The sequence below is a fragment of the Sorex fumeus genome, unplaced genomic scaffold (genome assembly GCF_029834395.1).
Source record: "Sorex fumeus unplaced genomic scaffold, SorFum_2.1 ptg000007l, whole genome shotgun sequence".
NCBI classification, from domain to species: domain Eukaryota; kingdom Metazoa; phylum Chordata; class Mammalia; order Eulipotyphla; family Soricidae; genus Sorex; species Sorex fumeus.
In genome coordinates this window covers 19671522-19815700 of record NW_026606064.1, presented here as the reverse complement: position 1 = coordinate 19815700, position 144179 = coordinate 19671522, and the positions used below count along the sequence as shown (strand labels likewise).

Here is a 144179-nt window from a genome sequence, read left to right as displayed (position 1 = left end):
AAGTTTTTCCAATGTACCTGATTAATTTCTTTGATATAGTAAATGCAATTGATTTATTAATGGCTTTATCTTCAAGCTTGTTTCTTACATATATAATAATACAACATATTTATGTACATTGGTTTTGAGGTCACCAGTTAGTTTTATTGGTCTATAGCTCATATTGGTGTATTGCTTCTTAGAATTTTTTTTTAGTGGAGTGTATAGGATTTTCTTTGTATGTCATATGTAAATAGTAATAGTTTCTCTGTATTTTTTTCAATTTGAATCTCTTTAATTTTATTTTTCTTGGGAAACTGCTTTGGCTAGTACTTCTAATACCGTATTGAATAATAGTAGAAATAATAGAGTGTACATTCTAATATGGTGCTTGGTTTTAAAGGAAAAACAGTGGGGAGTTAGTTGTTGAGCTTCTTTTTTGTTTTTATTAGTTGGTATGCCAGCTTGGGTTTCTTTTAGATGACCTTTATATGTTGCTGGATATTCCTTCTACACACATTCTGATGAACTTTTAAAATAAAAAATAGATGTCTAATCTTGTCTAAAACTTTCTCTGCTTCTGTTTTTATAATATGGTTTTTAGCTTTTTGTCTATTGATACAGTGTTTTAAACTAACTGGTTTGCGTATGTTGAGTCGTCATTGATTCCTTGAAATAAATCCTATTTTGTCATTATGGGGGATTCTTTTAAAAAATTCTTTAAAGAATTGTTCATTTCTTTTTTTTCTAAGATTTTGTTAAGGTAATTGCATTTATATTCATTAGGGATACTCATCTTCGGTTTTCTTCTTTTCCTTCTCTTCCTCCTTTCTCTGCCTTTTCTCCTTATTCTCTTATTTTCAGGGAGGGGGCAGAGGTTATAAATGTCTTTGCTTACTTTTTGTATCAGAATAATGTTGACCTCACAAAAATATTTTAATACTTATTAAGACCATCTGGTCTGACTCATATTTTCAGAGCCAGGGGAACGGTGGTATTTAGGGTTTACTCCTTGCTCTGTGCTCAGGAATCACTCCTGGTAGTGATCAGGGGACCATATGTGGTGACAGGGATGGAATTAGGGTCTATTGTGGGCAAAACAGGGGCCATAACCTCTGTATTATTTCTCCAGCTCCCTGCTACTTTTCTTAGGCTATTGTTTCTGTGTTGATTTTCTATCTGGTTGACCTGTCCTTTGGTAATATAGTATATTAAAGTCATATACTAATACACTGCTGTTAATGTTCCTCTTATAGTCTGTTAATAGTTTACATATTTTATGTTCCTTTGATGCATGAATGTATATATAAACATAATATTGTCTGTCTCTACCTTTTTAGCTTGAAATATGAAATGTTTATATATTTATACAATAATATAAATAACAATATTTATAAACATGAAAATATTTATAATATAAATAACAAATATAAATATTTATATATTTATGTAATATAATACATATATTTATTTGGGGGCCACACTCAGTGGTGTTCAGGGTTTACTCCTGGTTTTAAATGCAGGAATTTCTCCTGTCAAGCTCAGGAGACTATATGGGCTGCAAGGGATCAAACCCAGGTCAGCCATGTGCAAGGCAAGCATCCTACTTGCAACTGTATTATTTTTCTGTTCCTTAAGCTTGAAGTATTTTCTTAACTGATATAGGGATGACTGGTGCAATAGTACCAAATTTTTAAAAAAATTTTATTAGTGAAATAATATGAGGTACAGTTGTAGACTTACAAATTTTTGTGCTTGGGTTTCAATTATGCAATGATTGAGTACCCATCCCTCCACCAGTGCCCATTTTCCATCACCACTGATCCCAGTATCCCTCCCACCCCCCCATCCCTCCCATCCCACCCTGCCTCTGTGGCAGGGCATTCCCTTTTGTTCTCTCTCTCCTTTTAATAGTACTGAATTTTAAATAGTGAAAAGCTTCCAAAGGAATTGTCTAAAGGGAATTTATTTGAATGTTTTTCTTACTTCAGAAATTTTAAAGCAGTCTGGTCAAGTATGAGAAATCTAAATCATTGGTGAACTGTGAATGTATCAGCAAACTGGGATTTGACATTTTGTCAACATCATCACAAAAAAAATTTTCTTATTCTATTTTATGAGTTCTAAGATGCATCTTTTCCTGCAGTTATTATGTCTCTAAAATACAGAACTCATTATCTCTAGCATTTTTTATTTCTTGGTATTCTATGGAATGATAGCTCAAATTCCAATTGATGGCATCTAAGATATGAAGAAATATAGTCTTAGGCATTAGACTTGCTCATGCATAGCTTTGAGTAAATAATCTCACAGTTATGCCACTAAAATAATTTATAGTGTGACATGGACAGTGTGCAAAGAAAAATGAAACAACAAAGTTAACATTGCATGAAGAGAGGAAAAAATGTATTTCTTTATTTATACAAATTAAAGTTGATTATTTTAATTTTATGTGGTGTTTGGGCCGTACCTGGTGATGTGGAGGGCTTACTCCTCGCTCTGTGCTCAGGGCTTACTCTGTGCTTATTCCTGGCCATGCTCAGTGGATCATATGTGGTACTGGATAGAACTCAGGTTGGTTGCATGCAAGGCAAGCATCCTATCTGCTGTACTATCAATCTAGCCCCCAAAGTTGATTATTTTAAGTCCACTTTCTATTTGCTTATTTTTGTAAATATTTTTAGCTACTTAATTCTGTGAAAGATGTCTCATAACACCTCTTAAAAACTTGTTTTGATGACTAAAACAATAGTGTTGAGTTCATGGTTTTCATGTCTTCTGGCTGTTCTCATAGTTCTCTGCTACCAAAACTGATGTCTCTCTCTTTTCTGAGACTTTCGCCCAGAGGAGACAGGTTTGTTAAACCAAATATTTTTTATTCAGATAAAGTTAGAAAAATTTGTCTTCACATTATGATGCTGCTTCTTAACAACTATCAACTCCCCCCACCACACACACACCAATATTAATTTGACAGGATATGTGCACAGGTATGTTCATTGCAGTGCTAAGTACAAAAACCAGGATATGGAAAGAATACAAATACCCAATGACAGATGAATAGATAAAGAAGTTGTGGATGGATTAGAGAGATAGTACAGTGGTTAGGGCACTCGCCTTGCAGGCAACAAGCCAGGTTCAATTTCCTGTACTACATATGGTCTCTGAGCACCACTAGGAACGATCTCTGATTATGGAGTTAGAAATAAGCTCTGAGAACTATAGAGCTGTGGTCACAAAACAAAACAAAATGGGACTGGAGTGATAGCACAGCGGGTAGGGCGTTTGCCTTGCATGCAGCAGACCCGGGTTCAATTCCCAGCATCTCATATGGTCCCCTGAGCACCACCAGGAGTAATTTCTGAGTGCAGAGTCAGGAGTAACCCCTGTGAATTGCCAGATGTGACCCAAAATAAAAAACAATCAAAAACAAAAACAAAAAGTTGTGGTATATGCACACAGTGTATGTAATACTACATAGCTAAAAGAAATTATGGAATCTTGCTGTCTGTTGCAACTTGAATGGAAATGGACCACTTCATGTTAAGTGAAATAAATGAGAAGGAGAAAGACAAATAAAAGATGATTACACTCATCTGTGAAATATAGAGAAAAAACAAGGTAGAAGAAAATATGAAGTGAGGTCAAACCCTTGACCTTTGGTAGCATACTGAGATTTACTAAGCTTTGCGGAGGAAGGAAGAAGGAGATTGGAAGTGACACAAGGACAGCGGTGGGAGGTCTTGGGCACTTAGGTAGTGGTAAAGGTGCAGTGACCGTGTATATCAAAACCATAAACATCAACACCATTGTAAATATCTCACCTAAACTATAATTTTTAAAAGACCAGTATCTCTTATTCCAATTAATGTCATATCCTTCTTTACATTTTCATGCGTTTTGGCTTCTCATCTCTGCACTGTAGTCACCCTGACTTACATCTCATTTTCATGGACACATTCCATATTTGTTGCCAAATAGGATTTCCAAAAATCTTATTTGTCACAGAATACGTATCCCATAAATTCCATTAAGGTAGAACCTCAGTTCTTGTTCTTGCAAGCCAATGGTAATAGACTCCAGGAGAGAGAGAGAGCCCTGCAGCAGACCTCAACATGCCAAAACCAAGGAGGTGTCAATAGGACTGCACTTCCTTCTGGATGCTCAGTGGAGAACCCCCTTGCTGATCTTTCTTAGCTTCTAGAGGCTTCCCACTTCCCTTGACTCACTGTCTTTTCTCAGTCTTCAAGGCTAGAAATAACAGACTGAATCTTTTTTTACTACATCACTCTGACCATCTTCCCCTGTATCCATCTTCCATTTTAAGAATGCCTGTGATATGTGAGACCAATCTGGATAGTCCAGAATAATCTTTCAATTATAAGATGAGTTAATTAATAACTTTCCTTCCTGATCTCCCCTTTGTTATTAAACAACATAGTCACGTGTTCTAAGGATTGATTCACAACATCTTCTTGGACTCCTTTGGATGTCTATCATACTGGATTAGTTTTTTTGTTAAAAATAGGAGAGAGAGGGGCTGGAGTGATAGCACAGAGCGTAGGGCGTTTGCCTTGCACGGAGCCAACATGACCGACACAGGTTCGATTCCCAGCACCCCATATGGTCCCCTGAGCACTGCCAGGAGCAATTCCTGAGTGCATGAGCCAGGAGAAACCCCTGAGCATCGCTGGGTGTGACCCAAAAAGCAAAAAAAAATAGGAGAGAGAAAGAGACAAACAGGGACAGAGAGAACCAGAGATATAAACAGAGAGATTCAGAGACAAAGAGAGAGATACTATCTATAGTATGCTGGGTACTATATTAGCTAAGCATGTTGCATGCATTCATTCCCAGATTTTCTTCACAAAAATCCTAGGAGGCAGGAACCATTGTATTCCTAATATCAAGTTTATTAACACTTAAAAATAAGAATACAAACTGGAGGTTAAAAAGATATGGTATGGCCATAGAACTGGTGTAACAGAGATGAGATTTTTAGCAGAGGGCAAAGTCTAGTCACAGTGTTTACTTTTAAACTATTATTACAAGAGAAAGTACATCTCTGGGAATAAATAAACATATATTCAAGGTAAAAGTCCTGGAGAATCTTAAAATCAAATTGGTGCTTTGTAGATGGTTTCATAAGGAAGTTCATACTTCCTCCACTAGGAGACTTGTCTTGCAGGAGACAGAAGATCCCACTAGGACAATTTATTAGTTTTTGTTGTTGTTGTTGTTGTTGTTAACAAGGGGGGAAAAAAGAACTATAGGAAAGGTAGGATTTGGGCTCCATGTTTGGTTAGGGCCAGGATACAAGTGATGGTACCAAGAATCAGTTTCCTTTTATTTCTGTTGAGTCTTTCTTCTTTGAGGTTGATTTTTCAAGCCATTGAGAGAAAAGCAAAATGGTTACAGAAACTCTAGTTCCTACAACCTCTCAATATTTAGATTAAAAAAATTTATTTCTCAAAAGTCCCAAAGGGGGCTGGAGAGATAGCACAGCGGGTAGGGCGTTTGCCTTGCACGCAGCCAACCTGAGTTCGATTCCCAGCATCCCATATGGTTCCCTGAACACCGCCAGGAGTAACGCCTGAGTGCAGAGCCAGGATTAACCCCTGTGCATCGCCAAGTGTGACCCAAAAAGCAAAAAAAAAAGTCCCAAGAAAAGTTACCTTGTCCCTTATTGTCCCTTCCAAAGTTTTTGGCAAATTTAGATAACGACTAATATGAAGAGAAAACAAATGCTTCTTTCTTGGTTATGGGTTAAGTTCACCTTCCTGGGGGCAGAGCCAGAGCCAACATCACTAGAACCAAATAGACTCTCAAATTAAGAAAAGGAAGACTTTTTGAAACAGATTCATCTATTTATAGTCACTTATTATCTCACATAACAGGAAATCATCCCAGTGGTAGCAGTGCCAGGTTGTATAATTTCAAGGCTTAATAATGTCAGGAATCTGGTTGCTTTCCTGTGGTCCTTCAGCTTTACTCCTAAAAAATTACAAGGAGGCTTCATAGCTGGTCCAAAAAGCATCCTGAACCAGGAAGGAAGCAATAGGGTTTTATTCTAAAGTGCTTTTCTTTTATTCAGGAAAGAACTCTACTTTTTGTTCCTCACTCCCCCACCATCCTGGTCATCTTGGGACATGCCTTGATGTCTTGTTGATCTGGGTCCTGTGTACTTCTCAAAACCAATTACCTATTGCGCAAAGTTGATGGACTTAATATTATTGGCTTAAACAATGAAGGTTTATAGTCGAGGACTAAGTACACAAATACCTAAATATCTGGGGAAAAAAGGATTCTCTTAGTAAGGAAGAATGGAAGATGCAGCTTGGTTGTAAGCAGTTGTGTCTACATTTGGTATTTGGAAGAAAATTTAGGAGCCTGGTTACCATAAAAAGGCTAAAAGGATACTGAATGACAAAAACAGTAGCTTTCTATTAGGGTTATACCCAAAGGTTTCGAGACCTGGAAAATAGTGGACCTCCTCTGGGAAACTTTTGGCGTCTGTAAGCTAAACTGAGAAGTGATATTTCCACAGAACCTTAGGTTTAATCAGGAACCCAGGATAAGCATGTACTATAAGAATTAGAAAACTGGAATAGCTCTTTTAAAAAAATTCTTGAGCACCATGATTTAAAATACTGTAAAACACAGACACACACACACTCTCACATATTCACTCATACAGAGTTTCAAGTGTATAATATTCCAACACTTCACCAGAGTTCTGTAGGAATAGCTCCTCTTACTGCACTTTGCACATACTGTATTTTTAAAAGACCCTTCACCAGCAGGAAAACAGACCAGAGATGTCTTATGAAAGTTCAATAATGATTAGCTTTTTTGTTTGACTTGTTTTTGTTTTGAGGTCACATTTGGCTGGGATACTGAGGTTCAAACTGGGGTCAGCCAAGTGCAAAGCAAGCAAGCACCTTAATCTTCATGCTATATCTCAGACCACCAAGATGGTTAGCAATTTTTAACAACAAAGTAATGGCTAAATTTTTAGCAATCAAAATTTAAAATAAAATTTCAATTATGCCATAAACCTTAATTTTTAGAAGTCACACTATTTCTCATATACTAGAATACAGTTCAGTGTAAATTTGGACTATTTATGAGCAGAGAAATTTTAGAAAACATTCATGTGATGGAGCATGTGAGAAAAAATTTTAAAAATTACTCATATAACTTACTTGATGAAAATATTATTTTTCTTGAGGTGGTCTGAAACTGAACCTATGTTATTGCTAAACATTGAAAACTATAGCAATCTCTATTTTCCACAACCCTTTTATCTTTGAAAATCTTCAGGTGTTGGCACTTTGGCCCCTGTTCTTGAATTTCGGTTGGCCTCCAGTTTGCTTTGACAAATATCCTATGGTAGAAAAAACTGTGACATCTTGTCCTCGGCCGTAAGAAATGTTTCCTCTTTCATTTTTGCCCTCTTACAAGTTAGCTGCCATGTGAAGAAGTTTCAGTTATCCTCCTAAAAGAGTCACGAAGAAGGGAATGAGCCTAAAGGATGAATGTTCACACATCACACAAAACAAAAGAGTGAGACCAAGTTATAGTTGTCAAACATGTAAATGACATCATCATTGAGGATGTTCCAGCATGGACTGAAAGTAGGTGCAAGGACGACCTCAACCAACACCGCACAAGCAGAAGAGTCACCCAACTGAGCCCAGACTGTTCATAAGATCCTGAGAAATAGTTATGATTGTTTTCAGTGACTAAGAGTTGAGGTCGCACATGGTATAGCAACAGTTAATGAAGACAGGAATAATTTCCAGCTCATTCATTTCAGAGGGGAGACTGGAAAAGAGAAGCTAAATTACTTGCTCAGAGCCACATAGCTCACGGTGTCAGAGGCATGGCAAGAACTGACATTTATGCAGTCTTAGTCCACTGCTCTGATCATTAAACCTGGCACAACCATTTCCATACAGATAAAATGAGTGCACTTACAACTTTTGCTGATGTGAATATAATGTCATCACTTGTACTGAGAGAGTATATGGTGTGCTTCTAAGTGCATTTTCTCATTTAATTCTCACAATGGCCTGTAAAATAGATCTGATACACTCACCAACACCATTGTACAGATAAAACAAGTGAGGTGAAAGAGATTAAAGATGTTTCTCCGAGTTACCCAGTTAGGTAGGTGATGGAGTCAGGATTCAAATCTAGATCTGCCAGACTTATAAATACTTGCTTTAATTGTCCTAATACCTAGCTTCCATAGGCGCATGAAGGCATTTCCCCTACAAATCAAAATTTTCTTTCTTATCACATGATCACCTGAAATCCTGTTACTCATCGATTTGCTTGAGTGGGTGCCAGTGACATCTTTATTCCTCCCTGTCATGTGCTAATGTAGCCCAATGGCATCTGCTCGCTCCAGGAACACAAAGAGCCTCAAACTGATTGATTGTTCAGGTTCTTGATGAAGAAGTCTGACCATCTTGTAGGTGGGAGGCCACACGATCTTTTGACATCCCGTGGAATCCAGTCGGTAACGACTCTAGTCCAGCAGTTGTCTCCAAATTGCATTATGTGTCCAGCCCATCTGACACCTTGGCAAATGAGACAGCGTCCCTGATTCTTGAGCGTTGACGGAGGTCAAAACCGAATTCTTTCTCTCACTTGAGTGAAGCATGGTACTCCAAGCATAGCTCTTTCGATTCCTCTTTGGGAGACCCGAATAGCATTCTCATCCTGTTTTTGTAGAACCCAGGTCTCTGAGGCATATGTTAATGCGGGAAGAACACTGGAATTGAAGAGATGTGCCCAGAGCTGGAGTTCTTTGTCCTCTTAGCTGTTTCTTTGACGCTCTTGAAGGTGCTCCAAGCCGCTCTCTTCCTCCTGTGCAACTCAGGTGCCAGGTCATTCTCAACTTAGGTACACAAACTGTTGCATTCGGAGATATTTGCCCCATTGAGAGTGAATGGAGCGTCAGGAACAAGTCTGTTTCTCATAAACATTGTCTTTGTGAGATTCAGCTGCAGTCACGGTCGAAGTCAGTCAGCATTTGTGCCGCTTGGCTAATGTTTATTGTTATGAGAATGATGTCATCAGTGAAAGAGAAGGTGGTGTAGTTGCAGACCATCTATCTTCACTCTCATTCCTTCCCATTCCAGTCATCGTATGACATTCTCGAGGGTAGCACTGAAGAGTTTGGGTGAAATGGTATCACCCTGCGGAACCCCTCTCTTGATGTCAATGATCACTTCCTTATAGAATGGTGAGATCCTGGTAGTGAATCTGTAGTGCAGCTCATGGAGGATCCTGATGTATTGAGTTTGAACACCCTGTTTGGCTAGGGCTTCGATGACTGCTTCCACCTCAACAGAATCAAAGGCCTTCTTTAAATCAATGAACATTAGACAGAGCTGCATCTTGAATTCCTGAGAAACCTCATGAGCTTGGTTATTGTGTGGATATGGTCAATTTTGCTGAATCCTTTTCAGAACCCAGCTTGCTCACATAGTTGTCCTTCATCTAGTGTTCTGTCAATCCTATTCAGCATGAATGAACAGCTTGTAGACAATAGGCAGATCGGGCGATAGTTGCCAATGTCATGGATGTCTCCCTTCTTGTACAGTAGAACAGTCCTGCTGGTTTTCCACTGGGACAGAACCTTACATTCAGACAGGTGGCATGTGAAGAGCTGAATCAGCATATTGATGAGTACTGACAGCAGGTTCTTCAGGTGTTTGGGTCTGACCTTGTCTGGTTGGGTGCTGTTCGCTTCTTTACCAACGAAATGACGTGTCAGATTTCGGAAGGGAGAACGTTCCATCCTGTGGAATTTGGTATGTGGGCAGGTGGACGTGGCTATCGAAGAGATCCGAGTAGAAGTCATGAATAATCTTCTCCATTGCCCTTCTGGAAGATGTGATAGATCCATCAGGACATTGGAGGGCAGTCGGCGAAGGACAGCCGGGCATTGTGAATGCTTTTCCTGGCTTCTGCCACATCTGCCGGCACTGCTGCTCTTTGAGGTCTTCCTTGATCGCTTCTCTGCACTGCTTTGCGAGCTCAGACGTTCGTTTGTGGTTGCCTGAGGCTTGCACCAAGCCACATTGGCGAATAAGCTCGAGAGTTCTCGAAGACAGGCGTCTTTTTGTGCCTATCTCTCTCTCGGCGTTCCTCGCACAATCATGGAGGTGCTGAACCAGTCCAACGTATTCTTCGTCAGTGTTGTCAATGATGGCATCTTCTCATGTTGCCGCAAGAGTGCCAAAGAGCTCCCAGTCCTTTTTTTATAATGTAGTGATTCCAACAACCACCCAGGGATCGAATTGTGCACAGGAAACCCACCCTACCCAGATAAATACCCCACTGGCAGACTTCCACTATCGACACTACTTCCACTACCCAGCCGTCACCACACTCCAGGACGCTTTCCGGACCCGCGCAGCTGCTTTGCAGCCGCGTGACACATCATAAGGCACTAAATACCCATCTTCCAGAATTGTCGTACCGTATTTGATAGGGTTCAAATATGGTAACACCTATAAGGGTGATTAGAGGTTGCCCCAAAAGCCTCTATCCCTCTCGGAAAGACTGGGAAGCTACCGAGAGTATTCTGCCCGCATGGAAGAGCCTGGCAAGCTATCCGTTGTGTATTTGATATGCCAAAACCAGTAACTACAACTGGTCTCATTCACCTGACCCTGAAGGCTTCACCGACATGGCAGCACTGAGAAGAATGAGAAAGGAGAGGCTGACAAATCTCAAGGCCGACGTAGGCTGCCACAACGAAGGATGACAAAAATGATCGTCTGTACTTTCAATGCACGTATGCTAGCATCAGATGCATCCATCGAGGACCTGATGGTACAAGCGCGAATGATCAAGTACGACATCATTGGTCTGACCGAGACAAGAAGGCACGAATCTCACCATGCCGTTTTCGACACTGGAGAAGAATTGTTCCTCGGAAGATGCGATAAAAGAGGTGTCGGAGGCGTCGGTGTCCTTGTCAACACAAACTTGGCCAAGAGCATTGATTCATTCGAATGCCTAACAACCCGAATCGGACGTTTACATTTGAATAGATGTGACTCACTGCCTGCAGTTTCTATCTTCATTGTCTACGCACCAACATCTCATTATGATGAAAGAGAAATCGAGAAGCTCTACATGGAGCTAGAGAAGTTCTATAAAGAAGACCACACCTTCTACAAGATCATTGTGGGTGATTTTAATGCCAAGATAGGACCGAGAAGATCAGCTGAAGAACTTCACATCGGGACCCATGGCCTAGAATGGAACGAACAGGGTGAGAGACTGTCTGAGTTCATCACGTCGACCAAGACCATTCATGGTAACTCACAGTTCCAGAAGGCAGAATCTAAACGATGGACAAGGGAGTCTCCCGGTGGACGATTCCACAACGAAATAGACCACATCATATTCAATCGACGGTTTTGCCTGATTGATGTCGCTGTTGTTCCAAAATTTTGAATGGGATCGGACCACCGTCTCCTTCGTGCAAAATTCTACTTCACAGAGCGGGGAGAAAGGGCTGCAAAGTTCAAAAAGAGAACTCCCAGAATGACCACCAACTGGGAACTCTTTGGTACTATTGCGGCAACATGGGAAGATGCCATTGCTGACAACATTGACGAGGAATACGATCGACTGGTTCAGCACCTCCATGAATGTGCGAGGAACACCAAGAGAGAGATAGCCACAAAAAATCGCCTATCTTCGAAAACTCTTGAGCTAATTCGCCAGCGTGGTTTGGCGCATGCCTCAGGCAACCGCAAGCTAATGTCCGAGCTCGCAAAGCAGTGCAGAGATGTGATCAAGGAAGACCTCAAAGAGAGAAGAGCAGAAGTACTGGTAGATGCGGCAGAAGCCGGGAAAAGTATTCGTAATGCCCGCCTGTCCTTCGCCAACTACAAGACCAAGATGACTGCCCTCCGACGTCCTGATGGATCCATCACATCCTCCAGAACGGCAATGGAGAAGATTATCCATGACTTCTACTCAAATCTCTTCGATAGCCATGTCCACTTGCCGACATACCAAATTCCACAGGATGGATATGTCATTCCCAACGTTCTCCCTTCCAAAATCCGACATGCCATTTCGTCGGTAAAGAAACAAACAGCACCCGGCCCAGACAAGGTCAGACCTGAACACCTGAAGAACCTGCCGTCAGTACTCATCAATACACTGGCTCGGCTCTTCACTTGTTACCTGTCTGAATGCAAGGTTCCGTCCCAATGGAAAACCAGTAGGGCCGTACTACTGTTCAAGAAGGGAGACATCCATGACATTGGCAACTATCGCCCGATCTGCCTATTGTCTGTCATCTACAAGTTGTTCACTTGAGTCATCCTAAATAGGATTGGCAGAACACTAAATGAAGGAAAACCATGTGAGCAAGCCGGGTTCCGCAAAGGATTCAGCACCATCGACCATATCCACATGATAACCAAGCTCATTGAGGTTTCTCGGGAGTTCAAGATGCCGCTCTGTTTAACGTTCATTGATTTAAAGAAGGCCTTTGATTCTGTTGAGACGAAAGTGGTCATTGAAGCCCTAGCCAATCAGGGCATTCAAGCCCAATACATCAGGATCCTCCGTGAGCTGTATTGCGGATTCACTACCAGGATCTCACCATTCTACAAAGAAGTGATCGTTGATGTCAAGAGAGGGGTTCGGCAGGGTGATTCCATTTCACCGAAACTCTTCAGTGCCACCCTCAAGAACATCATGCGACGACTGGAATGGGAAGGAATGGGAGTTAAGATAGATGGTCGGCAATTACACCACATCCGCTTTGCTGATGACATTGTTTTAATAACACCACACATCAGCCAAGCGGCACAAATGCTGGCCGACTTTGACCGTGAGTGTGAAAAGGTAGGACTACAGCTGAATCTTACAAAGACAATGTTTATGAGAAACAGCCTCGTTCCTGACGCCCCATTTGCTCTCAACAGAACGACCATCTCCGAATGCAACAGCTATGTGTACCTAGGTCGAGAGGTCAACATGACAAATGACCTGGCACCCGAGCTGTGCAGGAGGAAGAGAGCGGCTTGGAACGCCTTCAAGAACGTCGAAGAAATAGCTAAGAGAATGAAGAACCTCCAGCTCCGGGCACATCTCTTTGATTCCACTTTTCTTCCTGCATTAACATATGCCTCAGAGACCTAGGCCCTACGCAAACAAGATGAGAACGCTATTCAGGTATCCCAAAGAAGAATAGAAAGAGCTATGCTTGGAATATCACATTTCACTCAAATGAGAGAAAGAATCCGGAGTTCTGACATCCGTCGACGATCAAGAATCAAAGACGCTGTCTCATTTGCCAAGGTGTCGAAAATCAGATGGCTGGTCACGTAATGAGATTTAAAGATGACCGCTGGACTAGAGCTGTTACCGACTGGATTCCACGGGATGTCAAAAGACCGCGTGGCCGCCCACCTACCAGATGGTCAGACTTCTTCGTCAAGATCATGAACGATCGGTTTGAGGCCCTTCATGTTCCCGGAGCGAACAGATGCCATTGGGCTACACTAGCATGCGACAGGGACAAATGGAGACGTTACTGGCGCCCGCTCGAGCAAATTGATGACTAATGGGAAGTTAAGTGATTAAGTGTGATTAAGTGATTACAACCAGCCATTTTCGGTATTTTATGTCTTAAATATGCCTTTAGGTCATTATGGATTTTAGGATAAAGCCAGAGTAGAACTATTTGGGTTATTCTAAGAGGGATTTTTTTTCCTAATTGAACTTCTGCTGAAGTCACTAGGACTCTTTCTAAGAAAGGAAATTAATTAGTGTTTTGAATTCCTCACAAGTGCTATATTCAAGGCACCTTCCATGCTATCCCTCACACCGTACACTCTGGATTGAGAGTTCATGGGCTTGTCTTACCCTTAAATTGTAAAGCGAATGGTGAGAACTGTAGTCTCAGAGTTCAATCTGAGTCTTGCTGAGAAAGGAAAGAGAAAATATGAAAGGGAAGGAGAATGTGAGGGAAGGAGCAGCAGGAAGAAAGTTAGACAAACAAAAGATAAATATTGATCTGTTCTTTGGGACTAGAAACCTAAAACTGTCTCCCCTTTTCCAATATAGCGGGACTCTATACCCCACTTTATCATGAAATAGTTATGGTCTATGCCTGTTAAAAAAGACCCTATTTTATTCTCAAAGTATACCCATTTCTGGTCAGAGAGATAGTACAGTGGGTTAGGCTCTTGTCTTGCAAGAGGGTGACCTGGATTTAATCCCCAGCACCACATCTGATCCCCAAGTTCCACCATGAGTGATCTTTGAGCACAGAGACAAGGGTAAATCCTGAATATAAAATAACGTAATATGAGACTGACACTCAAGGACAGTAGACACAAGGCCAGGAATATTGCTCCATAGTTGGATGCCTGCCTCATGAGCTGGGGAAGAAGGCAGCTGGAATAGAGAAGGGATCACTAAGCCTATGATAGTTGGAGGAATCTTTCGAGATGGGAGATGTATGCTGAAAGTAGATAAAGGAGCAAACATGATAGCCTCTCAGTATCTATATTGCAAACCATAATGCCCAAAAGTAGAGAGAGAGAGAGTATTGTCTGCCAGAGAGGCAAGGGGTGGGGGGGGTGTTGGAATGTGGGGGGTGATACTAGTGACACTGGTGGTGGAAAGTGTGCACTGGTGGAGGGATGGGTGTTTGATCATTGTATGAATGAAACTCAAACATGATAGCTATGTAACTGTATCTCATAGTGATTCAATTAAAAAAAAAGTAAATTCTGCCTAGCATCGGGGGTGACCTCCAAACTCAAACCAAGCAGACAAAAAATTCAAAGTGTTCCTATTTGGGTGATTATTCATATGGTGTGACACTTTCAATAAATTTTCACTCAGCCCAGTACTTTGTGGAAGAGAGTTAAGTCCTAGATGCTCTATTGGGTGCTGGAGATGGCAGGGTCACCAGACACAGCCTTGACTGCCAGGATTCCACTGCAAAGCAAAGGAGCCATGGTAATTCTCTGAAGTCTAAAGTTCAGAGTGAAAGGCCCTGCTGGACACGAGTGATGGCTATTGGGGTAGAGATGTAGCAATGCATCGCAGTCAGAGGGACCAAAGGAAAGCAGGTTAATTAATAGGCCTTCTCATAAGAAAAACGGGGGAGCTGATGAGCATTTGTCATCACTTGAAGTTTAGTACGTGTAATGGTTTGTTCCAAAGGTAACCAGGATATAGAGTTACAAGCATTTTTGTGGTGGCAAACAAAGTAGGGAAGAAGGCAGAAATGGAAAAATAACAACTTGTGTCAGAAATAGTGCACTGGGGGCTGGAGAGATAGTACAGGTGTAAAGATGTTTACTTACCTTGCATTCGGCTAACCCTAGTTCAGTATCTGACAATGCTGGCCCCTGAGCACTGCTGGGAGCAATAAGCAGCATAGCAAACAAACTTTCCTCAGCCTCAAAAGAATGATCAGTGTCTTGGAGTAGCTGCTTTAACCTCTGTACTATATCTGCATCCCCACTTCAAATAATACATAAATCTGACCTCTATGTGGAACTTAATGTGTAGATTAAAAATAATGAAATAATGATATCACTTTATTTACTATTTACTTTTATTGAATCATCATGAGATACAGTTACAAAGCTGTTCATGGTGGGGTTTAGTCATACAATGTTCCAACACTCATCCCTCTACCAGTATGTATTTTCCACCACCAATGTTCACAGTTTCCTTCCCGACTCCCTCATGACCCCCAGTCTACCTCTATGACAGGCATTTTTTCCTTCTTTCTCTCTATCTCTCTCCTTTTGGGCATTATGGTTTGCAATATAGGCACCAAGAGATTATCGTATTTGTTCTTTTACTTACTTTCAGCAAGCCATTCTCATCTAGGGTAATCATTTCCAAATATTTCACAATGACATCACTTTATAACCATCAGATTGACTAACTAATAAATTCAGATAACATCACATATTTGTCAGTAAGTGGATAGGCAAGATTTTAACAATCACAACGTTGGGTTGAGCTGGGTGCGGCATGGAGACTGATCAAAACAAAAACATTCTTCAATGTCATATTTATGAAAAGTTTAATACGTACATAAAAATAATAGAATACTTAAAAGTTATTGGGGGTGGGGCCATAATGATAGTAGAGTGGGTAGGGTGTCTGCTTTGCATATGGCCAACCTGGGTTCGATTCCCAGCATCCCGTATGGTCCCCCAAGCACTGCCAAGGGTAATTCCTGAGTGCAGAGCCAGGAGTAACCCCTGAGCATTGCTGGGTGTGACCCAAAAAGCAAAAAAAAAAAGTTATCGGGGGAGGTCACCATCAGTGTTCAGACTAGCCATGCAGTGCTAGGGAAAGAGGCATTTTGTTCTAGAGATAAAGCCCAAAGCTTCCCATCTGCAAGGCCTGTGCTCTGCCACTAGAGCCATATCCTTGGACCGGACAATAGAATACTTTTTAAAGATTCGTAGATATTTTTGGGCATTCATAAAACACATGAGAGAGAGAGAGTTTCTGTGGGATGAAGTTGGGGGAAAGGGAATGGAATTTGGAAATACAGAAAAAATAAAGTTAAATCAAAATGAAAAGAAATAAGAATCTGTCTTGCTTGGACTAAAAGAAGGTTTTGATCCGCATAGTATGATTAAGTAGCCTATCTGCACCTGCGTCCCAAAGTAAATAAATAAATTGAGAGAACAAGCCTGAGGGAGATTTTCACTCATAATTCCTGATTTACAAGGGCGCTGAAATGCAAAGTCTTTAATTAGTTCCTGTCTATTGGTGACTGCTTTTCCAAAGGAAGTAATCCAGGCAAATTGAGGGCATTTTCTCAACTCTCAAAGAGTAGAGATCTCACAGGTGATTAAGTGCTTTCCTCTCAGATAAAAGCCAAGACCACCCCCTAAGAAAAGATTTCCAAGGAGAGAAGTTTGAAAAATATCATTTTACCAAAAGAATTAACATTACCCCAGGAGTTGGCTTCAAGACCAGAGAGGAAGTTAGAGATTAACTCACAATTGACTGGATTATTTTTCTCCAAATATTATTTTAGGCACAGTGTTTTATTATTAATGGTAGGATTTCTTGCATAAATAATTCCAGCATCACACTCTTCACCAGAGTATTTTCTTCCCTCTCAGCTTCCTTCTACCATTGTCCCAGTGTCCACTCATCCTAGTCTTCTCACTTCACCCATATCCCTCCCCCAAGCTTCCTACTTGAAGACCGGTTCTCAGTTTTTGTTGCCTTTCAGCATTTGTTATTTTACTATGTTTCTTTATATGAGAGAGATTATTCTGTGTCTGTCTTTTTTCTGACTTCACTCAGCATGATACTCTTCAAATTTTCTGCTACACTGCTACAGAAAATGGCATAATTCCATTTTATCCATTGTGTGTATATACCATCATTTCTTTATCTAGTCATCGGTTCGTGAGCACTTGGGTTGTTTCTAGATTCTGGCTATTGTGAAAAGACTTCAATGAACATAGGAATGCAAATACCTTTAAAAAGTTTTTTTAAATTGAATCACCATGAGATAAACAGTTATAAGGCTCTTCATGAGTAGGTTTCAGTCATACAATGTTCCAGCACCCACCCCTCCACCAGTGTACATTTCCAAATACCAATGTCCCTCATTTCCCTCCTTCCACCGCCCCCACCCCAAAGCCCAGCCTGTCTCTATGGCAGGCACTTTCCTTCTCTCTCTCTCTCTCTCTCTCTCTCTCTCTCTCTCTCTCTCTCTCTCTCTCTCTTCTCTCTCTCTTCTTTTGGGCATTGTGGTTTGCAATACAGATACTGAGAGGTTATCATACTTGTTCCTTTACCCTCTTTAAGCATGCAGTTCTTATCCAGAGTGATCATTTCTAACATCTTTGTCATAGAGGCTTCTCTATACTAACTGCCATTTCATCAATGAAGCAGGCTTCTAAACAAGGACCAATTCTCCTGCCCTTTGTTTTTATTGTTCTTGAGTATTAGTAACATATTATGTTTTTTACATCCAACGAATGAATGCAATCATTCTGTTTGTCCCTCTCCTTCTGACTTATTTCACTCAGCATGATACTCTTCATGTCCACCCATTTATAAGCAAATTTCATGACTTCATTTTTCTAACAGCTGCATAATATTCCATTGTATAGATGTACTACAGTTTCTTTAGCTAGTCGTCTGTTCTTGGGCACTTGGGTTTTTTCAGATTCTGGCTATTGTGAACAGTATTTTAATAAACATAGAAGTGCAGATGGAATTTCTGCTGTGTGTCTTTGGGTGCCCAGGATATATTCTCAGAAGTGATATTGCTGGGTCATGTGTAAACTCAATTTCTATCTTTTTGAGGAATGCGCATATTATTCTCCAAAAAAGCTGGACCATTTGACATTTCCACCAACAGTAAAGAAGAGTCTTTTTCTCCCCGCATCTATACCAGCAATGGTTGCTCCTTATGATGTGTGCCAGTTTCTGTGGTGTGAGATAATATTTTGTTGTTTTGATTTGCATCTCCCTGATGATTCATGATCTAGAGCATTTTTTCATATGCCTTTTGGCAATTTATATTTCTTCTTTGAGTAAGTTTTTGTTCATTTCTTCTCCCGAACTTTTGATGGGTTGTACTTTTTCTTATAAAGTTCTACTAGAGTCTTATATATATATATTGGATATTGACCCCTTATCAAATAGATATTGGGTAAATAATTTTTCCAAATCTGTGCACTGGCCATTGTTTCTTTTGAGGCGAAGAAGCTTCTTAGTTTAATGTTGTATTATTTGTTTGTCTTTGCTTCCATTTGCTTGGTCAGTGGTGTTTCATCTTTGAAGATACCTTAAACTTCAATATCATGGAAAGTTCTGTCCATATTTTTCTCCATGTACTTTATGGATTAAGGTCTGATATTGAGGTATTTAATCAATTTTGATCTCACTTTTCTGCCTGGTGTTACATAAAGGTCTGAGATATACATATATACAGATATATGTATATATATTTCATGTAACTGCCCAATTTTCTGAGCACCACTTGTTGAAGAGGCTTTCCTTGCTCTACTTCATATTTTTGCTCCTTTATAAAAGATTAGATGATCATAAATTTGAGGGTTAGAGTCAGGATATTAGACTGTTCCATTGACCTGCAGGTTTTTTTTTTATTTCAATACCTTGCTGTTTTGTTATCACTTTGTAGTAAAGTTTGAAGTTGGGGGAGGTGATGTTCCCATCTTCCCAAGAATTGCTTTAGCTATTAGTGGGGTTTGCTGTTCCATATGAATTTCAGGAGAATCTGATCTGTTTCTTTGAAAAATGTCATAGATATTCATAAAGGGACTATATTGACTTTGTATGCTGCTTTGGAAGAGTATTGCTGTTTTGACAGGGTATCCAAATTTTTAATGGGGTGTACAGCTGGAGTTAAATTCTTAACTGATTTATGCCTTTGGGCCATGCGTGACTGATGAGCTTCCAGATATACAGGGAGATGGGAGGAGGTAGTATATCTTCTACCCCAAGAAAGCTGGAGATTTCAGTCACAAAGCCCGCATACCTGAGTTTTTCAACAAATTAATTTCTGGATGAGACTTGTCCTAGCAGTGATGCCCAGCCATAAGTAAGGCAGCAATTGTTGGAGTGTGGAGGTTTTCGGCTGCTGGGACTCTATTTATGCGGGTATAGGAGCTCATCTACCCTCCTTCCAGATTGCTCAGCACAACTCAGTCTTATGAAATATCTGGGAGAAATTTTGCCACTTGTTGATCTCTTTTGAGATTTATTCCTGAGCATCTAGATAATGGATCATGAAAAAGATTACATGGCACTAGAGGTAGTTCGTGGGAACATTTTCCAAGTCTTAAGCTGTGAAGTTAAATTATTTATGTGGGTCCTATCTTCCTTCCTGATGAATGCTTCCAGAGCTATAACCTTTATTCTTAACACTGCTTTTGCGCTGGTAGTTCTGGTAACTTGTGTGCTCATTCTTATTTGTTTCCATGAATCTTTTGGTTTCCTCTTTGATTTCCTCTCTGAGTCACTGGTTGTTCAGTAGAGAGCTATTTAATTTTCAGATGTTTGATTTGATTCTTATTTCTGTATGTGAATCATTTCTATTTTCAGTACATCACGATCTGAAAATATAGTTGGTACAACTTCTATCTTCTTAATTTTATGGAGGTATGTTTTGTGGTCCAGCATGTGTTCTATCATGGAGAATATCCCTTGTGCATTGGAGAAGAATGTGTATTCAGTTTTTAGGGGGATGGAAAATCATATATATATATATATATATATATATATATACTAACCCACTATTTTCCATTTCTTCCCTCAAATAAAATGTTTCCTTGCTGAGTTTTAGTCTGATTGATCTATTGAGAGGTGACAAAGCAGTGTTGAAATTTCCAACTACTATTGTGTTGCGATCAATGTCTTTCCTCAAGTCTATTAGCAGTTGTTTTAAGTATTTTGCTGGTTACTCATTAGGTGCGTATACATTAAGGAGTGTGAGTTCTTCCTGGTCATTTTGAAATGACCTTCACTGTCTCTTATAATCTTCGTCAGCCTTAAGCCTATAAAATATGATACTAGTATGACCACCTCAGCTATTTTGAGGGGGTTGTTTGCTTGTAGAATTGTTTAACAGTTTTTGACTTTGATTTTGTGTTTGTGCTGACTGTTAAGACGTGTTTCTTGCAGGCAACAGAGTGTTGGGTTCAGTTTTCTAATCTATTCTGCCACTCTGTGTCTCTTAATTGGTACGTTTTGCCCAATGACACTGAGATTATTGTTATGGGATTTCCCCCCATCTTTCTGCAGGAATTTGGTGTGTTTGAGAGACTTGTTTATTTTAAAGTAGCAGTTTTTCTTGTATCAATGGTTTAAGTATCTATAAAGTTCCTGAGTTGTTTATCTGTGAAGCTGTGTATTGTTTCTTCAATATGAATGAGGGTAAAGTATTCTTGGTGAGATGTTCATTTCATTGAGTTTTTTCACTGTATCCCACCACTGTCTTTGAGAACAGAGGTCTTTATCTGATAAGTCTGTTATAAATCTTTAATATGCTCCTCTGTAAGCAATTTCCTTCTTTGATCTTGTTGCTTTAAGTATTCTAACTCTACCTATGGTTTTTGTCATTTTGATTAGGATGTGTCTTGGAGTAATTTTATTTGGATATTCTTTAGATGGTACCCTTTGGTCCTCCTGGATCTGGGTGTACGTATTCTTCAGCTCTGAGAACTTTTTAGCAATGATAACTTTGACAATTGCTTCTTCATAGGGGTCTTCTTCCTGTACCCCAGTGATTCTTATATTGTATTTAAATTTATCCAAATGTTCTCTTGTTATCTGTTGGCTAATTTTGAGGCTCTTTTCCATCTTCTCCTATTGTCTGGAGATTCTTTGAACCTCATCTTGGAATGATAGAATCACTGATTTTATTTTTATTTTTCATTTCATCCACCAGGCTTATCAGATCTGTCATTTCTATTTGTATTTTCATTTGTATTTTCCTCATTTCTGCTTTTATATCCTCTTGTATTTTATTGACAGTGTGTTCCAATATTTCTTTGAGTTCCTTATGCATCCTTAACATCTATATTTTAAATTCCTTGCCAGAGAGTTTATATAGCTCATTATTGCTGCTTGGGTCACCTGGGCTAGCACTTTCCCTCACTAAACCTGGATGGTTTCTGCATTGCTTTACCATTGCAACCTCTGTAGTTTGGTTTCTTGCACTCAGTGTTGCTTTTGTGTTTTGGAGGGGATATTGATTGGAGTAGGGGATAATGGACTATTGGCCTAATATGGTTGTGATGGTAAAGCAGCCCTAGTGAGTTCCGAGTAAGAGGCTGCTAGTTTGTGGTTCTAATGGGATATGTTGGGGGAAATTATGCTCAGAAGACCACCCCTCCCAACTCCGGCTTTCTATCATGAAATGTATGAAAACTACATCCTTGAAGATTCCATCAGTATACCAGCGCCACTGCCAGCTTGGGGTCCATGCCCACACTGATGTCTTTTATTATTATTTTTTCCTTTTGGGTCACACCCAGCGATGCCCAGGCGTTAGTCCTGGCTCTGCACTCAGGAATTACTCCTGCGGTGCTCAGGGGACCGTACGGGATGCTGGGAATCGAACTCCGGTTGGCTGCATGCAAGGCAAGCACCCTACTCACTATGCTATCGCTCCAGTCCCAGATGTCTTTTTTTTTTTAATAATGTGTTTGGTCCTTTGAGCTAGAGGTCAAGAAGTGGAATTGTTGAGTTATATGGGAGCTCAATCCCTAGTTTTTTTTGACTGGATGTTCTTTTAAACAATTCTCTTAGTCTTTAGTTTCCACACTTTTAAAATGAAAATAACTATTATCAAGGGCTTTGTAGAATATATTTGAAGAAAGCTGGACCATTGGATAAATAAAGCAATGGAATCTTTGGAATTTGGGGAATGAAGGTGAATAAAATGGTGACTATAAAAATGAAATGAAGAATTTTAATGATTACTTACAGGAATTATTTAACATTAGTTAGCAAGTAACATAAAATTAATGTAATTAAAGTACATTAGTATATAACATAAAGTGAGTGTAAAATTTATATTTAAAAAATTGTTATTAGTGAAACACCATGAAGTACAGTTGTAGACTTACAAATTTTTGTGCTTGGGTTTCAATTATACAATGATCACGTACCCATCCCTCCACCAGAGCCCATTTTCCACGACCACAAATCCCAGTATCCCTCCCACCCCCCATCCCCGTCCCATCTTGCCTATGGGGTAGGGCATTCCCTTTTGTTCTCTCTATCCTTTTGGGTGCTGTGGTTAGCAAAAGAGAGAGTGTAAAATCTTTTTTGTGTGTGTGTATTTTTTTTTATTAGTGAAACACCATGAGGTACAGTTGTAGATTTACAATTTTTTGTGCTTGGGTTTCGATTATACAATGATCAGATACCCATCCCTCCACCAGTGCCCATTTTCCACCACCATGGATAATATCCCCCCCACCCCCAGTCCCCCATCCCCCCCTGCCTCTGTGGCAGGGCAATCCCCTGTGTTCTCTCTCTCCTTTTGGGTGTTGTGGTCTGCAAAAGAGGCATTGAGTGGCAAACATGTTCAGTCCATAGTCTACTTTCGACATGCATCTCCCCTCCTGGGAGGATCCTCCAAACACCCTTTATTTGGTGCTCCCTTCTCTATCTGAACTGCCCTTTCCTCTAGGATACCTGGCTGGCCTCTAAGTTATGGAGTAATGCTCCTGGTGCTCATCTCAGCTATTCTTGGGTATTAATCTCATATTTTGTTACTTTATATCCCCCAGATGAATGCAATCTTTCTATATCTATCCCTCTCTTTCTGACTCATTTCGCTTAGCATGATACTTTCCATATTGTACCACTTGTATGTAAATTTCATAACTTCATCTTTCCTAACAGCTACATAGTACTCCATTGTGTAGATGTACCAAAGTTTCTTTAACCAGTCATCTGTTCTTGGGCATTCAGGTTTCTTCCAGTTTCTGGCTATTGTAAAGAGTGCTGCAATGAAAAAACAAGTGCAGATGTCACTTCGACTATACATTTTTGCCTCTCTGGGATATATTCCCAGGAGTGGTATTGCTGGGTCAAATGGGAGCTCAATTTCTAATTTTTTGAGAATCGTCCATACTGTTTTCCAGAAGGGCTGAACCAGTGGACATTCCCACCAACAGTGAAGGAGTGTCCCTTTCTCGCCACATCCACGCCAGCATCGGTTGCTTTTGTTCTTTTGAATGTGGGCCAGTCTCTGAGGTGTGAGATGGTATCTCATTGTGGTTTTGATCTGCATCTCCCTGATCATTAATGATGTAGAGCATTTTCTCATGTGCTTTTTTGCCATTCGGATTTCTTCTTTGAGAAAGTTTCTGTTCATTTCATTGCCCCATTTTTGGACGGGGTTGGATGTTTTCTTCTTGTGGAGTTTAACCAGTATTTTGTATATCCTGGATACCAACCCCTTGTCAGATGTGTATTCCGCGAATATCCTTTCCCATTCTGTAGACGGTCTTTGTATTTTGGTCACTGCTTCTTTGGAGGTGCAGAAGCTTCTTAGTTTAAGATAGTCCCATTTGTCTATCTCTGTTTTCACTTGCTTGGTCAGCGGTATGATATCTTTGAAGACACCATTAGCTTCTATGTCATGGAGGGTTTTGACAACTTTTTCCTCAGTGTACCTTATGGATTCCAGTCTGATGTTGAGGTCTTTAATCCACTTTTATCTTACTTTTGTACATGGAGTTAGGCAGAGATCTGAGCCCACTTTTTGCATGTAGCCATCCAGTTTTTCCAGCACAATTTGTTGAAGAGGCTTTCCCTGCTCCACTTCACTTTTCTTGCCCCCTTATCGAAGATTAGATGCTCGTATGCTTGGGGGGAGATGTCAGTGTATTCAACCCTGTTCCATTGGTCTGTAGTTCTGCCTTTGTTCCAGTACCATGCTGTTTTAATTATTACTGCTTTGTAGTACAGTTTGAAGTTAGGGAGGTTGATTCCTCCCATTTTCTTTTTCCCAAGAATTGCTTTAGCTATTCGTGGGGGCTTATTGTTCCATATACATTTCAGGAGTGTTTGCTCCATTTCTTTGAAGAATGTCATGGGTATCCTTATAGGGATTGCATTGAATTTATACAATGCTTTCGGTAGTATTGCCATTTTGACAATGTTAAGTCTCCTGACCCATGAGCAGGGGATATCTTTCCATTTCCTCATGTCCTCTTTTATTTCCTGAAGTAGCGTTTTGTAGTTTTCTTTGTACAGGTCCTTTACTTCCTTAGTTAAGCTGATTCCTAGGTACTTGATTTTCTGGGGTACAATTGTGAACGGGATTGTTTTTTTCATGTTGCTTTCTTCTCTCTCACTGTTTGCGTATAGGAAAGTCATGGATTTTTGGGTATTGATTTTATAGCCTGCAACTTTACAATACGAGTCTATTGTTTCTAGGAGTTTTTTGTGGAGGTTATTGGGTTCTCTAAGTAGAGTCTCATATCATCTGCGAATAGTGAGAGCTTGATTTCTTCCTTTCCTACCTGAATGCCCTTAATATCTTTTTCTTGCCTAATCACTATTGCAAGTACTTCCAGTATTATATTGAACAGCAGTGGAGATAGTGGGCATCCCTGTCTCGTCCCTGATCTTAGAGGGAAGGCTCTCAGTTTTTCCCCATTGAGGATGATGCTTGCTGTAGGCTTGTGGTAGATGGCTTTAATTATGTTGAGGAAGGTCCCCTCTATACCCATTTTGGCTAGGGTTTTCATCATAAAGGGGTGCTGGATCTTGTCAAATGCTTTCTCTGCATCTATTGATACAATCATATGCTTTTTATCTTTTCTTTTGTTGATATGATGGATTATTTGGTTGATTTTCGAATGTTAAACCATCCTTGCATCCCTGGGATGAATCCTACTTGGTCATGGTGTATGATCTTTTTGATGAGTAGTTGGATTCTATTTGCTAGTAGTTTGTTTAGGATCTTTGCATCTGTGTTCATCAGGGATATCGGTCTGTAATTCTCTTTCTTTGTGGTATCTCTGTCTGCTTTTGGTATCAGTGTGATATTTGCTTCGTAGAAACTGTTCGGAAGTGTTTTTGATATTTCAATTTCGTGGAAAAGCTTAAAGAGGATTGGGAGTAAGTCCTCTTTAAAGATTTGGAAGAATTCACTAGTGAATCCATCTGGGCCAGGACTTTTGTGCTTGGGGAGACTTTTCATTACCATTTCAATTTCCTTGATGGTGATAGGTCTGTTCAGGTATTCCAGGTCTTCTTGGTTCAGCCTTGGGAGTCTGTAGGAGTCTAGGAATTTATCCATTTCCTCGAGGTTTTGATGTTCCGTAAAAATATGGAATGCTTCACGAATTTGCGTGTCATCCTTGCGCAGGGGCCATGCTAATCTTCTCTGTATCGTTCCAATTTTAGTATATGTGCTGCCGAAGCGAGCACGAGAGTGTAAAATCTTAATCAAAGTTTATCTGGAGTTATCTTTACACATATTTTTATTTTTACATATATATTTTAAGAAATGGAGTGTTTAGAGAATTTTATTATGAGCAGTTCACCACTTACTCATAAAAATTGGATGAAATAATAATGTTCAGAGGGCCTTGGTTCAAGGAATAATTTTGGAATCCATCTCCAAAAGGCTTCTAAGAAACAGAAAGAATCAGTCCCAGTGATAAAGATTTCATTGTACAGATCTTGGCAGGAATGGGATTGGCTAGGTGAGATCATATTTCATTGCACTGACTTTAATAGAGTAAGATGTTGGCTAATATGATAACAGCATGAGATGAGGTTTGGATGATCTCAGGGACTTGGGGCAGGGGAACTAAATCATTCACTAAAGTGACAGTCTAATTACATAAGGAGATCAGTCAAGGGGTGCAGGTACTTTCCCTTAAGGAGTGGACTTAAGACACCATACACATGGTTCTCTTTTAAGTTTGTAGAGTTTCATCAGAAATTAAATGTATGATGCTATAAGTCTTATAAACCCAGTTCTTTGGAATAGGAGAAAGGGATATTGATTTTACTGCTAGAAGGAAGAGACAGATGAGGTTATTAGGAAAAAGTTAAGCAATTTGGGGTATCACCTATTCACACCACAAGTGAATAAGGAGAGATAGAGTTAGGATATATCTGACTTTGAATTCCAACTTAGTTACTTTCTAGCTATCTAATCTTTAACAAGTTTCTTTATCTCTCTGTGCCTACATTTCCTTATTTAAACCTCAAATGTCTAACAACTTGAAAACTATTACCTACAACTTGGAAACTATCACCTACATAATTAACAGACAACATTTTCTTTTTTTTTAGAAACATATAATTTATTTCTGAAAATTCCCCAAAATACTTATAAAACAGTTTTAATTTGTCCTCTTGCTATACTAACTGCTGAGCATCTTGGAGATCTTACAGGTGTTGTTAACAAAGCTAAAGGCAAGTGTGATAGTTAGTCCTCAAGATGATTCGAGGTTGGTTTTTGTTGTTGTTTTATTTTTGTTTTGGGGTGAAAAATAAAACAAAGTCAGGGCTCAGTGATTACTCCAGGCTTAGGGATCACTCCTAATGGTGCTCAGAGGACTACATTGGGTGCTGGGATAAAACCTGGATTAGCAGTATGCAAGAAAAATACCCTATCCCTGTACTATCATTCTGCCTCAAAATGATTCCAAGTTTTTAGAACATAGCAATAGACAACTAATACAAATTTTATTATATAGAATGAAGTGCTTCTACAACAATATCTAGGGATGTTAACTGGGTTTCAGCATTGGTATGGACCTCTATGGTTCCTGTCTTTTCTCTTTTTACAGTATGACTTTATCAGCTATCAACAGTGTTGATACAGGTATAACTGTATCAACTTTGTATGTTGTGAGCATTGGGGAGCATAGGTATTCAGGTGAAGAGAAACTGTTTACAACTCTGTCCCTCAAATAACTTCTTAGTATAATCCAGATAAGATACAGCCATATTCCTGACTCACTGAAATCATTGAGATCAATTGCTTATTGTTTTAAGCTGCTATGTTTTAAGGTAATTTTCTATGTGATAATAGATAATGCGATAAAAGGGTGCTATCTCTGGAATACTCCCAAACGTTACAAATTCTGAGAAACTAGACTTCTAGGCAGAGGAGTACAAAGGATCTGTCTTATTAAAGCTTCCATGACTTGTCATCAGGACTTTTTAATAGTCCCATCAAATTCTTCCTTTAAGACTGTAACCAGACAAGACTTAAGAAAGGGCTGTGAAGTATCATATACTGGACTGCACAGTTTATGTTTAACTTTGTATCAGATAAAATTAAGAATAAACCATAATTATAATAACAATAATCTAATAATAGGCAATAACAATAATAACGACAACGAAAATATTTTTCTCCCTAAATACATAGTGTTTTTTAAAGACATTCAGAACTGTTTTCAGTGAAAAAAAAATTCCAAATGTGATAATGGTTTGTAAAAGCTTAAACTATTTTTGTTAAGCTTGGGGAGTGGACATAACCAAGCAAGAAAAGCTATTCATTAAATATACTAATGTTTATTTTTGAGTGACATTTGTTGAATGTTGCTTTAGAATGGCGCATCAATTCTTGATTCTAATGCAAGCATAGAAATACTTTCCAGAGAAGTGAGAAATAGAATTGTATGGGATGTGTAAGCAGAACAAAACAAACCTGGGGGGGGGGGGTCCCCCCGCAAATTCTGTAGTCTACGGGTTTAAAAATATTTCTAAAATTATAACAAAAGCTGAACAGAAATCAAATGTACACTATATAGGAGATACTAAAAACTATTTTAAATAATTTTAGCCTTATTCCATTCTGTGGCATTTTGGTGAAGATCAACTGAAAATACTAGCTACAAGGGAATGCCAATGGCAAAGAGACACCTTCTCCCTCCAACCCTTAGACCCCCCTCCATCATTTTCTTTTTGACTATTCCTCAGCTTCTACCTAAGCAGACTAAAATGTCCCTTTTCCCTACCAAGTTTAAAACAAAAGTGTTTCTATGAACAGAAACATTCAGATATGGAGTAGAGTGGAGGGATTGCTTTGCACTAACAGCAATCAGGCAAAAATGCTAGATGTGCACAAAATATGTGTAAGATTTCTTTCTAAGGTCGTTATATACAAAGTGTGTTATGTGCTGATGATATCGAAAATGTAGTGAATACTTTCACAGGACAGGCATCTACAAAGTTCATCTGCAAAAAGACAAAACAAAACAAATTAAAACAAAAAACCAGCCCTGGGAGATAGGTACAACCATTATTTGAACTTGATATATTTAAAAAAGCTAGAAAAAGAAAGACTTCTCTGTGATCACAAACCAAAAAAGTTGTAGCGCCAGAACTGGAGAACTTTTGAGCAGTGCTTTTACCAAAATTTTTTTAAAAGAGGTTCTCTTTTTAATTTATTTTTAGTGGATTAGAAATGTTAGTTATTCAAAATATAACCTTCGAATTTTTCCCCCTTCACAATATTTATTTAGGCATCGTGATTTACAATACTATTAATAACAGATTTTCAGACATACAGTATGCGAACTCCACCACCAGTGGTAGTGTCTCTCCACCAGAGGCTCAAAATCTCCTTCTACCTTTCCACCTCCCCATCCCACTGTACTGTACCTCTTTAGTAAACTCAGTTCTATAAATTGATTCTCAAATTCTATTAGCATTGGTCATTTGTTGCTCTCCTACAATCTTTCAATATATCCTGCTTATGAGAATTCTGACCACTTTCACTCAGCAAGATACCCTCCAATCCATCCATGTTGCAGTGAATTACAGGATTTCATCTCTTCTTATAAGCTGGATAGTGTTCCATTGTGTGTGTGTGTGTGTGTGTGTGTGTGCATTGTGTGTGTGTATGTATTTCTTTATCCACTCATCTGTTCTTGGGCTCTTGGATTGTTTCCAGGTCTTGGTTATTGTGCATAAGACAACAATGAACACAGTAATGCAAGTGCAAATACCTTTTTGAAACCGTTTCTGGGTCCTTGGGGTAGATGTCAATAAGTGGAATTGTTGGGTCTTATAGATGCTCAAATTTTAAGATTCTAGAGAACTTTTAAAGAGGAGCAAAAAGATCTATCTTGGCCATTGGCATTTTAGTATTGGTAATAAATAACAGGGAGGGGGGTTTCATTCTCTTAAAACCCAAATTGACTCTAGATAGTCTCCTTACATAAAGGGAAAAAAATGAATAACTGCACACTAGGAACTCTCACTGGACAAAATATTACCTCTCCCCACCTTACTTCACCTGGCATGCCAGCCTCCCCCAAGGCAAACTTTAGAAAAAGGCAGAGCGGTTGCCACCCGGGAGGTTCTGAGCCCTGGCAGTCAGGAATGCAAACAGTCTCTGCAAACAGACAATGCATGGTATGGCTGGGGATCTAAAGCGTGTTTGCACACTCTGAGATTCCTGGAGCCCAGGAGCTCAAACAAGGCCCTTCCTGGAGCTCTCTGGAAATAAGAAACAATTCCGTTGGGGGCCCCGATTGAGCTCGCAGCAGCGGGGATAGGATGGAAACCCCTCCCCCCTCCACACAGACAGACAGACACAGACACAGACAGACACACACAGACACACTCCCGTGCCCTTCCCCTAGTTCTCCCTCTCCCCCCCACCTCCACCAGCAGGTGAAAGAAGCACACACCAGGCACACCTGCTCACAACTTTTGAAGTCAGGTGGACACTTCCTGGGAAGGATTGGGGGGGGGGGGGGAAGGGAAAGGTGGTGGGTAGAGAGCCTGAGATGATTCTTCTTCTTCGTCCTCCTCCTCCTCCTCCTCCTCCTCCTCCTTCCTTCTCCTCCTCCTCCTCCTCCCTTCTCCTCCTCTTCCTTCCTCCTCCTCCTCCTCCTCCTTTCATTCTTCGTCCTCCTCCTCTTCCTCCTTCTCCTCCTCGGGTGGGGGTGCGGGTGATGCTGAGCCGGCTGGCAAACGCCAAAGAAGGGCGGAAAAGGGGGCGATTGTCGCTTTAAATGACTCAGGGAAGTGAAAGGAGGGGGTCTGCCAGGGAAAGGATGGGTGGAACTGGGGCAGCGCGGGCAAGAGCCAGGCTAGCCGGAGACCCGGGTGCGGGTACAGGGTGCGGCACACGGGGGCCGACGGCGGGATGTGTGTACATTGTGTGTGTGTGGGGGGGGTACGCCGAGAGGGTGGAGGGTGAAGGGGTCGCGGGGGCGCCGCACCGGAAGTGCCGGAACTGCGGGAGGAAGCGCAGCGAGCGGAGCGGCCGAGCAAAGCGAGCGGGCAGCGGCGTTGGAGGGGGGCGCGGCCGCCGGGCGCAGGGTGGGCAGCGGGGGTGGCGTCGCGGGCTCCCCGGAGGGGCGGGCGCGACACTCGACGGGACGCCGCGGAGGGAGGAGGAGCGCTCGGGCGGGCGCAGGCGGCCCCCACATGGCCGCGGCCGTCGAGGAGCTGCCGCCGCACGACGGCACGTGTGACGAGTGCGAGCCCGACGAGGCGCCGGGCGCCGAGCGGGTGTGCGGGGCGTGCGGCTTCTGCTACTGCGGCCGCGACGCCGAGGCGCACGGGCGCCGCTTCCCCGCGCACCCGCTGGCCGACTACCGCGCCCCGGGAGCCCGCCGGGCCCAGCCCCGGGAGGAGCCGGACTTGGAGGAGGATGAGGAGGAAGAGAGTGAGGCCGGCGATGACGACGGCGGCGGAGGCAGCCACGACGGCGAGGAGGACGAGGAGGAGGAGGACGAGGCTGAGGAGGAGGAGGACGAGGAGGGAGGGCGGCGGGGCCAAGGGCAAGCGGTGGCCAACGGGGACACGGAAGGCCGGAAGGAGAGCCCCTTGGACCCGGAAATCGACGTGGAGGCCGAGAGAGTGGCCCGGAGGAAGTGCTCCGAGCACGAGCTCGACCTGAGCGCCTACTGCCGGCAGGACCAGCAGCTCATCTGCATCCTGTGCCCCGTGGTCGGGGCGCACCAGGGCCACCGGCTCGCCACCCTCAATGAGGCCCTGGAAGAGCTGCGAGTAAGTAGAGGACAGTGCAGGACCTCGTTGGGAAGCTAGGCCCAACGGCGGAGGCCGCAAGAGACACCACCAGGCCACCCTGCCTACCCACCACCACACACACACACACACACACACACACACACACACACACACGGCAAAGCTCCTCAGTGCGACCTGAGCCCCGCCAGTGTGCCCCAAGCGGTTGACTGTGTTTGCACCTTGGGATCCCAGGGAGACTCCCCCAAGCACAGCCCATTGCACCGTGCCTGCCTACTAAGTTGTGAGTGTGGCGATGGGCCTGCCCTCTAGGATTGTGGGGACATGTGCACACACATACACACCCTGGGAGATTTGGTCACATAATTTGTCTTACTGTTAAACACACACACACACACACACACACACACACACACACACACACAGGGAGATTCGCTCACAATTGACTGCACCATTCGCATACACACACCTGCAGAGACTTTGCTCACACAGTCCACTGCACCTTTTCTGCAAACTTGTGGATGTAATGACAGGCCTGTCCTCTAGGATCGCAGGGACACACACACACACACACACACACACACACACACACACACACACAGCACAGGGACATACACACATGCACACACATACACAGAGCCTGGGAGATTTGTTCGCACAGTTTATCATACTGCTAAACACACACACATATACTCAGGGAGATTCACTCACAATTTACGGCACCATTCACACACATACCTACAAAGACTTTGCTCACATAATCCACTGCACCATTCCTGCAAAGTTGTGGATATAGCGACAGGCCTGCCCTCTGGGATTATGGGGAGACACACACAGCTGAGGAGACCCACACAATTTACCACACCATACACACACACACACACACACACATACATGGGGATACTTGCTCATAGTTGGCCACACCATTCACAGAGGCACAGACATACACATCGGGCAAGACTTGCTCACACACAGTTTACCACATCAGCCACACAGATGGGCACACACACACACACAAAGAGACTCATTCACAATGCACTGAATTATTCCTGCAAAGTTGTGAATACAGTGACAGATCTGCCCTCTCAGAGGAGACACACTCCACTGCACTGTTCTACCATTCCTGTGGGTATAGTGACCATTTCTGTAAAGTTGTGGATGCAGTGACAGTGACCGGCCTAACCTTTAGAGTGGGGAGACACACTCTCCTGTCTTGTCTCTTTCTCTGTCCTGCATCAGATTCTGGGAACACATGCGCATGCGTGCACACACACACACACACACACACACACACACACACACACCTGACTTCAACATTTGTACAGAGTTGTGGATCCAGTGACAGTCCTGCACTCTCAGGTTCTAGACACACATATATTCACGCACAGTTGACTTCATCATACCTGCTGAGTTGTGGATCCAGTGATAGTCTTGCACTCTGGAATTTCGTCCCCTTACACACACACACACACACACACACACACACACACACACACACACACCATTTCTGGAAAGATGCAAATCCAGTAATAGTCCCGGGCTCTTGGATCCCTGAACAAATACACGTACACATACACAAAACCCACTGTACCATTTCTGAAAAGTTGTGGATCCAGTGAAGTCCTGCACTCTAGGATCCCGGCCACACACACACACACACACAAACACACACACACACACCCCATCATCATCATCACAACCACCACACCCTTTCTGCAAAGTTACAGATACTGAGGAAAGTGGTTCTTGGGAGTGTTGATTCCCCTTAAAATGGTTCCTAGAGCATCCCTGGTACCTTAACCTAGAGAACTTGACTATGCAAATTATTTGCCTCCTGGAAAACTTGGGACATGCAGGGTTTTTGCCCCCCCCCAATTTATTTTTTTAATTTTTTCTTGGCCATACCTGGCTGTGCTCATTCCTGGTGTTTTGGGACCATATGCCACCAAGATTTTAAGCCCTATCAATCCAAGCCAGGGGCCCTGCGTAGGGGAAGAGGACCTCTAAGAAATGGTTTTGACCAAAACTTAATGTGTGCTGCGTCTTTCTTTTAGGCTTCTCTGGCTTGGTTGTTGGATTGGAAGGGACAGAGAGGGAAGAGGCCAGAAAAGGCCATGTTTCTCTCTCGTGTGAGTCAGTAGTGACTGCCCGTGAATCTCCAGCACACTGTTTAGCAATAAGTAGATGCATAGTAAATACAGTTGAATGAATTTGCAAATGATACTTGCCTTTTATTTGAATTGTTGCTTTACTATCTGTGAGGAAAACCATTAGAATTAACCAAGGAGACAAAGCTGAGTGAAGTAATCAGTCTGTAATGAACTGGCGTGTTATGAGGACCTTTCCTTCCCTAAGTAGCCTTGCAATTTCTGGTACCAGGATATGCAGCACTTAACAAGGAAACATCCCCTCTATTTTTTTTTTGCCCTCACTACTTTTTATTAATGCATTGTGTTTTACAAAGTTATTCTTTTTTTTCCCTTTATTTTATTTTTTTTAAAAGTTGTAGATTTACAATTTTTTGTGCTTTGGTTTCAATTATACAATGATCAGATACCCATCCCTCCACCAGTGCCCATTTTCCACCACCATGGATAATATCCCTCCCACCCCCATCCCCCCATACCCCCTGTCTCTGTGGCAGGGCAATCCCCTGTGTTCTCTCTCTCCTTTTGGGTGTTGTGGTCTGCAAAAGAGGCATTGAGTGGCAAACAAAAACATCCCCTCTATTAAAGATTTCCTGACTCCCTTTTTGACATCTTAAATTTATTATTTAATTGAATCACTATGAGATACATTTACAAAGCAGTTTTTGTAATCTGGTTTCAGTCATACAATGTTCCAACACCCATCCCTCCACCAGTGTACATTTCCCATCACCAATATCGCCTTTGGGCTGGAGTGATAGCACAGTGGTAGGGCATTTGCCTTGCGCACAGCCAGCCTGGCCGAGCTGGGTTTGATTCCTCTGCCCGTCTCGGAGAGCCCGGCAAGCTACCAAGAGTATCTCACCCACTCAGCAAAGCCTGGCAAGCTACCCGTGATGTATTCAATATGCCAAACACAGTAACAACAAGTCTCAAAATGGAGATGTTACTGGTCCCGTTCGAGCAAATCGATGAACAACAGGAGGACAGTGACAGTGTGAATATCCCTTTTATCCCCATTCAGCCTGCCTCTATGGCAGACACTTTTCTTCTTTGTATGTCTGTCTGTCCACCTCTCTCTCTCTCTCTCTCTCTCTCTCTCTTTCTCTTTCTCTCTCTCTCTCCTCTCCACCCTTCCCTTTTGGGAATTATGTCTTGCAATACAGATACAGAGAAACCATGTTTGATCCTTTGTCCACTTTCAGTACACACCTCTCATCCAGAGCCATCCCTTCCAACCATCGTTGTCATAATAGTCCCTTCTCTATTCCAAATGCCATCTTCCCCAGCCCTTGGTGCAACCTTCCAACAGTAGACCATTCATCCTGGCCCTTGTTTCTACTGTCCTTGGGTGTTAACTCTCAAACAATGCTTTGTTATATCTCACAAATGAGTGCAGTCATTCTTTGTCCTTTTTCTTCTGCTTATTTCACTCAGCATGATACTCTCTATGTCTATTTATAAGCAAATTTCATAACTTCATTTTTAACAGCTCTATAGTATTCCATTGTGCAGATGTACCATAGTTTCTTTAACCAGTCGTCTGTGTGCACTTGAGTTGTTTCCAGATTCTGACTTTTGTGAACAGTACTGCCACATACAAGTTGCAAGTGAACATACAGTGCAGAATTTTAAAATTGTAGAACACATACTCAAAAGTGTATTAAAGCATACCCTCTGTATTACAGAAATACTGATGGAACTCAGATTAAGACTATTAATGGCAATATTAAAGCCCCCATGTCCTCTTACAATTTTAAATATCTTCCTTCTTTAAAATAACCATTGTCTTGACTTTCATGGTGATGTCTTTTCTTTATGTTTTTACCACATTTGTATGCGTTTCTGAAAATCGATAATTTATTTTTTATGCTTTTTGGGGGTGGGGAGGGCACACCTGGTAGTACTCCAGGCTTACTTCTAACTCTGTGCTCAGGGATCACTCCTGGTGGTTCTCAAGGCATCATATGCCAATGATTAAACCCAGGTTAGCTGCATCCAAGGCAAGCACCTGACCTGCTGTACTCTCTCTAGCCCTATTGAACATTCTTTGGGGGTGGGGGTTGTGTCATCTTTCAGCATTGCGTTTAAAGATTTATATAGTGATTGGTTGTGATTTGTTTATTTTCATTGCTGTATAGCACTCCATTTTAGGACTGCCCTAGTCTGTGATGAACATTTGATTTCCAGATTCTGGAGGTTGTGCAATTAGAAACAGTTTCTGTAAGCTTCCTTGTTTATTTCTCATACTGCTCATCTACATACATTTAAGTATAGTGTAAACCCAAGAGTATAATTGCTGGTTTGACTATGTATATATTTTTGGTTTCATGTAGATTGTCATTAATAGTGTAAGTTCTGTTGCTCTGTATCATAGCTTCTTAAACTGTGGAATAAATTTTGACATTTTATTTTTAAATGTATTTATGATCTACTGTCAGTAAATATTTGATTTACATACTTGTATATCTCTATATTGGGATGGCATCACTCAAAAATTTTTCAGGCAAAAAGGAGTCATGAGGGGGAAATTTTTAAGAAGCCTCTCTCTGTGTTATCACCAGCACATGTTATTGTAGAGGATTTTTTTTTGTTTTTTTCAGACTTGTGAATATGGAATTGTACTTTTTCTAAATTTATTTTTTCCCTCTTACTATAGATTTTGAGTATCCTTTGTAAAGTGCTTTGCATATCATTTCCCCTCATTTTCCTATTGGGTTGTTTGTTTTATCATTCATTTATAATAGTTTCAAACATGTATATGTCTGATTAATTTGTTATCTATGTGGGTTTCAAATATTTTCTACTCATTTCTTTCATCTAACAGTTTACCTTGAGTATAAGCTCATTTTATGTAGTAGAATTTATCATCAGTTTACTTCATGGTTAGTATTTTATGTGTCTTGCTCCATTTACCATTGATTTTTGTAGTGATGGTAGGGAATTCATTTTTTGCCCCCTGCACACAAATAGCAAATTGCTCTAACAGCATTTATTCTTGTTCTCTCCCCTTTCTCATTTTTCCACTCTCTGGATTGCTCCCTGACTTTCTATAGCACTTACAATGTTGCTGCTTTTAGAGTGGAGAGGGTAGAGCAAGAGAGGGTTGGGGAAGACAGAGAAAAAAGGAAAAATGATTCACCTATGAAAAACATTGGATTGGACTGTGTGGACATATTTGGATTTTCTTATCATGATGTAAAATTTTCTGTTAAATATTTTATTTTAAGACAGTTTATATATAATGAACACAATATGTACTTATTTACTCTATGTTATCAGAGAGAAAGAAGCAGCAAAATGGAAAGGGTGCAGGGAATCTGGTAGAAAAATTCAGGCACAGAGGACAGTATGTGCTAAGGTCTATGGCAAGAAAAAGATAACTGAATTTATAGCAGGTTTTAGCATGAAGAAAAGACTGGAGGCTAGGTAAAACTAGGACTGAATGGATAATCAAGACTTCAGTGAACTTAGAAGTCCTGTGGTTAAAGATAACTAGAGCAGAGGTGTTTGAGAACTATCAGAGTGGGGGTTGATGGGACTTGAGGTTAGTTGGATGGAGAAGGAAGAGAAGAACTCAAGGATGATGCTGTGACCTTAAGTTGAAAATTTGTGAGTTTAATGTTCAGTGGGCTGGAGCGATAGCACAGCGGTAGGGCGTTCGCCTTACATGCGGCCAACATGGCCGACCCGAGTTCGATTCCTCCGCCCCTCTCGGAGAGCCCGGCAAGCTACCGAGAGTATTCGATATGCCAGACACAGTAACAACAAAGTCTCCAATGGAGACGTTACTGGGCCCGCTCGAGCAAATCGACGATCAACGGGAGGGAAAAAAAAATATCAGAAAGGCTTCCCGTCAACAGCAGGCTGTTAGTAGTTACATTTTGGGGAATTTAGAAATTACACTGGAATTTTCAGCTGAGCAGGGGGGACACCCAAAGCACTAAGTTGTTCAAGAATTCACTGTATTATTTGTTGTTACTGTAGTTTTTTTCATTTTTGAGCCATACCTGGCGGTCCTTGGGCTCATTCTTGGCTCTGCGCTTAATGGCAGTTGCTGAAGGGGATTGGGGAGGGCAAGGTGGTCACATGTGTTGCCTGGGATGGAACCTGGCAAGTGCCTTACCAGTAGAATCTCTCTGACCCTAATATTTGTTACTAAAAAAATTTTTGGTTATGTATTCAGTTTCTTTAATGCTTTGTCTGTTCAAATTATCTACTTTTTCTTAAAATCAGTTTTGATATGACATTTTCCCAGAAGTTGTATGTTTTATTTAAATTTTCAATGTACTAGTATACATTTGTCAGTCACATTCTTTTGTAGCTAGTCTTTATTCCTCTAAGAAGAGTAAGCATCTGCTGATCACTCTGATATGTGAAAAGCTTGTAGATCTCTGTTGTTTTGTTGTTTTTTTTTATGTTTCTTTGTTTCAATCTCTGCTTTCTTCTTCATTACATTTGACTGTTTAGGTTTCATTGCTTAAATTTTTTTTATGATGGAGATTCCCTAAGCTTAGCATGAAGGGTGTATTCTTCCACAAAAAATTCGAGTTTGCTTTTCCTGCGATTTTTTTGTTTTGTTTTGTTTTCTTGGATCAAAATTTCAGCAGGTGCCTATCTTTCATTCATTCCCTCCTCTTCATTTGTTTGATTCTGAGACAACACTCCCATATCCCCTTTGGAGAGTTAGAGGAAATTTTAGTTCACTTTAACTCTTTGACAAGTTAGGAGGACCCCAAATTTATATGGAAAGATTCTTCTTTTAGTGTTGCCTTCTCTGGGGCCAGAGTGATAAAGCTCAAGTGGTAAAGCACATCATCAGCACCTTTTGGCTCCCCAAGTATTACCAGGTATATTTCTGATTGCCTCCTGAGCACTGTTGGGATATCTGGAACATCCCCATTCTGGCTCTAACTTTTGGCCTCCACAGATAGCACTGTGTTTGGCCCTATAAAAATAATAAATGTCCTACTCTGAGCATGCCATAAACTTTACTTTCTATTACTTCCTTCCTTCCTCTTGCACTTTCCACCCCTAATCAAATGCAGCCTGGTTTCTTGAGATCAATAAATGTCCTAAGATCAAGAGCTGCTTTCTGTATTCTGCTTATGTTAGCTTTAGAATGGTATTACTAATTAGACTATAGACTTAATTAGAGTTTCACCAATTTTCCCCCTAATTACTTTTGTACGAGGATTCTGTGGGCACATTACATTTATTTTCTTTTGATGATCTTGGTTTTAAGATATGCTAGTCAGATGTTTTGTGGAATATTGATATATGTGTTTTGTTTTCTTATATGGCCACCTGGAATTACGGATTTGGGGGAATCTCCATAGAGTTCCTTTTATGCTTTGCTTTATTTACCTAGCCTTAGAAGTCGCTTCTTAGATCCATATTTATTTTGTTTTAGCTATAAATTATCCATTGTCATTCATTACATTCTTAGTTTACAATACGAAGCCTTTCAACCCAGAATGCTAATTCAATTTCTTTTAAAGGATCCCAGACTCTTTAGGAGTCTGATCCTTCATAATGTCACATTTTCATGTTTTTTAAAATCAGATCCTGTATTTTTCATCTAAGACTAGAAATTGTATTTAAAAGAGCAGAAACTACATTACTGTTATTTTAACTCCGTCACCCCCCCCCCATTTCTTAACAAAAGTTATTTGATTTACTCTGAGAACTATGATGAGGTACTGATTAATTGGATCTATTAAAGGTTTGAGCTTGCTTATAGCTTGGTTGTAACTTTTAGTTTGTTTCAAGGCACTTCTGGATTTCAGTGTTTTGATGTCAGTGGGCATTTGCTTACTGACATGAAGGTAAGAATCTTGGAACTCTAAAAATGCCATTATGTGATGATGGGTAAAAGAAGAGGATCTTTGCTGTGTTTACTCTATTGAGTATCAGCCAAGGCAGGTGCTTTCTTAAAATTGAGGAAATAGCATTGAACACAATGAAAGTCTATACTAGTATGTTGTATTAGAGTGAAATAGAGAAGAATTGATAAGTAAAGAGTAGGTAATAAGTGTTATTAAGAAAAACACAGTAGGGGAAATAATTCAAGAGTGGCAGAAAGTATTGTTTTTGGGGTGCAGGGAGTACAAGGGATTGGTTCCATGACATCAAAGTTAGTTTGACCATATTTCCGTCTAGCTAAAACATGAATAAAAACCAATCAAGAAACATAGTAGGGATTTTTTTGTGATAATTGAACGACTTTGTTTGTAATAAAATGCCTAACTTAAATACCAAATAAATGTTAATTGTTGATTTTATTATTACTACAAGGAGTCTACTTAAGGTGACAAATGTAGCTCTGAGAGGAGTTAATACAGTTTGATTATTCATTGTTTAAACTGTGGTGGTACAAGGCCAACTTGTGAAAACTGCTAACACTTTAGAGTAAAGTACATTTCAATAGGTGAGAACAGGCAGAAACCAGGCTGAAAATCTCACAAGAGAGGATTGGGATGGAAGAAACTGAGGGTTGTTCAACAGGACGAAGGTGAACATCTTGAATGGGTGTTAACATTTAGTAACGGAAGTGATTTCAAGTCTTGCCTCTCCTGATCTTTGCTGTATTTCCACTTAGATTCCAGGTGATTTGGTCCTTGAAGGATTTTATGGATCCAAATTTTTGTTCCAGACTTATCCTAGAAATATAGTTTAACAGCCTCAATTACGATCTTTTATTGAATCTGACTTCTTAGCTACGTAGATTTCCTTTATTGTGACCATAATTTCTGACCTTTTAAAATGAGTAATTGTGTCTGACAGAGTAACTTGCTCTGATTTATGGATTAATTCATGTGAGAATTCTTTTTTTGTTTGTTTTTGGCTTTGGATCAGCGGGCAGTGCCCAGAGTTTATTTATGGCTCTGCACTAAGAGATCATTCCTGGTGGTGCTCAGGGAATGATGTGAGGTGCCAGGGATAGAACTAGGAAAGAATTGCAAACCATAATTCCCAAAGGGAGAGAGAGAGAGAGAGAGAGAGAGAGAGAGAGAGAGAGAGAGAGAGAGAGAGAGAGAGAGAGAGAGAGAGAATGGGGGAAATTGTCTGCCATAGAGGCAGGACGAGGGTTGGGATGGGTGGAGGGGGAATACTAGGGACATTGGTGGTGGAAAATGTGCACTGGTGGAGGGATGGGTGTCTGATCATTGTATGACTGAAACTCAAACATGAAAGCTTTGTAACTGTATCTCACGGTGATTCAATTAAAAAAAAGAAAAGAACAAGGATTGAATGCGTGCAAGGCCAGCATCCTACCCACTGTGATGTTGCTCTGGACCCTCATGAAATTTCTTGAATTGTTAAGGGAATTTGTATTTGTAGCAACCTCTAATGAATTATTTTTATTAAAAAATAAAAATACAATTTTTTACTCAGGACTCTAGAGTCTAGTTTTGTAAACTGTGAGTCACAATTCCACATGGGGTTCTGTAACTTTCTTAAAATATGTTTTAAAATATATTTCATTATGATTTTCCAGTATTTTATTTGTGTACCTGTTTTAAATACAAGTGTACCTTAGGGTCATGTAAAATATCCTAGTCAAAAAAGGGTCTCAGGCAAAAAGAGTTTCAGAAACAGTGCTATGTTTAAAGATTACTTTTGAGGTGACAGAAGATTGTATAGAGGTTTTAGCATATGGCCAGCATGCACCCAACCTGGGGATTGATCATCATGGGCTGAAATCCTGGAGACCCACAACACCACCAGAGTTGCCCACGTAATGCTCAGCATCACAGGGCTGAGCAGGAGTGCATCGTCTAGTGACCTAGCATTGAACTCCCAGCTTGATTGATTGAAAATCTCTTGCAGTTGGAACCCCCACCCCACAAACAAAACCATTATTTTGAACATAATCTGCCTTAAGAAAACATATTTTACATTTAATCTTGTTTACACCTACACCTTTGAGTAATTCAACTGAAAAGTTTACTGCATATGCTGTGTTCAGTTCTCCTTCTGTTAAAAAGAAAATTGGGTGGCAAAGGATGTAATTTGGAACTTTGGGTGCAAGCCTTGCATAGTTTGACAGCAGTTCAATCCACAACACCACATGGCTCTTCCCTGGTTTCACAGGTATAGTCCTGTGATATTCCAAGTTCTGCTGGGGTACTCCTGGTGGTCCCTGCACCAAAGGGCCTGAGCAGCACTGCATCCTTACACATTCAGTGCATTCATACACTAAAATACTACTAGCCCAATTGATTAAGAAACCCCTAGGAACCCTGAGCACCACTTGGGAGCCCCTTCCCTCAACCTGAATTCTTCCAGTAGATGGATCATATCCTATCAATTGAGCAGCACTTGTCTACTTCACTCTAAGATTATTGAAGAAAAGGTGGTCTTATTAAAAATGAAGTATTTACAGGCATCTGAGGAATACTTCTCATGACTATGCCATGAGAAGTAGAAAGGACCAAAGGTTTTGAAGTTACACCCTGAAACCTCAAATGTACCTTGGGGTAGGAGTGGGGTGAGAGGGGCACTAACAACAGGAAAAGTAGCTATGCCTATTGATGGGCTGGAGGTGGCTGGGTGCCAGTTCTGTATCCTTCAGTGTTCAATCCTCTGCAATTCTGGTCAGGAGATAGAGGTTCAAGATCTTCCTTAATGTACTCATATATATTGTTTTGTTTGTTTTGGGGGGAGGTACACCTCTAACTGCTCAGTGCTTACTCCTGGGTCTATATTCAGTGATTCTCATGGATTCGGGGGACCATCTGGGGTGTTGGGAGTCAAACTTGACTTGGCTACGTGCAAGAAAGATGTCCTGCATGCTATACTTTGGCTCTGGGCCCCTTGTTTATATGTTTAATTTCTTATTCTTGTCTGAAAGGGTCATGAGCACATTCTTATAAAATCATTAAGCATTGAGTACATAGTGGTTCAGTTACTGCCTTATTTGTATCAGATCAGACAAAAGCTAAGATTATGATAAAGGGAAAGCCTTGGTGTCAGTTGTAGCTGCCCCTAAATAGTTTTTATGGAAAATTTATATGATCCTGCAAGGATTATATATAAATTATATATAATATATAGAATATTATTATAGAATCCTGCAAGGACAGGATTCTGTTTTATTGTACATCCAAATGAGCTTTCTTAACCTGTTTAAAGCCTTGGAAGTATGCATTGAGCAAAGTAGACAGGATCCTTACTTTCATGGAGTTTACTCCCAGCAAGAGAATGAGACTAAACTGTTGTATACACTTGACAACAGTAAATTATGGTAATAAAAGAAAGTGGTATACTAGAAAGTGGTACTTAAATATATACATACATGTATATATATACCTTTTATTAAAGGTTCACATTTACAACATTGCTGGGATTTTTGTTGTTATGTGTTTGCTTATTAATTTTGGTTCCAGGGATCAAACTCAGGGTCTTATACATGAAAAGCATGCACTCTAGCACTGATCTTCATCCCTCTCCCAAATTAGACTACTTTTTGATAAGATAATCATGGAAAGCATTTGTGAACATAAAACATTTGGACAGAGACTTGAATTATGAGATCTGACAAAGAGCTAGAGCAACACTACTTATTACCTTTCTGTGCTACTTGCACAGAGTCCAGTGATTTTCTTCATAGCAATGATAATTAGTTTGGTTCCTATATTTTTTATAAAGAAATTAATTGACTCTTAAAGTGAAACATAACATAGTTCTGGAACTTAGAATATGATGTTAGCAAAGGTGAAACTATTATTAAGTTTCCAAGTGAATATGAGCTTATAGGGAGGGTTTCTTTTAATATAGTTCAGTTTCTCTAGGGTTGCATATTTGACAGTGATGAAGCTTCCCTAAAGAGAGAGCAAGGTCTTCTTCAGGGCTAAATAGCAGGGACAGGCCATCTAATTGTGTCTTGTTGAAGGCATGACTCTTCCCACAGTCATTATTGAAATTATACTGTATCACTTAATCACTTAACTTCCCGTTAGTCGTCGATTTGCTCGAGCGGGCGCCAGTAACGTCTCCATTTGTCCCTGTTGCGTGCTAGTGTAGCCCAATGGCATCTGTTCGCTCTGGGAACATGAAGGGCCTCAAACCGATCGTTCATGATCTTCAGGAAGAAGTCTGACCATCTGGTAGGTGGGCGGCCACGCGGTCTCTTGACATCCCGTGGAATCCAATCAGTAACAGCTCTAGTCCAACGGTCGTCTTTAAATCTCATTACGTGACCAGCCCATCTGATTTTCGACACCTTGGCAAATGAGACAGCGTCCCTGATCCTTGATCGTCGACGGATGTCAGAACTCCGGATTCTTTCTCTCAATTGAGTGAAACGTGATATTCCAAGCATAGCTCTTTCTATTCTTCTTTGGGAGACCTGAATGGCGTTCTCATCTTGTTTGTGTAGGGCCCAGGTCTCTGAGGCATATGTTAATGCAGGAAGAACAGTGGAATCAAAGAGATGTGCCCAGAGCCGGAGGTTCTTCGTCCTCTTAGCTATTTCTTCGACGTTCTTGAAGGTGTTCCAAGCCGCTATCTTCTTCCTGCGCAGCTCGGGTGCCAAGTCATTTGTCATGTTGACCTCTCGACCTAGGTAGACATAGCTGTTGCATTCGGAGATGGTCGTTCCATTGAGAGCGAATGGGGCGTCAGGAACAAGGCTGTTTCTCATAAACATTGTCTTCGTAAGATTCAGCTGTAGTCCTACCTTTCCACACTCACGGTCAAAGTCGGCCAGCATTTGTGCCGCTTGGCTGATGTTTGGTGTTATTAAAACAATATCATCAGCAAAGCGGAGGTGGTGTAATTGCCGACCATCTATCTTCACTCCCATTCCTTCCCATTCCAGTCGTCGCATGATGTTCTCGAGGGTGGCACTGAAGAGTTTCGGTGAAATGGTATCACCCTGCCGCACCCCTCTCTTGACATCAACGATCACTTCTTTGTAGAATGGTGAGATCCTGGTAGTGAATCCGCAATACAGCTCACGGAGGATCCTGATGTATTGGGCTTGAATGCCCTGATTGGCTAGGGCTTCAATGACCGCTTTCGTCTCAACAGAATCAAAGGCCTTCTTTAAATCAATGAACGTTAAGCAGAGCGGCATCTTGAACTCCCGAGAAACCTCAATGAGCTTGGTTATTGTGTGGATATGGTCGATGGTGCTGAATCCTTTGCGGAACCCTGCTTGCTCGCATGGTTGTCCTTCATCTAGTGTTCTGCCAATCCTATTCAGGATGACTCGAGTGAACAACTTGTAGATGACAGACAATAGGCAGATCGGGCGATAGTTGCCAATGTCATGGATGTCTCCCTTCTTGAACAGTAGTACGGTCCTGCTGGTTTTCCATTGGGACGGAACCTTGCATTCAGACAGGTAGCGAGTGAAGAGCCGAGCCAGTGTATTGATGAGTACTGACGGCAGGTTCTTCATGTGTTCAGGTCTGACCTTGTCTGGGCCGGGTGCTGTTTGTAACCAGTAACTACAACTGGTCTCATTCAATACTGTATAATGCAAGAATTAAGGGAAAATGGCAGAAGAGCAATGAAAACACAATGGTGATAGCAAAGGCTCCAAAGTAGAAATGAAAGTGGGGTGTTGGAGGCATAGCAGAAAGGTTGTCGTGGGTTAGAGTGACGTGAAAGAGGAGTACGAGGTGACATAAGCCAAGTAATTATTATATTTCTCACTATGGCACCGCATTTTGTGATGTGTGCATTCTTTAGAAAGCTATTGTGATTGGGGCTGGAGAGAGAGTACAGCAGATAAGGCACTTGCCTTGCACATGGCCAATCTGGATTCAATCCTCAGAACTCTATGTGGTTCCCCCACGCCCTTCCAGGAGTAATTCCTGAGCACCATCAGGTGTCGCCCCCAAACAGAAACATAAAATACTTGTGGTCAATCCCTTAAATTAGAATCTCAGGTTATGATCAGATATTTTGTATATAGCATTTTTATCAGTATTTGTCTTTGTTCATCTTATAACTAGACTGGAGTTATGGATTTCCAGAAAAAAGTTTAGAGATAACATAAATATCATCAATGTGACTTAGCGCTGTTGATATTTGGGATGCAAGAGCCAGAGTATATAGACTCTAACATCTCCTATCTCTGATCATTTTCTGTGATGTCCCATGAGCAGGGGTTATGTAATATCTTGCATGTATCTAGAAAATGTCTCCCTGTCCTTCCTTTACTCAGTGGTCAACTGTTTTTTTTCTTTTTGGGTAACACCCAGCAGTGCACAGGGGTTACTTCTGGCTCATGTGCTCAGAAATTACTCCTGGCAGTGCTTGGGGGACCATGTGGGATGCTGGGAATAGAACCCAGGTCGGCTGCGTGCAAGGCAAACACCCTACCCGCTTGCTCCAACCACTCAGTGGTCAACTTCTGAGCATAGCCGGGGTCTTGGAAAATAATCACCGTCCTCCCGTTGTTCATCGATTTGCTCGAGCAGGCCCAGTAACGTCTCCATTGTGACAATTGTTACTGTGTTTGGCATATCGAATATGTCACAGGTAGCTTGCCAGGCTTTGTCGTGCGGGCAAGATACTCTTGGTAGCTTGCTGGGCTCTCCGACAGGGGGCAGAGGAATCGAACTCAGGTCAGCCATGTTGGCTGCTTGCAAGGCAAATGCCCTACCTGCTGTGCTATCAATAATAATAATTTTGATAACTAGCACTTATGCAGTACTATGTCAGGAACTGATCTTAGTACTTTATGAATATTAATTCATTTTCTTTCCTATTTTTACAGAGACAGAAACTGAACCATGAAGAGATCAGTCACTTACCTAGTGTCATTCAGTTGGAACATGGCAGAGTGTAGACAGGAATTTTAATAGCTGACCTGAAAGAGAAGAGGTCTAAACTTTCCCTGCTTTTTCTCCCAGTGCCATTGTTTTCTCTTCTCTCTGACCTTTTAGTCAAAATAAATGTGTTAATAGGCATTTTATTCTGTTGGGTGATAAAGTTTTAGGATAAAGTCACTGATATTCTTAAGCCCTTTTGGGAATAAAGGACTATGTGCCTGTGACATCAGATTTTTTTTGACCACTACCCACAACCTAGAAATTGCCCTTCCTATCCATTGCTATTCCTGCCTTATAGTTTCCTTTGCATCTGATCCAAGACAGTGTATCCAGAGATCATCTGAGTCAGTGCTCAGTATGTTATCTTGAAGTTTTAATTCAGCCTGGCATAACCAACTCAGTTTTATATTTCTATTCCATTTGGTTGTTTTAGTATCCAGAGCTAGGGGCTAAACTTGTTAGGAGGTGAAAAAACTCCTGAATGTGTCAGAAGAGGGTTCTGAATACACAAACTGGGTGGAACAAAAACTTGAGTTATGTTATGTGAGGTAGAGCTAGAATGGGTTGTGGAGCGCAGAACTTAGAATGAGAGAAATTTGAATCTTTGTGTGTATCTGTGTGTGTGTTTCAGCAAGGTGGGGGAAGGGGAAATTAATATTGATGTCTTTTGTGGGTGTAATTATGTACAGACTCCATAATTTATAGCGAATGACCACTTTAGCAATGATTGTATAATTTACATTATACACAGTAATATGCAAGATTATTCTTGTGGAACTTTAAATTATATATTAAATTCACTTCAGGTGTGTTCAATCAGGTAGCAATTTTCTTCAATAGAATATTTTAGAAAACATTATAATGTGCCCAAACTAAATCATATAGTTAGCTTTAGTGTTAGAAATGGTATTTGTGGGGGTGGAGTTAGAATGGTGGTGGTATTTGGGGGGATCAGAGGACACAGTCGTCTGTGTTCAGACTTACTCCTGGCTCTGTGCTTGGAGACTGTGTATGGTGCTGCAAATTGCACCTGGGTCAGCTGTGTGCAAGTCTAGTGCTTTAACCCCTGTACTGTTCCTCCAGTCCTATTTTTTCTGAATAATTTTTGAGCATTTTTGTGAACTATATGGCAAACATTAGGAATAAAGAAAGGTTCCTGACTTCACAACACTTACAGACAACGGAGATAATCTTTTCATGTCTTACGTATAAGTATTAGGAGAGAGACAGACTGTATGCTCTAAGGGTTCAAGGAAAAGAAAAGGTAATTTCAGCAGAAAACATAGAACTAAGAAAGAATTTTCTGAGCATATGGTATTCAAGGTAGACCTTAAAAGATGTATAAATTTTATTAGGTATATATAATCTGTTAGGTAGCCTTCCTCTGTTCGCATAGCAACAGCCCTGCATACATTTATTATAGCACTAAATACAGTATTTAGTATCAATGCTATTTCTGTGTCCCAGTAGAACATTGATTCCTTTAGGATTAGGGCTGTATGCCATTCGTTTCCCTGTTCTCACCACCCTGCATAGTTCCTATTGAATGGGAGATATACATGACAATTTGACAAATGTATGATGTGGGGTATGATAACTGTAGAGTTTCTGTAGAATTGAAAGTCAGACTATTGCATCATGATTTCATATATCAATGTTTATAGGGTTTAATTATCAAATGATTTAAAAATCTTAAATAGCAGCAGTTTAGACAAGATTTCTCCCCTGTAAAGAAATTCTGGAAATCTGGGTGTAGGCAGTCTAAGATTGGAATGGAGGAACCCAGAAGTTGTCAGGAATACAGGCTCTTTCCTAGTGTCATTCTGCCATCCTTAAGAGTGTAGCCCTTGTGGATTGTGATGACTGCAGAGTCCAGCTGGCTCATCACAGTTATAGGGTATCGGACATAGAAAAGTGAAGATGGACATACCTCTCCTTCTTTAAGGGTTACTCCTGAAGCAGTTACTGAAAGGTTATCATGTAAATCACCTTATTTCCTTTTAGCACTCAGTTCTTATCCAGAATGATCATTTCCAGTATCATTGTCACAGTGGTCTCTACTATGTCCTAACTGCTCTCCCTAACACAACTGTGGCAAGCTTCCTCCTGGCCCTCATTTCCACTGTCTTTAGGTATTAGTCTCATACTATGGGTTTTTTTTTGTGCCCCGCAAATGAGTGTAATAATCATTCTACGTCTCCTTCTCTCCCCTGACTCATTTCATTCATATTATCTCATGATACTCTCCATGTCCATCCACATATAAGCAAATTTCATGACTATAGTTTTTTTAATAGCTGCAGAATATTCCATTTTGTAAATGCACCATAGCTTCTTTATCCAGTCATCTGTTCCCTGCCACCTGGATTATTTCCAGATTCTGACTATAATTGGATTATTTCCAGATTCTGACTATAATGAATAGTGCTGCAATCAACATAGGAATTGGATTTCTTTTCTGCATTGTGCTTTTGGGCCCCTAGATTATGTTTCCAGGAGTGGTATTACTGGGTTTTATGAAAGCTCAATTTCTGGTACTTTACTTTGAGGAATATCCATATTTTTCAAAAAGGCTGGACCACTTCACATTCCCACCAGCAATGAATAAGAGTACCTTTTTCCCTGCATCCATGCCAGCACTGGTTGTTCTACTTTTTAATGGGTGCCAGTCTTTGTGGAATGAGATATCTCATTGTTTTGATTTGCATCTCCCTGATGATAAATAATGTAGAGCACTTTTTTTCATGTGCCTTTTTTGGTTGTTGTTTGTTTTTTGCTTTTTGGGTCATACCCGGTGATGCGTAGTAGTTACTCCTGGTTTTGTACTCAGGAATTTCTCCTGACAATGCTTAGGGGACCATATGGGATGCTGGGAATCGAACCCAGGTTGGCCACTTGCAAGGCAAGCGCCCTACCTGCTATACTATTGCTCCAGCCCCTCGTGTGCCTTTTGACCATTTGTGTTTTATCTTTAAGGAAGTTTTTGTTCACCTTTTCTATCCATTTTTGATGGGGTTGAATTTTTTTGTTATAAAGATCTACCAGTACCTTATATTAGATGGGTGATATTAGCCCCTTACTAGATGGGTGTTGGTTAAATAAATTATTTTTCTCATTCAGTGGGCTCTCTTTTGTATCCTGGTCATCATTTCCTTTGAGAACCCAGTCTTCTGCTCTTACCTAGTTGCAAGATAACCTGGAATGCAGCTAGTCTCTAAGGCATAGTGTGTCAGTGAAAAGGTAGGCGCTGATTATAAGGAAAAAAATGGGAGTATTGATAGTGAAGGACCAAGGAAACTTTACCTTTGTTGGCTTGGCAATCCAGGAATTTGAGTCTTGGCTCTATGTTGAGCTATGTTCAGTTGGGTTAAGTCATTCTCTCTGAATCTTGGTTTCTTCATCTGTAAATTGGGCACAGTCATTGCTTTTCCTCTTTAACTGGTTAGGAACAAACAAGATCACAGACATTAAGAGCTTAGCATATCCCTTGGGATATAATAAGCCCTTAGCGATTGATATCTTATTCTAACATTCTATCCTGAGTTTTGAATAATCTGTTTAGTGCTATTGAAGTGAGTCTGGCATTAGTATAAGTCCTGGACACCAAGATTCTTCGGGTGAAAGCTGTTCATCCCCCTCTCCTTCTGCTCCTTCTGCCTGCTCTATACAAGTAGATAGATGAAAAAGTTGTCTTCAGAGAAGAGGCTTCTGGGTATTTCAGTGTCCTGCTGGTGTCTTATGCACTAGCTAACCAAAACACAGCTGGTCGATCTAAATTTAGGTTCACAAGTCTTACTGGTTGTCCTCTTTAAATTATGTTTTACATTCTGAACTGTGGGATTTTTTTTTTATAGAAGCACAGGGGAGGCAGGAGGCAGGGAAAAGCACCCTTTACTTTCTGGTTAGAAAATAACCTTGGTTTTCTTCCCAAGAGGCAATTATGGGTGAGAAGTTACAGCTATGCTTACTGCTCTCTTTGTGATTGGATTTTTGTGGACCTTGTCAGGGAAACATCAGTGTTGAATGATAGTCTGACTTTATGTATGTGAAGAATGGAAATATTAAGGTTTAGCTGAAGTTTTCAAACTAAAACAATATACAAACTTTTGTTTGCTGTTGAGTTTTGAGAATCTTTTCAGAGATGGGAATAACAATAATAGCTAAGTATGGGAGCAAATAATTTTCATTTATTATTTCATTTGATCTCAATATAACTCCCACAGTCATCTGCCATTATTGTCATTTTACAGATGATGCAACTGATATTCAAAGAGATTGAATTTTGTACCTGGTCACTGGGTAGTTGAATGGAAGAACTAGGATTTGAATCCAGGCCTGTCCCAAAGTATATATTCTTTTTACTATTCAATTTGCCTCTACTCTCACTTAATTTAAGCTTCCTAAATTGTACTGAAATACTATCGTGAGGTTTATTATCTTTATAACGATATCCAATATTTAAACACAGGTTATTTTATACCCATTATTTTCATCTGTCAGAAAATTTCTTCCTAGATATTTTTTATAGAATATTTTGATTGGTAACAGATAGCTTTGTTCATTTTTTTCTATTCAGCATTTTTTTTGGTTCAGGACTTGATAGTAGTCAGTCACCTTATATATTGTAACTTAAAAACAACAATAATTAAAATATATTGAAAACTTTGCATGTGCCAAGTTCTGTGCTATAAACGTTTTCAATATTCAGTTTAATTTTTGTCACAATTATATGAGATACGGTATTTATTAAGGTATCTGTGTGAAGTTTATGGTGTGATTCTTTTTCTTCTGATCCATTCATTCAGGTGGGAAATTTGGAATAATAGTGAATATAACATTGAACAGTACTGTTCTGATCTCATAGAACTTAAATTTTATGAGTAAAATCAAGTCAACAGTAAATAATATTATTTATTTATAAGTACTATAGATAAAAATCTAGGGGAAAGGAACAAGAATAGGGATGAGGGGTGATAAGAATGAGTCTGACTAAGTGTCCAGAAGATCTTTTTTGAAGAAGTAACTCAGGATAGAATTAGAGCTAGTGATAGGAAGACCTGGGGGCAGTGTGATTTTTAGTGGAGTCTAGAAGCTTTGCTATAGAACAAACTTTCTGGGCGATATAAAAGATATCTGGAGCATAAGACATAATTATAAAGGTTGGGGGAGTAGTAAATGAAATAACAAAATATGACTCTTAAATTTTATTTTAAGTAGCCATAGACCTTTTTTTCATATAATATGTTAAAGTTTTATTTATTTATTTATTTTTTAAATTTTTAATAGTGAGACATCATGAGGTACAGGTACAAACTTACACACTTTTTGTGCTTGGGTTTCAATTATACAATGATCAAATACCCATCCCTCCACCAGTGCCCATTTCCCACCACCATGGATCCCAGTATCCTTCCCCCCACCCCCAAATCTACCCCATCCCACCCTCCCTCTGTGGCAGGGCATTCTCTTTTGTTCTCTCTCTCTTATTGAGTGTTGTGGTTTGCAAAAGAGGCAATGGGTGACAATCATGTTTGGTCTATAGTCTACTTTCAGCATGCTTCTTCCATCCTGGGAGGATCCTCCCAACACCTTTATTTGGTGTTCCCTTCTCTATCTGAGCTCCCTTTTCCCCTAGCATGTGTGGTTGGCCCCCAAGCCCGGCAAGCTACCGAGAGTATCTCGCCCGCGGGGCAGAGCCTGGCAAGCTCCCTGTGATGTATTCGATATGCCAAACACAGTAACAACAAAGTCTCCAATGGAGACATTACTGGGCCCGCTCTAGCAAATCGAAGATCAACGGGAGGGCCTCCAAGCCATGGAGTAAAATTCCTGGTACTAATCTCTGCCATTCTTGGGTGTTAGTCTCCTATTTTGTTACTTTATGTTCCCCAGATGAATGAAATATTTCTATGTCTATCCCTTTCTTTCTGAGTCATTTTGCTTAACATGATACTTTCCATGTAGTACCACTTGTATGTAAATTTCATAACTTCATCTTTTCTAACAGCTACATAGTACTCCATTGTGTAAATGTACCAAAGTTTCCTTAACCAGTCATCTGTTCTCAGGCACTCAGGATTTTTTCCAGATTCTGGCTATTGTAAAGAGTGCTGCAATGAACAGACTGCAGATGTCACTTCGACTATACATTTTTGCCTCTCTGGGATATATTCTCAGGAGTGGAATTGCTGGATTAAATGGGAGCTCAATTTCTAATTTTTGAGAATTGTCCATACTGTTTTCCAAAAGGGCTGAACAAGTTGGCATTCCCACCAACAGTGAAGGAGTGTCCCTTTCTTGCCACATCCACGCCAGCACTGGTTGCTTTTGTTCTTGTGGATATGGGCCAGTCTCTGTGGTGTGAAATGACATCTCATTGTGGTTTTGATCTGCATCTCCCTGATGATTAATGATGTGGAGCATTTTCTCATGTGCCTTTTAGCCATTCGGATTTCTTCTTTGTGAAAGTTTCTGTTCATTTCATCTCCCCATTTTTTGATGGGGTTGAATGTTTTCTTTTTGCGGAGTTCCACCAGTACTTTGTATATCCTGGATATCAACCCCTTATCGGATGTGTATCTGGCGAATATCCTTTCCCATTCTATAGACGGTCTTTGTATTTTGGTCACTGTTTCTTTTGAGGTGCAGAAGCTTCTTAGTTTAAGATAGTCCCATTTGTCTATCTCTGTTTTCACTTGCTTGGTCAGCGGTATGATATCTTTGAAGACACCATTAGCTTCTATGTCATGGAGGGTTTTGACAACTTTTTCCTCAGTGTACCTTATGGATTCCAGTCTGATGTTGAGGTCTTTAATCCACTTTTATCTTACTTTTGTACATGGAGTTAGGCAGAGATCTGAGCCCACTTTTTGCATGTAGCCGTCCAGTTTTTCCAGCACAATTTGTTGAAGAGGCTTTCCCTGCTCCACTTCACTTTTCTTGCCCCCTTATCGAAGATTAGATGCTCGTATGCTTGGGGGGAGATGTCAGTATATTCAAACCTGTTCCATTGGTCTACAGCTCTGCCTTTTTTCCAGTACCATGCTGTTTTAATTATTACTGCTTTGTAGTAGAGTTTGAAGTTAGGGAGGTTGATTCCTCCCATTTTCTTTTTCCCAAGAATTGCTTTAGCTATTCGTGGGGGCTCATTGTTACATATAAATTTCAGGAGTGTTTGCTCCATTTCTTTGAAGAATGTCATGGGTATCCTGATAGAGATCACGTTGAATTTATACAGTGCTTTGGGAAGTATTGCCATTGTGACAATGTTAATTCTCCCGATCCATGAACAGGGGATATTTTTCCGTTTCCTGTATCCTTTTATTTCCTGAAGTAGAGTTTTGTAGTTTTCTTTGTACAGGTCCTTTACTTCCTTAGTTAAGGTGATTCCTAGGTACTTGATTTTCTGGGGCACAATTGTAAACGGGATTGTTTTCTTCATGTCTTTTTCTTCTCTTTCACTATTTGCATATAGGAAAGCCATGGACTTTTGGGTATTGATTTTATAGCCTGCAACTTTACTATACAGGCCTATTGTTTCTAGAAGTTTCTTGGTAGAGGTTTTAGGGTTCTCTAAGTATAGTATCATATCATCTGCGAATAGTAAGAGCTTGATTTCTTCCTTTCCTACCTGGATGCCCCAAATATCTTTTACTTGCCTAATCGCTATTGCAAGTACTTCCAGTACTATATTGAACAGCAGTGGAGAGAGTGGACATCCTTGTCTCATCCCTGATCCTAGAGAGAAGGCTCTCAGTTTTTCCCCATTGAGGACGATGCTTGCTGTAGGCTTGTGGTAGATGACTTTTACTATATTGAGGAAAGTCCCCTCTATCCCCATTTACCCATAGACCTTTTAAGCAAGGGAAGATGTGGTCTAATATAAATTTCACTATGGTTCTTGTGTAGAGGATGGATTGTAGGGTATGGTAACAGTGTTACTCCTTAGGCTATGGGGTCACGGATATTAAAAAAAAGAGTTTTTGGATATGGGGTTATGGATATAAGAAAGAGTTTGTAGATATGGTATATATTTTTGAGTTGGACCTGAATCTGAAAATATTCTAGACTCAAGAAATCATTTGGGGCCACACATGATGGTGCTCAAGCTTACTCTCACCTCTGTGCTTAGGGATCACTCATGGCAGGTCTTAGGGAAATACATGGAGTGCTAGAGATTAAATCCAAGTTGGGTGCATGCAGAACAAACACCTTACCCCAATGCTATCTCTCTGACTCCTAATATTGCTTCTTCAACTGGGTTGTGACCCCATACCAGGTCACATAATGAATATCATAGAAAATTCTTAAAATTGGTTTAAATTTTATTAAGATTTATTATCACTACATGCTTGATCTGTAGACCTCTTTTATATATACATATATACATATATACATATATATTCAGGGTTGCATAAAATTTATTGGACAAAAAGGGATTATGACTGGAAAAAGTTTAAGAAGCCCCATCCTAAACCAGTCTCAAAGTGTTTTCGGCCCACTGATTACCTGAGGAAATGCTCTAATCTTGTAGGCTCTGCATCTCTGAGTACATTCTCCAAGGTGGATGAAGTCATTAAGTCTCATGTTTCCACACCTGATAGGTGTATATTTTGGTCTTAGATATGGCCATTGGGCAGCCACTAGAGAGGAATTTTCACAGAGCTTGCATGTGCTAGCATGAACCCCTATGTGAAAGATCTTATGGTGTACTATGGGACATGGATATGAGAAAAGGAGGCAGATTTGAGGCCAGAGTTGTCCATTTATACTCTTGGCAGCTGTCAGGGTTAGTCATGCTCAGAGGAGTCACTCCCTTATGACCAATTGAATTTATAGGTCGGGAAGGGGAAAAGACACTGGGGAAGATTTTTCTCACCACCCATTTAGAAGCTGAGTATAGTTGTCTAATCATAGACCCCAGTTAAAAGGTAAAAGGTAAAGGCCCTCCCGTTGTTCATCGATTTGCTTGAGCGAGCCCAGTAACGTCTCCATTGGAGACTTTCTTGTTACTGTCTTTGGCATATCGAATACATCACGGGTGGCTTGCCAGGCTCTGCCGTGTGGGCGAGATACTCTCGGTAGCTTGCCGGGCTCTCCGAGAGGAAGACCCCAGTTAGTCTTTGAGAATATTTCTCAAGGGAGTGGGAAAGTAGATTTCCCAAAGGGAGATTCTCTGTGCCTCTCCCAGCTTTCATCTAGGTAGACAGTACTGCTGACACTTTGTGAAAGGAGCAAGGATCTTTCTGACATGATATTTTTAGGAAAGAAGGTATGGGTTCCCTTATCTCTCCACATGAGGCACATCAACCTGCAAACAGACTGTCTGTTTCTTAGGGATTCCTTCATCATTCTGTGCATTCCTTTGTGTTCTCCATAGCTGGGGGAGTGAGGGGAAGAAGTTCTAATATAACAGGGCTCTTGCCGAAGAGCTTTAAAATGGGTGCTGGCAGCTGGCATGTGGGGGAAGAGAGCTTTCCAGGGATAAGTGACCTTCTCATTCAGCCAATGAGAGCAGGGTAGAGGAATGATATCACCAGACAGGCTTTACTGTCTGACCATCTCATAAAAGCAGGATTGTGTCTGGCAACTTAACCCCTTTTTAGATACTCCGGGTCTCATCCATTCCTTTGGTATGTGACCCCCCAGATTCCTTTTCCCAGCTGTCTGTTGTGAGACCACAGAGATTAAAGATTTAAATTAGTGTAGCAACTAGGATTGTGAAAGAATATTATATTTAAAATTCTTTAAAATAAGAATTTTATTTCAAAAAGACTTTTTATCAGATCTCCGTGATTCACAAAGTTATTCATAGTTGAGTTTCAGGTAGGCAGTGTTCCAACACCAATCCCATCAATAGTGTCAACTTCCCTTCACCAGTGTTCCCAGTTTTCCTCCTGCCCCTAGCTGCCCCCCTGACAGGCACATTTTTTAGTTTGGCTGTTGTAGTTTGGACCTCAGTTTTGTTGGTTCTGTGGTTCAGATATACAGACATAACACTCAGATATACTGCTAATGAATCGGAGGCCCCTGCCCCTGCTATATTTCAAGTAGATAGCAGTCTCATTTATAGTACATCAGACTTTCATTTTACAGGTTTGGGGAATCAAAAGAGGTTCAAGGAAAAAGAAAAGATGTGTTATTTTCAAATATGTCTGATATGGGGGTCTTGCTAAATATTTCATGTTGGAAAATATTGAAAGAGGAAGGTTCATGCAAATTTAGAAAATGTAACCAATTCTGAAGTCAATATCTGATAAGCGGCATTTGCATTTGGTAGGCTGTTATGCTCATTACTATACCACCAACCAAAACGAGTTAAGAGATTATTTATAGTGTTTTTTTCCTAATGCACTATTTTTTTTTCCAGTTTTTGGTCCATATTCAGTGATATAGGACAGTAACAGTATACATCTTTTTTTTTTAATGTAGTAGTACTGCTGTTTATTCAGCCACTGATTAAACTAACTGAAGCAGGCATGAACTTCACATTACTTATTTTTTTAAATTTTAAATTTTATCTTCATAAAGTTGCGATAGCACAGTGGTAGGGCATTTACCTTGCACACAGCCAGCCCGGCCGAGCTGGGTTCGATTCCTCCGCCCCTCTTGGAGAGCCTGGCAACCTACCGAGAGTATCTCTCCCGCACGGGCAAAGCCTGGCAAGCTCCCCATGATGTATTCAGTATGCCAAACACAGTAACAACAAGTCTCAAAATGGAGACGTTACTGGGCCCACTTGAGCAAATCAATGAATAACGGGAGGATAATGTTTGTTTGCTTATTTGTAAAGTTGTTCACAATAATTGTTTACATTCAGCATTTCAACACCAACCCCACCACCATTACACTTTTCCACTATCATTATTTTGAATTTTCCCACCACTACCCAGGCCTGCCCCATAGACAGATTCTAAATAATTTATTTTGAATTGCATATTATGAATAGTATGAGATGTCATGCAGCTGCAAAAGCAACTCTGTGTTCCTGGAATTCTAAATTTTTTTTTAAATATTTGGGGTCTGGAGGCATCTCTGTGGCATGCTGCTCTCTTCTGAGATTCCATTGTGATCTCTGAATCACGGTTGTTAAAGAGCTTAAGTGGTCTGGTTTTGATCTCTTTCGAGATTTACTTATGGGTCTCTGAAGCAAGGCCAATAAGTGAGTTTGTATTGTTTAGCCGGAGGTGGTTTGTAGGCATGACTCCCACATACTTAACTTTTGGCCATTTAATTTCTCGGGAAATTTGGTTCCAAGTTGTTGGGGTCCAGCCAGAGGCACAGCAGCAATTTTGGGGTATCAGGAAGCCTGAGAGGACCATCACGATGCTGATGCACTCGCCCCGCATGTACAAGGTTGACCTCCTGGGTGGTACTGTACCTCCTACATGCCTTGTATGTCTCTTTTTCCCATGTTCTATGCTCTCTTTTAAGAAATTTGGCATTGCTTAGCTCATTTAATCTTAGTACAGGCCTGTTATGTAGATGCTATTATTGGTTGATATTACAGTTAAAGAAATTGGTGCAGAGTGGCTAAGTGGCTAACCAAAGATCACACAGCTTGTGGTAGAGTTGTGACTTGAATTCAAGCAGTGTGACTCTCTAGTTAATACTGTAAGTCTGTGTTGATCTGTATAGTAATGAACGAATAGATGACATTAGAGCACTTGAAATATGGTTAGTCCAAATTAAATTTGAGTAAGTGTAAAATTTCACTAGCTTTCAAAGGTCTAAAGTGAAAAAAATATATTTATAGTACCTCATGTTGAAATTTCAAGTTATAGTAATATTTTTGGGCTGGAGTGATAGCACAGTGGGTAGGGCGTTTCCCTTGCACGCGGCCGACATGGCTGACCCGATTTCGATTCCTCTGCCCCTCTCAAGAGCCTGGCAAGCTACCTAGAGTATCTTACCTGCACGGCAAAGCCTGGCAAGCTACCCATGACGTACTTGATACGCCAGACACAGTAACAAGTCTCACAATGTTACTGGGCCTGCTTGAGCAAATCAGTGAACAAAGGGAGGACAGTGACAGTGACAGTAATATTTTATAATATCAAGCAAAATATATCAGTCAATTTCACCATTTTGCAGCTAGGAAACTTAAAATGAATGACATGAGACTTGTATATGTGATTCTCATTGCATTTCGGTTAGTTATACAAATATAAATTATTGCAATGCCATAACCGAAACAACAATAGTAATAGGCGACATTATTAGGGCTTAGTACGTGCTGCATAATGTGCAAGTGCTATTTTACTTAAACTCAAAATAACCATTTTATTATCCCCATTTTATAGAAGAAGAATATTTTGAGAAATTCAGAAATTTGACTGAGTTTAGTCACTACTTAATGACAGACTCCACATTTGAAGCTTGTATGTCTAACTCAAAACTGTACTCAAATTCAGTAAGCTATAATATCATTTTCTTTTTAAATTTTTTAAATTTATAAAGTAGTTAACAATATTTGATTACATTTAATATGCACACACAAATCCCACCACCATTGCACCTTCCCACCACCATAATTCGGATGTTTCCATCCCAAACCCCAATCCCTGCCCCAAAGCAGAACCAAAATAATATATTTTGTATTGTTTGTTATGAAAATATTCTGAGAATGCTAGCAAAAAGTATCCTTAGAGGAAAGAGTGTGAGGATTGTTGTATTTCACCCAGGCATCATTAAGCCCTTCTATAGGACATCACTAACATGATATTAAAGGTTGAGCCTAGTGTGTTTTTTATATGTACATTTGTAAAAAAAAATGTATACTTCTCTCTAAGATTGATTGCCTCCTATTTTGAACCCTGTCAAATGTGGTGCAGTAATCCTGGAGTATGGGTAGAGTATTTGGTATGAAGTATCATGTGGCCAGTCCAGGGATAGATGCATTTGTGGGTGAGACTCAGCCCGAACATATGGAGAGCGGCCATGAGTGTGGTGGCAGCTAAGTAGTGGAAGTTTTCAACTTCCAGGGCTGGGTCCCTTCGGGTGGGGTGGGGTCTCATCCGCCCCCCTCCAGGGTGCCCCAAGTGAAACAGCCTGGCGCAGGGTCTAGAGGTAGGGTTATGGAGAGCATCATGTTGCTCCCTTTCGGGAGAAAAGAACATACAATCTGGATGGTGGCCGATGATGTGATTATTTTGCACCAGCCAGAGGTGACTTAAGAGCATGACTGCTGAGTTGCCCGAGATAGGGGATTGTGGGCAGGGGATTTCCATACCTGGTCCCGTTGAGCCCAGTGTTCTCAGTCACAAGATCCTGCATACCTGGGTTTTCTGGGGATTCACTCATGGATGAGATTCGGCTCAAGTGTGTGGAGAGCAGCCGTGAGTGTGGTGGTGGTTGAGTTGTGGAAGTCTTCAACTACTGGGGCTGAGTCCGTGTAATATCATTTTCAATTTAATCTTAGGGTCACGGTCATGGTCCTCCCGTTGTTCATCAATTTGCTCGAGCAGGCCCAGTAACGCCTACATCGTGAGACTTGTTGTTACTGTGTTTGGTATATTGAATACATCACGGGTAGCTTGCCAGGCTCTGCCTGGCAGGCGAGATACTCTCGGTAGCTTGCCGGGCTCTCCGAGAGGGGAGAAGGAATCGAACTCGGGTCGGCCATATTGGCTGCGTGCAAGGCAAACACCCTACCGCTGTGCTATCGCTCATTGTCTCAATTTTTGTCTTCAGAAGAATAGTTAATATTAAATACTTTAAAAAGTAAAATAGTTTTATTTAAGGAATATGGGGAGGAGAGAAAATAATGAATTCACAAAAACACAGGCCTCTGTAGATCCGAGAAAGCCAGGGTACCCCATAAAGTGAAAAAAAGGAATTTTACATCCCAGGTTGAGATATGGGTGACCCCAGAATGGGGTTGCTAATATTGCCATTCTTCTGTATTTGTTTGGTAAAGGTTCAAAATAAAAATCACGAGGACATGAAGTAAACATTCCAGATATAAAACTCTCACAGTTTCTGGCCTCAGTGAATGCTGGCAGTGGAGCTCTGATATGAAACAGAAAGTGACCCTGGACAAATCGCATTTAATTTTCATTGGAGTAGTTCTCCCAGGTCATTGTGCATTTTATATCCTGACCTTCTTTATCCATAGAAAAGAGGAAGTGGGCCAACACAGTTCTTTGGTTGGTAAGAACAAAGAAAAATCATTTTCTATTTCATTGTGACACATCAAATGCTATTTGTGTTTGAGAGAGCAACAAAATGCTATCTAGTGACCCCTAACTTTTCTTTCTTCTAGAGCAAAGATTCAGGCAAACTGAAAGCAGCTATGATAGAATTGGTCGAAAGATTGAAGTACAAGAGCTCAGACCCCAAAGTGAGTATGTTTTGGAATTGATTTGGTTTAGGTTCCTCAAGTACTTCTTTCTCCTTGAGCTACATTCGTGGGATGGTAATGATAAGCATTGTGAATACTGCATCAAGATCTAATAAAGCCTGTTCATCAAAAGCTGGGCTGGAGAGATAGCACAGTGGTAGGGCATTTGCCTTGCATGTGGCCGGCCAGGCTGACCTGGGTTTGATTCCTCCACCCTTCTCGGAGAGCTCTGCAACCTACCGAGAGTATCTCGCCTGCACAGAAAAGCCTGGCAAGCTACCCGTGACGTATTTGATATGACAAACACAGTAACAACAAGTCTCACAATGGAGACATTACTAGACCTGCTTGAGCAAATCGATGAACAACAGGAGGACAGTGCAGTGCATCAAAAGCAATCTTTTTATATGCCTAGAGATAAGTAATTTTCTCCTCTATTTTATCTCTGACAACACACACTCATTAATTGTTTTCCATGAACTGCAGACAAGTACATTTTTAGTCTTGCATTTGCCCACTAAATCCAGCCAAAGCACCTCTCTGAGATACCATTTTAATGCTGGGGATTGGAGCAGGCTCCACATCCATCCAGTTGGTATTCAGCAGTAGCATCTTATCATTCCCCCAACTCCCCTACTTAAAGGACCCACCTGCTATGAATGCTTTTGTCTTCATAACTTCCGGCGTCTAGTCTGGGAATTTGTATAAGTTTTTAAGTTATTTTATATTCCCCAGGATGCTGGAGGATTGTAGTATAGATATTTTGGAAGACAGCATGCCAGGATAAGGTGGACTAGGGACTAAGCATCTATAAAAACAATTTTGTATTGACACAATTTTTGTTTTTTAACCTCTACACTGTGGCCTTACCTAGTACCGGTGCCACCAGACAAACCTCAATGCCAAATTCTCTCACAATTGAATAGGTAAAAGAGCATGCTTTTTGACTTTGTATATTTTTGAAAAACAATTTTAAGTTATTTATAAGTATAATTTTTTTCAAGTTACATTTTAGGACTTGTATTTCTTGAATATCATCTGAAAAGCCAGGCAATGAACTAGGATACTTTTTTTTTGAGAAGTCAAGAACTTATTTTATTTTAATATAAACATTGAAATCCACCCCCTCCCCACCACCCTACAAAACTTGAATATGGAATTGAACTAGGATACTTAACAAGTATTTTTTTTAAACCTCTGAAATAAATATACATAATGACATTTACCATTTTAAGTGTGCAGTTCAGTGGCATTAAGTGCATTTACGTTATTAGGCAGCCATCACCACTTCCAGAATTTTTTTTAAATTCCCAGAACTGAAACTCTGTACAAATTAAATAGTATTTCCTCTCCCTTTCTTCTTACTTGAGATTACTGTTTGAGCAATCTTTGAGCTTTCTCAAATGGAGGATTCCCATTTATAGGTAAGGGCACAGAGACTCGGAATGGGGTGGGGAGCTTTTGCTACAAATCTAGCATACTATACTTAGACTAACTGTAGTGACTGTGCCCTTTCATGGTGCAGACCAACACTGGGTTTCAGCTCCTTTCCTTTCTAGTAGGCAATCAAATTGTCCCTTTGTTTTCTAATATTAAGCACTATATGAAGCAGAACCATAATGACAGGTCCTTCAGAGTGTGGCTGCAGCCACCAGTCTGCAAAACATTTCTTTATCTGCTATAACATTGAAAGTATTGGAGCAGTGGTAATAGCTCTTGTCTTCTGCTAGAGTTACAAAGATAGAGTGGAAAAAAGGGTGGACATGGCTATACTGAAAGAGACCATTCAGTATTGGTTTCTGAGACAACAGCTATACTGAAAGAGACATTCAGTATTTTCTGTTTGTCACACCCACATGCTTGTAGGCAGTGAAGAGGGAGAGGATGTGTACAAATTGCAGAGTGAATTATGTGTACAATGATAAAATAAGTGCTTTGGCATCCTTTGTGAATGCATATAGGGAGTCAGATGAGAGACTTGTTCAGGATTTCTCCAAAGATAAAGGATATTTACTAGGAACTGATGATCTAGGATGATCTAAGATATGTGAACACATTCTCACTTATCTTTTATCTTTACCATGTCCTAAATTCTTTCGCACCAATCCATTTTATTTTCAAGCTCCTTTTTGGTGTATCATATGTATGTTATCTATACCTAAATAGCTGGGAGAAGAACCAATGTAAATGCAAAATAACTGCCCACTCACAAAGGGTCAGGGTGGGGAGGTGGGGAGTGGTGTGCAAACTCATCACCTAAATACATATTTTTTTTGCACCAAACAAAATTTTCCTAGAAATAAATCGGTGTCTTTCAAGAGAGCCATTAAGTTTATTCTGTACTGTTTTCCTTCAGACCCGCATCCCTGCCCTCCTGCCCCCCCTTTCTCTCAAACACACACACACACACACACACACACACACATTGCCATTCCTTCTATAAGTCAGTCTGTTTTAGAAGGGCAGGCTCTGAGATTTCATGACCTGTCACTTCCTGGCAGAGCAACTTTATTTAGAAGCACTGATTGAGTCATGGAGCGCTGAGCACTATCTCTGCCTCACTTCCTCTAGAATTCCCTGGAGTATCACAAAGCTTGATCAGTCTAGACATTGGAGTCTATGTGAACTGAGTTAATTTTTTACCTCTCAGTATTGCCAGAGAGGAGTAGAAGACATTGAGATTAACCATTTTGTAAAATTTATAATATGCTGTTAAGACATAAGAAACACAGATATTACAGATATCCATAAAGGAAAAGGAATTTCCACTAAAATGTTTCCCCTGAAACCTCAAACTGTTAAGCTTGATGTGTAAACTTCTAGACATTTTTCCCATGTGGAAATGCTTGTAATATTTTTTTACAACAGTTATACTATACCTTTGGTTTTATCTCGCAGAATACACCACTTTTTTTTCTGTCATAATATAGACTTAATTCTTCTTAATGAGATGACTCATTTGGTCTGAAGTATTTAACAGACATCCTCTTTTCTTTCAGACTAGTGGTTCTCTTTTTTTAAATTGAATCACTGTGAGATACAGTTACAAAGCTTTCATGTTTGAGTTTCAGTCATACAATGATCAAACACCCATCTCTCCACCAGTGCTCATTTTCCACCACCAATGTCCCTAGTATTCTCATCCCGCATCAAATCTCCCCCCATGCCTCTATGGCAGAAAAATTTCCCCATACTCTCTACTTTTGGGAATTATGATTTGCAATACAGATTCTGAGAGGCTATCACTTTTTGTCCTTTATCTACTTTCAGCACACATCTCCCATCCCAAATGATCCCTCCAGCCATCCTTGACTTAGTGATCCCTTCTCTATTCCAGCTGCCTTCTTCCCCAGCTCATGAGGCAGTCTTCTAACCATGGATCAGTATTCCTGACCCAATGTCTACTGTCCTTGGGTGTCTGTCTCATGTTACTTTATATTCCACAAATGAGTACAGTCCTTCTATGTCTGTCCCTCTCTTTCTGACTCATTTCACTTAGCATGATATCCTCCATGACCATGCACTTACAAGCAAATTCCATGACTTCATCTTTCCTGACAGCTGCATAGTATTCTATTGTATAGATGTACCAAAATTTCTTTAACCAGTCATCTGTTCTCGGAAACTCAAGTTGTTTCCATATTCTGGCTATTGTGAACAGTGCTGTAGTGAACATACAGGTGCCGATGTCATTTCTACCTTGCTTTTTTGCATCCTCAGGATATATTCCCAGAAGTGGTATTGTTGGGTCATATGGACGATCTAGTTTTTTAAGGAACGTCCATATTGTCTTCCAAAAAGGCTGGACCAGTCAGCACTCCTACCAACAATGAAAGAGAGTTCCTTCCTACCCACATCTGCGCTAGCACTGGTTGTTCTTTTTTTTTTTTTTTAACTTTCAAGCTTTAAATTACATGAGAAACCTGCAAAACATTAAAATACAGAGTGCTGGTGTACTCCAGAGTTTATGGTTTAGTGGATCTGGGGTGACTAGAAGCTGTGCTAGATCTTGGCTATTTTTCCTTCTAATTTTTTAAAATTCCTTTCAACAAATAGTCATAAAAGTTCTGATAAATAGGTTCATATAATTCAAATTAAAATGATTACATAAAAATACAGGCTTAGAAAATAAACAGGTAGAGCTGAGGTCGTGAAGGAGGTAGACTGAGCTCCTTATTAGCTTGGTTCATTTATACCATCATATCCTACAGAAAAAGAGTGAAGCCAAAAAGAGGGAAGGAGTACTAGTCAGGGTTTAGGAAGATAGTCAAAATCCATGCTGTGGTCTAGGAGTGGACAGAGTCCTAAAACCAAAGGAACAATAGGTGATATTAAATGCCAGTCACTAGTGGTAAGCTTGAGGACAGAAATCAGTGGCAGTGAGACTTGGTAACTAAGGTACAGTACCAGAGGAAGTAGTGTGTGTGCTTGTCACTCTGGTTTGAGCCTTGTTTTAAAAGCTATAAATGAAAAGATCTAGAACCCGGTATACAGTGGAAAGTGATTTTTAAATTTTTATTTTTGTGTGTGTGTATGGTGGGGGGGGGTGTTGTTTGGACCATACCCAGCTGTGCTCAGGGATTACTCCTGGTGGAGCTTAGGGGACCCTATAGAGGTGCTGGGGAATTGAACCCTTGTTGGCTGTGTGCAAGGGAAGTGCCTCACCCACTGTACCCAAGACATTGTTCTGAATAACAATATTTTGTTTGTATAACTGGAAGAAATGTTTGGGAAGTTTGGGAAGGGTAGAATTCCCATAGCAGTGCTCGGAGGGTTCTGGGGTCACTTCTAGAAGTACTTGGCTCACCAATCTGACAACTTAATGCTAAGGCTGAGGATGCAGAATTCCTTAAGCTCTATGATTCCAAGTACTATTATGGCTACCCTGGCAGTGCTAGGTACTCCCGGGCTATACCCAGTGGTACTTGGGGCTATCCTCCCAGTGAAAGCATTCAGATTTGGGTCCTTGCAGTTGTAAAGCATTTGCCCTTTGCCACTGAGCTGTCTTTAAGCTGGCCCTTAAAGCAGTCTTATAAAAGTAATTATACATGTGGATGTATTTGACCCAGTCCAGTTTGCTAACACTTTTTCAAAGTTCAACTTGTTAGAAACACCTTTTTTAAAATGTAGGTTTTTCATCTGTAGATGTTGGTTGGTTTTGGACCACACATGATAGGACTCGGGAGCTATTCCCAATGTGATGCTCGGGGTTTTCTCCTGGCAATATTCAGGGCATTTTGCAGTGTGGTGTTGGGGATTGAACCTAGGCTTCCTTGAACCTAGCAGGTCATTCAAGCATACGCTTTTTGAGCTATCGTCCTATTCCTTAACTGTATATATTTTTATATTTATGCTAACCTTCGGGGAAATAGAAAGATATAGTTAATCAGGGGGTGTTTTGTTGGGGTGTGTGTATAATATGTGTGTGTTCATACCTTGATTTTTAGGAAATTTAAAGCTTTCTGGCTTCTTTATCTTCAGACCTTTTTGTTTTGTTTTATTTGTTTGTTTGGGGGCTACACCCAGTAGTGCTCAGGGCAGGCTCCTGGCTTGGTGTTCAGGGATCACTCCTGGCAGTCTGGGGAGGAGGGACACCATATAGTTGCCGGAGACCAAACCTGGGTCAACAGTGTGCAAAGCAAATGCCCTATCCACTGTTCTATTGCTCTGGTCCCTTCACAACTTTTCTTTGTAATGACTATTCATTGTTTTTTATAGTTTACCCAGAGGAAACAGAAGCTTGAAAGACACATTGATTCTAGTCCATCCCCACCTCCCCCACCCATACGCCCTAACACCTTCCCCCTGCACAGGCTCTCAGAAAGCATTGAACCAAAAGCATAACACGCTAAGCTCAATCAAACTAACCTCTTATTATGCAGTTAATAACAGCCACTTTCTCCATTATATATTGATTGCTTTTCTTTCCCTCTAAGATGTGCTGTTCATTGTTTCCTGTAAATGGCATGCTTCGAACAAACAGTTAAAATAACAGTTGTGTATCTCAAATTTATACTAATCTTATATGAAGTTTTTCTCCTAAAAAAAAAACCAATTTAAAACTTGAGCCAAGTGGCTCATATTATTCTGACTGCAGTGAGAAGAAACTTAGGATCTAGTCACACTAAGACTGTGTGAAAATACCAGTTACTTTTCTTTCTAATTTCCTTCAGTCTCTAAAAGCATTGCTACTGAAATGTGAAACTAAAGAATTATCAGGCAAAATGAAATTAGTCAAATAGATCTTGAATTTTTTTTCTTATTTTTATTTAGCATTTATATTGCATTTTGTAATTGCAAGAGAACTTTGAAGTCCTTTTTTAATAGCTGGTATCATTGACATGGAACAAAGCCCAGTCCATCACTCTCCTGCATTCATCAGACACTTAAAATACTAGATTTTGAATGTAAAAAGAGTAACGAGCATAAGCAAAACTTAACTTGAATTCCTACTGTTAGTTTCCTGTCACTCACCAGTGTACAGCCAAGCCTATGCTGGTCTTTGCTGTGCCCTAAATCAGATATTCACTAGGGCAGTGAAGATGCAGCACATGAAGCAGGGATCTGAAATGCCTCAGTTATCAAAGTGGACTCATCTAAAAGTATTCCATCAGTTCGAGGGTTATTAGAATTATTGACCTATTTATGCACTTCTTAAAAATAAAAGGTAATAAGTAATATCCCTGGAGAGTACCAATTGTATTAATTTAATTTTTTTCTTCAAGATCTATAAGCAGGTCACCCGATACATAGTTAAAGATATGCATTATCTACTATTGATAAGAAATATGAAAAGAAATATTATGAAAAGAAATATTATTTGTCTTGTTTTGTGCACAAGCAACCAAAAACTTTCAAGTAAGAGATAGGGCCAGAGATTCACATTTTTTTTTGTTCTGTGTTCTCCACTCCTATGCTGCTATAAAGCCCATGGAAGACTGTGTATATGTACATACATATATAATACATACTCTCTCATCCTAAAAGAATGACTACGTTAATATGGATGTCACTTCCCCTCTCACTGTCTGATTTTTTTCCCTCCCTTTACTGTTCCGCAGCAACTTACACTCCTAACATTACAAGAAGCTCTGACCTTTTCCATCAGAGAATATGGGGAGATTGCAAAGGAGCCATGATGGCCCTGAAGAATGATGGCCCTATGGCACATGCCTAAGCAGTTTTCTTTCGTTTATGTAGGACTCCAGGTGGGAAAATACCGGTGCTTTTTCAGACTGTTAGGTTCTGAAGCATGAGAACCACCCAGAAGCAAATGTGGCTTCCTTTCATCCTCTGTTGACCCTTGAGCAGTAAAATGAGAGAAACAAGTTATTTTCCCTCCTCACCAATCCTGTCCTACAAAACCAAATAAAACTATGCCCCCTTTTCCCCCATCTACCAGTTATAAAAGTTTTCTGGAGAAAAATGTGAAACATCACAGATCAGTATAAAAAAAAGGGAAAGAATTCGTACCTTTCTCCTTTATCAAAGTATCTCACATGACATGATTAAAAATGTTAATTAAAATTAATTAAATTAATTTAAAAATGTTAACAGGGTTAGTGAGAAGTCAGGATACTTCTTCCCTGCCTCCTTACTGTCCAGATGAGGCCATGAATGATAAGGATTCTTACCCAAGGTTTCCCAGACAGTTGAAAATCCAGAGCAGGCTGACAGCTTCAAGGACTAAAAATCTGTAGTTTTCCCAGTAAAGATAAGCTTCATCCATCTGGCAAGGATGTAGAAAAATTCGAATGCTCATAAATTTCTTGTGGAAACAGAAAATAGAAAAGTCACATTGGAAAGTGGTTTTTTGTTTTGTTTTGTTTTTGTCTCTTGGAACCACACCTAACAGTTCTTAGGGTTTATTCCTGTTCTGTGCTCAGGGATCACTCGTGGCGGGCTTGGAGGACCACCTGGGGTGCCTGGGATAGAATACAAGACAGCATTGCATAAGGCAGAATGACTTACTGCTGTACTATCACTCAAAAATTTAAATGTAGAATTTTCATATGATATAGCAATTCCATTCTTGACTGCGCTGCAGAAGAAGTGAAAGTAAGCATCCATACAAAACCTGCACACTAGTGTTCATAGAAATTCCAGATAAAAATACTATCTGGAATGTACAAACAACCAGCTAATGAATAGGTAAATAAAATGTGTGGTATATCCATATAATGGAATAGTATTTGACAATGAGAAGATAACATGTTGAAATATGGATAACTTTTCACCAATATGCCAAGTAAAAGTTGTCATTCATAAAAAAACAAATATGTCATGATTCCACTTGTAGGAAGTATTCAGAATAGGAAGATTCATAAAAAGAGAATATAGAGTCATTGTGACCATGGGCAAAAGGAAGTGAAATAGTGGGATTTGGGGTGACTGCTAATGGCTATCGAACTTCTTTGGGGGTTGATGAAGCCTAAAATTAATTATGGGATGTTTGACCAACTTTATGAGTATATTAAAACCAGTTGTCTGTATACTTTAAATGGGGAATTTGTCTTATGTGTGAATTATATCTCAAAGTTACTGAGAGAAAAGAGACATCTCCAAGTCTCCCCTTTTGCTAGTATCAGCTATGTAGAGTCTTTCTTTATCTTTTCCTCTTTTTTTTCTTCTTTTTTTTGTAGGAGTACTGCTATTTATTCAGCCACTGATTAGCTGATTGAATTGTGCATGAACTCCACCTTACTTTTTTTTTCTTTTTCCATTTTTTATAATTTTATTTATTGAATCACCGTGAGAGCAGTTACAAAGCTTTTGGGTCTAAGTCTCAGTCATACAATGAAAACCTGTACCTTCACCAGTGCCCATTCTCCACCACCAAAAATCCCAGTATACCCCCATCCCACACCCTCCCCCTGCCTGTGGGGCAGATGATTTCTACATTATTCTCTCTCTACTTTGATCACATTCACTATTTCGACACCAGACCCACCATTATTTAAGATTTTACCCCAACACTCAGATCTGCTGAAAAGGCAACAATAGACAATTTGTGTTCTATTGCTGGTTATGAATAACATATGATGTCTTGTGGCTGCAGTAGGGCCATGTGGTTTTGAAGTTCTGAAATTTTAACACTTAAATCTGGAAAGATTTCTGCCAAAAGCCACTGGGTTTAGAGATCTGCTCCTGAGTCTCTGGGATCATGGCCGTTGAGCAGCTTGATGAGGAGCCAAAGAGGCCATCCATGGGCGATGACTTGGGGTCTCATTGGGGTGGGGAAGACAGGCCCGGCTCCACCTCCCCCCCCATCCTGTGAGACCCAACAAGTTTCGTCACTGTGGGCCCAAGCCTGACTGTCCAATGGCCTTTGGAGGATGACAGCCACCAAGCCGTCAAGAGGGAGCAGGTGGAGGGACAGCACCCATTCCCCCCTGGGGTGGCCTGGTGACAGTAACCTACTGCAGGGTCCGGACACATTTCTGACAAAAGCCGCTGGGTTTCGAGATCTGTTTCTGAGTCTCTGGGATCAAGGCCGTTGAGCAGCTTGATGAGGAGCCAGAGAGGCCGTTTGTGGGCGATGACTTGGGGTCTCGTTAGGGTGGGGAGGACAGGCCCGGCTCTACCTCCCCCCCCCGCCATCCCATGAGACCCAACAAGTTTCGTCACTGCGGGCCCAAGCCTGACTGTCCAGTGGCCTCTGGAGGATGACAGCCACCAAGTCGCCAAGAGGGAGCAGGCGGAGGGACAACACCCATTCCCCCCTGGGGTGGCCCGGCGACAGTAACCTACTGCGGGGTCCGGACACATTTCTGACAAAAGCCGCTGGGTTTTGAGATTTGTTTCTGAGTCTCTGGGATCAAGGCCATTGAGCAGCTTGATGAGGAGCCAGAGAGGCCGTTTGTGGGCGATGACTTGGGGTCTCGTTAGGGTGGGGAAGACAGGCCCGGCTCCACCTACTCCCCATCCCGTGAGACCCAACAAGTTTCATCACTGCGGGCCCAAGCCTGACTGTCCAATGGCCTCTGGAGGATGACAGCCACCAAGTTGCCAAGAGGGAGCAGGCGGAGGGACAACACCCTTTCCTCTCTGGGGTGGCCTGGCGACAGTAACGTACTGTGGAGTCCAGATGCATTTCTTCCAAACACCACTGGGTTTTGAGATTTGTTTCTGAGTCTCTGGGATCATGGCCGTTAAGCAGCTTGATCAGGAGCAAGAAAGGCCGTTTGTGGGTGATGACTTGGGGTCTTATTGGGGTGGGGAGGAAAGGGCTGGCTCCACCCTCATCCCGTGAGGCCCTGTGTGTCTCGTCACTGGGGGCCCAAATGTGACTATCCAGTGGCCTCAGGCGGATGGCGGCCACTGGGCCGCCAGGGGGAGTAGGCCAAGGCACGAAACCTATTCCCACCTGGGTTGGCCCAGCACCGGTAGCCTACTGCAGAGACCAGACGCATTTCTACCTAAAGTCACTGGGTTCTGAGATTTGTTTCTGAGTCTCTGGGATCATGGCCATTAAGCAGTTCAATCAGGAACCAGAGAGGCCATGCCTCCAATTATATAGCTGAGCCGGAGGTGGTTTGTGGGTGTGTTTCCCACATACCTAACTTTTGGCCGTTCACTTTCTTGGTAAACTTTGCCCCAAGTTTTTGGGGTCTGGCCAAAGGCACAGCAGCAATTTTGGGGTATCTAGAAGTCTGAAGGCACCATGAGGCTGCTGATGCACTCGCCTCACAGGTACAGATTGACCTGCTGGCGGCACCATACCCCCTATCCTTTCCTCTTATAGACAAAATGAGGATCAGATGTTGGCTTCTGTCAGGGAGGCAGTATATATTACAGTTTTTGGTAACTCCAGAGTGTGGAGTTAGATTGCACCAGGACAAGCCCTTAGGCAAACATAGGAGTCCCAGGATCCTGTGTATAACCTCTTCATCCGTCTGCTATGAAATAGAGGCCAATAGCACATACTTCATAGAGTTGTTAGGAAGATTAAATGAGATAATAATCATAAAGTGCTTAGTACAACATCTTGTAAATGGTGGCCTCTGCCTCTTTTCCCTTATTCTGAGAAAATGTCCCCTCCACTAATTCCAGCAGATAGGCAGGGGTACATAGAGCAGCTTCTTTCCCCCACACCACCCTGCTGTGTAGAGTTTAGGAAAGCTTCTAGCCCTTGTGGAGAAAGATAGTCACCCTGTTTATATTTCTCAGATACTACATTTTAATCATTAAACACTTCCCAATACTGGTGACAACTTTATGAAGTGAAGATTTTACAGGGTTATTGCTTCCTCCTTGCATAATAATGACAGAAATAAATTTCATTAACCTTAAAGTTTGTGTGTGTGTGTGTGTGTGTGTGTGTGTATGTGTGTGTGTGTGTGTGTAAAGCAGTCATCGGGATCTTGGGTTACAGTCGTAGTGGTAATTGGTCTGGTATTCCTTGGGCCCATCCAGGCCACATTGGTGTTGCTGAGGTGAGGGGAACATATGGTGGCGGAAATCAAACCCGGAGCTTCTCCCTTGTCAAGCATGTGGTCCAGCCCCTTACACACCTCCCTGGCCCCAGGCTCAAGACTTGGATCTTCTTAGTTGGAATCAATCCTCAATCCTCAACAGCTGGAATCAACCTCTAGTTGGTACCTGACTGTCACTGATAATGTTAACTCTGTAGGCTTTGTGTTGCTCTCTTGCCTGGCATTAGTTTTTTTCTTTTTTTTTCAATTAATTAATTTTTTCCAATTTTCCCCAAACTCTTTATATAAGCACTGTGATTTACAAAATTGATCATGATAATTTGTTATAGGTATTCAATATCACAACACCAGTCTCGCTGCCAGTACACCTTCCCTAAACCATTGCTTTAATTTTTCCAACCACCCTGTAAACGATAGCACAGCAGGTTGGGTGTCTGCCTTGCATGCGGCTGACCCAGGTGCGATGCCTCTGCCCCTCTCAGAGATCCCGGCAAGCTACCGAGAGTATCTTGCCTGCACAGCAAAGGCTGGCAAGCTACCTGTGATGTATTCAATATGCCAAAAACAGTAACAACAAGTCTCAGAATTTGTTGTGAGATGTTACTGGTGCCTGCTCAAGCAAATCAATGAACAATGGGAGGACAGTGACAGTGACAGTGACCCTGTAAGCCTGTCTCCATAGCAGGCCCTCAATAATTTACTTAGTATTTCTTGTTATCAATAATTAGCTAACAGAACGATTTAAAAAATGTTTCTTAGTAGAAGGCTAGTGAAAATTGTTATATCTCACCTTGGAGTCATTAAGTTCTTGTATAAGAGATTATTAAGATGTTACAGGTTAATATGTTAATGTTAACATCTTATGTTTATGTTTTGTTAATCGAGATTGGTTGCCATCTGCATTACAGTCCAACCTGGTGTGCTACTACTAGTTTATCAGTGTTGTACAGTTTGAGATGTCACTCAAAGACGTCCAAAATTTTGAATGGGGTGATATAGCTGAAGTTAAATTTTTTAACTGGGTGGCAGCTTTTGTGTCTGTGAATGACTGCTGGGACTTCTAGAAGTCCAGGGAGATGGGGGAAGTTAGCCCATCCTGATTCTGTGAAATCCTGGAGATTTCAGTCACAAAACCTGCATGTGTTTTCAGCAGATTAATTTCTGGGTGAGGCTCATCCTGAGCAGTGGATTTTGGACAGGAGCATAGCAGTGTGGAGTATGGAAGCTTTTGGCTGCTAGGGCTCTAATTGGGTGGGCACTGTGGGTTGACTCTCCCCCACCACCACCAGGGTGCCATGGACAACTGAGCCTTGCCTGGGTGTCCAGGAGAGTCTTCTACCTAGTTATTTTTGTTTTGTTTTGTTTTGGAGTCACACCCAGTGATGCTCAGGGCTTATTCTGGGCCCTGAACTCTGGGTTCATTCCTGGTGGGCTCAGAGAACCATATGGGGTGCCAGACATCAAACCCAGGTCACCCATATTCAAGAGAAATACCCTACCTGCTGTGCTATCACTCCAGCTACAACTTAACATTAGTTTAGTGTAGCTGTGCTGCCTATAAAGTCAAGGCACATAGATTTGTCATTGGAGTGTTTAGTTGTATGTCCATATATTCCCAATAGGAACAAGAAATCAATGCTTAGAAGCAATTAAGTTTATTGTTATGGAGCAAATGCTCTTGTTAGGAACATTACTTGGTGCCAAATTTAAAGAAAAAAGAAATTAAGACTCATAGAAGAAATTGTATCATATTTAAGAGACATGGTCAGACAGCATTTCTCAACCATGGGCCATTATAATTTCTAGTGGACCCCCAGAATTTTTCAAAAGGTCATAGGTGAATATCACATAGGCAGGAGCCACAGTATAAGAATAGGGGGCCAATCATTTTAATAAGGGGACCACAGGAAGGAAACAAAGTTGGAAGGAGACAATGGTTGGACAAAGATTAAGAAACACTTCCTCACTTTATGATAAACATTACTGAGATCCTTACTGGTGGAGGCGGGTCACACTGATGATGCTCAGGGGTCACTCCTGGCTGTGCTCTCAGGAATTACCCCGGCAGTGCTTGGGTGATCATGTGGGATGTCGGGGTTCAAACTTAGGTCAGTTGTGTGCAAGGCAAATGACTTACCCACTGTGCCACTGCTCTGCCCCCCAAAACATCACTTAGATTCTTATTCCTTTCTCCAGAAGCTTTATCCTTGGGTTATTATCTTTATATTGGGCATCAAATCTCCTAAGTGAAGCACCGTATCAATCTACTTGAGGCACTTTAAAACTAGGTTTCTGAGCTGCCTGGTGGGCACTGTTAGAAAGCAAAGATATTAAGTTTTAAATGGCTTAATAAAATTAACACATGGTTATGTCCTTTTCCCTCTGCTGCAGCTACTCTTACACTGACAGCAGGCTTGAAAAGTACTTTCTGCCACAGCTCAATGAGCTGATTATTTGACTAAGATGGAGAGAGGAGAGAAGCTGTCAGGGACTCACCCATTGTAGCCTCACTTCAAGTTTCCAGTGTAGGATTGTATTTGACATTTAATTTAGGAGCCTGGGTACCTAGATAGAAAATTTTAATATGATAATAGTGATTAAAAATACTACCCAGACTTTTATTCAAACACCTTCTTTCCTGACCCCTCCTTCTTCCCTCCCCTCTTTTTTTTTATTAGCTTAGTCTCTTAGTTAAGAAATAAAACTCCTTGGCACTCTTAGGAGGAGTTTTATTTCTTAACTAAGATGTTAAATTAACAGAAGTTGTGTGTTTGTCTGGTGAGGGGGCTCAGTGCTGGAGAATGAGACAGACTGGTTGTTTTGGGGTTAAGTACATCAAAGCCATAAGAGTCAACACTCTTGTAAATATGAACCCAAATTATAGTAAGTAAATTTTTAAAAAATGAGTTTGTTGAGTAGATGGGATGGGAGGGAGCCTAGGGTCCCTGGTAGAGGTATACTAACACTTATGGATGGTGGAGAGAGGAAACACTGAATGCCCAAGACTCTGATGCTAAAAGCTTTGTAAATATCCCTAAATAAAAGAAAAATAAAACGTTAATAGAAGAATTATAAATAGTTGGATAGAGAGGTCGATAGATACAAGCTCAGAATTGAGTGAAATTGTTTCTCTGTATAATTCTGTAATTATACAAAAAAGTAAATCTGAGCCATTACTTAAATTCCAGTATGTCCAGTAAAATGTTTTAAGTCTTAAGTATGTATTGCTCCCTCTCCCCAAATACTGTTTTTTCCTATCCATTTACCTTTCTGATATCTCTATTCATAAATTACTTCATGAGTGAGTTTATTAAGCTGCAGAAAGGTCAAGTAATTTTTATTTATTCCTTTGATATAATTTTCTAGATTGAAATTTGGTATTCCAATTAAAAATAAAATCTACCATGTAAAATAAAACTCAAGCATATTCAAGGAAAGGGTATTTTCTTTAATATAGTTAGGTTAAACCTACAAAAACAACTCAGCCTACCTCTGCCTTTATGTAGATGTTTGTATCATGTGTATATAAACAGAAAATTTGGGAACCACACCTCTTTATTCACTTTCAGTCAGCCAAAGAGCTAAATCCATCAAATCTTTCTATCTCTGCAGAAATCTTCCATTCAACCCAGTGAACTGGTTGATGGTCATATGCTTATTGAATGACTTTTGTTTACTTCTTCGGTGGATGAAATACTCTGTGAAATCTCTTTAATTTCTAAAATAGTCTGATTTATTAGTCATCAGAATCTCCATTTTTACAGATGAAGAAGCCAATGTTTAATTTCCCAGGTAAGAGGGACAGTAATGTCAATAAATTACTGTTCTATGACTGCTGTATAAAATTGTTAGTAGTTAAAGGAAGTTACTGAATACTTACCTCTAGAAAAGATAGGTTGAGGATAGTAGACTGCTATAAATTTTTTTAGACTTCCAAGGAATAAAATTTTACATTGAGTGTAGCATGATTTTGTTTCCTTTTATAATGAAGGAACATAAACTTTGGTGTCAACCTGAATTTACATACATAATTACCTCTATCAATTTATCTGAGTCTCAGTTTCATCTTTAAAATAAGATTAATAGTTATATTTTTATTTAGTACCCTGAAAGTAGAAACTTTAGAGGAGGATTTAAGACACAATGGAAGATGATTGATATCATGGCCTTTGGGGACCCAAAAGTATTTTAACAGCTGTAGTTAAAGAGCCCTGTGGCTCTTAAGTAAGCAGATTGTTAGCTGCTTGGGTAGGTATAGTAGGATCCCTGTCTGTAAAGGAGAGTAACATGACAGGCAGGTATGAGGGTGAGAAAGTGACTATATCTGCAGATAAGGGGTAGGTGCTGAGGATCATAAAAATGTAGCCTGTTCCTCCTGTGCTCTTTGGGCTTATCATTTGTACTACTGAATCACACTACAGCTATTTCTCCCTGAACTAGTGAGAGAACATTTTCAGAGATGAAAGGTGGAGGCAAGGAATTTATATCTCCACCTTCTTGCTCTTCCATGCTCATGTTGTGTAAGAAAGTCCTTCCTGTGTTCCTCTGAGGATCAAGAATCTGCTCTCCCAAAGGTATAGATTCTTTCTCTAAGAGAGCTAGCAGGAGGCTTTGTGAGTTTAGTGTGCAAGGATGAGAAGCACTCTAAATATTCATGGTGACCATTAACATCTAAATATTACATCTGACACTCACAGAAATAATCTTTACACGATTTATTTTGTGAAATCACCACAAAACTATGTCTATTACATTTATGGTATTTTACAAATAAACTTCCACCTTCCTGAGCTTCAGAAGCATCAAATTAGCAGTCTTCAAACCACTTTTTATACCACAGCAAACTCCATGTTCTTTGCCATTGTGACCTCTGTTGCAAAGAAAACCTGGAGAACATAAACTTGCATCTTAGTACCCTTCTCTGGCATATCTGATGATTTGTGGTTGTTTTGATTTAGTTGGCTTTCATAGTATATAGGTATCTGTGATTTTTCAGGGAAGGTGTTGGGATAGAGAACTAGAGCGGAAGTGGGGTAATGAGTCTTGTTTTAAAATTGCTCTAATTTTTTTCAGAAGGATAGGTTTCCTTTGTATATTCAATCAAGTCTAAGAGGCTTAAAAATAGTATGATTTCTGTTTAGTTGTTCCCCCAAACAGAGTATGTCTAGGTTCCACTTCCTACATAATAATTCCAGAAGCAAAATCTGCCTTTATAATTTTGCCCACAGGGCAAGGTAGAAAGAAAGTAGGAAAGCTAGGGGCATTAGAAGCTCCGACATTTTTTCTTCTTTGTTTTCTTTTTTTTGAGGTCCTAGGTTCTCTGAGGACTCATACTTCTACTTTTATATTCCTATAAGAAGGTCACCAGAATTCTTTTTTCCTTTTCACATACCCAGAAGTAGTGCCCAGAACTTTGAGATTGCTTTCTTTATTGCCACTTGAGGTCAGGCAAAGAGAGAACTATCTTAAGAGCAAGTAATAGCATTAAATCAAAGTGAGCCCAGCATGCCAGATGAGGCTGTCTGGTGCATCTAGCTTAGTGCTGCGACACCAGGTCACACATCAAAATGTCATGGCAATAAACTGATAGCAACCAACAGCATGAGCAAGCCTCCCTGGGAGGAGAGGCCTGGCAAGGATGGCACAGTCATTGAGCAGTCTCCATCTCTCCCACCAGGCTGCTCATCAGTCTGATGCGACCATGCCTCTATCAGATGAGACAACTTCCCAGTTGATTAGCAGATAAAATTCAGGTGTTTTGTAGGAACTTTCTTGCACCAAGCATTTAGGAAGCTTGGTGTAGAGCAGTTTTTCTCAACCAATGATCATATGGTTCCCTGAAAGTCCCCAGGATATTCAAGGGGAGGGGTAGAGGCAAAATTTGCAGAAATAGGAACAGGGAGGGCACAGCACAAAACTAGGTAAAAGCTTGAGAAACACTAGTGTAGAGTATATACTGTGTGCATGCATGTGTGCATGGATATATATATATATATATATATATATTATATATACTGGCCAAGGCAAAGTGAGGCAAATGAGGCAAAGTGACTTCATTTGAGGTCAAGATGACAAAGCCAAGAATTCAGATTAGTTTCTTCCAATCATGCAGGAAATGTTTGTAATTCAACATTTTGTTTCAATAAATTATTTGTGCAAATGAAATACGAATTCACTTAAAGAGTCTAGATAGGTGAATAGGTGGGGCTTAAATGAAACATTTGGGTCTATGGTGTATATGTAGTAGAGAGTAGTGTAAAGGGATGCAAATATGGGAGTTTTCATACAAAAGGATCAGACTTCCTTGGCATAAAACTGGGGGAGACACTCTGACGTGAAGTCAGAATGTATTACTCACCTTTATGTGAAAGATCCTCAGCAAAGTGTTATGATTATTGCTCTGGATATTAATAAGTCAAGTGACCCACTTTCTGCTAAATAGCTACAGATACGTCAGTTGTGAGGTGAAATAGGTTGGTGGAATAGACCAGGAAGCAGATTATAAGATACCTTTCTAAAGAAGCGTAAGGATTAAAAGTAAGAGAGAGAATTACTTGATAGGGCAGCACTGTCGGAGGAAAAGTCTGTCACCATAATAACCTCCAAGTCAGATTCCACATCTTTATAAGTCTGCTAATTTTGACAACAAATGTAATCAGAGACAAAGCTGGATTGGCGAATTACTTTTTGATCCCAAGAGTGTAAAATATATGCAGCCATATTATGTTAGAGGTTAAAAAAGACCTACTTTGGCTTTTAACTTTTAATGACTCTGAAGCCTAAGACCCTGAGAGATAAAGTGACTTGCCCAAAGTCACTCAGCTGGTTACCTTCTAAATATATGACTGACATTCAGGACATCTCGTTTCCCATTCGGAACACTTTGCTCTGTACAGAATTCCTCCCCAGTGGCCTAATCCTGCTGTTCAGAAGCTGTTCTCTTTTCTCATAGCAGAATAGAATATGGGTAGTCATCAGAGCATTGTATTTGGAACAGCACCAACCTGAGTAATATTGGTCAGTTGACTAAACCCACTGTGAACTTCAATCTCCCCTAACATAAAAGAAAGTATTATTGCAGACCCGAGGATTAAATGATGATTCTTTATAAAGTAGAATCTGGAATATTACCTCTAAGTGGTAACTTCATATATTCATTCTTGCTACTTACAAGACCCTCTCTGTCATGATTTTAAATAAAAGAGAATGTACAATAAATAAAGTTAGGCATACCTACTTACTATTTTCTATTTGTCACTCTATCCCACTTTATTTTGAGAGCAACCCCCCCCCCCAAACAAAAAAAAGAAACTTATTTATCCTATATGGTGTAGGTATATACTTGGTATAAAGTATGCATCTGGTAAAAGTTATGAACATTACAAAGTCTACAGAAATAGAAGTTTAAGTGGTAATGACAGGATCTGCTCAGCTGGTGACTTTCTGTGATCAGATTTCCAAGCATAATAGACATTTTACGGCAAGACCACGTTCCTTAAGGATTAATTATTCCTAATCCAGGGTTTATTATTATTATTGTCATTCCTAATCTCCTTATTGGCCACCCTCCAGAACTCACAACTGCTTCTCCTGGAAGGGAGCATAAAATGACGCCCCCATAACCATGCCACTGGACTCTGCACCAGGCTGTTTTCACTTGGGGCACCCAGAGTGGGGCAGGTGAGAGCCCTCCCTACCCCAAGGGATCCAGACCCAGCAGCTGACCTCCACTACCCAACTGCCACCATTCTCCAGGCCGCTTTCCACATGCTTGGGCCAAGCCTCACATATGAGTGAACACATTCCTGGACCACGTGACACATCACAAGACACTTCCTATCCATTTTCCACAGTTACCACACCATATTTGATGAGGTTTAGAGAGCAGGCAACAAATTATACAGGCATATATAGATAGATAGATAGATAGATAGATAGATATAGATAGCACAGTCAGCACAGTTCTCCCATTGTTCATCGATTTGCTCAAGTGGGCCCAGTAACGTCTCCATCTTGAGACTTGTTGTTACTGTTCTTGGCATATCGAATAAGTCATGGGTAGCTTGCCAGGCTTTGCTGTGGGAGTGAGATACTCTTGGTAGCTTGCCGAGCTCTCCGAGAGGGGTGGAGGAATCAAACCCGGCTCGGCTGGGCTGGCTGCATGCAAGGCAAAGGCCCTACTGCTGTGCTATTGCTCCAGCCCATATATATGCATATATATATATATGCGCATATATATCTGTATATACCTCTCGGAGAGCCCGGCAAGCTACTAAGAGTATCCCATCCGCACAGCTTAGCCTGGCAAGCTACCCATGGTGTATCTGATATGCCAAAAACAATAACAATAATGGGTCTCATTTCTCTGACCCTGAAAGAGCCTCCAATATGGCAGTGTTGGGAAAGACAAGTAAGGAGAGGCTGCTAAAACTCAGGGCTGGGACAAATGGCTCCCGCTCAAGTAAATTGATGAACAATGGGATGACAGTGATACAGTGATACAGTGATCCCACTTTATTCAATGAGCAGTGGTTATTTTGGTATACAAGGCCATGAAGCATTTGGCACTCTTTGTAGATTGTGAGAATGTCTGTGTTTCAGCATTTACTTTTCAAAAGTAAGTGACTTCATGAATCAGTCACTAGATGAACTCGTTAACCATTTTTGGAGTTTTCTCAGACATTTAAACCTTTTCTGAGGTGCCCCAGGATGACTGAGGTTCTCAAAAAGTAAGGGAGCATCATGTGCCAAGTACTTGGCAATTGTGGAAATGATTATTTTAGTGGGCCAAAATAGGAACTAGCTTTAGAAATCTGTGATGTATTTTAGATAACGGGAATAAGATTAGGAAGGAAGCATCTCATATTAGCTGAAAGGCCAAATAATTAAAATGTTAACATGATGAATATCAAGGTTTAAGCAAAAAAATTATTCTGCCTCATCCCTTGGGAAGTCTCCCCCATACGTTCTCTAGGCTCAGTTTTAATGACTCCTAGTTTTCCATTTTAGTTTTATTAAATTAAAATGTTTTAAGAAAAGTTTTTCCTCAGAACAAAATTGAATAGAAAATATGTTTCTGTATACACCTTTCCCCACATTCCTTTCAGCTTCCTTATCAACATTTCTCACCAAAGTGGCACATTTATTATAGTATATGAACCTACATTTAAAAGGCATCATGACACAAATTCCATAGTTATATTAGGATTCATTCTTGGTGTTGTACATTTTGTGTGTTTTGCCAAATGTGACCTACTATGATAATATAATTAAAGAGTTTTGCTGCTCTAAGAATCCCATGCGTTGCTTGTTTACCACATCTTCTTCCTGTTCCAAACCTCTAAGTAATCTTTACGCTGTCTGCATACTTTTTCTAACATGTTAAGTAGTTGGAATTGTGTAGTTTATTCACATAGATTCATTTCATTTGTTTTTAAGGCTCTTTCATGTCTTTATGTATTAATAGCTCATTTCATTTTAGTTCTTTTTTTTTCTTTTTGGGTCACACCCGGTGATGCTCAGGGATTACTCCTGGCTCATGCACTCAGGAATTGCTCCTGGCGGTACCCAGGGGACCAAATGGGGTGCTGGGAACCGAACCTGTGTTGGTCATGTTGGCTGCGTGCAAGGCAAACGCCCTGCCCACTGTGCTATCACTCCAGCCCCTCGTTTTAGTTCTTAACAATGTTCTGTTGTCTGTATATGCTATAGATTATTTATTCATTGACCATTTTAGGATGTCTTGGTTATCTCCATGTTTTGACAATAATCAACAAAGCTGTTATAAAATCCAGATTTTTGTGTTGGCATAAATCTTGGTTCCTCTGGTAAATACCAAAGAGCACAATTACTGGATCAAATGTAAGAGAAAGTATAGTTTTGTTGAAAACTGTCAGACCGTCCCCAAAGTAGCTAATTTTTCATTCTCATAAGGACGAAAGAGAGGTCCTCTCGTTCCATATTTTGTTAGCATTTGGTGTTGAGTGTGTCTAAATTTTGGTCATTTATATGGGGTGTGCAGTAGTAGTTCTTTGATTCTTACTACGTTTATTTGCTATCTGTAAATCTTTGTGAACTATATATGATATCTTTGAACTGTTTTTTTCAAATATGATGTTTATTTGGGAAACATGAGGGAAATATAAAGAAATTTATGCATTCTTTATCCCAATGATTCCTGTATCCAGGAAAGCCACCAAACCCTAGGGGTCCCAGGGCAAGGGGCTATTGAGGGAGAGAACATTGAGAAAGAGACATAGGCATTTCCAGAGCGGTGAGAGCCAGTACACATCTCAGACAGAACTTTAGTATACCCCTAGAATGGTATGATGCTTGCCTCTGCAAAGCATCATACATTCTGGTATGATTCCCCCAGAATGCATGATGCTTGCCTCTGCAAAGTTAGTTTATAAGATCTTTACAAAATACCCCAAAAATCTGTTGCTATAGCACAGTGGGTAGGGCGTTTGACTTGCACACAGCCAACATGGCCGACCCGAGTTCGATTCCTCTGCCCCTCTCGGAGAGCCCGGCAAGCTACCGAGAGTATTCGATATGCCAGACACAGTAACAACAAAGTCTCCAATGGAGACGTTACTGGGCCCGCTCGAGCAAATCGATGATGAACGGGAGGGCCTTTACTTTACTTTACTTTACTTTACTTATGGTGTTGCCAAAGGAGAAAAAGCTTGGAACAGTTGATGGTCTTCTTTGATATTCTTATCACAACCTTTGTTTCTGCCTAGGAAGCTTCTCACAGGGAGTCCAGCCATCTTTGGCCCATATTTTTATTAACTTGTTGGTTGAGCCTTAAGAGCTTTTTTTTTTGCATATTTTATATAGTATTCCACATTTGTTTGAAAATAAATATTTTCTAGTCTGTCTTCTAATTCTCTGTAAGTATTTTTCACAAAAAAGGTTTAATGAATAAATTTTAATGAAATAAAAAATTCATCATCATACCCAAGGTCATTCTAAATTTTTTCCTGTGCTATCATGTTGCCCGCATGGCAGAGCCTGGTAAGTTCTCCGTGGTGTATTCAATATGTCAAAAACAGTAACAACAAGTCTCACAATGGAGACATTACTGGTGCCCACTCCAGCAATTTGATGAACAACGGGAGGACAGTGCTACAGTGCTACAATGCTATCATGTAGAATTTTTATAGTTTTGTATTTCACATTTAGTTATGTGATCCATTTTATAATTAACTCTTGTGAAAGATGTAAGTTCTATGACCTGTATTTTTTCTCTCTCTGTCTCTCTCTTTCTCTCTATCTCTCTCCCAGTTTATGCACTTAAAATTCTTATTTTATCCATTATAATTTTTTTACCTTTGTTCAATATCAGCTTACTGTATTTCTATGGTTCTATTTCTTTTTTTTATTGAATCACTGTGAGATACAGTTACAAAGCTTTCGTGTTTGAACTTCAGTCATACAATGATCAAAAACCCATCCCTCTACCTGTGCACATTTTCCACCACCAATGTCCCCAGTATTCCCCCACCCCCACCCCAATCCTCCCCCTGCCTCTATGGCAGACAATTTACCCTATACTCTCACTCTACTTTGTGGCATTATGATTTGCAATATAGATTCTGAGAGGCTATCATGTTGGTCCTTTATCTACTTTCAGTACACATCTCCCATCCTGAATGATCCCTCCAGCCACCACTGACTTAGTGATCCCTTCTCTATTCCAGCTGCCTTCTCTCCCAGCTCACGAGGCAGGCTTCCAACTATGGAACAATATTCCTGGCCCTTGTGTCTATTGTCCTAGGGTGTCAGTCTCACTGTCACTGTCACTGTCCTCCCATTGTCCATCAATTTGCTCGAGCGGGCCCAGTAACATCTCCATTGTGACAATTGTTACTGTGTTTGGCATATCGAATACGTCATGGGTAGCTAGCCAGGCTTTGCCGACCGGGCGAGATACTCTCAGTAGCTTGCCCGGCTCTCCGAGAGGGACAGAGGATTCGAACTCCAGTCGGCCATGTTGGCTGCTTGCAAGGCAAATGTCCTACCTGCTGTGCTATTACTCCAACCTGATGTCAGTCTCATATTATGTTATTTTATATTCCATAAATGAGTGCAGTGCTTCTATGTCTCTTCCTCTCTTTCTGACTCATTTCACTTAGCATGATACTCTCCATGACCATCCTTTTATAGGCAAATTTCATGAGTTCATGTTTCCTAACACCTGCATGGTATTCCATTGTATAGGTGTGCTGAAGTTTCTTTAGTCATCTCGTTCTCGGGAACTCAGGTTGTTTCCAGATTCTGGCGATTGTCAACAGAGCTGCAGTGAACATATAGGTGCAGATGTCATTTCTACTGTGCTATTTCGCACTATGGTTCCATTGCTGGCTGTCTGTTCTGGGCTATTCTTTGTTGTCTGTTTTTTGTTGTTGTTGTGATTTTTCTTCAATATTGTGTTTACTTTTCTGAGTCTTTTGTCTTACCACATCAACATTAGAATCTGTTAGTCAATGTCCATATAATAATTTCTGTGATATTGAGTCCATTGAATTTATAGATTAATTTGGGAAGAATTTACATCTTGACAATATTGACGCTTCCTGTTCATGAATATGGAATATCTTGGCATTTTTTTTAGTTTTGTCTTGGCTGTCTACTCAAAATTTTTTAGTTTTCAAATAGATTTTATACATATTTTATTATGTTTATGCCTAAAGTAATTTCATTAGGATGGGGTGCTAACATAAGTGATACTGTGCTTTAAATTCAAATTCCACTTTTTCATTGTTGGTATAGATGAAAGTGATTGGTATTGTATGTACTAACTTTATAGCTAGAAGCATTGCTATAATTGCTTATTAGTGCCAGTAGTTTTTTTGTCAGTTTTTTAAAAATATTCTTTAGGTTATCATGTCATCTCTGAGTGTTATTTCTTCCTTCTTAATCTGTAACTCTTATTTCCATTAATAAAAGGAAATTGCATTTAATGAAAGGAAATTTTATTGCATTAACTAGGATTCTCACTACATTATTTCAAAGAAGTAATGAAAAGAGAACTCATGTTTCTGATTTTAGCAGGAGAACTTGTAATTTCTTACCATGAATATAATGTTAATTACATATTTTTTTATATATTTATGAAATTTAAGGACTTTCTTGTTCCTAGTTTGCTGAAAGTCTTTTGGAATCATAAATGGATATTTTAAAAACTTTTTGATCATGTAATTTTTTTCTTCCTTAAGTTGTTTATGTAGCACTGTGGCACTGTCCTCCTGTTGTTCATTGATTTGCTCGAGCGGACCCAGTAACGCCTCCTTTGTGAGACTTGTTCTTACTGTGTTTGGCATATCGAATACGTTATGGGTAGCTTGCCAGGCTTTGCCATGCTGGCGAAATACTCTTGGTAGCTTGCCGAGCTGAAATTTAGATGTTGAACTTGTCTTGCATAAATTGGGATAAATCCCATTTGGTCAAGATATACAATCCTGTGCTTTATTTCCATTTGCTGATATTTTGCTAAAGATTTAACATTTTTAAAACAATAGTTTGATGAAAAATGTTGCTAAGATATTATATGATTTTTTTTTGAAAATTTGGACAAAAATAAGAGAAGGGTAAAGAACTCGATTGCATCATTGATAACCACTTTTAAACATTTTGTTGTACTTCTTATACAACTTCTTATTAGAAATAATAGTAACATTAAATACCATTATCATTTCATTGAGTAGATAGTTAATTGATATCTGAGGTAAAGATGTTATGGTGCTTTATTAAGATGAGATTGACTGAATGAGGTGAAGAGGATAAATTGAATGCTTTTTTTACTAATGACTTCTGAGGATGATAAGATGATTTAAGGACCCCTTTTCTCTACCCTTCTTAGTTGTGCATGGTCATATCAAGAGTACTTCAGGCTTGCACCAAGCTGTTTAGAAAAATGCTTGACATTAACTGAGAATGTTAGGATAGTTCACGTCTGCTGTGTTTCTGGGCTATTGGGGAATTTTTCAAGTCTTAAGAGTGGTAACTGCTTATTCACAAATAATACCCATTCTACTCATACACAAAATCCAGAAAGTGGGAAATATAGCCACTGGAAAAGAATTCTCCATTTTGTTGATGAAGCTCTTTCCTTGCCTACTTTCATTGAAGCCTAGCAGATATTTTAAATAGATTATTTTGATATACAGTTCCGGAATACTAGAAACCATATAAATAACTTTAAGATTCTCTCCTGAAAATTTTCATGGACATTGGTGTAGGATGACATTGCTTTGTCCTTTCTCCCTTTCTCCACAAGGAACTTAGGTTTATCAGGTTACACCCATCACAGTGCTACCAGATCACTCCCATTCCTTCGTTTATCTGTACCACTTCTCTCTTCTCTCCTCCCCAACCAGTTAATCAGCTTTTCCCCAAATCAGACTCTGTTAACTTGTAAGGTTAGATTCCTCAGAAATCTATGACTTTATATGTATGAGTGAAATATTGCCTTTCTCCTCTCCTTATGTCTTATGAAAAGTTTACTTTAAAACAATGCCCTTTTTGTATAGATACAGGAAGACCGTTAACATTATGCTTTGTAATTTAGAATTGAATTGGCTTAGAATATTTTTCACTCCCAGGCATCTGCTTTCTCGACTTAAGCCTCAGTTGCCCTTAGTTCCTAACACCCCAAAGGCAGGGTCCTGACGAGGGACTGAATGGACCTAGGGCAAGCGGTGAGCTACCCTGGCATCGAAATGGGCCAGGCCAAAGTGCCACGATTCTTAACTATAAGTTAAGAGTTTGATGATAGACAAATGCTGTCATGATCCAAAAGTAACGACGAGACTAGGATCCTGCTAGGGGTAGGAAAGACTATCTGGCCTGAGCACTGTAGTCTGAGATCGAGATGGCCCTAGGAGGGCAATTCTATAAGTTTAAGATATTTCTTACTGTATCCATACAAAATTATTTATATTATACATGCTTATATGTTTGTTGGACAAGGAGAGGAGAAACACACCCATGGGAATCCGCTCTAGGGTGGATTGATCTGATAATGAGGATCTGTCCTAGGAACAGATATCCTCAGAGGGATAGAATTCTACCCCTATTGATTGTGATCACACCTATGTGTAATTGTCACTCCAACCCCTCATACTTTGGAATTTAACTAGACTGTAAGAGTGGGCTGGTAGACCAGAATCAGAATCAAGACTCCAGAGAAGGAGGATGAAAGGGGATCAAGGAGAATAAAGTAGCATGGGGGAGGAAGAAGCAGGAGGAGAATCAGAGGAGAATGGAGATGGGAATGGAATAAACTGCAACTAAGACCAACCAGTCTGGCCCTCATTCCTTCACTTTCCTGCTCTTCACCATCGACCTCCCCAGGGTGGGGAAAGGTAGTTCGAGACTACTGAACACTGGCGACGGGAGAGACAGAGTCACTGCCACCGCTGCTGTGCCCTTTTTGAGTTTACACACATTGGCACATGGAAAGGGGATTGTGCTCTGGGAATGAAGACGGATCACAGTATATAAAAAAAGTTCCATTTTCTACTTTAACAAATTTTAATTTGAGATTAGTGGCCACTTGAACATTAAAGTGGGAAGAAAATGCACTTTTTGATATTGGATGAAGTATTTAGAATCTTCAGACTCTACTTTATGCAGTCAACAATTTTTAAGTCATTTTTGGAGTAGCCTTCTTTAAATGAGGAAATTTGTCTGATAAAAAATGTTTTTTTAAATCTTCAGTCACTACAGACTTGAATGCTTTTCTTTCGTGTGACTTCCTGCTTCTTTTTGTTCTTTTTCAGTTTAACACTTTTTAAAGTGTCAAAGCCATGATGCTTTGAGACACCTATGTTTTTATAATTTTCCTACAACAGAAAAATAAGGGTGAGGAGAGTGATAAGTGGGTAAGACACTTTCATTCCACACAGCTAACCCAGGTTTGATCCCTTCACCCCATATGATCTCCTGAATCCTGACAGGACTGAATCCTGAGCAAAGAGCAAGGAGTAAGTCCTGAACACAGTTGGTTGTGGCCCAAGATCCCCCCACCACCGCCACCAAAAAAGGGGGAAGTAAAACCTTAGTTTCCCATAGGCCAGCTCTGTGGGAGTTAATGGCTCCCAGTTCATATCAGACACATTGAATGGTGTTGTTTTTAAGTACAAGCACTAATTCAAGGTTTTATGTGTTTAATTATGTATGTGTAAAGTGCCAGTCTGCATGCCTCTTGGGTCTGACCTAGCTTGGAACATTAACTACAAGAGCACATAGAAAGCACAATGGGATGAGACTTAACTCTTCAGCTGTCCATCTGTTACCTCAAGAATCACTGAGGGTGGGGGGAGTAAACATCCCAGTGGGGATGACAACAGGTGCAACTTGTTAAGTGAGGAATCATTTTCATCAAGAAGAAATAAATGTCAAGAACCAGAAATAGGAAGAAAAGGATCACGACAAGCAATATATTGTAGCATATAGTACACTGAACTGAACCAGAGGAAAATTGATTTTCAAACCTGACTTTTCAAGTGTATTCTTCTAAGCCTTTGTTTTCACATATAAAATGAGGCAGATAAAGACTCTTTCCTTGCATACAGCTGACCCCAAACCCATACTCACCAAGATTCCCCTAGCATCGCCTGAAGTGATCCCTGAGCACAGAGCCAGGTGTAAAGCCTGAGCACAGACATCTGTGGCCACATAACAGAAAACAACAAAAAATGAAGCAGATGAACTCAGCTCTAACAGTAAGATGTTTACCATGAGCCTGATCATTTATAAATAAGTCACATTTGGGGCACGCCACACCCTGTAGTGTTAAGGGCTTACTCCTGGCTTTGTGTTCAAGGATCATTCCTCTCAGATCACATCCCATAACTATATGAAATGCCAAGGATCAAGCCCAGATTGGCTGCATGCAAAGCAAATACCATGCCTGCTGTAGTATAACCCTGGACTCAAGGTCACTGCATGTTTTTTCAAAATGCAGGTTCTGGTTAAGTAGCACTGTAGCACTGTCCTCCCATTTTTCCATCAATTTGCTCAAGCAGGTACCAGTAACATCTCACAACAAATTGTGAGACTTGTTGTTAATGTTTTAGGCATATCGAATACGTCATGGGTAGCTTGCCAGGCTTTGCCTTGTGGGCGAGATACTCTCGGTAGCTTGCTGGGCTCTCTGAGAGGGGCAGAGGAATCTAACCTGGGTCGGCCGCATGCAAGGCAAACGCCCTACTCACTATGCTACCGCTCCAGCCCTGGTTAAGTAATCCTTTGTGAATTGCTTTGTTTAGTGATGGCATAACTCTTTTAGCTGATGCAACTATAAGAAAGATTTATCAACCTGTTATAAACTTAGAGCCTTAAATTTTCACCCACTTTGGGGACCCATCAGTTGACCCAAGGAAGAAAACTCCTTGTGGTTTTATTTGTGTAGAAGACCTGGTCATTTAGGTGACAGTTCTTGGAGACCACTTCCAGTCCCCTAGGAAGTACTTTGAAGAGAGGAAGGTGATATTTTTCTTTAAACCAGAGAAGTTTTGCTTTTGTTCTATTTTAGAGTTCCACATTAAGATTTTATTTGGTGCAAGGGATATCTGTAGTATTTAAAAGGTTTCACAACAAATTGTAGTAAGGGTCCACCTCACAGCTCCTGCCTGACCTTTTGCTTGCTGCTCCACCATCCCAGGTGAGGCTTGCCTCTGGCTGTTATCACTGGACTTATTCTGGAGTGGGAGGCATGTACCCTTCCCAAAAGGTGGGTCCCAGAAACCTCCATGCCCAACCTGCACCATATGAAGGGCCCACACCACAGCTCTTGAAGCTCATGGCTGCTTATGTGACCACACAATAGATCTACTCAACAAATTACATGCTTCTCAGAATTGTTCTTCCTATCATTCTGTGAGAACAGGCAGAGAAGATGAGAGCAATCTCCAGCTTAATCCTTCAGTATCTTCCAGGGTAGCAAACTACAAAGACTCACACACAGCACAACAAGAACACTAGAAAATCAACGAGGAAAATACGCCAAAGTCCACAAAGCTCAATGAACAAAGGCAATATCACCAAAGACATAAACAACACCAGTAAATCCTCAGACAGTGTCCAATGATACTATGATGGGGATGTTCAATGAGTATTAAGGACATCTTTTAGATCATCAGTCTCATAATTCTTTAAGCAATCTTGCTCTTCTTTGCATATTGTGGAGTTTTCTCCTCTAGTGTAATACTACATGTAGTATATTCAAGCACGTGAGACTGTCACTCCTTTTGGGAGCTATAGAGTTTGAAAATTCCTAAGAATCGTACTCAGAAATGATATCAGTGGCTACCAGATTCTGGTATGGACCCTCTGTTTTAAAGGAACTGTGCCTCTTTCTTTCTTTTTTTTTTTTTTAGAAAAACACTGAATGGCATTTTGAGGGTCAGTGAAATGAAATCTGAAGGGAGTTTCAAGGCTGCTCACAAGATTTCTCCTGTGGGGTATTAACCACTGCACATCTATTCCTTCAGGGAGACCTTCCTTTGACCCTTTTGGCTCTGAATTTGAATGAGTGCCTTGACTCAATAGTTTGTCCTTACTATTTTGAACTAGTTGGCGACTACTTCTGTTTGTTAATAAGTGGAGAAGGAGAGGAAATGAGAAGGCGACATAAAGTTTTTGTGAAGGATAATTTTGCTATCCTCAGTTCTCATTTGTGACCTGATCTATATAAAGTCAAATGCAATATTGAAAGATCTATGTAAAACAATGAAAAATGGAGAATTTAATTTTAATTTTTAAAATTATTATTATTATTATTATTTTGCTTTTTGGTCACACCCAGCGATGCTCAGGTGTTAATCCTGCCTCTGCACTCAGGAATTACTCCTGGTGGTGCTCAGGGGACTATATGGGATGCTGGGAATCAAACCCAGGTTGGCTGCATGCAAGGCAAATGCCCTACCCACTGTGGTATCACTCCAGCCCTGGAAATTTAATTTTCAGGCTACGATTTCTTCAGCTGCTGCTGTCTGGTACACACCTTTTTTGACTGTGAAGTCAGCTTCCTACCACGCATGTATTAAGGTTTAAAACAGATTGCAAGTCACTTTTTATTATTCTCTTTGATTTTCAGTCACTTGAAACTGCTAAGGTAGATTCTTAGGTATTTAGAAAAGTTCATGTCTTAACAAAACTTCCTAGATTTAGAATCTAAGAGAAAAGGCTATGTCTCTAAAGATCTTAACATTTTATTTCAAGGTGTAGAAATTCAGTGAGAAATGATCAACAGGATGCATAAAAGCCTGGAAATATACACACTAGAAACAAAAGGAATTTTAGAGTAAACACAAAGTACAATTCTCAATCTGGCATAGAATTTGCCAGGGACATTAATAACATTTAACACTCCCGCTTTCCTTTTTTAGCTCGGTGAGAGTACCTGCAGAGTAAATGCCTTCCTGAGGACATTAGTCATTTGCTCACAGGCATATATAAACTTTGCTTATAAAATATAGATATAGAGTATAAAATAATGTTATTTTGTGTTAACCTATTTATGGCAGTGTTATAGAATCTGCTTAAGTACCAAGATTTTTCAGTTTTTAAGAGCTTTGTTAGAAATGGCCTTATCTTCCATTCTCTTTCAGTCATCCCCTTCCTGAGTCTCCTTTCTTAGGTTTTCCAGTGTGACCTCCCCTCTGACCAGATTAGGGCTAGCAAGGTTATAGTATTCTGAATCATCTCTAAGTTTGTAGCTGGTTCTGTTTATTTTTCAAAGGAAAGGGCTTGCTGATGAAAACTATCTTCTCTTTTAGCTCTAAAATTCACCGTTGACTTTTCTCCCTTTGTTTACTCTCCCCCCTTTCCTGTTATTTACCTCAGCTACCCAGTATGCAAAGTTGCCTAAAAATACTCGTAAAATAAATGCAGATATGAGGAAAATTAGTACGTGCAGTTACTAAGAAGAATCAGAGTTTAAAAGTTGCTATTTCAGTAGTTTCTCTCTTGTTGGCTTCTCTGATACCCCAATGAAATATGTTAGTCATATTTTATTTGGCTATTTGTTGTTGCAATGTTAAACAGTAATATATTTTAAGCCTTTAGGGTAAATATTTAAGTCTTGATATTATTGAGCATTGATAAAGGTGTGTGGAAATGTTTTCCTTCACATATTATTATAGCAGTGTAATTAGTACATCTCTTTTCTGAGGTTAGTTTGCCATTACCAATCAGTATTTTTAGAATGTGTGTTATTGAGTATTGACAAAGGTGTATGGAAATGTTTTCCTTCACATATTATTATAGAAGTGTAATTAGTGCATCTCTTTTCTGAAGTTAGTTTGCCATTACCAATCAGTATTTTTAGAATGTGTGTTATTGAGTATTGACAAAGGTGTATGGAAATGTTTTCCTTCACATATTATTATAGAAGTGTAATTTTTATAGTGTGTGTGTGTGTATATATATATATATATGTTTATATATATAAATCGATTCAGTGAATTCAAAAGTCTCTAAAGAAATTACTTGCTAATAATAAGGGTATTAAGAGGTATATCCAAGGATGTTCACTATAGTTTGTAATAAAAAATGGAAATGTTCTATTTTTATGTTAACAAGGGAAATATTCAGTGGCAGGGAGATGGCTCAGAGGACGGGATATGCTTTGCATGTTGGAGCCCAGATATGATCCCCAGCACCACATGGTTCACCAAGTACTGCCAGGGAAGCAATCCCTGAGAACTAATAGGCATGATCCAAGAACAAAAAAAGGAGAGATATTTAAAGATTATACTAGTCCACATATATTCATATCCATTCATACAAATAATAAAAATAATAAAAAATGAAGTTGATCTGTATGTACTCTCATATGTTAGGTAGAAAAATAAGACATAGGATTAAATATTCACTGTGATCTGTTTATATGAATTAACTTATTGTATATGCACTTTATATATAAAACTATTCATAAATGTCTAAAAGTAGTAATACCAAACTGTTAATTATTTTCCTCCTCAGAGAATAGTAATTACTATTATAGGATAGATACAGAAGGATAATTTCATTTTTTAATGATGTAAATTCATCTGTTAGTATTTTAAAAGTAACTTTGTTTTGCTGACTATAATCAAAAGGAAAAGCAAAAATGAAGATAAGAAATAACTTCCTAAGGAATAAAAGAAGCAAAATATTAAATTCAACAGTATCAGAGAAACATTTTTGAGGATTTTTGAAAAAATCAGGCTCAGATAGGAACTATCATTTGTTTGTATTTTGACCATATTTGCCTAGCACTTAAGTAACTTTTTTATTTACCCTTCTAGTTCTTTGTCTCTTCAACTCTTGTTTTTCTGCATTCCACAGGTGTCTCGAGACCAGATGAAGGTATTTATACAGCAGGAATTTAACAAAGTTCAGAAAATAGTTGCTACTGAGGAGCAGAGGACTCTTCATCTAGTGGACATACAGGAAGCAATGGCCACAGCTCATGTTACTGAGATCCTGGCTGACATTCAATCTCACATGAATAGGCTGATGACCCAGATGGCCAAAGTCAAGGAACAACAAAATACCTCTAATAAAGCAGCTGAGCCAAAGGCAGAGGTAAAAGAGAATGCCTACAATTATTGGTAGTAAGAAGAATAGGAAGGAACTGACAACTAACTCTGGAAATGCCCTATAAATGTAGTCCATAAGCATGAATAATTAAGAGCATAGACAAGTGTGTATTTAGCCTGGTGTGTAAACCTGTGTGGGAGTATTGGCTGGCTTCTGTACTCAGCAGCAGAATGGAAAAATATTTATCCATTTTGACTTAGAGGAGTGGAATCTTTGAAAGCAACACTAATCACAGTTAAGGAGGGACAAAAATCAGAAATTATAGCCAGAGAAGAGGGAAATACATATCCCAAATTGTAAAATAAAACTTAGCTATGAGAACTGGGTTGATTAAGTCAGCAATTAGAGCAATAAGCAGGCCACAATTAAAATTTTTTGACCAATTCTGTTTATAATGAAAAAGTACCTTGAGCTGATTTTTACATGGTGCCAGCTACATAAATTGGATATGTAATTGTTAGATTAAGTGAAGTATATGAACTTGGTCATTGAAGGATCATAAAGGACAATGTGAATGAAATATAAAGGTTTAATTGTAAAATTGAATTACTTTATAAATGTTAGTTACTTATTGATATTATTAATTTGTTTGTTTTTGGTAACACTAATAAAAAGGGTCATGAGTATTTTCCCAGATACTTACTTCTATTTATACATTTAGAATCCATTTATACATTTTGAATCTGTTCATTTAAAAGAAAGGTCGAGCAAGAGAAATTTTACAGAATGTAGGATACTTGCTTTGCATGCAGACAACTTGTGTTGGATCCCCAGCACCCCATATGGTCCCTCAACCTTGCCAGGAGTTATCCCTGAGTGCAGAGCCAGGATTAAGTCCTGAGCACTTCAGGGTATGGCCTGAAAACCCAAAATAAAAAGAAAAAAATTTTAAACACACTTCAATTCATTAAGTGTCATAGAAGTGTTGTGAAAATTCTGGTCAAGTGTATTATTCCTACCAGTTCAGGATAAGTAAAAGACATACAGGCATCTTTATGGACTTTTCAGGTCTGCTGCTCTCTCTGAGTTCAGCCTTAACTGTCATTCTTACCTTGGTCAGGAGAGCCTTGATAAGAGCAAACTAGACGATAAACAAGCTAAGGTCTACTTTAGGAGTTACTATTGTTTGGGTGATTTTGACAGGAAAGGTAAGAAACAGTTGGATACTAATTTCACTTATCCAGAGTTCTTGATTAGATTTTATCAGTATGTGAATGTAATAGTAACACTTGTTCTTTCCATTTTGCCCTCCCAGGAGTTAAGAAAATATGTGATAAATAGGTCTCTAGGTATTCAAGACAGCTCTTTGTAACCTTTATTTTATTTTTTTCATTTTATTTTATTAAAGCACTGTGATTTATGAAGTTGTTCATAGTTGGGTTTTATACATACAGTGTTCTAGCACTGATCCTGCTGACAATGTCAACTTTCCTTCACCAGTGTCCCCAAGTTCCCTCTCCTAATCCCATACCTCAAGCCTGCCATCTTGAAAGACACCATTTTATGTTTAGTTGTTAAAGTTTGGGTCTCATGATTTTAGTGCTTTTTACTCTGTGGTTTGGACATTTAGCTCTGTCATTCCTTAATACCACTAATGTACCTGAATCCCCTTAGATTTTCATCTGACTCTTTTCTCTCCCCACCACTACCACTACCACTCATTTCTTTCCCTCCCCTCCTTATAATCTGGGGCCAGGGGTGATCTAGTCATCCCTCCCCTTCAACCATTGTATTTCCTTACCCAATTATTCTAAATACCACATATATCTGACATCATCCTGTGTTTATCTGTTTTCTGGCTTATTTCATTGAATACAATGTCTTCCAATTCCATCCACATTGCAGCAAATTGCACGATTTCATTATTCTTTACATTTGTGTAGTATTCCATTGTGTATATATCACATCTTCATGATCTTCTTATCTGTTGTTATCTGTTGTTGGGCAGCTAGGTTGATTCCAAATCTTGGCTATTTTACTGAGTGCTGCAATCAATAATGGTACATACATCCTTTTGAACAATTTTTATGTCCTGGGAATAGTTATGCAAGTGAAATTGCTGGGTCATACCAGCGGCAGTTCAATTTTAGGTTTACTAAGAATCTTCCATACTGCTTCCATATGGTTTGAACCAGAAAACATTCCACTCAGCAGTGAATGTGAGTTCCTTTCTCACCACATCTTTGCCAACCCAGATAGTTCCCAGCATTTTTGATATGTGCCATTCTCGCTTGTATGAGATGGTGTCTCATTGTTGTCTTGATTTGACCTCCCTAGTAATAAGTGATGATAAGCATTGTTCATGCACCTGTTGACCATCCTTTGGACTTCCTCAGAGAGGACCCCATTCATTTCCTAATTCTCCTATTTTGATGGATTTTTGGAATTTTTGGGTTCTTGATTTTTGTGACTCCTTCATATATTCTGGATATTAACCTTTATCTGTTGTATTTACTGCAAATATTTTCTCCCATTCAGTTAGCTGTCATTTATATTTATTTATTTATTTTTGCTTTTGGGGTCACACCCGGCAATACTCAGGAGTTACTCCTAGCTCTGCACTCAGGGATTACTCCTGATGGTGCTTGGGGGACCATATGGGATGCTGGGAATCAAACCCGTGTCAACCCCGTGCAAGGCAAACGCCCTACCCTCTGTGCTATTGCTCCAACCCCAGCTGTCTTTTATTTTTAGCCTGTGTTTCTTTTGCCATGCAGAAACTTTTTAATTTGATATGGTCCTATTTGTTTATTTTTTATTTGATCACCTTTGACAATGGTGTTGTATCATTGAAGACACTTTGAGGTCCAGATTTGGACATGCTGTCTATATTTTCCTTAGGGTATTTTATAGATTTTGGTCTGATCTCAAGGTCTTTGATTCAATTGAATTTTTTGTATGAGGTGTGAAATACTGATCCAGGTATGAAATACTGATTTTTTTACATGTGTTTATCTGGTGTTGCCAGCATCATTTATTGAAGAGACTGTCTTTACTCCATTTTATGCTCTCAGCTCCTTTGTCAAAAAATAGCTGGCAATTTATGTGGGACATTGTCCTTGAATATTATATTCTGACCCATTGGACAGTGAATCTTCCTTAGCCCAATACCATGCAGTTTTGATCACTATAGCTCTATAGTATAGTTTCAAGGTAAGTGATTTGATATCTTCCTGTTGCTTATTTTTCAGTGTTTTTGACTATTCAGATCTATAATTTTGTTTTATTGGGCTTTTTTTTTTGCCACACATGGCTGTGTTCAGTGATTATCCTGGTTCTGTCCTCAGGGATCTCTTGAGTGCTCCAGGGATCATATGAGATGCTAGGTATTGAATCATGGTCAGCCATGTGCAAAGCAAGTGCCATATCTGCTGTACTATTGCTCTGGCCCTTACTTCAGATCTTTTCAAACTGACAAAAAGGACTTCACAGTAACAACCCACTTGGTGTTTAATAATCTATGGTAAAAACAACAAAAATAGTTGAAGAAGGATCAGTTAACTTGAGAACGCTGATTAAATAATAATCAAAAGAACTCATTCAAATAGAAAAAAAAAGGACCTAAAGAATACAATAGCACATCTGTAGAATGTATTAAGCTAAACTCCAATCAGTGACCTCAAAGACAAGATACACAACACCTGCAATAAAAAGGTAATAGAAAAGAAACAAGGGAAAGTAATGGATTTGATTAGGCCAAGTAGAATCAATCACAGAGCTTCTATTTGAATGAGTTCATGTATTTCAGTGTTTCCTTAAACATTTTTAAAAGTGTTTTAGGGGCTAGAGACATAGTATAGAAGATAAGATGCTTGCCTTGAATGCAGCTGACCTAGGTTCAAACCCTGGAACCACATAACCACATATAGTTGTTTGAGTACCATTAAGCCAGGAATGATCCTCAAGCATCACTGTGGCCCAACCATCCCCGCAGAGGTGTTTTAAATAAGTCATTTTGGATCACCTTATAGAACACAGGATAAGGGAGAAATCTTAATTTCTGTTCTGTAGGTTAAAAATCATTGTCTTTCTCCTCTTCAGATTTATAACTAGTTTTTTTAAATTGCTTTTATTGTTTTGTTTTGTTTGTTTTTGGACCATACGCAGTGGTGCTTAGGGCTCTCTCCTGACTCTGCACTAAGAGATCTCTCCTGGCAGGGCTTTTGTGACCATTTGTGTCTCAAGGATTAAACCTGGGTCAATCACATGCAAGACAAAGGCCCTACCCACTGTACTATCTCTTTGGCCTTAATTGCTTTCTTAATTATTTTGGAAAGCTTAAATTTTATAGACAACAGAAAGTAAACACATATGCTAAATTGATAGTTATGATTAAGTTTTGTAGTCTCTTTTGTGTGCGTATGCATTATGGGATTTCATCTTTTTCCAGGTTTATTTGAGATGTTGATGCATAACATCTATGATTCTAAGTTTATAATATGGTGATTTGACACGCTTATATTGTACAATTGCCAGAGCCTGGCAAGCTATCCGTGGTCTATGCCAAATAGACCAAATTGATATGCCAAATCCAGTAATAAATGGATCTCATTTCCCTAACCCTGAATATGCAGAGTCGAGAAGGATATGGAAGGAGAGGCTGATAAAACACCAAGGCAGACATAGGCTACCAAAACGCAGAAAAACAAAAATGATTGTCTGTACTTTTAATGCTCGTACCCTGGCATCTGCTGCATCCATTGAAGACCTTATGGTACAAGCACGAAAGATCAAGTACGACATCATTGGTCTGACCGAAACGAGAAGACATCAATTCCATCATGCTGTTTTCGACACTGGAGAAGAACTGTTCCTTGGAACATGTGATAAAAGAGGCGTCGGTGGTGTTGGTATCCTTGTCAACACAAACTTAGTCACGAGCATTGATTCATTTGAATGCCTAACAACCCGAATCGGACGATTACACTTGAATAAATGTGGCTCACTACCGGCAGTTTCTATCTTTGTTGTCTATGCACCAACATCCAGTTATGGTGAAAGAGAAACTGAGAAATTCTACATGGAGCTGGAGAAATTCTATAAAGAAGATCACACCTTCTACAAGATCATTGTCGGTGATTTTAATGCCAAGATAGGACCAAGAAGATCAGTCGATGAACTCCACATCGGAACCCATGGCCTGGAATGGAACAAACAGGGTGACAGACTGTCTGAGTTCATCATGTCAACCAAAATCTTCCATGGTAACTCGCAATTCCAAAAGGCTGAATCTAAACGTTGGACATGGGAGTCTCCCAATGGACGGTTCCACAATGAAATAGACCACATCATATTCAATCGGCGGTTTTGCCTAACCGATGTTGCTGTTGTCCCAAAATTCCAAACGGGATCAGACCACTGTCTTCTTCGTGCAAAATTCTACCTCACACAACGAGGAGAAAAGAATGCAAGGTTTAAGAAGAGGACTCCCAGAACAACCACCAACTGGGAACTCTTTGGCTCTGTTGCGGCAACATGGGAAGATGCCGTCGTCGACAACATTGATGAGGAATACGATCGAATGATTCAGCACCTCCATGATTGTGCAAGGAATGCCAAGAGAGAGATAACCACAAAAAACCGTCTTTCTTCGAACACTCTTGAACTTATTCGCCAACGTGGCTTGGCACGTGCCTCAGGCAACCACAAGCAAACGTCCGAACTGGCAAAACAGTGCAGAGAAGCCATCAAGGATGACCTCAAAAACAGGAGAGCAGCAGTACTGGTAGATGCAGCAGAAGCTGGGAAAAACATTCGTAATGCCCGCCTGTCCTTCACCAACTACAAAACCAAGATGACTGCCCTCCGACATCATGATGGATCTATCACATCTTCCAGAAGGGCAATGGAGAAGATTATTCATGACTTCTACTCAGATCTCTTTAATAGCCACATCCACTTGCCCACATACCACATACCACATGATGGATATGTCGTTCCCAATGTTCTCCCTTCCGAAATCCAACATGCCATCTCGTTGGTAAAGAAACAAAGAGCACCTGGCCCAGACAAGATCAGACCTGAACACCTGAAGAACTTACCATCAGTACTCATCAATACATTGGCTCGACTCTTCACACGCTACCTGTCTGAATGCAAGGTTCCATCCCAATGGAAAACCAGCAAGACTGTACTACTATACAAGAAAGGAGACATCCACGACATTGGCAACTATCGCCCAATCTGCCTATTGTCTGTCATCTACAAACTATTCACTCGAGTCATCCTGAATAGGATTAGCAGAACACTAGATGAAGGACAACCATGTGAACAAGCTGGATTCCGAAAAGGATTCAGTACCATCGACCATATCCACACAGTAACCAAGCTCATTGAGGTATCTCGGGAGTTCAAGATGCCACTCTGTCTAACGTTCATTGATTTAAAGAAGGCCTTTGATTCTGTTGAGACAGAAGCGGTCATAGAAGCCCTAGCCAATCAGGGCGTACAAACTCAATACATCAGGATCCTTCGTGAGCTCTATTGCGGATTCACTACCAAGATCTCACCATTCTACAAAGAAGTAATCATCCATATCAAGAGAGGGGTTCGGCAGGGTGATACCATTTCACCAAAACTCTTCAGTGCCACCCTCGAGAACATCATGCGACGGCTGGAATGGGAAAACATGGGAGTGAAGATAGATGGTCGGCAACTACACCACCTCCGCTTTGCTGATGACATCGTTCTAATAACACCAAACATCAACCAAGCGGCACAAATGCTGAACGACTTTGACCGTGAATGTGGAAAGGTCGGACTACAGCTGAATCTTGCGAAGACAATGTTTATGAGAAACAGCCTTGTTCCTGACGCTCCATTCGCTCTCAACGGAACCACCATCTCCGAATGCAACAGTTATATATACCTAGGTCGAGAAATCAACATGATGAATGACCTGGCACCTGAGTTGTGCAGGAGGAAGAGAGCGGCTTGGAATGCCTTCAAGAGCATTGAAGAAATAACTAAAAGGACAAAGAACCTCCAGCTACGAGCACATCTCTTTGATTCCACTATTCTTCCTGCATTAACATATGCCTCAGAGACCTGGACCCTACGAAAACAGGATGAGAACACTATTCGGGTCTCTCAAAGAGGAATCGAAAGAACTATGCTTGGAATATCACGATTCACTCAAATGAGAGATAGAATCCGGAGTTCTGATCTTCGTCAACGCTCAAGAATCAGGGACGCTGTCTCATTTGCCAAGGTGTCAAAAATCAGATGGGCTGGACACGTAATGAGGTTTACAGACAACTGCTGGACTAGAGCCATTACTGATTGGATTCCACGAGACATCAAAAGATCACGTGGACGCCCACCTATAAGATGGTCAGACTTCTTCGTCAAGACCCTAAATGATCGGTTTGAGGATCTACATGTTCCTAAAACGAACAGATACCATTGGGCTACGCTAGCACGCAACCGGGATGAATGGAGACGTTACTGGCACCCGCTCAAATAAATCGATGAATAACGGGGATTAAGTGATTAAGTGATTAAGTGATATTGTACAATAATTAGTGCATCAAAATTAGTTCACTCCTCCATTACCTCGTATGAATTTTTCCTTAACATTGTATTAAATTGTTTTTATATTTCTAAAAATTCTTTGTAAATGTTCTAATTCTGACTCAGTAGTACAGATTTATTTATTTTTTATAAATTTATTTATTGAATCACTGTGAGAACAGTTACAAAGCTTTTGCGTTTAAGTCTTGGTCATACAATAATGAAACACCTGTCCCTTCACCAGTGCACATTTTCCACCACCAAAACCTCCAGTATACTCCCTACCCCAAACCCTCCCCCACCTGTATTACAGATGATTTCCACATTACTCTCTACTTTGATTACATTCAGTATTTTGACATCAGACCCACCATTATTATTTGGAATTTTACCCCAGTACTCACATGTGCCAAAAAAGGCAACATTAGACAATTTGTTTTCTATTACTGACTATGAATAGCATATGATGTCCACAGATGTGCAGTTTTGGAATTCTGAAATCTTAATAATTAAATCTGGAGGGATTTCTGCCCAAAGCCACTGGCTTCTGAGATTTGTTTCTGAGTCTCTGAGATCATGACTTAAGCCACTTGTTGAGTAGCCAGAGGGCCCATTCATGGCTAGCAACTTGGGGTCTCATTGGGGTGGGAGAGGAAAGGGCCGGCCCCACCCCTATCTCATGATGCCTCATTTGTCTCATCACTGCAGGTTCCTACTTGGCTGTCCATCGGCCTCTGGAAAATGGAGGACCTCAAGCCGCCAGGGGGAACAGGTGGTGAATGGGCACCTTTTCACACCTGGGGAGGCCCTGGGTTGGTAATCTAATGTGGCGACCGGACGCATTTCTGCCAAAAGCCACTGGGTTCCGCTATTTGTTTCTGAGTCTCTGGGACCATGACTGAAGCAACTTGTCTTAACAAGTAGCCAGAGAGCCCCTCGATAGTACAGATTTAACCTCTATGTCATTATTTAGTTTATTTTTATTTTTTCCTGTCTTTTACAGCATTATAATGAATATTTTCAGTTTTAAATAATAAATACTTACTTTTGTGGGAATTGATAGGTGTTTTCGTTTTGTTTTATCTTGAGCCACACCCAGTGGTGCTCAGTGCCTACTCTTGGCGCAGTGTTTGGAGGTTTCTTTTGGCAGTGTTTATGGGGTTTTATATGTGGTTCCAGAGATCAAATCCAGACTTTTGCTTGCAAAGCATGACCCCAAGCCCTTTGCATTATCTCTTGTCCAGGTATGGGCATTTTAGGTTTATATTTACCTGACCAAAAATAATGTTTTCTCTATCATTCCTCATTATTGTGTTGCCAGTTTTTAAAATAACTTTGTCAATTTTTCCCCTATATTCATTTATATATTTTATATAATTATTTGCTGAAGTCAAGTATTCAAATTCTTTATTTTTATTTGTATATTTTAAGCATTTCCATCTTTGTCTAATTTTGAAAGAAGAGTGATATAGTGAAATAATCAGAAAAAAATGGCGAAGTCATCATTGCATTAAAACTGATATGTACAATGGGACTATCTTAAACTAAAAAGCTTCTGCACCTCAAAAAAAAAAACAGTGACCAAAATACAAAGTCTACAGAATGGGAAAGGATATTCAGCCAGTACCCAACTGATAAGGGGTTGATATCAAGGATATACAAAGCACTGGTTGTACTCCACAAGAAGAAAACATCCAATCCCATCAAAAAAATGGGGCGACGAAATGAACAGAAACTTTCTCAAAGAAGAAATACGAATGGCTAAAAGGCACGTGAGAAAATGCTCTACATCATTAATCATCAGGGAGATGCAAATCAAAAGAACAATGGGATATCATCTCACACCACAGAGACTGGCCCACATCCAAAAGAACAAAAGCAGCCAATGCTGGCGCAGATGTGGTGAGAAAGGGACTCTCCTTCATTGCTGGTAGGAATGTCTACTGGTTTAGCCCTTTTGGAAAACAGTATGGACGATTCTCAAAAAATTAGAAATTGAGCTCCCATTTGACCCAGCAATACCACTCCTGGGAATATATCCCAGAGAGGTAAAAAAAGTATAGTCGAAGTGACATCTGCACTTGTTTGTTCATTGCAGCACTCTTTACAATAGCTCAAAACTGGAAGAAACCTGAATGCCCAAGAACAGATGACTGGTTAAAGAAACTTTGGCACATCTACACAATGGAGTACTATGTAGCTGTTAGAAAAGATGAAATCATGAAATTTACATACAAGTAGTACTACATGGAAAGTATCATGCTAAGTGAAATGAGTCAGAAAGAGAGGGATAGACATAGAAAGAATACATTCATCTGGGGAACATAAAGTAACCAAAAAGGAGACAAACACCCAAGAGTGGCCAAGATTAGTACCAGGAGTTTTGCTCCATGACTTGGAGGCCAGCCACACATGCTAGGGAAAAAGGGAGCTCAGATAGAGAAGGGAGCACCTTATAAAGGGTGTTGGGAGGATCCTCCCAGGATGGGGGAAGCATGCTGAAAGTAGACTATAGACCAAACATGATTGCCATTCAATGCCTCTTTTGCAAACCACAATACCCAAAAGGAGAGAGAGAACAAAAGGGAATACCCTGCCACAGAGGCAGGGTGGGATACTGGGGCCCGTGGTGGTGGAAAATGGGCACTGGTGGAGGGATGGGTATTTGATCATTGTATAATTGAAACCCAAGTGCAGAGATTTGTAGGTCTACAACTGTACCTCATGGTGTTTCACTAATAAAAATTTTTAAAAAATAAAAAGAAATGTAAAAAAAAAGAAATGTAAAAAAAAAAGAAGGATGAGGAAAGAGAGGCTGATAAAATTTCAGAGCTGAAGTAGTCTGCCAATACGAAGAAGGACAAAAATGACTGTACTTTCAATGCATGTACGCTGGCATAAGATGCATCCATCAAGGACCTGATGGTGCAAGCGCGAAACATCAAGTACAACATCAATGGTCTGACCGAGACGAGGAGGCATCAATCACATCATGCTGTTTTTGACACTGGAGAAGAACTATTCCTCAGAACATGCGACAAAAGAGGCGTCAGTGGTGTCGGTGTCCTTGTCAACACGAACTTGGTCATAAATATTGATTCATTCAAATGCCTAACAACCCGAATTGGACGATTACACTTAAATAGATGTGGCCCGCAGTTTCTGTCTTTGTTGTCTATGCACCAACATCCAATCATGATGAAGGAGAAATTGAGAAGTTCTACATGGAGCTAGAGAAGTTCTATAAAGAAGACCACACTTTCTACAAGATCATTTTTGGTGATTTTAATGACAAGATAGGACTGAGAAGATCAGCCAAAGAACTCCACATTGGGACCCATGGCCTAGAATGGAACAAACAGGTTGAGAGACCGTCTGAGTTCATCATGTCGACTAAGACCATCCATGTTAACTCACAATTCCAGAAGGCTGAATCTAAACGTTGGACATGGGAGTCTCCCGGTGGACAGTTCCACAACAAAAATGACCACATCATATTCAATCGACGGTGTTGCTTGACTGATGTAGCTGTTGTCCCAAAATTCCAAATGGGATCAGTCCACCATCTCCTTTGTGCAGAATTGTACTTCACAGAGTGGGGAGAAAGGGCTGCAAAGTTTAAGAAGAGAACTCCCAGAATGACCACTAACTGGGAGCTCTTTGGCACTATTGCGGCAACATGCCGTCATTGATAACATTGACAAGGAATACGATCGAATGGTTCAGCACCTCCATGATTGCACAAAGAATGCTGCCGAGAGATAGATAGCCACAAAAAGACACCTGTCTTCAAAAACTCTTGAGCCCATTTGCCAACGTGGCTTGGTGCAAGCCTCAGGCAACCACTAGCAACGTCCGAGCTCGCAAAGCAGTGCAGAGAAGCGATGAAGGAAGACCTCAAAGAGAGAAGAGCAGCAGTGCTGGCAGAAGTGGAAAAGCATTCTCAACGCCTGCCTGTCCTTCGCCAACTACAAGACCAAGATGACTGCCCTCCAATGTCTTGATGGATCTATCACATCTTCCAGAAGGGCAATGGAGTTTTCCATGACTTCTACTTGGATGGATCTCTTCGATAGCCATGTCCACCTGCCCACATACCAACTTCTGCAGGATGAATATGTCATTCCCAACGTTCTCCCTTCTGAAATCCGACATGTCATTTCATTGGTAAAGAAGTGAACAGCACTCAGCCCAGACAAGGTCAGACCTGAACACCTGAAGAACTTGCCATCAGTACTCATCAGTACACTGGCTCGGCTCTTCACACACTATCTGTGAAAATGCAAGGTCCTGTGGAAAACCAGCAGGACTATTCTACTGTACAAGAAGGGAGACATTCACGACATTGGCAACTATCGCCCGTTCTGCCAGTTGTCTGTCATCTATAAGCTGTTCACTCAAGTCATCCTGAATAAGATTGGCAGAACACTAGATGAAGGACAACTATGCGAGTAAGCCGGTTTCCGAAAAGGATTCAGCACAATCGACCATATCCACACGATAATCAAGCTCATTGAGGTTTCTCGGGAGTTCAAGATGCTGCTTTGTCTAACGTTCATTGATTTAAAGAAGGCCTTTGATTTTGCTGAGACTGAAGCGGTCATCAAAGCCCTAGCCAAACAGGGCGTTCAAACTCAATACATCAGGATCCTCCATGAGATGTATTGCGGATTCACTACCAGCATCTCACCATTCTATAGGGAGGTGATCATTCATGTCAAAAGAGGGGTTCAGCAAGGTGATACCATTTCACCGAAACTCTTCAGTGCCATCCTTGAGAACATCATGTGACGACTGGAATGGGAAGGAATGGGAGTGAAGATAGATGGTCGGCACCTACACCTCTGCTTTGCTGATGACATTGTTCTAATAGCACCAAACATCAGACAAATAGCACAAATGCTGGCCAACTTCAAGTGTGAGTGTGGAAAGGTCGGACTCCAGCTGAATCTCATGAAGACAATGTTTATGAGAAACTGTCTTGTTCCTGACATTTCATTCGCTCTCAATGGGAGGAACATCTCCGAATGCAACAGTTATGTGTATCTAGGTTGAGAAGTCAACACGACGAATCACCTTGCACTTGAGTTGCGCAGGAGGAAGAGAGCAGTGTGGAACACCTTCAAAAGCGTCGACAAAATAGCTAAGAGGATAAAGAACCTCCAGCTCTGCCACATCTCTTCGATTCCACTGTTCTTCCTGCATTAACATATGCCTCAGAGATCTGGGTCCTACCAAAACAGGATGAGAACACTATTCGGGTCTCCCAAAGAAGAACTGAAAGAGCTATGCTTGGAGTATCATGCTTCACTCAAATAAGAGAAAGAATCTGGAGTTTCTACCTCCATCGACAATCAAGAATTACAGATGCTGTCTCGTTTGCCAAGGCATTGAAAATCAGATGGGCTGGACATGAAATGAGATTTGGAGATGACCGCTGGACTAGAGCCATTATGACTGGATTCCATAGGATGTCAAAAGATCACGTGGCCACCCACCTGTGAGATGGTCAGACTTCTTCATCAAGACCCTGAATGATCGGTTTGAGGCTCTTTGTTTTCCTAGAATGAGCAGACACCATTGTGCTACGCTGGTGCGTGACAGGGACGAATGGAGCCATTGCTAGTTTCATCATTCGAGCAAATCGATGAGTAATAGCACAGCGGTAGGGCGTTTGTCTTGCACACAGCCAACATGGCCGACCCGAGTTCGATTCCTCCGCCCCTCTTGGAGAGCCTGGCAAGCTCCCCATGATGTATTCGATATGCCAGACACAGTAACAACAAAGTCTCCAATGGAGACGTTACTGGGCCCGCTCGAGCCTAAAATGATTTTAATTGAATCACTGTGAGATGTACAGTTACAAAGTTGTTCATGACTGAGTTTCAGTCATTTCAGTCATACAGTGTTCCAATACCCATCTCTTCACCACTGCACATTTCCTGCCACCAGTGTCCCCCCCCCCCAGTTTCCCTCTGCTCCCACAGCCTGCCTGTATAGTAGATACCTCTCTCTCTCTCTCTCACTCTCTCTCTCTGTCTCATTTTCCTTTTGTTCCTTTTAGGCACTGTGGTTTGCATTACTGTTGCTGAAAGGGTAATTTGCATATCACTTTACTTCCTTTCAGCACTGAGCTATTGTCCAGACTGATCATTTCCAACTACCATTATTGTAGTGGCCCCTTCTCTGTCCTAACTGCACTCCCCCTTCCTCTTTGTGGCAAGCTTGATACCATGAAGCTTGGGGGCTTTCTTTCTACTATCTTTGGGTATTATTCACATACTATGGCGGAGGTTCTTTTTGATCACTTGATCACTTGACATCCCGTTGCTTATCGATTTGCTCGAATGGGCGCCAGTAACATCTCCATATGTCCCTGTCACATGCTAGTATAGCCCAAGTGGAGTCTGCTCATTCTAGAAACATGAAGAACCAATCATTCAGGGCCTTGACAAAGAAGTCTGACCATTTCTTTGCTGGGCATCCACGCAATCTTTGACGTCCCATGGAATCCAGTCATTAATGGCTCTAGTCCAGCAGTCGTCTCCAAATCTCATTACATGTCCAGCCCATCTGATTTTCGATGTCGTGGCAAACGAGAGAGTGTCCCTAATTCTTGATCGCCGACAGAGGTCAGAACTCTCGATTCTCTCTCACTTGAGCGAAGCGTGATACTCCAAGCATAGCCGATTCCTCTTTGGGAGATCAAAACAGCATTTTCATCCTGTTTTCATAGGGCCCATGTCTCTGAGGCCTATGTTAATGCAGGAAGAACAGTGGAATTGAAGAGATGTGCCCAGAGCTGGAGGTTCTTCATCCTCTTAGCTATTTCTTCGACGCTCCTGAAGGTGTTCCAAGCTGCTCTCTCCTCCTTCGCAACTCAAGTGCTAGGTCATTCATCATGTTGACTTCTCGACCTAGTTACACATAACTGTTGCATTCAGAGATGTTCATTTCGTTGAGTGTGAAAGGAACATCAGGAATGAGACCGTTTCTTTGTTTTGGCAGTCTAGTTCAGCCTTGAGATTTTATCAGCCTCTCCTTCCTCATCCTTCTTAACGCTGCTGTATTGGTGGCTCTTTCACGGTCAGGGGAATGAGACCCACTGTATTTACTGGTTTTGGCATATAGAATACCCCACTGATAGCTTGCCAGGCTCTGTTGTGCGGGTGGGATATTCTTGGTAGCTTGCCAGGCTCTCGAGAGGGATAGAGGCTTTTAGGGCCGCCTCTATTAGCCTTTGCAGGTGTTCCCATGGTTCAAACCATATTTGAGCCCCATCAGATAAGGTGTGGTAATCTTGGAAGATGGGTATTAAGTGTCTTATGATGTGCAGCCGTGCAGTCCGGAGGCGTCCTGGAGCGTGGTAGTGGCTAGGTAGAAGAGGTAGTGGAGACCATTTTCAGTGAAGTATCATGTGGAAAACACAAAGAACATCTACACTTTCCAGGATTTTTTATATTACACAAGTGGGTGCAATAATTCTATGTTTGTCCTTCTCCCTCTGACTCATTTCACTCAGCATGATACTCTCCATGTTTATCCATGTATAAGCAAATTTTATGACTTCCTATTTTCATAACAGCTGCAGTGTTCCATTGTGTAGATGTACTATAGTTTATCCAGTCATCTATTCTCAGGCACTCAGGTTGTTTCCAGATTCTGGCTATGGTGAATAGTGCTACAAGGAACATAGGAGTGCAGATGTCTTTTCTGCATTGTGTTTTTGGGTCCTAGAGCATATTCCCAGGAGCAGTATTGCAGGGTTGTATAGAGTACAAATTCTAGTTTTTTGAGGATGTCCATATTGTTTCCCAGAAAGGCTGGACCAATCAGCAATCCCACTAGCAGAAAATGTGAGTCCTTTTTTATCTGCATCCCCTCCAGCACTGGTTGTTCTTTTTAATGTCTCTGTGGTGTGAGATGATATCTTATTGTTTTTTGATTTGCATCTCCCTGATAATTAGTGATGTAGAGCACATTTTCTGTGCCTTTTGGCCATTTGCATTTATTTTTTTTTGAGGATGTTTCTGTTCATCTATTCTCTTCATTCTTTGATGGGGTTGAATTATTTTTTCTTGTCAAATTCTGCCAGTGCCTTATATATATTGAAAATTAATCCTTTATCAGATGAGTGTTGGGTAAATATTTTTTCCCATTCTGTGGGCTGTTTTTGTATCCTGGTTTTTGTTTTCCTTAAAGTACAAAAGATTTTTCAACAAAAGTAAAGACAAAAACCATGTGATCATATCAATAGATGCAGAGAAAGCTTTTGACAAGATTCAGCACCTGTTTATGATGAAAACTCTCACCAAAATGGGTTTTGAAGGTACTTTCCTCAAGATAGTCAAAGCCATCTATGACAAACCCCTGGCAAGCACACTCAATGGGGAAAAATTAAGAGCCTTTCCTCTAAAATCAGGTACAAGACAAGGATGCCTATTATCACCAATTCTGTCCAATATAGTACTGGATGTACTTGAAGTAGCAATTAGGCAAGAAAAAGACATTAAAGGCATCCAGATAAGAAAGAAAGAAATCAAGCTCTCACTATTCGCAGATGATATGATACTATATCTCAAGAATCCTAAATCCTCTAAAAGAAACTCCTAGAAACAATAGACTTGTACAGTAAAGTTGTAGGCTGAAAAATCAATGCCCCAAAATCCATGGTCTTCCTATATGCAAATAATGAGACAGAGGAAAGTGACATAAAAAAAAAATCCTGTTCACAATTGTGCCCCAGAAAATCAAATACCTCAGAATCAGCCTAACTAAAGAGGTAAAGGACCTCTACAATAGAAACTACAAAACACTACTCCATGAAATAAAAGAGGACATGAGGAAATGGAAACATATCCCCTGCTCATGGATAGGAAGAATCAACATTGTCAAAATGGCAACACTCCCCAAAGCATTATAGAGATTCAATGCGATTCCTATAAGGATACCCATGAAATTCTTCAAAAAATAGATCAAGCATTCCTAAAATTCATATGAAACAACAAAAATCCACAAATAGCTAAAGCAATTCTTGGGAAAAAGACGTGGGGAGGCATTAACCTCCCCAACATCAAACACTACTACAAAGCAGTGATAATTAAAACAGCATGGTACTTAGAACAAAGGCAGGGCCACAGACCAATGGAACAGGGTGGAATATCCATACATGCAACCCCAAATATATGAACATCTGATCTTTGATAAGGGAGCAAGAAATGTGTAGTGGAGTAAGGAAAGCCTCTTCAACAAATGGTGCTGGCATAACTGGACAACCATATGCAAAAAATGGGCTTAGACCTCGATCTAACACCATGCACAAAAGTCAGATCAAAATGGATTAAAGATCTCAACATCAGGCCCAAAATCCATAAGGTACATTAAAGACAAGGTTTGCAAAACCCTACATGATATTCAGGCTAACGGTATCTTCAAAGAAGACACTCCACTGACCAATCAAGTGGAAACAAAGATAATCAAATGGGACTATGTTAAACTACGAAGCTTCTGCACCTCAAAAGATATAGTGACCAGAATACAAAGACAATCTACAGAATGGGAAAGGATATTCACCCAGTACCCAACTGATAAGGGGTTGATATCAAGGATATACAAAGCACTGGTTGAACTCCACAAGAAGAAAACATCCAACCCCATCAAAAAATGGGATGATGAAATAAACAGAAACTTTCTCAAAGAAGAAATTCGAATGGCTAGAAAGGCACATGAGAAAATGCTCTAATCACTAGTGAGGTGATGAGGGAGATGCAGATCAAAACAACAATGAGATATCATCACACACCACAAAGACTGGCCCACATTCCCGAGAACAAAAGCAACCAGTGCTGGCGCGGATGTGGCGAGACAGGGACTCTCCTTCACTGCTAGGGGGAATGCTTACTGGTTCAGCCCTTTTGGAAAACAGTACGGACGATTCTCAAAAAATTAGAAATTGAGCTCCCATTTGACCCAGCAATAGCACTCCTGGGAATATATCCCGGAGGGGCAAAAAAGTATAGTAGAAGTGACATCTGCACTTCTGTGTTCATTGCTGCGCTGTTCATAATAGCCAAAATCTGGAAAAAACCCGAGTGCCCGAGAACAGATGACTGATTAAAGAAACTTTGGTACATCTACACAATGGAGCACTATGTAGCTGTTAGAAAAGATGAAGTCATGAAATTTACATACAAGTGGTACTACATGGAAAGTATCATGTTAAGCGAAATGAGTCAGAAAAAGAGGGACAGACATAGGAAGATTGCATTCATCTGGGGAATATAAAGTAACAAAATAGGAGACTAACATCCAAGAATAGTCGAGGTTAGTTCCAGGAGGTTCACTCCATGCCTTGGAGGCCAGCCGCACAAGCTAGGTTGATGTTTGCTTCATTGCAACTGTTTGGTAGTGTTTGTGTTTCTTCAATTTCCTGGAAGAGCTTGAAAGGGATTGACAGTAGGTCTGCTTTAAAGCTTGAAAGGATTCACTAGTGAATTCATCTGGGGTTAGGCTTTTGTTTTGGGAAGACTTTTGATTACCATTTTAATTTCCTTGATAGTTATAGGTCTTTTCAAGTATTACAAATCATCTTGATTTAGCCTTGAGAGATTATAGGAGTCCAGGAATTTATCCATTTCTTCTAGGTTCTCTCATTTCACGGCATAAAGATTCTCAAAGTAATCTCTGATGATCCTTTAGATTTCTGTGGGTTTTGTCCCTCCTTCCATTTCTGGTTCGGTTTATTAGGGTTCTCTCTCTTTCTTTGTGAGTCTTGCTACTGGTTTATCAGTCTTGTTTATTTGTTTAAAGAACCAGCTCTTGATTTAATTGATCTTTTGGATTTTTTAATATCAGCTTATTAATTTCTACTTGAAGATTTATTATTTCCCTCATCCTGCCTGCTTTAGGCTTCCTTTGTTGCTCCTTTTCCAGTTTCTTAAGTTGTGCAGTCAAGATACTTATGTGGGTTTGTCCTTCCTGATGAATGCTTGCATAGCAATGAACTTTCCTCTTAATACCCCTCTTACTATATCCTACAAGTTCTGGTAGGTAGTGTCCCCATTCTCATTTGTTCATTTAATTTCCTCTTTGACTTCCTTTGTGACCCACAGATTGTTCAGTAATGAGCTATTTAATTTATAGGTGTTTCTCCATTTCTCTTTGAGATTAACTTATACTGTCAGATACATTATTGTCTGAGAAGATAGTTGATATGATTGCTGTACTCTTTTTTTTTTTTTTTTTTTTTTATTTTTTTTTATTAGTGAAAAACCATGAGGTACAGTTATAGGCTTACAAATTTTGTGCTTGGGTTTCAGTTATACAATGATCAAGTCCCCATACCTCCACCAGTGCCCGTCATCCATCCCCATGGGTCCCAGCATCCCCCCCCTCATCCCCCCCCCCCCGTCCCATCCTGCCTCTGTGGCAGGGTATTCCCCCTTGTTCTCTCTCTCTTCTTTTGGGTACTGTGTTTTGCAAGAGAGGCTTTGAGTGGCAATCATGTTTGGTCTATCGACTACTTTTAGCATGCTTCTCCCACCCTGGGAGGGCCCTCACAACACCCTTCATTTGGTAATCTCTTCTCTATCTGAGCTTCCTTTTCACCTAGAGCCTGTGGCTGGCCTTCCATTCATGGAGCAAAATTCCTGGTACTAATCTCAGCCATTCCTGTGTGTCACTCTCACTTTTTGTTGCTTTATGTTCCCCAGATGAATGCAATCTTTCTGTGTCTATCCCGCTCTTTCTGACTCATTTCGCTTAACATGATACTTTCCATGTAGTACCACTTGTATGTAAATTTCATAACTTCATCTTTTCTAACAGCTACATAGTATTCCATTGTGTAAATGTACCAAAGTTTCTTTAACCAGTCATCTGTTCTTGGGCACTCAGGTTTTTTCCAGATTCTGGCTATTGTAAAGAGTGCTGCAATGAACAAACAATTGCAGATGTCACTTTGACTATACCTTTTTGCCTCTCTGGGATATATTCCCAGGAGTGCTATAGCTGGGTCAAATGGCAGATCAAATTCTAATTTTTTGAGAATCGTCCATACTGTTTTCCAAAAGGGTTGGACCAGCCGGCATTCCCACCAGCAGTGAAGGAGGGTCCCTTTCTCGCCACATCCGCGCCAGCACCGGTTGCTTTTGTTCTTGTGGATGTGGGTGATTGCTGTACTCTTGACTTTGTGGAGATATGTTTTATGTCCTAGTGTGTTTCTTACACATTTTAAAAGAAAAATACCTTGTTTGAAAAATGATATGGATCATTCATCTTTTTTAAGACTACTCTTAAAAAGACTAATCTTAACAACTACCAGGGTCCAAATTAATAAATTAGCCTGCCCAAGGGCAATGGCTAGTAAATAACTGAGCTTAAACCAGAGCCAAGTTTCCTGACTCCCAGTTCAGTGCCGTATTCACCATATTTTAGTTTCTGTGCTCATTTTTGGAGGAAAAATGCTCGACCAAGGCAGAAATGAGTCTTTGCAGCAAACAGCTTGATGCTTTTGGAGGTGGTCAGCTTTGCCTAAGATCTGCTACTATTTTCAGCTCTCAGTTTGCTCAGAACTAAATAGTGCCAGCCATACAAATAAAAAGCAAGGCTATTATTTAGGCCTCCTAGGTCTGTACATTCGTTCTCTGCTTGCAGGGGAAAATTATTAGTTCTTCTCTGCTGGACAGTTTGAACATAGGATTATACTAGCCCTTGTCTTAGCCCTTATACATAAGTCTGCTGGTGTGTCTGTTATAAGAAATGCACAAGCCTTTCTTTCAGGTTGAGAGAAGAGGGAATGAAAGCAACCTAAATCAGTCTCTGCTGATTTCTAATGCTGTTTTTTTCTATTTGTCTTTTAGGGTGATGAGGAAGAACTCAGGTAAGATAACATTACTGCTGCCTGTCTATTCTCAGAATTGATGTAGAATGACATTCGTGGCCTTTTAATGCCCTGTGAAATATGAACAGCCAAGGAACAGCACAGAAAATGGATCTCCATCTTAAGCCAGGGCTTTGAAGATCTTATTTTGTAAGACTCCCATCTCCTTTCCCATCTGTGTCATTTCCTGCCTGTAACCTTCAGATAAAAGTAGACTTTAAAGTACGTAATGACAGCAACTTTGCTTTATTCTTTAGCACATTCTGAATGCCTTGTTAAGAAGAGTAGGTACCATGTTTGAATGGTAATTAGACCATCAGGTGGACTGACTAGATAAACTTTCGCATTATTCTTTCTTGATTAAAATTGGATTTCTTTTATTTAATGGCCTCTAGTTCCAGTACTCTTTATTTCTCACCAATAAAGTCTTTATATCTGACTCAAGACACCTGTACAGTGAAATCCTGGGTCATAGGTTTACAAAACTTTGTTCAGGGAAAAATGCTCCTTTATGCTTCTGCATCACCACACGAAATTTAAAAGTGCATTTATTATTGCCTCAGCCTTGCAGTGAATCTGCCGATCAGGAAATTTTCTTTTCTGACGTTCTGTTTCAGGCATTGAGAACAGGCTCTAGATAGTGCCGCAGTACAATCAAGAAGCATTTGTACAATGTTAAATGCATGGTCCAGATTGGTTCCTACTGACACATATGATCGAGGACTGTTAAGTGTTGGAGGTGATTGGAAAGACCATCCAAGCCACTGCTATTCAAACTTTAATATTAGCAGGATCATCATCTCTGAAATGGGCTTTAAGTAGAATCTCAGTCTATAAAAACAAGGTTTTTAATTGAAGTTGTGAGCCACATATTCTCTCTTTGTTACAATAGATCCTGTGTAACTTCTGCAGAAAACTGGAGTTCCTAAAAAATTCCTTTTGATGTGATCTGGGAAGCAGGTGTTTCAGGGTGGAACACTGGCATAATGGTTCCAGGATCCTGACACTAGTGCTTGGCATGGTGTAGCAACACAGAAAATATAAAACAGTGATGATGTAAAAATAATGGTGCTGGTATCATCCACATCATTGCTGTAAGCCAATTTAAAAAAATCCTTCTGTTTGAAAATACCTCACCTTGTTCAAGTTTCTCACTGAAAGAAACTAAATTAATTGTCCAAACATATGGTAGGACAGCCAGGACGTTTCCTTTCTTGACTTTATTTACACACTAACAAATAATGCTCCATCTTATTTAATTGTAGGTTTGAAGGTTTATTTTGTGGGGGCCTGAGAGGGAAGGGAGGTGGGCACTGTTGGGGAAGGGCAGCGGTTGCCACATCTGGTGGTACACAGGGGTTATTGCTGAGGTCACTCCTGGCTCTGTGGTCCCTCTCTGGGCACGCGCAGCTAGAAACAGCCCCTAGACAGCCGGTTTTCAACCCCTGATCTGCGTGGGATGGGCACAGAGGCCCAGCTCTGGGCAACAAAGCTGAACGGCTCCAATTCCAACAGGTACAGCCCGCCCCCAAGGGCCTGGGTCCCTCTCTGGGCACGCGCAGCTAGAAACAGCCCCTAGACAGCCGGTTTTCAACCCCTGATCTGCGTGGGATGGGCACAGAGGCCCAGCTCTGGGCAACAAAGCTGAACGGCTCCAATTCCAAACAGGAGACCTTCCCAACTCCTCGCCCAGTGCCAGGGACTCTTTCCGGAGCCGCGGCCGCTTATGCGGCCGCGAAATATTTTCCCACTACATATGCCATAGGAACCATAAGCTAACTTCTTAGATGGAAACTTCTCTATTTTAGCTCAGCCACTAGAAACACAGTAGCCAATAACTCATAAACCTATCTTAACTCACACTGCATATCAAGCAGAATAGTAACAGTGAACGTGAAGGACTAAACCACACCTCTCACAATGGTAAAGCAACGCAAAAGCCCACCAAACTTTCAAATTGAAGAGTCTAGCCCAGATGACACCAACAGTACTGTAGTGTTAGACAACCTCTCTGACAAGGAATTCAGGAGGGAGCTTCTTAGGATGCTTAGGGAATTAAAAGAAACAACGGAAAGCAATGCCAATAGAAGACAAGAGGATCTGAAGGCAGAAATGAGGAAAATGCAATCAGAAATATCAGACCTGAAAAATCTCGTAGGCGAATTTAAAAGCTCAGTGGAAGGCCTCAGCAGCAGAGTAACAGCTGCTGAGAACAGAATCAGTGAACTCGAAGACGAAGTTCAGAGACTCTCCAGAAAAGAGCAGAAAATGGAAAAGAGACTCACAATTCGGGAACAGATGGCAAGAGAAGATCGTGATGAAGCCAAGAGGGGTAACATAAGAATTATTGGAGTCCCAGAGGGACAGGAAGAAAACCTCGATGAAGAAGAAACTGTCAAAGAAATCATTGCTACAACATTTCCAGAGCTGAAGAAAACTTCTGACCACATTCAGGAGGCTCGAAGGGTACCAGCTAGAAGAAATCCGAATAAAAATACCCCAAGACACATTCTGATCAAAATGACCAAAACCTTAGACAGAGACAAAATTCTGAAAGCAGCAAGATCGAAGAAAGAAATCTCTTACAAAGGAGCATCCTTAAAATTCACAGCTGATTTTTCTGATGAAACCCTCATGGCCCGAAAACAGTGGTGGGACATAGTAAAAAAACTCAATGAAATAAATGCCTCCCCAAAAATACTTTTCCCAGCAAGACTCTCATTCATAATAGAAGGAACAACACACAGTTTCACAGACAAACAACAGCTCAGGAACTTCATAGACTCAAAACCATGGTTACAAGAACAACTAAATGGGCTACTTTAAGGCAAGAAAGACCCCTCAAATACACCAAATTTTAACAGAACAATGGGACAAAATCCCATAACACTAATCTCTCTCAATGTCAATGGGCTAAACGCACCAATTAAAAGACATAGAGTGGCAGGATGGATTAGAAAATTGAACCCAACATTCTGCTGCCTGCAAGAAACGCATCTCAATAGTCAAAGCAAACACAGACTCAGAGTCAAAGGCTGGAAAACAATCCTACAGGCAAACAGCTCCCATAAAAAAGCTGGGGTAGCCATCCTTATATCAGACCACATCGATTTCAGAGTGAGGAAGGTCATAAGAGACAGTGAAGGCCATTTCTTATTGATCAGAGGATCTGTACAACAGGAAGAACTTACAATAATAAATGTATATGCACCTAATGAGAGACCAGCAAAGTACTTAAAACAACTACTCATAGATTTGGAAAAAGACATCAATAGCAACACAATACTAGTGGGAGACTTCAACACTGCTTTGTCACCTCTTGATAGATCAACCAGACTCAAGCTTAGCAAGGACATACTTCATTTGAGGGAAACAATGGAAGAAAGGGACTTAGTAGATATATACAGGACACTTCATCCACAAAAAGCTGAATACACATTCTTCTCAAGCGTACATGGAACATTCTCCAAGATAGACCACATGCTGAGCCACAAAACATGCCTCCATAAAATTAAGAAGGTAGAGATTGTATCAACAATCTTCTCAGACCATAATGCGCTGAAATTAGAAGTAAATCACACACAAAAACAGAAAACTAAATCAAACACCTGGAAATTAAACAGTGCACTATTGAACAACAAGTGGATTAGACAGGAAATCAAAGAGGAAATCAAAAGATTCCTAGAAACGAATGAAAATGAGAACACGAGTTACCAAAACTTATGGGACACAGCAAAAGCTGTGTTAAGAGGAAAGTTTATAGCTCTACAAGCATTCCTCAGGAAGGAGGAGCGAGCACACATAAATAACCTAACCTCACAGCTTAAGAGCTTGGAGAAGGACCAAAAAAAGGAGCACAACCCGAACAGGAGAAAGGAAATAATAAAACTCAGAGCAGAGATTAACGAGATGGAAACCCAAAAAACAATCCGAAAGATCAATGAAACCAAAAGCTGTTTCTTCGAGAAAATTAACAAGATTGATAAGCCTCTAGCAAAACTCACAAAGAAAGGGAGAGAGAAAACCCTAATAAACCGAATCAGAAATGAAAAGGGGGTCATTACAACAGAAACCACAGAAATTCAGAGGATCCTCAGGGAGTACTTTGAGAAGCTTTATGCCACGGAACATCAAAACCTCGAGGAAATGGATAAATTCCTAGACTCCTACAGACTCCCAAGGCTGAACCAAGAAGACCTGGAATACCTGAACAGACCTATCACCATCAAGGAAATTGAAATGGTAATAAAAAGTCTCCCCAAGCACAAAAGTCCTGGCCCGGATGGATTCACTAGTGAATTCTTCCAAATCTTTAAAGAGGACTTACTCCCGATGCTCTTTAAGCTTTTCCACGAAATTGAAATATCAAAAACACTTCCAAACAGTTTCTACGAAGCAAATATCACACTGATACCAAAAGCAGACAGAGATACCACAAAGAAAGAGAATTACAGGCCGATATCCCTGATGAACACAGATGCAAAGATCCTCAACAAACTACTAGCAAATAGAATCCAACTACTCATCAAAAAGATCATACACCATGACCAAGTAGGATTCATCCCAGGGATGCAAGGATGGTTTAACATTCGGAAATCAATCAACATAATCCACCATATCAACAAAAGAAAAGATAAAAAGCATATGATCATATCAATAGATGCAGAGAAAGCATTTGATAAGATCCAGCACCCCTTTATGATGAAAACCCTAGCCAAAATGAGTATAGAGAGGACCTTCCTCAACATAATTAAAGCCATCTACCACAAGCCTACAGCAAGCATCATCCTCAATGGGGAAAAACTGAGAGCCTTCCCTCTAAGATCAGGGACGAGACAGGGATGCCCACTCTCTCCACTGCTGTTCAATATAGTACTGGAAGTACTTGCAATAGCGATTAGGCAGGAAAAAGATATTAAGGGCATTCAGGTAGGAAAGGAAGAAATCAAGCTCTCACTATTCGCAGATGATATGATACTCTACTTAGAGAACCCAATAACTTCCACCAAAAAACTCCTAGAAACAATATACTCGTATAGTAAAGTTGCAGGTTATAAAATCAATACCCAAAAGTCCATGGCTTTCCTATACGCAAACAGTGAGAGAGAAGAAAGCAACATGAAAAAAACAATCCCATTCACAATTGTGCCCCAGAAAATCAAGTACTTAGGAATCAGCTTAACTAAGGAAGTAAAGGACCTGTACAAAGAAAACTACAAAACGCTACTTCAGGAAATAAAAGAGGACATGAGGAAATGGAAAGATATCCCCTGCTCATGGGTCGGGAGACTTAACATTGTCAAAATGGCAATACTACCGAAAGCATTGTATAAATTCAATGCAATCCCTATAAGGATACCCATGACATTCTTCAAAGAAATGGAGCAAACACTCTTGAAATTTATATGGAACAATAAGCCCCCACGAATAGCTAAAGCAATTCTTGGGAAAAAGAAAATGGGAGGAATCAACCTCCCTAACTTCAAACTGTACTACAAAGCAGTAATAATTAAAACAGCATGGTACTGGAACAAAGGCAGAACTGCAGACCAATGGAACCGGGTTGAATACACTGACATCTCTCCTCAATCATATGCTCATCTAATCTTTCTTTGATAAAGGTGCAAGTAATGTGAAGTGGAGTAAGGAAAGCCTCTTTAATAAATTGTGTTGGCATCACTGGACGGCTACATGCAAAAAAATAGGCTCAGAACTCTGCCTAACACCATGTACAAAAGTAAGATCAAAATGGATTAAAGACCTCAACATCAGACCAGAAACCATAAGGTACATTGAAGATAAAGTTGGCAAAACCCTCCATGACATTGAAGCTAATGGTATCTTCAAAGATGCCACGCCACTGGCCGAGCAAGTGAAAACAGAGATAGATAAATGGGACTATCTTAAACTAAGAAGCTTCTGCACCTCCAAAGAAACAGTGACCAAAATACAAAGACAGTCTACAGAATGGGAAAGGATATTCACCGAATACACATCTGACAAGGGGTTGATATCCAGGATATACAAAATACTGGTTAAACTCCACAAGAAGAAAACATCCAACCCCATCCAAAAATGGGGCAATGAAATGAACAGAAACTTTCTCAAAGAAGAAATCCGAATGGCAAAAAAGCACATGAGAAAATGCTCTACATCATTAATCATCAGGGAGATGCAGATCAAAACCACAATGAGATACCATCTCACACCTCAGAGACTGGCCCACATTCAAAAGAACAAAAGCAACCGATGCTGGCGTGGATGTGGCGAGAAAGGGACACTCCTTCACTGTTGGTGGGAATGTCCACTGGTTCAACCCTTCTGGAAAACAGTATGGACGATTCTCAAAAAATTAGAAATTGAGCTCCCATTTGACCCAGCAATACCACTCCTGGGAATATATCCCAGAGAGGCAAAAATGTATAGTCGAAGTGACATCTGCACTTGTTTGTTCATTGCAGCACTCTTTACAATAGACAGAAACTGGAAGAAACCTGAATGCCCAAGAACAGATGACTGGTTAAAGAAACTTTGGTACATCTACACAATGGAGTACTATGTAGCTCTTAGAAAAGATGAAGTCATGAAATTTACATACAAGTGGTACAATATGGAAAGTATCATGCTAAGCGAAATGAGTCAGAAAGAGAGGGATAGACATAGAAAGATTGCATTCATCTGGGGGATATGAAGTAACAAAGTATGAGATTAATACCCAAGAATAGCTGAGATCAGCACCAGGAGGATTACTCCATAACTTAGAGGCCAGCCGGGTATCCTAGAGGAAAGGGCAGTTCAGATAGAGAAGGGAGCACCAAGTAAAGGATGTTTGGAGGATCCTCCCAGGAGGGGAGATGCATGTCGAAAGTAGACTATGGACTGAACATGTTTGCCACTCAATGCCTCTTTTGCAGACCACAACACCCAAAAGGAGAGAGAGAACACAGGGGATTGCCCTGCCACAGAGACAGGGGGGATGGGGGGATGGGGGTGGGAGGGATATTATCCATGGTGGTGGAAAATGGGCACTGGTGGAGGGATGGGTATCTGATCATTGTATAATTGAAACCAACGCACAAAAAATTGTAAATCTACAACTTTAAAAAAAATAAAATAAAATAAAGGGGAAAAAAAAAGAAAAAAAAATAAAGATAGCAAAGGAAAAAAAAAAAAAACAGGATCAGCCACAAGTGAAGCATATGTTTTGTCTCTCATGCACAGTGCAGCTCTATTTTCCCCTTCTCTTCCCACATCCTGTGTCCCATTCTTAGTGCCAGTTGTTATTCCATATTTGCCTCTCCTTCATGTCCTTATCAAAAGTCTTTGCTCCTGCTGGAGCATATTTCTGGAGGGGTCCAGCCTTCTCTGGGCCTGTGCTGGAACCAGTTATTTTTATAAGTCCTCAGTTCTTGTATCCACAAAGTGGGTCCCACAATAATACTTTTAGCTGGTTTAGGGCTTCTTCTGGGCTAGAGCGATAGCACAGCGGGTAGGGCATTTGCCTTGCATGCAGTCAGCATGGCTGACCCAAGTTCGATTCCTCACCCCTCTTGGAGAGCCCAGCAAGCTACCGAGAGTATCTCGCCCGCAGGGCAAAGCCTGGCAATCTACCCGTGACATATTCGATATGCCAAATGCAGTAACAAGTCTCACAATGTTACTGGGCCCGTTCGAGCAAATCGATGAACAGCAGGAGGACAGTGACAGTGACAGGGCTTCTTCTGATGCCATCTTGGTTCATTACATCCCCAAATCTCATTGTCACATCCTCCAAACACCCTGTCCCCACCCTCCTTCTACCTCTCTGCTTCAAGGGGATAGCCAATGATTCTAGGCAGGGGGAATAACTCATATAAAAATACCAGCCTTGGAAGACAGAAAACAGTCTGGATTATTTAGTATCTTTTAAATATTAAGATGTTTGAGCTTAGAGGGGGCTAGAGCAATAGCACAGCGGGTAGAATGTTTGCCTTGCACACAACCGACCTGGGTTCGATTCCCAGCAACCCATATGGTCCCCTGAGCACCGTCAGGAGTAATTTCTGAGTGCATGAGCCAGGAGTAGCCCCTGTGCATCACCGGTTGTGACTCAAAAAAAAAAAAAACAAAAAAAATTGAGCTTAGAGCATTGGTGGACAATCTTGGTCACTTTTGTGGTGGTGAGGTGACGTGACTGTCTACCAGGACCATAACTATTAGCACCATTATAAACAAATTACCCAAATTATCATACATTTTGAAATAAATTAATTCTAAAAAGATATTGGAGACTATGGGGAGAAATTAAAGAATTTGAAGAGGAATTAACCTGAGTAGATTTACATATTGGATGGAAGTTTCCCCTGCCTTCTGAATGGAAAATGAATTGGAAGTGAATGGATCTACACTAGGATCTGACTTGACTAGGCCAGAGATGATGGGAGCCTAAACCAGTAAATTCTCTAGTTATTAACCATGTTTTTATTTTTCACAGAACTTCGGTTCAACTCCCTCTTTAGTACTTAACCTCTACTACCCTCAAGATTAACACTAGATCCTTAAAATTCAGGCCAAGCAAAACCCTAGATGATCATCCTCAGAAAGTTCAAACAAGACCATTATAAAGAAAAGACTTTAGCAGATGAAATATATAGACACCACTAAGTATAAATGACATTTCTGTCTTGAGAGAGTTCTAATAGGATGAACTCATTCATCTTGTCTTTATGGCTAATTTGTAGAATCCACTTTGATTAAGAGAATACAGAGACCTCCTGCAGAGATTAGCTCTTTTTCAAAGATACTATTCAGTTTGTTAATACCTGCATGGTTAATATCTGCATTAGAGTTTAATTGCAGATGCCTTCAAGTCATTTTAACAAGATAGTGGTGAAGTATGTTCATTACTAACAGCTGAGATGCCAGGCTTTCTCTCTTGATCCAGGCTGCCATGGTCATCAGCGGGGATCCTCTAGAACTGGGACTTGACAGACCCTTTTTTGGTACAGTGAACACTTGAAGGCTATGTTCCAATTTCAAAGAAAAAATAGAAGTCAAATTTTCTTTTTAACCTTAAATCCATACTTGTTGATTTCATTCAGTTTGTTTGTGCTGAACTACCATTTGGTTCAGTGTGTCCTAATTAACACTTGAGGGCAGATTGCCTTTGATCTGAAATTTCTCTCATTTATGTTATACACTGTACAATTTCAGTGAGCCAAACAGAGTTTTAGTCCAAAGGCTTTTGAACTGCCAGCAATCTTGAAATAGGGTTTGATGTATCAAGGAAACAGAAAGGAAGCGTGGGTCAGCCTGCAAAAGGGAGGAAGAGAAAGGAATCTGGAGACCCAGAGGTCCAGGTCCACTTGTATCGTTAGGCTCATTTCTCCTTTTGCTAGCTTTTTCCCCACATGGTTATAACCCCACTGTCTGCGCTGAAATCCAGGAAGAATTGGATTCTCGCCACTCTCTATAGTGGCCAGAACAAAGGAAAATTCTTGTCTTATGGAAATGCTTTTGTATGTAGTACATCTGTGCTTTCCTCGCTTGCTACCTGCTAGAATCTCTCTTTTCCTCTTTTCAGTTTTGACTTTCCAGCTGTTTGAAGTAAACTGACCAAAAGTCGTGCTTTGGGTCATGTATAGTCTTTGTCCTGAATTCTGCTGTGTAGTTGTACTCGGTATCAGCAATAATAATCAGAGCTATCATTTATTGAAAGTGTATGCTTAGTGACATTAACTTACCCTCTATCAAGCAAGCTGACAAGTAGTGAAACTGAGACTTGAGTCTAGCCTGGTTTTTTACGGCTAGTGCTTTTAAGCAACATTTGGGGTTGTTTTAGTTTTTTTTTAATTGTTTTATTGAATCACAGTGATACACACTGTTACAAAGTTGTTCATGATTAGGTTTCAGTCATATAATGTTACAATATCCATACATTTTTAAAAAATTTATTAGTGAAACACCGTGAGGTACAGTTGTAGACTTACAAATTTTTGTGCTTGGGTTTCAGTTATACAATGATCGAGTACCCATCCCTCCATCAGTGCCCATTCTCCACCACCAGTGATCCCAGTATCCCTCCCACCCCCCATCCCCCATCCCACCCTGCCTCTGTGGCAGGGCATTCCCTTTTGTTCTCTCTCTCCTTTTGGGTGCTGTGGTTTGCAAGAGAGGAATTGAGTGGCAATCATGTTCGGTCTATAGTCTACTTTCAGCATGCATCTCCAATCCTGGGCAGATCTTCCGAACACCCTTTATTTGGTTCTCCCTTCTCTATCTGAGCTGCCTTTACCCCTAGAGTGTGTGGCTGGCCTCCCATCCTTTCACCTGTGTACATTTCCCTCCACCAATGGTCCCAGTTTCCCTCCTGTTCCCATCTTCCCCAAGCCAGTTGCCTCTCTCTCTTTCCCCCCTTCCTTCCCATGTCCCTCCCTTCCCATTTCCACCTTCCTGGTTTGCAGTACAGATAATTAAAGGTTATCAGGTATATCTCTGTATCTACATTCAACACTCAGTTCCTGTCCAAAATGATCATTTCCATCTTATTGTCATATTGGTTCTATCCTAACTGCTCTTTGCCCCTCCCCCCCCTCTCTGTCTCTCTCTCTCTCTCTCTCTCTCGTGGCAAGCCTCCAACCATTGACCAGTCCTCCTGGTCCCTGTTTACCCTGGCCTTGGATATTAGGATCTATAATGATATTGGATATCATTATATATATATATATAATGGCAGTGCCTGGCAAGCTCCTGTGGCATATTTGATATGCCAAAAACATTAACAAAGATATGTCTTATTCCCCTGACCCTGAAAGAGCCTCCAATGTGGGACCGATGAGAAGGTCGAGTAAGGAGAGTCTGCTAAAATTTCAGGGCTAGGATGAATGCAGATGTTACTGATGCTCACTCAAGCAAATCTATGAATAATGGGATGACAGTGATACAGTAATATTTATATATATGTATATACAGTAACAATAATGGGTCTCTTTCCCCTGGCCCTGAAAGAACCTCCATTATGGCACCATTGGGAAATACGAGTAAGGAAAGGCTGCTAAAATCTCAGGGCTGGGATGAATGGAGATGTTACTGGTACCTGCTCGAGTAAACCAATGAACAACAGGATGACAGTGATACAATGATACAGTGATATATATATATATATATATGATATTTATATCCCAAAATGAGTGCAGTCATCCCATTATCGGTACCTCACCTTCTGACTCATTTCACTCAGCATGATACTCTCCATATCCATCCATTTATAAGCAAATTTCATGACTTCATTCTTCCCAATGATTGCACAGTATTCCATTGTGTAGTTGTATCATAGTTTATTTCAGTCACCTGTTCTTGGGCACTCGGGGGTTTGTTTCCAGATTCTGGCTATTGTGAATAGTGCTGCAATTGAAGTGCAGATGACATTTCTGCTGTGTGTTTTGGAGCACCCTGGGTATATTCCCAGCAGTGGTATTGCTGGGTCAAATGGGTCAACCAACATTTAGACTATCATCTCCAAGAGACTGCTACATTTTCTTATTACTCTGTGTGAAAGCCAAAAGAATTCACCCATAGTCTTCAAAAGATCAGTTTGGTTTCCTTCCTCTAATCTGGGAATTCTTATTTGCTTTGACATAGAATTGCTGTGACTTAAGGTTTCTGCAAACTCCTTCTCTGTCATTGGGAACTTTTATGATAGAGATGAGATATTCTTTATCTCATCCTTACATAGTGTACACTGAGGGCAGGAAATAAGGGTGCCTTTAGACTTTCTGGGAACAACAAGCCACACTATCCTTTGATGCCACAGAAAAGCCACCCTTTGCACCTCCATTTTAAAAATCTTTGATAGTCATATAGATGTCAATAATCCTAGAGAGACATGGAAGAACAAAAGTCCTAATATGTAGAACATGGATATTAACTGCTGTGGAGTCATCTTTTAAAAGGGTGTCTTTGAAGCTCGGAGTGATTTTTTTTTTAGGCAAAAAAAGCAATTTACACTTTTGGCAGCAATTTTCTGTCTTCTCAGTGCTATTATGGGAGATCTTGTGTTCACTCTCTCACAGATTGGTTCCCTCTCTACTCCTGCCAGAGCCTGCTGAGAAGTAATATATATTCAAGGAGAGGGGGTGGCAATATGATCTGCTCCCTTGAAAGCTGTTGTGTAGTGGGAGGAAGTCAGTGAGGGAAGGACCCTTTAACTCTTGTCCTCAGTGAGAAAAAGGAACAAAAATCAGTTATTAGGTTTTGATTTGCTGTTGAGATTTTCCATGAATTAAAAAAATAATATAGGAGAAAAAAGATTTTTTTAATAGTAATAGCTATATGGGAGTTCTGTAGAATTTTTATCTTCAAAGAAGTCTCTTCTTATTCAGGCAAAAAAAAAAAAAAACTCCCGCTGAGATGAGTGTGAATCTGACCCACGCTGGTGCTTTGATCAAACAGCCAGCGTGTCCTGACACAGTCAGAGGTCTTGGACAGTGAGTTAGCAGACCCACCTTCTTCTCTCCTTGGTCTGCTTGCAACTGGTTGTATGACCTTGGGCAAGTCTTTTTACCTCCTTGCCTCTTGGTAGTCTTGTTTTTATTCCCCTGTAAATACTTGCCTTTGCTCCACTCCCTACCAGTGTTTTGAGATATAGTTGTCTAGAGGAATACACACTTACATTAAATACAGAGTAAAAAAGAATGTTGGGCCCTAGGGTTGGCTCACTGGTTGAGTGCCTTGCTGGCAGATGGCAGTCTCATCCCTGGCACCACCCACAAGCCTGGTGCTATCCCAGGAGCACTGCTATTCCTGCAATCTCTGGTTATAACACAGTGAGTGAGGCATTGCAGCTAAAAGTGTGAAATCCCCAGTGAGCACCACAACCCGGTGTGAGACCACTACAATCATTTATGTGTAACTCTTAGACATTGCAGCAGCAATTTTTAAAAAATGAAGGGAAGAGGTCGAATCTGCATAGATGCTGTAATTTTGGGGTTTTTTTTGAGTCTTCTAAATGTGCTTGAGACTGTATGCTATGTCTCCCCATGCCCTTTTTCCACATACTCTAAAATAATAGCTGTATGTTTCTAGATATAGAATTAGTTTATGAATGGGACTAAGTCAGTAATACACTCAGGTTCCTTTTGTCTTCTGTTTACATATTCATGATATAAATTCCATTTATCTTCATTTCAGAAGGCATAGCTGGAAACCAAAGAAAATGGCTTTTATACTTGTTATCTGGAATGGAGTTGTTGGGGCTGCTTATTATACAGAAGTGGGGCTCCAGCATCTCAGTTAACCTTTGTCACAGAGTCTCCTAATTCACGCTTCCCAGTTCTGAAGCCAGAGCTGACTTTGTTTCCTCCTGCTGATGTAGATTGTTTATCCTCTAGTCGCCCCAATGACAGATGAACCATGCCATGCATTGTGCTGCCTGTCTATAATAAAAGCAACCCTAGTTGGTTGAGTAATTGATTTTCGGTTATTTGCCTGTAAGAGTCACAACTTTATTTTATTTTCTTCATATTGGTATGTAATCACCGAATCCATTCACAGCTGGAAAATTCAGCCAAGGTGGCTCTCATTTATTCCATCTGTCTCACGCTAAAAGTGCTGGCTAGGAACAGCCTCTATTTTAACATATGTCTGCTTGCCTTTTCTGCCTTCATAATGCTAAGAAAAAAAGTCCCAGTTGAAAGGCCTAGATGTCCCTTTGTGTATACTCCAGTACTGTCCTTAGAATGCTTAAAAAACTAACTTAATTCATATCTTTGACCTCCGAGGTTATTAACATAGGATTCACCTAGGACCTCTTTTCCTAATGTCTTGAACAAGAAACGCTTCAGAGGAATCCTTTCATTCATTTGTTCACAAGCCTTTTTAAGTGCCTACAATATTAATAGGCACTATGCTAATCCTCAGGGATATGAAGGTGATAAAGATTTTGTTTCTGCGTTTAACTAGACCTCTAAGTCTATTTTGAAATACGAGTTAAGTAAAATAATTGGCGCTGGAACAATAGTCCAGTGAGTAGGGCACTTTCTTTGCATACAGCCAACAGGAGTTTGTTCCCTGGCACCCCATCTGGTCCCCTGAGAACTGCAAGGAGTGATCCCTGAGTGCAGAGCCAGGAGTAAATTCTGAGCATTGCCAGGTGTGGCCCCAAAACAAAGACCAAAAAAAAAAGCAATATAAAAATTTCATATTCAGGGCTGGAGCAATAGCACAGCAGGTAGGGCGTTTGCCTTGCAAGCAGCCAACCTGGATTCGATTTCCAGCAACCCATATGCTTCCCCCGAGCACCACTAGGAGTGATTCCTGAGCAGAGCCAGGAGTAACTCCCGAGCATCGCCGGGTGTGACCCAAAAAATAAAAATAAAGAAATAAAAATTTCATATTCAAGTTACACATTTTTATAAAGTATTTATGGAATGCTATCAGGAAGTATTTTTTAACAATTATATATCTGATCTCATTCATTTCTCACAATAGTCCTAACAGGTGATTAATGTATTATCTTCATTTATCATCTAAGGTGAAATAACTGAGTCTCAGAGTTTTTATAATACATAAGATCACACTGACATTCAGATTCAAGGAGTCTGACTAGAGAATGCCATTTCTTAACCATAGTCATTCGGTATAATATGGACATTGGATATGAAGAGTAGGGTATGACTAACTCAAAATGAGAATCAGAAAAAAATAGTCTTTGTGCAGCACCTTGATAGATAATTTTAAAAAAAGATTTTTTTCTTAGTGGAAAGGGTAAGAAGGTCATCCAGGATGAGAGACCTAAATATTTGAAGGCTCACAGAGGCATAAGCACCTGTGCTATGTATGGGAAATGGTGAATGACTGGACCATAGGAGGAGACGAAACTAAAGGTAGGTTAATCTACCATGTAAAAGGTCTTGTGATCCGATATGCCAAAGGATGTTTACTGGTTTTTGTTACACTTCTTGACAGCATGGTTCTTTCTATAGAAAATTGGACAGTCTTCTGAATCTTACGGGTTTCTGCCTGTAATCATAGCTTATGATTTATCATTATGAGTAAGTGATTTGCTTTCTTTATGACTCATTTCCCCATCAGAATAACACATCTGAGGGCTGGAGAGATAGTACAGTAAGTGGGGCATTTGCCTTGCACGCAACTGACCCAGATTCAATCCCCAGTATCCTGTATGGATCCCCAAGCACCACCAGGAGTAACTCCTGAGCACAGAGCCAGGAGTAACCCCTGAGCATTGTAAGATGTGGCTTCAAAACAAACAAACAAAAACACATCTAATTATACTCACAAAGTAAGTCTTCTATAAAGCATTTATTTCTTTATGATTTAACTGATAAGTGTCATGTAAAGAAACAAACAAAACAAGCAACCAGTTTTGTCCAATGTCCACAGAAAACAAATCCTCACTGGGGACAGTGACATAGAGACTAACTTTTCTGGTGGTAGGTGTGGTACAGTAGTATTGTGAACCTGGAATGTGATAATACTATTATAAATCATGATACCTCAATAAAATTGTGATTGAAAAACAACAAGTCTTTGTACTCTTCGAACTGAGGTTAGGTGGAGAGATAGAAAGAAAAAAATGGATTGTGCTAGAAAGGATATTGGTACTTGATGCTGAGGTAGTACGTGTGATATGCTAACAATGTGCCCCTAAGACATATACATAGCTATACCAGAAGTTTCCAAACATGTTTGGCCTGAAAGTCCTTTTTCAGAAAAACAAAGTCATTTAATGCCCCTACTACCTGTGAAACCCCCTTCTTTTAGCAAGTGAACAGACCGCATCCCCCAGTTGTACCTAAGATACCACTAGCCCCTGGATTGTTCCAGAACACACACACACACACACACACACACACACACACACACCTATATTGCCTAAGGCTACCACTAGCCCCTGGATCATTCCAGCACACATACACATACATACACACACACATACATACACACACATACACACACACACACACACACAACCTCATCCCAGAAAGCAGTATTGACCACTTAAGGAAACAACTATATATTCTTGTAAACCAATGTCACACAATAAAAAAAAGTAATTGCCTAATCCAAAAAATCAGGTGAAAGTATCCTTTGGGTTTTATTCTTTTAGATGAAGCAACAAGCAACAGAAATAAAGTAGCTGTAAAAGGAAATTGATTTGTATCTTATTTACACCTTTATTTTGATAGTTCCTGCCTTCTAAATTAAAACTGAGTTTGGAAAGTAGTAATCTGGTTCCTTCTGAATTGCTAGGTTAACAGGAATACTAAAGCACCATATGGATTTTCCGACTAGATTTAAGGCTATAGATGTTTTACTTAAAGACTAGTCAAAGAATTACTGTTAACACCAGAACATGCCATTGTGGCGTACACCAAGTCCACTTATAGGCAGAATATTTTTTTTCTATTGGGATGGCAACTATCAGTTGTAGGTAGATTTTTCAACTGTGAAGGGTGAAGATTGGCACTCCAAACCTCCATGTTGTTCAAGAGCCAACTGTAAGTTGATGTGAAAAAAAGTCCCATTTGCTCATTTATTCTTTGTGTTCATTTTGGACTCACAATATGTATAATGGATTTTTAGAAGTCAGAAGCTGCAAGTGTATGTTTTGAGAATAAGTGAATGTGATATCCTTGGCTGTGTATCCCCATCACCTGCAGCAGCCACACGTTGTTAGTGGTTGTAGGGGAAACTTGCTGGTCTCTAGCATCTTTCCACTTCCTCTCAGCAAGAGGCAGGCAAGAGGTCAATAATTCCATTTTCCCAACAGCTTCTAAGGATCCTTAACCTTTTTTGTAAACTCTGTGTGGCTGATGTGCATTCACCTTTTTACCCAGAAACCCACAGCAGGCATCTGTAACTGATGCTGTGAACAGAACCTGTTCAAGTTTTTGGTTTGGGTTTGCTTTAGTTTTTCCTTTTTTATTTTTCAGGAATGGTATAAAGTTTAGAATCAACAAACACGGGTTTATTTAAAATTTTAACTGCCTGCTAAGAGTTTCAAAACTTGAAGAAAAGTGACCAAAGGCTGAGATTCAAAAGCAAGAGTACCTTGATATTTATCTAGGACCAATATTCATATGCTTGTGTCCATTTGATTAGAATGTAACTGTGAGTTGTCATAGGTTCACACAAGAAATACTTTCTAATTCACCAACAGGGTTTCAGGGAAGAAAACCACTTTCTTGAATAAATGTCTCTTTCCTACCCCCTCTGGTAGTGCCGCTACCAGTTGTTCCCCATAGGTTGCAGTGTGGTTGTAAAACAGAAAAACATTTTGTTTCCTTGGTGAATACATGCCTCCTTCCTCTTTGTTTCCATCAGTTCTATTTAAAGGAAGGTGAGATTGAGCATGAGTAGAAAAAGGCACACAGAGGCAAATGATAGAATTGCAGCTAATTGTTAGGAGAGAAACATTGCTCAGCGCCTTTGGCTGCTAGATACATCTCCAGAGGCAGTGTTGAAGCATGCTGTTTTAATCCACCTGCACAGGTACTTCCACTCAAAGACTAGTTAGAACTAACCACATTGTCAGAGCTGTCCCGTGTTAACAGCTGTATTGCAGTAATAGAGATGCCTGCCTATGTGTTGAACATTCAATTGGAAAGAGACCATAGAATATTTCGAAGATTTCAAGCAGCTCTGTGAGGTCTGGTTAATCTAATCCTTTTATTACAGATGAAGGAATTGGTATTATGAGGTTAAGTGATTAAGCCATGGTCACACAGAGAGTGACTCAGTCAGGATTAGAATCATCACCTATGAGGTGTGAAATTCTATGCTTCAACCACTATCCTATCCTGCCTTTGACAGGGAATAGGTGATTCGGATCTTCCATGGTCTTGACCAGGACTAAGTAATGCTTCGTGGATGGAATTATGACCAGCCACCAAAGATTTAGCATTTTATCAGAAAACTTATTCTCTTTGTCAAGTGCCAATGTGCAGTGTGTCTGAAAAGGAAGTTGAAGCAGAGCTTGCCAGGAAAATGTTTAAGGTGGAATGAACAGGAACATCTCTCCCCAGACAGGTAAACATTATTTTATTCCCTGGCTTTAGTGGAACCAGCAACTGCCATTGCCTCTTCTGAAAGAGCCACTGTGCACCCAGTGGCAGGTGCAGGCCAACAGTTGTCATGGCAACGGCAGGAGAGGCACATAGTTTAATTCCAGAACTGATAATTAACCGGAGAGTGGGGAAGAGAAATGGGGGATGATTGTTTCAGGGGGGCAAAACTTAGCAATTACCAGAAAGCTGCATGGACAGAAAGGCCAGGCACAGATGCTTTTGCCCAGCATGCTCCTAGAATTCAACGTTCATCCCCTCTGGTTAGGAATTTTTATAAGCTGAGATGAAGAGTCAAATCCCTAGTCAACCAAAACTCTTGAAGGAACCAAATGAAGAAAGAAGGATGTTCTGTGAAAAGAAATTCAGAGAACCAAATGAATGTCCACTTTGAATGACATCTCCCAGCCAGAAGCAATCCAGAAGTGCTGTCTTAACTGTGCAGGAGGAATTTGTGCTCTAGGATGACTAAGATTCACAAAGCATACTTGATGTGATCTTCTACTCCAGTGGATGAGCTGGGAGAGAAAGGCTGATTAAAAAGAAAATAAAGGACCAAAGGGATACAGCAGGTAAGGTACTTGCCTTGAACGCGACCCACCCTGGTTCAGTCCTCAGCACCACACATAGTCTCCCAAGACCTTCCAGGATCCCTGAGTGCAGAGCCAGGATTAAGCCTTGAGTACCTCTTGTGTCCCCTCTTCCCCCCATAAAAGAACATAAGTAAATAAAGGAAAACTTTTAGAGGCAATGAACATGTTTAGGTACCTGATCACTGGGCAATTTGGCTAACAACCCCTCAGGATTGTAGTAATAAAAGCAAGCTAGGGTTATAGCTAGAGTACAGCAAGTAGGAATTTGTCTTGCATGAGGCCAACCAAGGTTTGAATTCAGGCATCCCCTTTGGTTGCTGGAGCCCTGCTAGGAGTGATTAATGAGCACAGAGCCAGGAAGAGTAAGTCTTGAGCATTGCTGGGTGTGACACCAAAACTCTGTGTGTGTGTGTGCTAATGGAAGCAAGCTAAGTATTACCGAAGTGTTATCGCCTTTAATACAGCAACCAAGGCAGATAGCACTATTAATGTTCTCATAGTACCAGCCAAGATAGTCAAATGTACTAAATCCAATTATCCCATTAATTTGTATCTATAAACTAGAATCTATACTACTCTAGAGAGGAACCTAGAATCTTTACCTCCTATAGGCGAGCAGTGGTCCTAATCTCAAGTAAGAAATAGATATAAGCTGTTTATTATGGTATTTCTTCTAAAATAGGCTACAAAATTAAACTTGCCAAATTAGTAGTACTAGAAACTGTTCTGTTGAGCATTTTAGATTTGTCTGATGCCTCCTTCGTAGATTAACCTATGTCTCACACCCGATTAGGAGAATAAACTGAATCATGTTGCATTCCTAATTGGCTCTGCAACTCAAGGTTGAGTTAGGACTTAGAAAAGATGACTTGAGGAGGGGTCTGGAGATGTCGTTGAGCAGTAGAGCACATGCTTTGAATGTATATGACTGTCTTAAAAATTCTGTAATGATTATTTTGATTTTATTTGTGGGCTTCATCCAGCAGTACTCAGGGGCTTCTCCTAGCTCAGTGCTCAGAAGTCACTCCTGGCAGTGTTTAATGGAATTTGCAGTGCTAGGAACCAAACCCAGGCCTCCCATATGCAAAGGATAAACTATCTCTCCAGCTACTCTAATGATTGTTAAGCGTCCATGTTTGTACATTTTTCATAAGAAAACTGCATAGTTTACATAGCAAGGCTTTCTTATATTCTAGTATGTGTATGTCTATGAGATTGAGTTTTCTGTGATACAGTGAGTCTCAAGGGAAGAGAAACAACATTCAGTAGTATTTATGGAACACCCCTTGTTTCAGGTACTATCTTCAGTACTAGGAACAGTTTCAACAGAGCATTTGTGCTCCATGCCTTTTTGTGAGTCTGTAACTGTATCTCACGGTGACTCATTAAGATAAAAAAAAAAAAAGTTTACTTTGTAGAGTCTCAACTAAATGAGACTCCACATAAATGATATTGTGATTTATAACCCCCTCCTTTTTAAAGAAACTAATTCCTCTTTTAAAACATATTAGTGGGGCCAGAGCAATAGAACAGTGGATAGGGTGTTTACCTTGAACACAGTCGACTGGGATTTGATCTCCAACACTTCATATGGTCCTCTGAGCAGCTCCAGGAGTGATCTCTAAGTGCAGAGCCAGGAGTAAACCTCAGCATCTCAGAGTGGGGCCCCAAAACAATAAACAGAAAATAAAACATATCAGAGAAAATTTAATTTACCTGTGCCTTCCAGCTAGTAGGAAATAGATAAATGATAGATAAAAGTAGAACTATACATTTAAAACTATGAGCTTTCTCTCAGTTTTCCAGAGGTTTGACAAACTAATAAGTTGATGCTTCCTTTAGAAGTAAAACAATTATTATTAAATTTTGGGAGCCTGACTGACAAAATAATTATGTTAGAATATGTAATTTTGCCTGCATAATAGAGGTGGGATTATTTCTAGGATATCTCATTAATGTACTGTTCATCAACAAAGAGCAATGTAACCTTTCTCTTATTTGATTAGTGCAAGGTCAGAATAGAAAAGACTGCTAGAATAATTCTCAATCTTTTGTTCTCAGAAAATAAATTAAGCACTGTCTTATAGGTCTAAATACGGAAATTGAAACCATTGAAGGCAGGCAAACAGTGTGACCACTTATTCTGAGATCCATGTGAACTTTCCATCATTGCTGCAAGTCTCATTTCTTTATTTAACAAATTCTATCAAGTGTCTACTATGTGCTAAGAAAGGGTAGATGGGGGTGCTATAGTATAAATCAACATCAAATGCAGTTCTTGTTTTCATGACTCTTTCTATATATACAGAGTGTTTTGTCTCTCCTCCACCTTTGAGGGCATATGTCAGTTCTCTATCTACTCAACTCTCATACTGAAAATCTTCATGTTATGAGTATTTATCAATGAAATCCCCCACCACAGGGCCTCCGAGGTCTCTCAGACTGAACAGCAATGATCTGAGTTATTGATTTACTCTTCTAACCTAGGGTTCTATATTCCAATATGTTAGGCAAATGCTCATATAAGAAAATCTTTGAGCAGACCTGTTTACTTTGGCTAGCCCAATATTCCTAAGTTTTGTGACTCAAAGGTTTATAATCTCTATTACATGAATGGTCTAGAAACAGTGTTCCTCAAAGAGAGGAAGGTGCCTGGCTCATCACCACTGTTGAGACCTTTGCTGATCATCAGCCATCCAGATTAAGAGTAACAATAACACATAAGAGACCACATCTCCTTAATCGAAAACCTCCCTCTCATCCAGATAACTGGGATTTCAGAACCACTTATCTGCGATTATTATTATTATTACTATTTTTGGATTTTTGGGTCATAGCCAGCGATGCTCAGGGGTTACTCCTGGCTCTGTACTGAGGAATTATTCCTGGTGGTGCTCAGGGGACCATATGGGATGCTGGGAATTAAACCCAGGTCGGTCGTGTGCAAAGCAAATGCCCTACCCACTGTACTATTGCTCCAGCCCTTATCTGCTATTACTACTTCCACAAAATCTGAAGTCTAGCTGTCAATGGTGTAGATGCCAAAAGACACTGTAATGTTCATAAAACTCTCTGAAAAAGCTGAACATTGGCTGTCCATGATTCCATTCCCAAAAATGAGGTGACTGTCATAAATATGTTGTTTTTTCATCTTAATTATGTAATTCCTTTCACTATTTAGCAATAAAGAATGTTGTGGCAGCAATGTCTACCAATCCGTACCACATTGCTCACTGCAAATAGAACCTCAAATAATAGTTGAATGAATAAAATGAGTCGGTCAGCCAATTACATGGAATATTACTAAATTTAAGTAATACAGAACTGGCATTTGTCTCATTTTAAGTTAGTGTATAAATGTGTTTATTCTTTGGCACACAAAAGTGCTTCTTACATCTGTTTTCCATCATGTACTTATCACAGATTGGGTACAACCAATAAAATAATACATAGAGCAGTATTTTGCAAATTTTGAAGTGCTGCATCTAAGGAATAGTTGTGTAGGTCTTTTTCTCATTAAAAATCTTGGAAATTGTTCAACTTTTTATGTGTCAGAAATTTCCCGGATATAATCAGGCCCTAATGCCAAATGGGTTCTGTACCAGGATTGCAGTGTTCAGGCTGAAAGGCCAATACCGTCTCCTTCCTTCGGTTTTCCCATCAGTCATCCAGAGGCAGTAGTAAGGTTCAAGGGAGGAATACATGTGAGTGATAGTAAATAAGAAATCTAAATGATGTCATCCTCTGTCACCAGTGAAAGTATAAAGCAGTGGGGGCAGGGGTTTCAGGAAATGGTTGAGTGGCCAGAAGCACCTGCCTTGCAGGCATGAGCCACATATTCAGTTCCTTGTACCTGTCACCCCCACACCACAAGCACTTTTCCTCTGTCTTGAAGCCAGTGGAAACACCACAGTAAAGCAGGTGCTGTCCTGGCAGGCACCACATCTGGGAGTGTAACCCCCAGGTGGGCACTGCAGCTAACCGCGTTCAACCCCAGCACTATCATGTGCCTAACCTACAGTCATCACAATAAAAATGTGGACAGAGGGAGGGAAGAAGGAAAAGTCATTACTTTTTAAGCATAAAGTACTAAACAAGTAAAATTGCATGGCCTGACATAAAGGTGCCTGTTATAATGGTATCTGTTCAGACACGATAGTGTTTGCAACTTATGCACAAAGTGTGAGTCATTTAGACATTTACTGGAAACAACAAAGAAACTAAAAAAATTGACCTTGTAAAGTAACTTCACAATGTTCAGGAGACCAACAGGCCTCTCATTTTCTTATTCTAACAAACCTGACGGGTGGTTTAGGCATTGCTTTATTACGTAGATGGTGTAATTGAGAGTGACTCATCTGAGGTTTCCCAGCTGGAATTAGAAGTGACCAGAGTCAGGACTTTAAACACGGTCATGTTTTCCTACATTCCATGCCTTTCCTCTCAAAATGCTTTTGTTCAAACCCTACCTCTTGATTTCTCCTTCTCCTTAATGTTTCTTTCTGCCCTTGACTTTGCTTTCTCAGTAAAATTTGCAAAGGTGGGACCATCCTGCCTCAAGCCCACTAACCTAGGAGTCACACACATCCTCTCTCTTTCCTTCATATTCCATATTTAATCAGAAATTCCATCAGATTTACTTTCAAGTATATATCAAATCCATGGACTTTATACCACCATCTCCATCTTGATCTCAGCCAGAATCCTACTGTGGAGCTGAAGAGATAGCTCAAGTGACAGGGCACATTCCCACCTGACTTTGTTACTCAGCCCACCATCACCCCAGGGCTGAGCACCACACAGCCAGCACTAAACACCCAGACAGGTCTACAAAGTAACTGGAGAATTGCTGGTTTATTCCCATAGCCCTGGACCCCGCCTAGCAACAACACTGCTTTTTTCTTTTCTTTTTTCTTTTACTAGCTTTCCCTCATTATTCTTATCCTTTGTCCTGCATCTTCTATCCAGCCCCCTTTATTTTTCACATAGATACTAGAATCTTTCAGTATACAGAATTCATGGACTTCTTCCATTGAAAATGATGAATTATATTATATGTGCAATTTGCTTCAGAATATCTATAAAATCTTAAAAGATACCACTTCCCCCGTTCCTCTATATTTATGTATGCCACCACCCTGTTACCTACTTCCACTTACTGCTTATATACTCTTCTTCATCATGTGTGGAAGCCTTCCCTATTCCAGGGACTTCTTGCTTGTGGTCCCTTTTACCTGAATTCTGACCTTAAGATCTTCCTGTGACCCTTTATCACTTATGCAAGCCTCTACGAAATTAACTTTTTGGACCTCCATTCTAATGGAGGTTCAGTTAAAACTCTGCTTTGTTTTTTCTTTTTTTGCATATACTTGCTACTACATGAAAATATTTTATACATCTAAACTTATTTTCTTTCTCTCCGGTAGAAATTAAGAGTCAGGCAGGTAAAAGCTTCGTGTTTTTCATCACTGTAGTCTCAGAGCCTAGAATATTATAGGCACAGATAATTTTATAATACAAATAGTTATACAAATTGAAGTTTATAAATCAGGGAGAGAATCATGGTTTAAAATAGAAAACCCCTAGATTGGTTTGATCACATTCTCAGTCTGTCACTATGTCCAGATTACTTATAAATCAGTTTTGTTATTCATAAAACTCCACAAAATAGTGAGAGCCAGGTGTATTTGGTGTGTGGGGAAGTGAGTTAAATAAGTGTATGTGTGTGTTTGTGTGTGTGTGTCTGTGTGTGTATTTTCTAAGCACTCACATAAAGCCCTGTGCTATTTTTTTTAGAAAATACTAAGGTGTTATAGACATGGAAAAGAATTTTAGAGCCTGGCTCCCTGAAAAGCAGCACTGTAAGGAATTTATATAAATTCATTTCTTTGATGCTTTTCTTAAGCTCTTTACCCTTAAGGCTTGGCAGAGACCCTGCTCTGGTAATGTTAGAGTTGCAGCATAGGTCCTTTCATTCATTCTCAGACCTTTGCCTAAAGAACAATTTGATTACGCCATATAAGTTACCACATGACTATGTGGGATAATTCTTAGGCATCCTATTTTTTTCTAATAGTAACATAGCTAGGGGCAGTTTTCTTAGGCGAGGCTACTTTAACAATAGGAATGTCTATTCTCAGTTTTGTTTTGTCTCTCAGAACCTGCCAGATTGTTTTCATTTTATTTTATTTTAAAAATATTTTCCATTATTTAAACACTGTGGTTTGCAAAGTTGTTCATAATACAGTTGCTACAGCGTTCAGTATTTCAACATCAATCCCACTGCCACTGTGATCTTCCCTTCACCATTGTCCCCATTTTCCCAACCACCCCATAAGCCTGCCCCCTTATCAGGCACAAAATAACTTATTTTTTATTGCTTTTTTATAACTTGTTAAATGAATAATGTAATTATTAAAAATACCTCAATAAAAGAACATTTGTGGAAATTGTTATATCCTCAATATGTGATCCTTACATCTTGTCTGAGTGTTTACTAAGCTGTTTGCTGCTAGTTGAGCCCTTGTGCTAGTTGAGCCTAGTTGTGCTATTGTTTATTGAGCATAGTTGTCATGTATGTTACTTTTCCATCTAATTTGATGTGCTCCTATTGGGATGTTATTTTTTTCTTAATTGAATCACAGTGATAAACACATATGCAAAGTTATTCATGATTGGATTTCAGTCATATAATGTTCCAACACCTGTCTCTTTACTACTGTACTTTTCCCATCACCAGTGGTCCCCATCTCTCTCCCACCCTTCCCCCCTACCCCCCTACCCACACCTGCCACTATGGCAGGCACTTTCTCTCTCTCTCTCTCTCTCTCTCTCTCTCTCTCTCTCTCTCTCTCTCTCTCTCTCCCCCTCCCTCCCTCTCTCCTTCTCTCCCTCCCTCCCCCACCCCCCCTTCCGGGCCACATAATTCACAATATAGATAATGAAAAGTTATCAGGTATATTCCTTTACCCACTTTCAACTCCCAGTTCCTGTCCAAAATGATCAATTCAACTATTAATTGTCATACTGATCCCTTCTCTATCCTAACTGCCCGTTGTCCTCCACACACTCTTGGTGGCAAGCTTCCAACCATTGACCAGTCCTCATGGCCCCAGTTTGCCCTCACCTCGGGGTTCTCTGTTTGTATCCACTCCAGAAACTCCAGGATGTGTAACTGGACCGTGAGTTTTTACCGCTGTGGTTATGGCATGTGGGCATGGTTTCTGGGGTTTCCAGACATGGAGATGGGAGAAGGCTGCCCACCTCCATTCTGAAAAGACTCCAGAGTTCTCAGCCTAAAAATGGGTGTAACCTGGAATTTTCACCAATTTGGCATCTCTGCAGAAATTAGTTGTGAAGTAGTTGAGTTGGGCCGTCGATGTGGCAGCAGCTGTGGCGGGCAGCTGCGGCTGCGGAGCTTAGGCAGGGCAGACACTCAGTCCACACCCACCTCCTGGGGGCGCTCCAGAGTTTTCAAACAGAAGACCTGTGCACCCATGTATTTTAGTGGCTTGGCTTGCATCCCTTCTGCTACTTAAGTGTGAATCTGTAGAGCTGGGCCAAAGGATGAGCTTACCTGGCAGCGCTTTTAGAAATTGTTGCTCTGCTGTGTTGTGCCCTTGACTACTCACCTTCTGCGGTGGTCTCGGTAATTCCAGCCTCTTCCCCCTCATACCTCAACTTGCTTACCTCTGCCCAATGCAGGCAGTCATCTTCCTGAAACATTTCTTTCTCAGGACAGTTTGACAGTTCAAATGAGGTAAAACTGTTGTAAGATCAGTTGACACTTGTAGCATGCATGGATCCTTTTGCAATGACGTTCCTTACCAAATAAATAAAAGCAGGTGGTTTATTCCAGAAAAGACAGGGAGATGGTTTCTTTGTGGAGGGGCGGAACCTCACCTGTTGCTGAGGTAGCCTACACCTCCCGGGTAGCAGGGAAGGAAATATGAATGGGGTAGGACTGTTACCTACCTCCACCTACAGTGTGATGACTGAGGCAGATTATTGTCCCAAGAGGAGCTCCAGTAGCATGGTCTCTACCTCAGAGGTGGTACTAGCAGAATCCTCTACTGCCCTGCTTCCACTTTGGTCCTCTGGCATTTTTATTTTTAGGTTTTTGGGTCACACCCAGCAATACACATGGGTTACTCCTGGCTGATGCACTCAGGAATTACTACTGTCACCATATGGGACACTGGGAATCAAAACTGGGTCAGCCGCATGCAAGGCAAATGCCCTGCCCGCTGTGCTATCACTCCAGCCCCAACTCTGGCACTTTTTGAATTGAGTCAAATGACAAAGGTTGGCTCCATGCCAAGGTAATGAGGGGAGGGGACTGTGAGAGAAATGATAATGGTTGATAAAATTATAGTAGAATACATCTACTGAAACCTTTCTACGTGCCTAATGAGTGCTAAGCATTGTACACATGAATGTTGGCCTATGTCTTGAGACTTTCTATTAGTGGTTATCTTGCACTGGTGGTGTCTCCTTCACAGAAGCCTAAGGACTCCCCAGCAACATCTTTTTTCACTGCCTCCTCTATTTCTCTGCTATAATGGAGACTCACCCACTGTTTAATTTTTTTTAACCTCTGAAACTTCTACTTTTACTTCAGGATCCAACATAGCACCCTCATGTCCCATGAATCCTTTGACCCTCTGGTTTTTTATGGTTCATTTTTGGATGTGCCACTTTCTTTTCTTTTTTTGTAATTATATGTAAACTATATCCCACCACAGCCAATGAGCCTCTGAATGACATCTGCACTTTATTTATTTATTTATTTATTTATTTGCTTTTTGGGTCACACCTGGTAATGCTCAGGGGTTACTCCTGGCTCTGCACTCAGGAATTACTCCTGGCAGGGCTCGGGGGACCATATGGGATGCTGGGAATTGAACCCGGGTTGGCCACATGCAAGGCAAATGCCCTACCCACTGTGTTATTGCTCCAGTTCTCTGCTTGATTTTTCTTTATCTCAGTAATACATAGAGGTCTTTTGTGCTGTTCACCAGCTTTATATGGGAGCAATACTTTGCCATGTTCCAGATCTAGAGAATGGCTTAATAGGACTCCTGAACCCTTGGCCATTCCTTAGATCAAAATCATCATGGCAGTGAGACATGGAGGGGGCCATAAGGGGAACTCAAATAATGGTGGAGAGAAACATTCTGGTGGGGGTTGTGCTGTTGGAAATTTTGTATACTTGAAACACTCTACTTACCAGTATTGTAAAATTGTAAATCACGGTGACTAAAATTTTTTAAAATACCATCATGACCATGAGAAGTAACACTGACTAAGGACTTACTTTATGCCAGCCTCTGTTTCAAGAAGATTAAATAGCGCGATTCCACACAGTCTTTAAATTAACCCCTTAGGGGTTTTGCTGTTATTATTTCCACTTCCAAGATGAAGAAAATTCAGCATAGAAAAACTGAGTCATTAACCCAAGATTCCGCAGCCAGTACATGGTACAGAGTCAGAGTTAGACCCAAAGCCAGCCTGTGTTCTTAGCCATTACTCTCTTCACCTTCCCAAATCACCATTTCAGGATTACACTGAAGAAAAAGACTCAGCAATAAATAATAATAGTAAATAAGTAAGTCACTCCATTCTCATCTGCCCTAAAGAGGTTTTATTTTCCTAATCTAACAATTCAATAGCGTTTTTTTTTGTTTTGTTTGTTTGTTTGTTTGTTTGTTTTTTCCTTATCTCTGCTCTGGTTGCACCTTCTGAGAAGGGCAGGTATGTAGCTAGGGGAGCTTTGGGGGTAGTTAACTGCTTCCAAGACTAGTAAAGGAATCCCTGGGGAGATTGGGGCCATCCTCATTCCCTGGCCATGGTAAGTGATGGGTTGCATGAGGCTTTCTGGACTGTGGCTATTCGTTAGCACGAGTTGTGTGTCCTGTAAAGGTTGGAGAACAACAGCCTGTCTGCACAGTGATGCGGGGTGCAGACTCAAATGCCTTGTGCTGAGATATTTCCCAAAATAAACAGACTTTTTGTGCTGACTCCTACTTTTCCAACTGAGCCCTGCTTCCTCCTCCTTCCTTAAAACAATCTTTCTAGAAGTTTCTTTTCCTCCCTGTCTTTGAGTGATAGGACTGACATCTGGAGAGAAGGAAGTGAGCTCTCCTTCAAAGGTTCTGTCTGTATCAGACCTGAAACCAATTTAAAATTCAGACTTTGCCTCTGGAGCTCTGAGTCAAGGTGAGGAGTGCTCAAGCCAAACTCTGACTTCTCAGAGGGGTGGAAGTAGGAAGGGTGAACTCTTGCCCCGAGTCAGCCATCATCAGGTAGAAAACAGGACAGTACTGAGCCTCCAGCTGCTGCCTAGACTTGTGATAGGATAGAATCATCCCCTGAGAATTGCTTATAACCAAGCAGAAATGGTAGTAAGTAGTCAGTATTTTAATATGTGAGATAATAAGGTAACAAGATAAATATGTAGTTAAAAACCAAATGCGTATTTCAAACTCTAGCAGTCTTAAGAGTTGTTTTTTTTAATTAAAAATTTTTTTAATAGTGAGACATCATGAGGTACAGTTGCAGACTTATACATTTTTGTGCTTGGGTTTCAATTATACAATGATCAAACACCCATCCCTCCACCAGTGCCCATTTCCCACCACCACAGATCCCAGTATCCCTTCCAGCCCCCATTCCCCCATCCCACCCTGTCTCTGTGGCAGGGCATTTTGAATCCGTTTGATACATTGATTGAAGAATATAGGCCTTGGGGCCAGAGTGGTAATAGGGTGGACACTTGCCTTGCACTTGGCTAAACTGGGTTCAATCCCCAGCACCTCATGTAGTCCCATGAGCCTACCAGGAGTGATCCCTGAGTGCAGAGCCAGGAGTAAGCCCTGAGCCCTGCCGGGTGTCTGACTGTCTGAGGAGGCCTCTGACTACTAAGAGTGAGCATAAAAAATGTCAAAAGAGAAAGATGTCTCAATATTCTGCTCTGCCTCAACCCTTTGGACTGTGTCTCTCCTCATTGCATTTACCCAGAGCCCTTCACTTTCTCCTTGACTTTCTTGTGAAGAATCAATACAAAATAGGATCCTTGGAAACACACAGGACCTTGAGGTCATGGAACTAATATAGACTTGGGCACAGTATTTCTCCAATGTCTTTTGGTATCCTAGCATCTTTATATGCTTCTAGCATATTCCACATTATTTTTAACTTCTTTGTAAATGTCAACCCAGGAGTCTGTTTAGGAAGAAAACTTATTTTTCTCTCACCCCCACATATCTACAGAACCTTCTGCCAACTCCTTTTCAGGGGCATGCTTCTCCCTC

The 144179-nt window shown here is 40.4% G+C and overlaps 1 protein-coding gene and 1 non-coding gene across 2 annotated transcripts; one reads left to right on the top strand and one right to left on the bottom strand.

Moving 5' to 3' along the window:
* Window positions 1-25855: 25855 nt before the first annotated feature.
* Window positions 25856-25962, bottom strand: LOC130016912 (U6 spliceosomal RNA). The gene has a single exon (XR_008791287.1). It is a non-coding gene; the product is annotated as a U6 spliceosomal RNA (small nuclear RNA).
* A 4980-nt stretch (window positions 25963-30942) lies between these two features.
* Window positions 30943-114833, top strand: TRIM44 (tripartite motif containing 44). Its single transcript, XM_056135455.1, has 5 exons — window positions 30943-31527; window positions 60708-60785; window positions 93563-93802; window positions 114190-114209; window positions 114827-114833. Exons 1-5 carry the CDS (start codon window positions 30943-30945, stop codon window positions 114831-114833), a joined length of 930 nt encoding a protein of 309 aa, XP_055991430.1.
* The last annotated feature ends 29346 nt before the right edge of the window (window positions 114834-144179 follow it).

What these genes read in the sequence shown, in the direction of transcription:
- TRIM44 (XM_056135455.1), top strand. Translation starts at nt 30,943, where the DNA reads ATGGCCGCGGCCGTCGAGGAGCTGCCGCCGCACGACGGCACGTGTGAC. An exon ending in AGGCCCTGGAAGAGCTGCGA is followed by an intron (nt 31,528 to 60,707) that starts GTAAGTAGAGGA and finishes TCTTTCTTCTAG; the next exon opens with AGCAAAGATTCAGGCAAACT. An exon ending in CAGCTGAGCCAAAGGCAGAG is followed by an intron (nt 93,803 to 114,189) that starts GTAAAAGAGAAT and finishes TTTGTCTTTTAG; the next exon opens with GGTGATGAGGAAGAACTCAG.